Genomic DNA, 144,179 nt, shown 5'->3' with positions numbered 1-144,179 from the left:
ACACGGAAATTGCGTCGCTATGAAATACTATGGGTTCTATGACTTCTCCTTCTAAATCGAGTACCGTTTCTATGGAAACGACAGGATTTTCTTTTGGGATACGACAATCTTATTTCCGATCCACTAATCCTTCTTTACTGCATCCCTCACTCCCACACATTGACGAAATCACACGGAAATTCCGTCACTATGAAATACGAGTACTATGTGTTCTACGACATTTCCTTCTAATTCGAGTAACGTTTCTATGGAAACGACAGGATTTTCTTTTGGGATACGACAATCTCATTTCCGATCCACTAATCCATCTTTACTGCGTCCCTCACTCCCACACATTGACGAATTCACACGGAAATTGCGTCGCTATGAAATACGAGTACTATGTGTTCTAAGACATTTCCTTCTAAATCGAGTAACGTTTCTATGGAAACGACAGGATTTTCTTTTGGGATACGACAATCTCATTTCCGATCCACTATTCCTTCTTTACTGCATCCCTCACTCCCAAACATTGACGAATTCACACGGCAATTCCGTCGCTATGAAATGCGAGTACTATGTGTTCTAAGACATTTCCTTCTAAATCGAATAACGTTTCTATGGAAACGACAGGATTTTCTTTTGGGATACGACAATCTCATTTCCGATCCACTAATCCTTCTTTACTGCGTCCCTCACACCCAAACATTGACGAATTCACACGGAAATTGCGTCGCTATCAAATACGAGTACTATGTGTTCTAAGACATTTCCTTCTAAATCGAGTAACGTTTCTATGGAAACGACAGGATTTTCTTTTGGGATACGACAATCTCATTTCCGATCCACTAATCCTTCTTTACTCCATCCCTCACTCCCAAACATTGACGAATTCACACGGAAATTGCGTCGCTATGAAATACGAGTACTATGTGTTCTAAGACATTTCCTTCTAATTCGAGTAACGTTTCTATGGAAACGACAGGATTTTCTTTTGGGATACGACAATCTCATTTCCGATCCACTAATATTTCTTTACTGCATCCCTCAATCCCACACATTGACGAATTCACAAGGAAATTCCGTCGCTATGAAATACGAGTACTATGTGTTGTAAGACATTTCCTTCTAATTCGAGTAACGTTTCTATGGAAACGACAGGATTTTCTTTTGGGATACGACAATCTCATTTCCGATCAGCTAATCCTTCTTCACTGCATCCCTCAATCCCACACATTGACGAATTCACACGGAAATTCCGTCGCTATGAAATACGAGTACTATGTGTTCTAAGACATTTCCTTCTAATTCGAGTAACGTTTCTATGGAAACGACAGGATTTTCTTTTGGGATACGACAATCTCATTTCCGATCCACTAATCCTCCTTAACTGCGTCCCTCACTCCCAAACATTGACGAATTCACACGGAAATTGCGTCGCTATGAAATACGAGTACTATGTGTTCTAAGACATTTCCTTCTAAATCGAGTAACGTTTCTATGGAAACGACAGGATTTTCTTTTGGGATACGACAATCTCATTTCCGATCCACTAATCCTTCTTTACTGCATCCCTCAATCCCACACATTGACGAATTCACACGGAAATTCCGTCGCTATGAAATACGAGTACTATGTGTTCTAAGATATTTCCTTCTAATTCGAGTAACGTTTCTATGGAAACGACAGGAATTTCTTTTGGGATACGACAATCTCATTTCCGATCCACTAATCCTTCTTTACTGCATCCCTCACTCCCAAACATTGACGAATTCACACGGAAATTGCGTCGCTATGAAATACGAGTACTATGTGTTCTAAGACATTTCCTTCTAAATCGAGTAACGTTTCTATGGAAACGACAGGATTTTCTTTTGGGATACGACAATCTCATTTCCGATCCACTAATCCTTTTTTACCGCATCCCTCAATCCCACACATTGACGAATTCACACGGAAATTCCGTCGCTATGAATTACGAGTACTATGTGTTCTAAGACATTTCCTTCTAATTCGAGAAACGTTTCTATGGAAACGACAGGATTTTCTTTTGGGATACGACAATCTCATTTCCGATCCACTAATCCTTCTTTACTGCGTCCCTCACTCCCACACATTGACGAATTCACACGGAAATTGCGTCGCTATGAAATACGAGTACTATGTGTTCTAAGACATTTCCTTCTAAATCGAGTAACGTTTCTATGGAAACGACAGGATTTTCTTTTGGGATACGACAATCACATTTCCGATCCACTAATCCTTCTTCACTGCATCCCTCACTCCCACACATTGACGAATTCACACGGATATTGCGTCGCTATGAAATACTATGGGTTCTATGACTTCTGCTTCTAAATCGAGTAACGTTTCTATGGAAACGGCAGGATTTTCTTTTGGGATACGGCAATCTCATTTCCGATTCACTAATCCTTCTTTACTGCATCCCTCACTCCAACACATTGACGAATTCACACGGAAATTGCGTCGCTATGAAATACCACGTGTTCTAAGACATTTCCTACTAAATCGAGTAACGTTTCTATGGAAACGACAGGATTTTCTTTTGGGATACGACAATCTCATTTCCGATCCACTAATCCTTCTTTACTGCATCCCTCACTCCCAGTCATTGACGAATTCACACGGAAATTGCGTCGCTATGAGATACTATGGGTTCTATGACTTCTCCTTCTAAATCGAGTACCGTTTCTATGGAAACGACAGGATTTTCTTTTGGGATACGACAATCTTATTTCCGATCCACTAATCCCTCTTTACTGCATCCCTCACTCCCACTCATTGACCAATTCACACGGAAATTGCGTCGCTATGACATACTATGTGTTCTAAGACATTTCCTTCTAAATCGAGTAACGTTTCTATGGAAACGACAGGATTTTCTTTTGGGATACGACAATTTCATTTCCGATCCACTAATCCTTCTTTACTGCATCCCTCACTCCCACACATTGACGAATTCACACGGAAATTCCGTCGCTATGAAATACGAGTACTATGTGTTCTAAGACATTTCCTTCTAAATCGAGTAACGTTTCTATGGAAACGACAGGATTTTCTTTTGGGATACGACAATCACATTTCCGATCCACTAATCCTTCTTTACTGCATCCCTCACTCCCAACCATTGACGAATTCACACGGAAATTCCGTCGCTATGAAATACGAGTACTATGTGTTCTAAGACATTTCCTTCTAAATCGAGTAACGTTTCTATGGAAACGACAGGATTTTCTTTTGGGATACGACAATCTCATTTCCGATCCACTAATCCTTCCTTACTGCATCCCTCACTCCCACTCATTGACAAATTCACACGGAAATTGCGTCGCTATGAAATACTATGGGTTTTATGACTTCTCCTTCTAAATCGTGTACCGTTTCTATGGAACCGACAGGATTTTCTTTTGGGATACGACAATCTTATTTCCGATCCACTAATCCTTCATTACTGCATCCCTCACCCCCACTCATTGACCAATTCACACGGAAATTGCGTCGCTATGAAATACTATGTGTTCTAAGACATTTCCTTCTAATTCGAGTAACGTTTCTATGGAAACGACAGGATTTTCTTTTGGGGTACGACAATCACATTTCCGATTCTCTAATCCTTCTTTACTGCATCCCTCACACCCACACATTCACGAATTCACACGGAAATTGCGTCGCCATGAAATACTATGTGTTCTAAGACATTTCCTTCTAAATCGAGTAATGTTTCTATGGAAACGACAGGATTTTCTTTTGGGGTACGACAATCACATTTCCGATCCACTAATCCTTCTTTACTGCATCCCTCACTCCCATACATTGACGAATTCACACGGAAATTGCGTCGCTATGAGATACTATGGGTTCTATGACTTCTCCTTCTAAATCGAGTACCGTTTCTATGGAAACGACAGGATTTTCTTTTGGGATACGCCAATCTTATTTCCGATCCACTAATCCTTCTTTACTGCATCCCTCACTCCCACACATTGACGAAATCACACGGAAATTCCGTCACTATGAAATACGAGTACTATGTGTTCTAAGACATTTCCTTCTAAGTCGAGTAACGTTTCTATGGAAACGACAGGATTTTCTTTTGGGATACGACAATCACATTTCCGATCCACTAATCTTTCTTTACTGCATCCCTCACTCCCACACATTGACGAATTCACTCGGAAATTCCGTCGCTATGAAATGCGAGTACCATGTGTTCTAAGACATTTCCTTTTAAATCGAGTAACGTTTCTATGGAAACGAAAGGATTTTATTTTGGGATATGACAATCTCATTTCCGATCCACTAATCCTTCTTTACTGCATCCCTCCCTCCCACTCATTGACGAATTCACACGGAAATTCCGTCGCTATGAAATACGAGTACTATGTGTTCTAAGACATTTCCTTCTAAATCGAGTACCGTTTCTATGGAAACGACAGGATTTTCTTTTGGGATACGACAATCACATTTCCGATCCACTAATCGTTCTTTACTGCATCCCTCACTCCCAAACATTGACGAATTCACACGGAAATTCCGTCGCTATGAAATGCGAAAGCTATGTGTTCTAAGAAATTTCCTTCTAAATCGAGTAACGTTTCTATGGAAACGACAGGATTTTCTTTTGGTATACGACAATCTCATTTCCGATCCACTAATCCTTCTTTACTGCATAACTCACTCCCACACATTGACGAATTCACACGGAAATTGCGCCGCTATGAAATACGAGTACTATGTGTTCTAAGAAATATCCTTCTAAATCGAGTACCGAGTCTATGGAAACGACAGGATTTTCTTTTGGGATACGACAATCACATTTCCGATCCACTAATCCTTCTTTACTGCATCCCTCACTCCCACACATTGACGAATTCACACGGAAATTGCGTCGCTATGAAATACAATGGGTTCTATGACTTCTCCTTCTAAATCGAGTAACGTTTCTATGGAAACGGCAGGATTTTCTTTTGGGATACGGCAACCTCATTTCCGATTCACTAATCCTTCTTTACTGCATCCCTCACTCCCACACATTGACGAATTCACACGGAAATTGCGTCGCTATGAAATACCACGTGTTCTAAGACATTTCCTACTAAATCGAGTAACGTTTCTATGGAAACGACAGGATTTTCTTTTGGGATACGTCAATCTCATTTCCGATCCACTAATCCTTCTTTACTGCATCCTTCACTCGCACTCATTGACGAACTCACACGGAAATTGCGTCGCTATGAAATACTATGGGTTCTATGACTTCTCCTTCTAAATCGAGTACCGTTTCTATGGAAACGAAAGGATTTTCTTTTGGGATACGACAATCTTATTTCCGATCCACTAATCCTTCTTTACTGCATCCCTCACTCCCACTCATTGACCAATTCACACGGAAATTGCGTCGCTATGAAATACTATGTGTTCTAAGACATTTCCTTCTAAATCGAGTAACGTTTCTATGGAAACGACAGGATTTTCTTTTGGGATACGACAATTTCATTTCCGATCCACTAATCCTTCTTTACTGCATCCCTCACTCCCACACATTGACGAATTCACACGGAAATTCCGTCGCTGTGAAATACGAGTACTATGTGTTCTAAGACATTTCCTTCTAAATCGAGTAACGTTTCTATGGAAACGACAGGATTTCCTTTTGGGATACGACAATCACATTTCCCATCAACTAATCCTTCTTTACTGCATCCCTCACTCCCAACCATTGACGAATTCACACGGAAATTCCGTCGCTATGAAATACGAGTACTATGTGTTCTAAGACATTTCCTTCTAAATCGAGTAACGTTTCTATGGAAACGACAGGATTTTCTTTTGGGATACGACAATCTCATTTCCGATCCACTAATCCTTCCTTACTGCATCCCTCACTCCCACTCATTGACAAATTCACACGAAAATTGCGTCGCTATGAAATACTATGGGTTCTATGACTTCTCCTTCTAAATCGTGTACCGTTTCTATGGAAACGACAGGATTTTCTTTTGGGATACGGCAATCTTATTTCCGATCCACTAATCCTTCTTTACTGCATCCCTCACTCCCACTCATTGACCAATTCACACGGAAATTGCATCGCTATGAAATACTATGTGTTCTAAGACATTTCCTTCTAAATCGAGTAACGTTTCTATGGAAACGACAGGATTTTCTTTTGGGATACGACAATCTCATTTCCGATTCACTAATCCTTTTTTACTGCATCCCTCAATCCCACACATTGACGAATTCACACGGAAATTCCGTCGCTATGAATTACGAGTACTATGTGTTCTAAGACATTTCCTTCTAATTCGAGTAACGTTTCTATGGAAACGACAGGATTTTCTTTTGGGATACGACAATCTCATTTCCGATCCACTAATCCTTCTTTACTGCGTCCCTCACTACCACACATTGACGAGTTCACACGGAAATTGCGTCGCTATGAAATACGAGTACTATGTGTTCTAAGACATTTCCTTCTAAATCGAGTAACGTTTCTATGGAAACGACAGGATTTTCTTTTGGGATACGACAATCACATTTCCGATCCACTAATCCTACTTTACTGCATCCCACACTCCCAAACATTGACGAATTCACACGGCAATTCCGTCGCTATAAAATACGAGTACTATGTGTACTAAGACATTTCCTTCTAAATCGAGTAACGTTTCTATGGAAACGACAGGATTTTCTTTTGGGATACGACAATCTCATTTCCGATCCACTAATCCTTTTTTACTGCGTCCCTCACTCCCACACATTGACGAATTCACACGGAAATTGCGTCGATATGAAATACGAGTACTATGTGTTCTAAGACATTTCCTTCTTAATCGATTAACGTTTCTATGGAAACGACAGGATTTTCTTTTGGGATACGACAATCTTATTTCCGATCCACTAATCCTTCTTTACTGCATCCCTCACTCCCACACATTGACGAATTCACACGGAAATTCCGTCGCTATGAAATGCGAGTACCATGTGTTCTAAGACATTTCCTTCTAAATCGAGTAACGTTTCTATGGAAACGACAGGATTTTCTTTTGGGATACGACAATCACATTTCCGATCCACTAATCCTTCTTCACTGCATCCCTCACTCCCACACATTGACGAATTCACACGGATATTGCGTCGCTATGAAATACTATGGGTTCTATGACTTCTGCTTCTAAATCGAGTAACGTTTCTATGGAAACGGCAGGATTTTCTTTTGGGATACGGCAATCTCATTTCCGATTCACTAATCCTTCTTTACTGCATCCCTCACTCCAACACATTGACGAATTCACACGGAAATTGCGTCTCTATGAAATACCACGTGTTCTAAGACATTTCCTACTAAATCGAGTAACGTTTCTATGGAAACGACAGGATTTTCTTTTGGGATACGACAATCTCATTTCCGATCCACTAATCCTTCTTTACTGCATCCCTCACTCCCACTCATTGACGAATTCACACGGAAATTGCGTCGCTACGAAATACTATGGGTTCTATGACTTCTCCTTCTAAATCGAGTACCGTTTCTATGGAAACGACAGGATTTTCTTTTGGGATACGACAATCTTATTTCCGATCCACTAATCCTTCTTTACTGCATCCCTCACTCCCACTCGTTGACCAATTCACACGGAAATTGCGTCGCTATGACATACTATGTGTTCTAAGACATTTCCTTCTAAATCGAGTAACGTTTCTATGGAAACGACAGGATTTTCTTTTGGGATACGACAATTTCATTTCCGATCCACTAATCCTTCTTTACTACATCCCTCACTCCCACACATTGACGAATTCACACGGAAATTCCGTCGCTATGAAATACGAGTACTATGTGTTCTAAGACATTTCCTTCTAAATCGAGTAACGTTTCTATGGAAACGACAGGATTTTCTTTTGGGATACGACAATCACATTTCCGATCCACTAATCCTTCTTTACTGCATCCCTCACTCCCAACCATTGACGAATTCACACGGAAATTCCGTCGCTATGAAATACGAGTACTATGTGTTCTAAGACATTTCCTTCTAAATCGAGTAACGTTTCTATGGAAACGACAGGATTTTCTTTTGGGATACGACAATCTCATTTCCGATCCACTAATCCTTCCTTACTGGATCCCTCACTCCCACTCATTGACAAATTCACACGGAAATTGCGTCGCTATGAAATACTATGGGTTCTGTGACTTCTCCTTCTAAATCGTGTACCGTTTCTATGGAACCGACAGGATTTTCTTTTGGGATACGACAATCTTATTTCCGATCCACTAATCCTTCATTACTGCATCCCTCACTCCCACTCATTGACCAATTCACACGGAAATTGCGTCGCTATGAAATACTATGTGTTCTAAGACATTTCCTTCTAAATCGAGTAACGTTTCTATGGAAACGACAGGTTTTTCTTTTGGGGTACGACAATCACATTTCCGATTCTCTAATCCTTCTTTACTGCATCCCTCACTCCCACACATTGACGAATTCACACGGAAATTGCGTCGCCATAAACTACTATGTGTTCTAAGACATTTCCTTCTAAATCGAGTAACGTTTCTATGGAAACGACAGGATTTTCTTTTGGGGTACGACAATCACATTTCCGATCCACTAATCCTTCTTTACTGCATCCCTCACTCCCATACATTGACGAATTCACACGGAAATTGCGTCGCTATGAAATACTATGGGTTCTATGACTTCTCCTTCTAAATCGAGTACCGTTTCTATGGAAACGACAGGATTTTCTTTTGGGATACGACAATCTTATTTCCGATCCACTAATCCTTCTTTACTGCATCCCTCACTCCCACACATTGACGAAATCACACGGAAATTCCGTCACTATGAAATACGAGTACTATGTGTTCTAAGACATTTCCTTCTAAGTCGAGTAACGTTTCTATGGAAACGACAGGATTTTCTTTTGGGATACGACAATCACATTTCCGATCAACTAATCTTTCTTTACTGCATCCCTCACTCCCACACATTGACGAATTCACACGGAAATTCCGTCGCTATGAAATGCGAGTACCATGTGTTCTAAGACATTTCCTTCTAAATCGAGTACCGTTTCTATGGAAACGACAGGATTTTCTTTTCGGATACGACAATCACATTTCCGATCCACTAATCGTTCTTTACTGCATCCCTCACTCCCAAACATTGACGAATTCACACGGAAATTCCGTCGCTATGAAATGCGAAAGCTATGTGTTCTAAGAAATTTCCTTCTAAATCGAGTAACGTTTCTATGGAAACGACAGGATTTTCTTTTGGGATACGACAATCTCATTTCCGATCCACTAATCCTTCTTTACTGCATAACTCACTCCCACACATTGACGAATTCACACGGAAATTGCGCCGCTATGAAATACGAGTACTATGTGTTCTAAGAAATATCCTTCTAAATCGAGTACCGTGTCTATGGAAACGACAGGATTTTCTTTTGGGATACGACAATCACATTTCCCATCCACTAATCCTTCTTTACTGCATCCCTCACTCCCACACATTGACGAATTCACACGGAAATTGCGTCGCTATGAAATACTATGGGTTCTATGACTTCTCCTTCTAAATCGAGTAACGTTTCTATGGAAACGGCAGGATTTTCTTTTGGGATACGGCAACCTCATTTCCGATTCACTAATCCTTCTTTACTGCATCCCTCACTCCCACACATTGACGAATTCACACGGAAATTGCGTCGCTATGAAATACCACGTGTTCTAAGACATTTCCTACTAAATCGAGTAAAGTTTCTATGGAAACGACAAGATTTTCTTTTGGGATACGACAATCTCATTTCCGATCCACTAATCCTTCTTTACTGCATCCTTCACTCGCACTCATTGACGAATTCACACGGAAATTGCGTCGCTATGAAATACTATGGGTTCTATGACTTCTCCTTCTAAATCGAGTACCGTTTCTATGGAAACGAAAGGATTTTCTTTTGGGATACGACAATCTTATTTCCGATCCACTAATCCTTCTTTACTGCATCCCTCACTCCCACTCATTGACCAATTCACACGGAAATTGCGTCGCTATGAAATACTATGTGTTCTAAGACATTTCCTTCTAAATCGAGTAACGTTTCTATGGAAACGACAGGATTTTCTTTTGGGATACGACAATTTCATTTCCGATCCACTAATCCTTCTTTACTGCATCCCTCACTCCCACACATTGACGAATTCACACGGAAATTCCGTCGCTATGAAATACGAGTACTATGTGTTCTAAGACATTTCCTTCTAAATCGAGTAACGTTTCCATGGAAACGACAGGATTTTCTTTTGGGATACGACAATCACATTTCCGATCCACTAATCCTTCTTTACTGCATCCCTCACTCCCAACCATTGACGAATTCACACGGAAATTCCGTCGCTATGAAATACGAGTACTATGTGTTCTAAGACATTTCCTTCTAAATCGAGTAACGTTTCTATGGAAACGACAGGATTTTCTTTTGGGATACGACAATCTCATTTCCGATCCACTAATCCTTCCTTACTGCATCCCTCACTCCCACTCATTGACAAATTCACACGGATATTGCGTCGCTATGAAATACTATGGGTTCTATGACTTCTCCTTCTAAATCGTGTACCGTTTCTATGGAAACGACAGGATTTTCTTTTGGGATACGACAATCTTATTTCCGATCCACTAATCCTTCTTTACTGCATCCCTCACTCCCACTCATTGACCAATTCACACGGAAATTGCGTCGCTATGAAATACTATGTGTTCTAAGACATTTCCTTCTAAATCGAGTAACGTTTCTATGGAAACGACAGGATTTTCTTTTGGGATACGACAATCTCATTTCCGATCCACTAATCCTTTTTTACTGCATCCCTCAATCCCACACATTGACGAATTCACACGGAAATTCCGTCGCTATGAATTACGAGTACTATGTGTTCTAAGACATTTCCTTCTAATTCGAGTAACGTTTCTATGGAAACGACAGGATTTTCTTTTGGGATACGACAATCTCATTTCCGATCCACTAATCCTTCTTTACTGCGTCCCTCACTCCCACACATTGACGAATTCACACGGAAATTGCGTCGCTATGAAATACGAGTACTATGTGTTCTAAGACATTTCCTTCTAAATCGAGTAACGTTTCTATGGAAACGACAGGATTTTCTTTTGGGATACGACAATCTCATTTCCGATCCACTAATCCTTTTTTACTGCGTCCCTCACTCCCACACATTGACGAATTCACACGGAAATTGCGTCGCTATGAAATACGAGTACTATGTGTTCTAAGACATTTCCTTCTAAATCGAGTAACGTTTCTATGGAAACGACAGGATTTTCTTTTGGGATACGACAATCTCATTTCCGATCCACTAATCCTTCTTTACTGCGTCCCTCACTCCCACACATTGACGAATTCACACGGAAATTGCGTCGCTATGAAATACGAGTACTATGTGTTCTAAGACATTTCCTTCTTAATCGAGTAACGTTTCTATGGAAACGACAGGATTTTCTTTTGGGATACGACAATCTTATTTCCGATCCACTAATCCTTCTTTACTGCATCCCTCACTCCCACACATTGACGAATTCACACGGAAATTCCGTCGCTATGAAATGCGAGTACCATGTGTTCTAAGACATTTCCTTCTAAATCGAGTAACGTTTCTATGGAAACGACAGGATTTTCTTTTGGGATACGACAATCACATTTCCGATCCACTAATCCTTCTTCACTGCATCCCTCACTCCCACACATTGACGAATTCACACGGATATTGCGTCGCTATGAAATGCTATGGGTTCTATGACTTCTGCTTCTAAATCGAGTAACGTTTCTATGGAAACGGCAGGATTTTCTTTTGGGATACGGCAATCTCATTTCCGATTCACTAATCCTTCTTTACTGCATCCCTCACTCCAACACATTGACGAATTCACACGGAAATTGCGTCGCTATGAAATACCACGTGTTCTAAGACATTTCCTACTAAATCGAGTAACGTTTCTATGGAAACGACAGGATTTTCTTTTGGGATACGACAATCTCATTTCCGATCCACTAATCCTTCTTTACTGCATCCCTCACTCCCACTCATTGACGAATTCACACGGAAATTGCGTCGCTATGAAATACTATGGGTTCTATGACTTCTCCTTCTAAATCGAGTACCGTTTCTATGGAAACGACAGGATTTTCTTTTGGGATACGACAATCTTATTTCCGATCCACTAATCCTTCTTTACTGCATACCTCACTCCCACTCGTTGACCAATTCACACGGAAATTGCGTCGCTATGACATACTATGTGTTCTAAGACATTTCCTTCTAAATCGAGTAACGTTTCTATGGAAACGACAGGATTTTCTTTTGGGATACGACAATTTCATTTCCGATCCACTAATCCTTCTTTACTGCATCCCTCACTCCCACACATTGACGAATTCACACGGAAATTCCGTCGCTATGAAATACGAGTACTATGTGTTCTAAGACATTTCCTTCTAAATCGAGTAACGTTTCTATGGAAACGACAGGATTTTCTTTTGGGATACGACAATCACATTTCCGATCCACTAATCCTTCTTTACTGCATCCCTCACTCCCAACCATTGACGAATTCACACGGAAATTCCGTCGCTATGAAATACGAGTACTATGTGTTCTAAGACATTTCCTTCTAAATCGAGTAACGTTTCTATGGAAACGACAGGATTTTCTTTTGGGATACGACAATCTCATTTCCGATCCACTAATCCTTCCTTACTGCATCCCTCACTCCCACTCATTGACAAATTCACACGGAAATTGCGTCGCTATGAAATACTATGGGTTCTATGACTTCTCCTTCTAAATCGTGTACCGTTTCTATGGAACCGACAGGATTTTCTTTTGGGATACGACAATCTTATTTCCGATCCACTAATCCTTCATTACTGCATCCCTCACTCCCACTCATTGACCAATTCACACGGAAATTGCGTCGCTATGAAATACTATGTGTTCTAAGACATTTCCTTCTAAATCGAGTAACGTTTCTATGGAAACGACAGGATTATCTTTTGGGGTACGACAATCACATTTCCGATTCTCTAATCCTTCTTCACTGCATCCCTCACTCCCACACATTGACGAATTCACACGGAAATTGCGTCGCCATGAAATACTATGTGTTCTAAGACATTTCCTTCTAAATCGAGTAACGTTTCTATGGAAACGACAGGATTTTCTTTTGGGGTACGACAATCACATTTCCGATCCACTAATCCTTCTTTACTGCATCCCTCACTCCCATACATTGTCGAATTCACACGGAAATTGCGTCGCTATGAAATACTATGGGTTCTATGACTTCTCCTTCAAAATCGAGTACCGTTTCTATGGAAACGACAGGATTTTCTTTTGGGATACGACAATCTTATTTCCGATCCACTAATCCTTCTTTACTGCATCCCTCACTCCCACACATTGACGAAATCACACGGAAATTCCGTCACTATGAAATACGAGTACTATGTGTTCTAAGACATTTCCTTCTAAGTCGAGTAACGTTTCTATGTAAACGACAGGATTTTCTTTTGGGATACGACAATCACATTTCCGATCCACTAATCTTTCTTTACTGCATCCCTCACTCCCACACATTGACGAATTCACACGGAAATTCCGTCGCTATTAAATGCGAGTGCCATGTGTTCTAAGACATTTCCTTCTAAATCGAGTAACGTTTCTATGGAAACGACAGGATTTTATTTTGGGATACGACAATCTCATTTCCGATCCACTAATCCTTCTTTACTGCATCCCTCCCTCCCACACATTGGCGTATTCACACGGAAATTCCGTCGCTATGAAATACGAGTACTATGTGTTCTAAGACATTTCCTTCTAATTCGAGTACCGTTTCTATGGAAACGACAGGATTTTCTTTTCGGATACGACAATCACATTTCCGATCCACTAATCGTTCTTTACTGCATCCCTCACTCCCAAACATTGACGAATTCACACGGAAATTCCGTCGCTATGAAATGCGAAAGCTATGTGTTCTAAGAAATTTCCTTCTAAATCGAGTAACGTTTCTATGGAAACGACAGGATTTTCTTTTGGGATACGACAATCTCATTTCCGATCCACTAATCCTTCTTTACTGCATAACACACTCCCACACATTGACGAATTCACACGGAAATTGCGCCGCTATGAAATACGAGTATTATGTGTTCTAAGAAATATCCTTCTAAATCGAGTACCGTGTCTATGGAAACGACAGGATTTTCTTTTGGGATACGACAATCACATTTCCGATCCACTAATCCTTCTTTACTGCATCCCTCACTCCCACACATTGACGAATTCACACGGAAATTGCGTCGCTATGAAATACTATGGGTTCTATGACTTCTCCTTCTAAATCGAGTAACGTTTCTATGGAACCGACAGGATTTTCTTTTGGGATACGGCAACCTAATTTCCGATTCACTAATCCTTCTTTACTGCATCCCTCACTCCCACACATTGACGAATTCACACGGAAATTGCGTCGCTATGAAATACCACGTGTTCTAAGACATTTCCTACTAAATCGAGTAACGTTTCTATGGAAACGACAGGATTTTCTTTTGGGATACGACAATCTTATTTCCGATCCACTAATCCTTCTTTACTGCATCCCTCACTCCCACTCATTGACCAATTCACACGGAAATTGCGTCGCTATGAAATACTATGTGTTCTAAGACATTTCCTTCTAAATCGAGTAACGTTTCTATGGAAACGACAGGATTTTCTTTTGGGATACGACAATTTCATTTCCGATCCACTAATCCTTCTTTACTGCATCCCTCACTCCCACACATTGACGAATTCACACGGAAATTCCGTCGCTATGAAATACGAGTACTATGTGTTCTAAGACATTTCCTTCTAAATCGAGTAACGTTTCTATGGAAACGACAGGATTTTCTTTTGGGATACGACAATCACATTTCCGATCCACTAATCCTTCTTTACTGCATCCCTCACTCCCAACCATTGACGAATTCCCACGGAAATTCCGTCGCTATGAAATACGAGTACTATGTGTTCTAAGACATTTCCTTCTAAATCGAGTAACGTTTCTATGGAAACGACAGGATTTTCTTTTGGGATACGACAATCTCATTTCCGATCCACTAATCCTTCCTTACTGCATTACTCACTCCCACGCATTGACAAATTCACACGGAAATTGCGTCGCTATGAAATACTATGGGTTCTATGACTTCTCCTTCTAAATCGTGTACCGTTTCTATGGAAACGACAGGATTTTCTTTTGGGATACGACAATCTTATTTCCGATCCACTAATCCTTCTTTACTGCATCCCTCACTCCCACTCATTGACCAATTCACACGGAAATTGCGTCGCTATGAAATACTATGTGTTCTAAGACATTTCCTTCTAAATCGAGTAACGTTTCTATGGAAACGACAGGATTTTCTTTTGGGATACGACAATCTCATTTCCGATTCTCTAATCCTTCTTTACTGCATCCCTCACTCCCACACATTGACGAATTCACACGGAAATTGCGTCGCCATGAAATACTATGTGTTCCAAGACATTTCCTTCTAAATCGAGTAACGTTCCTATGGATACGACAGGATTTTCTTTTGGGATACGACAATCACATTTCCGATCCACTAATCCATCTTTACTGCATCCCTCACTCCCATACATTGACGAATTCACACGGAAAATGCGTCGCTTTGAAATACTATGGGTTCTATGACTTCTCCTTCTAAATCGAGTACCGTTTCTATGGAAACGACAGGATTTTCTTTTGGGATACGACAATCTTATTTCCGATCCACTAATCCTTCTTTACTGCATCCCTCACTCCCACACATTGACGAATTCACACGGAAATTCCGTCACTATGAAATACGAGTACTATGTGTTCTAAGACATTTCCTTCTAAGTCGAGTAACGTTTCTATGGAAACGACAGGATTTTCTTTTGGGATACGACAATTACATTTCCGATCCACTAATCTTTCTTTACTGCATCCCTCACTCCCAACCATTGACGAATTCACACGGAAATTCCGTCGCTATGAAATACGAGTACTATGTGTTCTAAGACATTTCCTTCTAAATCGAGTAACGTTTCTATGGAAACGACAGGATTTTCTTTTGGGATACGACAATCTCATTTACGATCCACTAATCCTTCTTTACTGCATCCCACACTCCCAAACATTGACGAATTCACACGGAAATTGCGTCGCTATGAAATCCGAGTAGTATGTATTCTAAGACATTTCCTTCTAAATCGAGTAACGTTTCTATGAAAACGACAGGATTTTCTTTTGGGATACGACATTCACATTTCCGATCCACTAATCCTTCTTTACTGCATCCCTCACTCCCAACCATTGACGAATTCACACGAAAATTCCGCCGCTATGAAATACGAGTACTATGTGTTCTAAGACATTTAATACTAAATCGAGTAACGTTTCTATGGAAACGACAGGATTTTCTTTTGGGATACGACACTCTCATTTCCGATCCACTAATCCTTCTTTACTGCATCCCTCACTCCCACTCATTGACGAATTCACACGGAAATTGCGTCGCTATGAACTACTATGGGTTCTATGACTTCTCCTTCTAAATCCAGTAAAGTTTCTATGGAAACGACAGGTTTTTCTTCTGGGATACGACAATCTCATTTCCGATCCACTAATCCATCTTTACTGCATCCCCCACTCCCACACATTGACGAATTCACACGGAAATTCCGTCACTATGAAATACGCGTACTATGTGTTCTAAGACATTTCCTTCTAAATCGAGTAACGTTTCTATGGAAACGACAGGATTTTCTTTTGGGATACGACAATCACATTTTAGATCCACTAATCTTTCTTTACTGCATCCCTCACTCCCAACCATTGACGAATTCACACGGAAATTCCGTCGCTATGAAATACGAGTACTATGTGTTGTAAGACATTTCCTTCTAAATCGAGTAACGTTTCTATGGAAACGACAGGATTTTCTTTTGGGATACGACAATCTGATTTCCGATTCACTATTCCTTCTTTACTGCTTCCCTCACTCCCACATATTGACGAATTCACACGGAAATTCAGTCGCTATGAAATACGAGTACTATGTGTTCTAAGACATTTCCTTCTAAATCGAGTAACGTTTCTATGGAAACGACAGGATTTTCTTTTGGGATACGACAATCACATTTCCGATCCACTAACCCTTCTTTACTGCATCCCCCTCTCCCAAACATTGACGAATTCACACGGAAATTCCGTCGCTATGAAATACGAGTACTACGTTTTCTAAGACATTTCCTTCTAAATCGTGTAACGTTACTATGGATACGACAGGATTTTCTTTTGGGATACGACAATCTCATTTCCGATCCACTAATCCTTCTTTACTGCGTCCCTCACTCCCACACATTGACGAATACACACGGATATTGCGTCGCTATGAAATACGAGTTTTATGTGTTCTAAGACATTTCCTTCTAAATCGAGTAACGTTTCTATGGAAACGACAGGATTTTCTTTTGGGATACGACAATCTCATTTCCGATCCACTAATCCTTCTTTACTGCATCCCACACTCCCAAACAATGACGAATTCACACGGAAATTGCGTCGCTATGAAATACGAGTACTATGTGTTCTAAGACATTTCCTTCTAAATCGAGTAACGTTTCTATGGAAACGACAGGATTTTCTTTTGGGATACGACAATCTCATTTCCGATCCTCTAATCCTACTTTATTGCATCCCTCACTCCCACACATTGACGAATTCACACGGAAATTGCGTCGCTATGAAATACGAGTACTATGTGTTCTAAGACATTTCCTTCTAAATCGAGTAACGTTTCTATGGAAACGACAGGATTTTCTCTTGGGATACGACAATCTCATTTCCGATCCACTAATTCTTCTCTACTGCATCCCTCACTCCCACACATTGACGAATTCACACGGAAATTCCGTCACTATGAAATACGAGTACTATGTGTTCTAAGACATTTCCTTCTAAATCGAGTAACGTTTCTATGGAAACGACAGGTTTTTCTTCTGGGATACGACAATCTCATTTCCGATCCACTAATCCATCTTTACTGCATCCCCCACTCCCACACATTGACGAATTCACACGGAAATTCCGTCACTATGAAATACGCGTACTATGTGTTCTAAGACATTTCCTTCTAAATCGAGTAACGTTTCTATGGAAACGACAGGATTTTCTTTTGGGATACGACAATCACATTTTAGATCCACTAATCTTTCTTTACTGCATCCCTCACTCCCAACCATTGACGAATTCACACGGAAATTCCGTCGCTATGAAATACGAGTACTATGTGTTGTAAGACATTTCCTTCTAAATCGAGTAACGTTTCTATGGAAACGACAGGATTTTCTTTTGGAATACGACAATCTGATTTCCGATTCACTATTCCTTCTTTACTGCTTCCCTCACTCCCACACATTGACGAATTCACACGGAAATTCAGTCGCTATGAAATACGAGTACTATGTGTTCTAAGACATTTCCTTCTAAATCGAGTAACGTTTCTATGGAAACGACAGGATTTTCTTTTGGGATACGACAATCACATTTCCGATCCACTAACCCTTCTTTACTGCATCCCCCTCTCCCAAACATTGACGAATTCACACGGAAATTCCGTCGCTATGAAATACGAGTACTATGTTTTCTAAGACATTTCCTTCTAAATCGTGTAACGTTACTATGGATACGACAGGATTTTCTTTTGGGATACGACAATCTCATTTCCGATCCACTAATCCTTCTTTACTGCGTCCCTCACTCCCACACATTGACGAATACACACGGATATTGCGTCGCTATGAAATACGAGTTTTATGTGTTCTAAGACATTTCCTTCTAAATCGAGTAACGTTTCTATGGAAACGACAGGATTTTCTTTTGGGATACGACAATCTCATTTCCGATCCACTAATCCTTCTTTACTGCATCCCACACTCCCAAACAATGACGAATTCACACGGAAATTGCGTCGCTATGAAATACGAGTACTATGTGTTCTAAGACATTTCCTTCTAAATCGAGTAACGTTTCTATGGAAACGACAGGATTTTCTTTTGGGATACGACAATCTCATTTCCGATCCTCTAATCCTACTTTATTGCATCCCTCACTCCCACACATTGACGAATTCACACGGAAATTGCGTCGCTATGAAATACGAGTACTATGTGTTCTAAGACATTTCCTTCTAAATCGAGTAACGTTTCTATGGAAACGACAGGATTTTCTCTTGGGATACGACAATCTCATTTCCGATCCACTAATTCTTCTCTACTGCATCCCTCACTCCCACACATTGACGAATTCACACGGAAATTCCGTCACTATGAAATACGAGTACTATGTGTTCTAAGACATTTCCTTCTAAATCGAGTAACGTTTCTATGGAAACGACAGGATTTTCTTTTGGGATACGACAATCACATTTCCGATCCACTAATCTTTCTTTACTGCATCCCTCACTCCCAACCATTGACGAATTCACACGGAAATTCCGTCGCTATGAAATACGAGTACTATGTGTTCTAAGACATTTCCTTCTAAATCGAGTAACGTTTCTATGGAAACGACAGGATTTTCTTTTGGGATACGACAATCTCATTTCCGATCCACTAATCCTTCTTTACTGCATCCCTCACCCCCACTCATTGACGAATTCACACGGAAATTGCGTCACTATGAAATACTATGGGTTCTATGACTTCTCCTTCTAAATCGGGTACCGTTTCTATGGAAACGAAAGGATTTTCTTTTGATATACGACAATCTTATTTCCGATCCACTAATCCTTCTTTACTGCATCCCTCACTCCCACTCATTGACCAATTCACACGAAAATTGCGTCGCTATGAAATACTATGTGTTCTAAGACATTTCCCTCTAAATCGAGTAACGTTTCTATGGAAACGAGAGGATTTTCTTTTGGGATACGACAATCTCATTTCCGATCCTCTAATTCTTCTTTACTGCATCCCTCACTCCCACACATTGACGAATTCACACAAAAATTGCGTCGCTATGAAATACTATGTGTTCTAAGACATTTCCTTCTAAATCGAGTTACGTTTCTATGGAAACGACAGGATTTTCTTTTGGGATACGACAATCACATTTCCGATCCACTAATCCTTCTTTACTGCATCCCTCACTCCCATACATTGACGAATTCACACGGAAATTGCGTCGCTATGAAATACTATGGGTTCTATGACTTCTCCTTCTAAATCGAGTACCGTTTCTATGGAAACGACAGGATTTTCTTTTGGGATACGACAATCTTATTTCCGATCCACTAATCCTTCTATACTGCATCCCTCACTACCACTCATTGACCAATTCACACGGAAATTGCGTCGCTATGAAATACTATGTGTTCTAAGACATTTCCTTCTAAATCGAGTAACGTTTCTATGGAAACGACAGGATTTTCTTTTGGGATACGACAATCTCATTTCCGATCCTCTAATCCTTCTTTACTGCATCCCTCACTCCCACATATTGACGAATTCACACGGAAATTGCGTCGCTATGAAATACGAGTACTATGTGTTCTAAGACATTTCCTTCTAAATCGAGTAACGTTACTATGGAAACGACAGGATTTTCTTTTGGGATACGACAATCTCATTTCCGATCCACTAATCCTTCTTTACTGCATCCCTCATTCCCACACATTGACGAATTCTAACGGAAATTCCGTCACTATGAAATACGAGTACTATGTGTTCTAAGACATTTCCTTCTAAATCGAGTAACGTTTCTATGGAAACGACAGGATTTTCTTTTGGGATACGACAATCTCATTTCCGATCCACTAATCCGTCTTTACTGCGACCCTCACTCCCACACATTGACGAATACACACGGAAATTGCGTCGCTATGAAATACGAGTACTATGTGTTCTAAGACATTTCCTTCTAAATCGAGTAACGTTTCTATGGGAACGACAGGATTTTCTTTTGGGATACGACAATCTCATTTCCGATCCACTAATCCTTCTTTACTGCATCCCACACTCCCAAACATTGACGAATTCACACGGAAATTGCGTCGCTATGAAATACGAGAACTATGTGTTCAAAGACATTTCCTTCTAAATCGAGTAACGTTTCTATGGAAACGACAGGATTTTCTTTTGGGATACGACAATCTCATTTCCGATCCTCTAATCCTTCTTTACTGCACCCCTCACTCCAACACATTGACGAATTCACACGGAAATTGCGTCGCTATGAAATACGAGTACTATGTGTTCTAAGACATTTCCTTCTAAATCGAGTAACGTTTCTATGGAAACGACAGGATTTTCTTTTGGGTTACGACAATCACATTTCCGATCCACTAATCTTTCTTTACTGCATCCCTCACTCCCAACCATTGACGAATTCACACGGAAATTCCGTCGCTATGAAATACGAGTACTATATGTTCTAAGACATTTCCTTCCAAATCGAGTAACGTTTCTATGGAAACGACAGGATTTTCTTTTGGGATACGACAATCTCATTTCCGATCCACTAATCCTTCTTTACTGCATCCCTCACTCCCACACATTGACGAATTCACACGGAAATTGCGTCGCTATGAAATACTATGGGTTCTATGACTTCTCCTTCTAAATCGAGTACCGTTTCTATGGAAACGATAGGATTTTCTTTTGGGATACGACAATCTTATTTCCGATCCACTAACCCTTCTTTACTGCATCCCTCACTCCCACTCATTGACCAATTCACACGGAAATTGCGTCGCTATGAAATACTATGTGTTCTAAGACATTTCCTTCTAAATCGAGTAACGTTTCTATGGAAACGACAGGATTTTCTTTTGGGATACGACAGTCTCTTTTCCGATCCTCTAATCCTTCTTTACTGCATCCCTCACTCCCACACATTGACGAATTCACACGGAAATTGCGTCGCTATGAAATACTATGTGTTCTAAGACATTTCCTTCTAAATCGAGTAACGTTTCTATGGAAACGACAGGATTTTCTTTTGAGATACGACAATCACATTTCCGATCCACTAATCCTTCTTTACTGCATCCCTCACTCCCATACATTGACGAATCCACACGGAAATTGCGTCGCTATGAAATACTATGGGTTCTATGACTTCTCCTTCCAAATCGAGTACCGTTTCTATGGAAACGACAGGATTTTCATTTGGGATACGACAATCATATTTCCGATCCACTAATCCTACTTTACTGCATCCCTCACTCCCACTCATTGACCAATTCACACGGAAATTGCGTCGCTATGAAATACTATGTGTTCTAAGACATTTCCTTCTAAATCGAGTAACGTTTCTATGGAAACGACAGGATTTTCTTTTGGGATACGACAATCACATTTCCGATCCACTAATCGTTCTTTACTGCATCCCTCACTCCCAAACATTGACGAATTCACACGGAAGTTCCGTCGCTATGAAATATGGGTCCTATGTGTACTAAGACATTTCCTTCTAAATCGAGTTACGTTTCTATGGAAACGACAGGATTTTCTTTTGGGATACGACAATCACATTTCCGATCCACTAATCGTTCTTTACTGCATCCCTCACTCCCAAACATTGACGAATTCACACGGAAATTGCGTCGCTATGAAATACGAGTACTATGTGTTCTAAGACATTTCCTTCTAAATCGAGTAACGTTTCTATGGAAACGACAGGATTTTCTTTTGTGATACGACAATCACATTTCCGATCCACTAATCCTTCTTTACTGCATCCCTCACTCCCAAACATTGACGAATTCACACGGAAATTGCGTCGCTATGAAATACGAGTACTATGTGTTCTAAGACATTTCCTTCTAAATCGAGTAACGTTTCTATGGAAACGACAGGATTTTCTTTTGGGATACGACAATCACATTTCCGATCCACTAATCGTTCTTTACTGCATCCCTCACTCCCAAACATTGACGAATTCACACGGAAGTTGCGTCGCTATGAAATGCCAGTACTATGTGTTCTAAGACATTTCCTTCTAAATCGAGTAACGTTTCTATGGAAACGACAGGATTTTCTTTTGGGATACGACAATCACATTTCCGATCCACTAATCGTTCTTTACTGCATCAATCACTCCCAAACATTGACGAATTCACACGGAAGTTGCGTCGCTATGAAATGCGAGTACTATGTGTTCTAAGACATTTCCTTCTACATCGAGTAACGTTTCTATGGAAACGACAGGATTTTCTTTTGGGATACGACAATCTCATATCCGATCCACTAATCGTTCTTTACTGCATCCCTCACTCCCAAACATTGACGAATTCACACGGAAATTGCGTCGCTATGAAATAAGAGTACTATGTGTTCTAAGACATTTCCTTCTAAATCGAGTAACGTTTCTATGGAAACGACAGGATTTTCTTTTGGGATACGACAATCACATTTCCGATCCACTAATCGTTCTTTACTGCATCCCTCACTCCCAAACATTGACGAATTCACACGGAAATTGTGTCGCTATGAAATACGAGTACTATGTGTTCTAAGACATTTCCTTCTAAATCGAGTAACGTTTCTATGGAAACGACGGGATTTTCTTTTGGGATACGACAATCACATTTCCGATCCACTAATCGTTCTTTACTGCATCCCTCACTCCCAAACATTGACGAATTCACACGGAAATTGCGTCGCTATGAAATACGAGTACTATGTGTTCTAAGACAATTCCTTCTGAATCGAGTAACGTTTCTATGGAAACGACAGGATTATCTTTTGGGATACGACAATCACATTTCCGATCCACTAATCGTTCTTTACTGCATCCCTCACTCCCAAACATTGACGAATTCACACGGAAATTGCGTCGCTATGAAATACGAGTGCTATGTGTTCTAAGACATTTCCTTCTAAATCGAGTAACGTTTCTATGGAAACGACAGGATTTTCTTTTGGGATACGACAATCACATTTCCGATCCACTAATCGTTCTTTACTGCATCCCTCACTCCCAAACATTGACGAATTCGCACGGAAATTGCGTCGCTATGAAATACGAGTACTATATGTTCTAAGACATTTCCTTCTAAATCGAGTAACGTTTCTATGGAAACGACAGGATTTTCTTTTGGGATACGACAATCACATTTCCGATCCACTAATCGTTCTTTACTGCATCCCTCACTCCCAAACATTGACGAATTCACACGGAAATTGCGTCGCTATGAAATACGAGTACTATGTGTTCTAAGACATTTCCTTCAAAATCGAGTAACGTTTCTATGGAAACACCAGGATTTTCTTTTGGGATACGACAATCACATTTCCGATCCACTAATCGTTCTTTACTGCATCCCTCACTCCCAAACATTGACGAATTCACACGGAAGTTGCGTCACTATGAAATGCGAGTACTATGTGTTCTAAGACATTTCCTTCTAAATCGAGTAACGTTTCTATGGAAACGACAGGATTTTCTTTTGGGATACGACAATCACATTTCCGATCCACTAATCGTTCTTTACTGCATCCCTCACTCCCAAACATTGACGAATTCACACGGAAATTGCGTCGCTATGAAATGCGAGTACTATGTGTTCTGAGACATTTCCTTCTAAATCGGGTAACGTTTCTATGGAAACGACAGGATTTTCTTTTGGGATACGACAATCACATTTCCGATCCACTAATCGTTCTTTACTGCATCCCTCACTCCCAAACATTGACGAATTCACACGGAAATTGCGTCGCTATGAAATACGAGTACTATGTGTTCTAAGACATTTCCTTCTAAATCGAGTAACGTTTCTATGGAAACGACAGGATTTTCTTTTGGGATACGACAATCACATTTCCGATCCACTAATCGTTCTTTACTGCATCCCTCACTCCCAAACATTGACGAATTCACACGGAAGTTGCGTCGCTATAAAATGCGAGTACTATGTGTTCTAAGACATTTCCTTCTAAATCGAGTAACGTTTCTATGGAAATGGCAGGATTTTCTTTTGGGATACGACAATCACATTTCCGATCCACTAATCGTTCTTTACTGCATCCCTCACTCCCAAACATTGACGAATTCACACGGAAATTGCGTCGCTATGAAATACGAGTACTATGTGTTCTAAGACATTTCCTTCTAAATCGAGTAACGCTTCTATGGAAACGACAGGATTTTCTTTTGGGATACGACAATCACATTTCCGATCCACTAATCGTTCTTTACTGCATCCCTCACTCCCAAACATTGACGAATTCACTCGGAAATTGCGTCGCTATGAAATACGAGTACTATGTGTTCTAAGACATTTCCTTCTAAATCGAGTAACGTTTCTATGGAAACGACAGGATTTTCTTTTGGGATACGACAATCACATTTCCCATCCACTAATCGTTCTTTACTGCATCCCTCACTCCCAAACATTGACGAATGCACACGGAAATTGCGTCGCTATGAAATACGAGTACTATGTGTTCTAAGACATTTCCTTCTAAATCGAGTAACGTTTCTATGGAAACGACAGGATTTTCTTTTGGGATACGACAATCACATTTCCGATCCACTAATCGTTCTTTACTGCATCCCTCACTCCCAAACATTGACGAATTCACACGGAAGTTGCGTCGCTATGAAATGCGAGTACTATGTGTTCTAAGACATATCCTTCTAAATCGAGTAACGTTTCTATGGAATCGACAGGATTTTCTTTTGGGATACGACAATCACATTTCCGATCCACTAATCGTTCTTTACTGCATCCCTCACTCCCAAACATTGACGAATTCACACGGAAATTGCGTCGCTACGAAATGCGAGTAATATGTGCTCTAAGACATTTCCTTCTAAATCGACTAACGTTTCTATGGAAACGACAGGATTTTCTTTTGGGATACGACAATCACATTTCCGATCCACTAATCGTTCTTTACTGCATCCCTCACTCCCAAACATTGACGAATTCACACGGAAGTTGCGTCGCTATGAAATACGAGTACTATGTGTTCTAAGACATTTCCTTCTAAATCGAGTAACGTTTCTATGGAAACGACAGGATTTTCTTTTGGGATACGACAATCACATTTCCGATCCACTTATCGTTCTTTACTGCATCCCTCACTCCCAATTATTGACGAATTCACACGGAAGTTGCGTCGCTATGAAATGCGAGTACTATGTGTTCTAAGACATTTCCTTCTAAATCGAGTAACGTTTCTATGGAAACGACAGGATTTTCTTTTGGGATACGACAATCACATTTCCGATCCACTAATCCTTCTTTACTGCATCCCTCACTCCCAAACATTGACGAATTCACACAGAAGTTGCGTCGCTATGAAATGCGAGTGCTATGTGTTCTAAGACATTTCCTTCCAAATCGAGTAACGTTTCTATGGAAACGACAGGTTTTCTTTTGGGATACGACAATCACATTTCCGATCCACTAATCGTTCTTTACTGCATCCCTCACTACCAAACATTGACGAATTCACACGGAAATTGCGTCGCTATGAAATGCGAGTACTATGTGCTCTAAGACATTTCCGTCTAAATCGACTAACGTTTCTATGGAAACGACAGGATCTTCTTTTGGGATACGACAATCACATTTCCGATCCACTAATCGTTCTTTACTGCATCCCTCACTACCAAACATTGACGAATTCACACGGAAGTTGCGTCGCTATGAAATACGAGTACTATGTGTTCTAAGACATTTCCTTCTAAATCGAGTAACGTTTCTATGGAAACGACAGGATTTTCTTTTGGGATACGACAATCACATTTCCGATCCACTAATCGTTCTTTACTGCATCCCTCACTCCCAATCATTGATGAATTCACACGGAAGTTGCGTCGCTAAGAAATGCGAGTACTATGTGTTCTAAGACATTTCCTTCTAAATCGAGTAACGTTTCTATGGAATCGACAGGATTTTCTTTTGGGATACGACAATCACATTTCCGATCCACTAATCGTTCTTTACTGCATCCCTCACTCCCAAACATTGACGAATTCACACGGAAATTGCGTCGCTATGAAATGCGAGTACTATGTGCTCTAAGACATTTCCTTCTAAATCGACTAACGTTTCTATGGAAACGACAGGATTTTCTTTTGGGATACGACAATCACATTTCCGATCCACTAATCGTTCTTTACTGCATCCCTCACTCCCAAACATTGACGAATTCACACGGAAGTTGCGTCGCTATGAAATACGAGTACTATGTGTTCTAAGACATTTCCTTCTAAATCGAGTAACGTTTCTATGGAAACGACAGGATTTTCTTTTGGGATACGACAATCACATTTCCGATCCACTTATCGTTCTTTACTGCATCCCTCACTCCCAATTATTGACGAATTCACACGGAAGTTGCGTCGCTATGAAATGCGAGTACTATGTGTTCTAAGACATTTCCTTCTAAATCGAGTAACGTTTCTATGGAAACGACAGGATTTTCTTTTGGGATACGACAATCACATTTCCGATCCACTAATCCTTCTTTACTGCATCCCTCACTCCCAAACATTGACGAATTCACACAGAAGTTGCGTCGCTATGAAATGCGAGTGCTATGTGTTCTAAGACATTTCCTTCTAAATCGAGTAACGTTTCTATGGAAACGACAGGTTTTCTTTTGGGATACGACAATCACATTTCCGATCCACTAATTGTTCTATACTGCATCCCTCACTACCAAACATTGACGAATTCACACGGAAATTGCGTCGCTATGAAATGCGAGTACTATGTGCTCTAAGACATTTCCGTCTAAATCGACTAACGTTTCTATGGAAACGACAGGATCTTCTTTTGGGATACGACAATCACATTTCCGATCCACTAATCGTTCTTTACTGCATCCCTCACTACCAAACATTGACGAATTCACACGGAAGTTGCGTCGCTATGAAATACGAGTACTATGTGTTCTAAGACATTTCCTTCTAAATCGAGTAACGTTTCTATGGAAACGACAGGATTTTCTTTTGGGATACGACAATCACATTTCCGATCCACTAATCGTTCTTTACTGCATCCCTCACTCCCAATCATTGATGAATTCACACGGAAGTTGCGTCGCTAAGAAATGCGAGTACTATGTGTTCTAAGACATTTCCTTCTAAATCGAGTAACGTTTCTATGGAAACGACAGGATTTTCTTTTGGGATACGACAATCACATTTCCGATCCACTAATCCTTCTTTACTGCATCCCTCACTCCCAAACATTGACGAATTCACACAGAAGTTGCGTCGCTATGAAATGCGAGTACTATGTGTTCTAAGACATTTCCTTCTAAATCGAGTAACGTTTCTATGGAAACGACAGGTTTTCTTTTGGGATACGACAATCACATTTCCGATCCACTAATCGTTCTTTACTGCATCCCTCACTCCCAAACATTGACGAATTCACACGGAAATTCCGTCGCTATGAAATACGAGTACTATGTGTTCTAAGACATTTCCTTCTAAATCGAGTAACGTTTCTATGGAAACGACAGGATTTTCTTTTGGGATACGACAATCACATTTCCGATCCACTAATCGTTCTTTACTGCATCCCTCACTCCCAAACATTGACGAATTCACACGGACGTTGCGTCGCTATGAAATGCGAGTACTATGTGTTACAAGACATTTCCTTCTAAATCGAGTAACGTTTCTATGGAAACGACAGGATTTTCTTTTGGGATACGACAATCACATTTCCGATCCACTAATCGTTCTTTACTGCATCCCTCACTCCCAAACATTGACGAATTCACACGGAAATTGTGTCGCTATGAAATGCGAGTACTATGTGTTCTAAGACGTTTCCTTCTAAATCGAGTAACGTTTCTATGGAAACGACAGGATTTTCTTTTGGGATACGACAATCACATTTCCGATCCACTAATCGTTCTTTACTGCGTCCCTCACTCCCAAACATTGACGAATTCACACGGAAACTGCGTCGCTATGAAATACGAGTACTATGTGTTCTAAGACATTTCCGTCTAAATCGAGTAACGTTTCTATGGAAACGACAGGATTTTCTTTTGGGATACGACAATCACATTTCCGATCCACTAATCGTTCTTTACTGCATCCCTCACTCCCAAACATTGACGAATTCACATGGAAATTGCGTCGCTATGAAATGCGAGTACTATGTGCTCTAAGACATTTCCTTCTAAATCGACTAACGTTTCTATGGAAACGACAGGATTTTCTTTTGGGATACGACAATCACATTTCCGATCCACTAATCGTTCTTTACTGCATCCCTCACTCCCAAACATTGACGAATTCACACGGAAGTTGCGTCGCTATGAAATACGAGTACTATGTGTTCTAAGACATTTCCTTCTAAATCGAGTAACGTTTCTATGGAAACGACAGGATTTTCTTTTGGGATACGACAATCACATTTCCGATCCACTTATCGTTCTTTACTGCATCCCTCACTCCCAATTATTGACGAATTCACACGGAAGTTGCGTCGCTATGAAATGCGAGTACTATGTGTTCTAAGACATTTCCTTCTAAATCGAGTAACGTTTCTATGGAAACGACAGGATTTTCTTTTGGGATACGACAATCACATTTCCGATCCACTAATCCTTCTTTACTGCATCCCTCACTCCCAAACATTGACGAATTCACACAGAAGTTGCGTCGCTATGAAATGCGAGTGCTATGTGTTCTAAGACATTTCCTTCTAAATCGAGTAACGTTTCTATGGAAACGACAGGTTTTCTTTTGGGATACGACAATCACATTTCCGATCCACTAATCGTTCTTTACTGCATCCCTCACTACCAAACATTGACGAATTCACACGGAAATTGCGTCGCTATGAAATGCGAGTACTATGTGCTCTAAGACATTTCCGTCTAAATCGACTAACGTTTCTATGGAAACGACAGGATCTTCTTTTGGGATACGACAATCACATTTCCGATCCACCAATCGTTCTTTACTGCATCCCTCACTACCAAACATTGACGAATTCACACGGAAGTTGCGTCGCTATGAAATACGAGTACTATGTGTTCTAAGACATTTCCTTCTAAATCGAGTAACGTTTCTATGGAAACGACAGGATTTTCTTTTGGGATACGACAATCACATTTCCGATCCACTAATCGTTCTTTACTGCATCCCTCACTCCCAATCATTGATGAATTCACACGGAAGTTGCGTCGCTAAGAAATGCGAGTACTATGTGTTCTAAGACATTTCCTTCTAAATCGAGTAACGTTTCTATGGAATCGACAGGATTTTCTTTTGGGATACGACAATCACATTTCCGATCCACTAATCGTTCTTTACTGCATCCCTCACTCCCAAACATTGACGAATTCACACGGAAATTGCGTCGCTATGAAATGCGAGTACTATGTGCTCTAAGACATTTCCTTCTAAATCGACTAACGTTTCTATGGAAACGACAGGATTTTCTTTTGGGATACGACAATCACATTTCCGATCCACTAATCGTTCTTTACTGCATCCCTCACTCCCAAACATTGACGAATTCACACGGAAGTTGCGTCGCTATGAAATACGAGTACTATGTGTTCTAAGACATTTCCTTCTAAATCGAGTAACGTTTCTATGGAAACGACAGGATTTTCTTTTAAGATACGACAATCACATTTCCGATCCACTTATCGTTCTTTACTGCATCCCTCACTCCCAATTATTGACGAATTCACACGGAAGTTGCGTCGCTATGAAATGCGAGTACTATGTGTTCTAAGACATTTCCTTCTAAATCGAGTAACGTTTCTATGGAAACGACAGAATTTTCTTTTGGGATACGACAATCACATTTCCGATCCACTAATCCTTCTTTACTGCATCCCTCACTCCCAAACATTGACGAATTCACACAGAAGTTGCGTCGCTATGAAATGCGAGTGCTATGTGTTCTAAGACATTTCCTTCTAAATCGAGTAACGTTTCTATGGAAACGACAGGTTTTCTTTTGGGATACGACAATCACATTTCCGATCCACTAATCGTTCTTTACTGCATCCCTCACTACCAAACATTGACGAATTCACACGGAAATTGCGTCGCTATGAAATGCGAGTACTATGTGCTCTAAGACATTTCCGTCTAAATCGACTAACGTTTCTATGGAAACGACAGGATCTTCTTTTGGGATACGACAATCACATTTCCGATCCACTAATCGTTCTTTACTGCATCCCTCACTACCAAACATTGACGAATTCACACGGAAGTTGCGTCGCTATGAAATACGAGTACTATGTGTTCTAAGACATTTCCTTCTAAATCGAGTAACGTTTCTATGGAAACGACAGGATTTTCTTTTGGGATACGACAATCACATTTCCGATCCACTAATCGTTCTTTACTGCATCCCTCACTCCCAATCATTGATGAATTCACACGGAAGTTGCGTCGCTAAGAAATGCGAGTACTATGTGTTCTAAGACATTTCCTTCTAAATCGAGTAACGTTTCTATGGAAACGACAGGATTTTCTTTTGGGATACGACAATCACATTTCCGATCCACTAATCCTTCTTTACTGCATCCCTCACTCCCAAACATTGACGAATTCACACAGAAGTTGCGTCGCTATGAAATGCGAGTACTATGTGTTCTAAGACATTTCCTTCTAAATCGAGTAACGTTTCTATGGAAACGACAGGTTTTCTTTTGGGATACGACAATCACATTTCCGATCCACTAATCGTTCTTTACTGCATCCCTCACTCCCAAACATTGACGAATTCACACGGAAATTCCGTCGCTATGAAATACGAGTACTATGTGTTCTAAGACATTTCCTTCTAAATCGAGTAACGTTTCTATGGAAACGACAGGATTTTCTTTTGGGATACGACTATCACATTTCCGATCCACTAATCGTTCTTTACTGCATCCCTCACTCCCAAACATTGACGAATTCACACGGAAGTTGCGTCGCTATGAAATGCGAGTACTATGTGTTATAAGACATTTCCTTCTAAATCGAGTAACGTTTCTATGGAAACGACAGGATTTTCTTTTGGGATACGACAATCACATTTCCGATCCACTAATCATTCTTTACTGCATCCCTCACTCCCAAACATTGACGAATTCACAAGGAAATTGCGTCGCTATGAAATACGAGTTCTATGTGTTCTAAGACATTTCCTTCTAAATCGAGTAACGTTTCTATGGAAACGACAGGATTTTCTTTTGGGATACGACAATCACATTTCCGATCCACTAATCGTTCTTTACTGCATCCCTCACTCCCAAACATTGACGAATTCACACGGACGTTGCGTCGCTATGAAATGCGAGTACTATGTGTTACAAGACATTTCCTTCTAAATCGAGTAACGTTTCTATGGAAACGACAGGATTTTCTTTTGGGATACGACAATCACATTTCCGATCCACTAATCGTTCTTTACTGCATCCCTCACTCCCAAACATTGACGAATTCACACGGAAATTGTGTCGCTATGAAATGCGAGTACTATGTGTTCTAAGACGTTTCCTTCTAAATCGAGTAACGTTTCTATGGAAACGACAGGATTTTCTTTTGGGATACGACAATCACATTTCCGATCCACTAATCGTTCTTTACTGCGTCCCTCACTCCCAAACATTGACGAATTCACACGGAAACTGCGTCGCTATGAAATACGAGTACTATGTGTTCTAAGACATTTCCGTCTAAATCGAGTAACGTTTCTATGGAAACGACAGGATTTTCTTTTGGGATACGACAATCACATTTCCGATCCGCTAATTGTTCTTTACTGCATCCCTCACTCCCAAATATTGACGAATTCACACGGAAGTTGCGTCGCTATGAAATGCGAGTAGTATGTGTTCTAAGACATTTCCTTCTAAATCGAGTAACGTTTCTATGGAAACGACAGGATTTTCTTTTGGGATACGACAATCACATTTCCGTTCCACTAATCGTTCTTTACTGCATCCCTCATTCCCAATCATTGACGAATTCACACGGAAGTTGCGTCGCTATGAAATGCGAGTACTATGTGTTCTAAGACATTTCCTTCTAAATCGAGTAACGTTTCTATGGAAACGACAGGATTTTCTTTTGGGATACGACAATCACATTTCCGATCCACTAATCCTTCTTTACTGCATCCCTCACTCCCAAACATTGACGAATTCACACAGAAGTTGCGTCGCTATGAAATGCGAGTACTATGTGTTCTAAGACATTTCCTTCTAAATCGAGTAACGTTTCTATGGAAACGACAGGACTTTCTTTTGGGATACGACAATCACATTTCTGATCCACTAATCGTTCTTTACTGCATCCCTCACTCCCAAACATTGACGAATTCACATGGAAATTGCGTCGCTATGAAATGCGAGTACTATGTGCTCTAAGACATTTCCTTCTAAATCGACTAACGTTTCTATGGAAACGACAGGATTTTCTTTTGGGATACGACAATCACATTTCCGATCCACTAATCGTTCTTTACTGCATCCCTCACTCCCAAACATTGACGAATTCACACGGAAGTTGCGTCGCTATGAAATACGAGTACTATGTGTTCTAAGACATTTCCTTCTAAATCGAGTAACGTTTCTATGGAAACGACAGGATTTTCTTTTGGGATACGACAATCACATTTCCGATCCACTAATCGTTCTTTACTGCATCCCTCACTCCCAATCATTGACGAATTCACACGGAAGCTGCGTCGCTATGAAATGCGAGTACTATGAGTTCTAAGACATTTCTTTCTAAATCGAGTAACGTTTCTATGGAAACGACAGGATTTTCTTTTGGGATACGACAATCACATTTCCGATCCACTAATCCTTCTTTACTGCATCCCTCACTCCCAAACATTGACGAATTCACACAGAAGTTGCGTCGCTATGAAATGCGAGTACTATGTGTTCTAAGACATTTCCTTCTAAATCGAGTAACGTTTCTATGGAAACGACAGGTTTTCTTTTGGGATACGACAATCACATTTCCGACCCACTAATCGTTCTTTACTGCATCCCTCACTCCCAAACATTGACGAATTCACACGGAAATTCCGTCGCTATGAAATACGAGTACTATGTGTTCTAAGACATTTCTTTCTAAATCGAGTATCGTTTCTATGGAAACGACAGGATTTTCTTTTGGGATACGACAATCACATTTCCGATCCACTAATCCTTCTTTACTGCATCCCTCACTCCCAAACATTGACGAATTCACACAGAAGTTGCGTCGCTATGAAATGCGAGTACTATGTGTTCTAAGACATTTCCTTCTAAATCGAGTAACGTTTCTATGGAAACGACAGGATTTTCTTTTGGGATACGACAATCACATTTCCGATCCGCTAATTGTTCTTTACTGCATCCCTCACTCCCAAATATTGACGAATTCACACGGAAGTTGCGTCGCTATGAAATGCGAGTAGTATGTGTTCTAAGACATTTCCTTCTAAATCGAGTAACGTTTCTATGGAAACGACAGGATTTTCTTTTGGGATACGACAATCACATTTCCGATCCACTAATCGTTCTTTACTGCATCCCTCACTCCCAATCATTGACGAATTCACACGGAAGTTGCGTCGCTATGAAATGCGAGTACTATGTGTTCTAAGACATTTCCTTCTAAATCGAGTAACGTTTCTATGGAAACGACAGGATTTTCTTTTGGGATACGACAATCACATTTCCGATCCACTAATCCTTCTTTACTGCATCCCTCACTCCCAAACATTGACGAATTCACACAGAAGTTGCGTCGCTATGAAATGCGAGTACTATGTGTTCTAAGACATTTCCTTCTAAATCGAGTAACGTTTCTATGGAAACGACAGGATTTTCTTTTGGGATACGACAATCACATTTCTGATCCACTAATCGTTCTTTACTGCATCCCTCACTCCCAAACATTGACGAATTCACATGGAAATTGCGTCGCTATGAAATGCGAGTACTATGTGCTCTAAGACATTTCCTTCTAAATCGACTAACGTTTCTATGGAAACGACAGGATTTTCTTTTGGGATACGACAATCACATTTCCGATCCACTAATCGTTCTTTACTGCATCCCTCACTCCCAAACATTGACGAATTCACACGGAAGTTGCGTCGCTATGAAATACGAGTACTATGTGTTCTAAGACATTTCCTTCTAAATCGAGTAACGTTTCTATGGAAACGACAGGATTTTCTTTTGGGATACGACAATCACATTTCCGATCCACTAATCGTTCTTTACTGCATCCCTCACTCCCAATCATTGACGAATTCACACGGAAGCTGCGTCGCTATGAAATGCGAGTACTATGTGTTCTAAGACATTTCTTTCTAAATCGAGTAACGTTTCTATGGAAACGACAGGATTTTCTTTTGGGATACGACAATCACATTTCCGATCCACTAATCCTTCTTTACTGCATCCCTCACTCCCAAACATTGACGAATTCACACAGAAGTTGCGTCGCTATGAAATGCGAGTACTATGTGTTCTAAGACATTTCCTTCTAAATCGAGTAACGTTTCTATGGAAACGACAGGTTTTCTTTTGGGATACGACAATCACATTTCCGACCCACTAATCGTTCTTTACTGCATCCCTCACTCCCAAACATTGACGAATTCACACGGAAATTCCGTCGCTATGAAATACGAGTACTATGTGTTCTAAGACATTTCCTTCTATATCGAGTAACGTTTCTATGGAAACGACAGGACTTTCTTTTGGGATACGACAATCACATTTCCGATCCACTAATCGTTCTTTACTGCATCCCCCACTCCCAAACATTGACGAATTCACACGGAAGTTGCGTCGCTATGAAATGCGAGTACTATGTGTTCTAAGACATTTCCTTCTAAATCGAGTAACGATTCTATGGAAACGACAGGATTTTCTTTTGGGATACGACAATCACATTTCCGATCCACTAATCGTTCTTTACTGCATCCCTCACTCCCAAACATTGACGAATTCACACGGAAATTGCGTCGCTATGAAATACGAGTACTATGTGTTCTAAGACATTTCCTTCTAAATCGAGTAACGTTTCTATGGAAACGACAGGATTTTCTTTTGGGATACGACAATCACATATCCGATCCACTAATCGTTCTTTACTGCATCCCTCACTCCCAATCATTGACGAATTCACACGGAAGTTGCGTCGCTATAAAATGTGAGTACTATGTGTTCTAAGACATTTTCTTCTAAATCGAGTAACGTTTCTATGGAAACGACAGGATTTTCTTTTGGGATACGACAATCACATTTCCGATCCACTAATCGTTCTTTACTGCATCCCTCACTCCCAAACATTGACGAATTCACACGGAAATTGCGTCGCTATGAAATACGAGTACTATGTGTTCTACGACATTTCCTTCTAAATCGAGTAACGTTTCTATGGAAACGACAGGATTTTCTTTTGGGATACGACAATCACATTTCCGATCCACTAATCGTTCTTTACTGCATCCCTCACTCCCAAACATTGACGAATTCACACAGAAGTTGCGTCGCTATGAAATGCGAGTACTATGTGTTCTAAGACATTCCCTTCTAAATCGAGTAACGTTTCTATGGAAACGACAGGATTTTCTTTAAGGGATACGACAATCACATTTCCGATCCACTAATCGTTCTCTACTGCATCCCTCACTCCCAAACATTGACGAATTCACACGGAAATTGCGTCGCTATGAAATGCGAGTACTATATGTTCTAAGACATTTCCTTCTAAATCGAGTAACGTTTCTATGGAAACGACAGGATTTTCTTTTGGGATACGACAATCACATTTCCGATCCACTAATCGTTCTTTACTGCATCCCTCACTCCCAAACATTGACGAATTCACACGGAAATTGCGTCGCTATGAAATGCGAGTACTATGTGCTCTAAGACATTTCCTTCTAAATCGACTAACGTTTCTATGGAAACGACAGGATTTTCTTTTGGGATACGACAATCACATTTCCGATCCACAAATCGTTCTTTACTGCATCCCTCACTCCCAAACATTGACGAATTCACACGGAAGTTGCGTCGCTATGAAATACGAGTACTATGTGTTCTAAGACATTTCCTTCTAAATCAAGTAACGTTTCTATGGAAACGACAGGATTTTCTTTTGGGATACGACAATCCCATTTCCGATCCACTAATCGTTCTTTACTGCATCCCTCACTCCCAATCATTGACGAATTCACACGGAAGATGCATCGCAATGAAATGCGAGTACTTTGTGTTCTAAGACATTTCCTTCTAAATCGAGTAACGTTTCTTTGGAAACGACAGGATTTCCTTTTGGGATACGACAATCACATTTCCGATCCACTAATCCTTCTTTACTGCATCCCTCACTCCCAAACATTGACGAATTCACACAGAAGTTGCGTCGCTATGAAATGCGAGTACTATGTGTTCTAAGACATTTCCTTCTAAATCGAGTAACGTTTCTATGGAAACGACAGGTTTTCTTTTGGGATACGACAATCACATTTCCGACCCACTAATCATTCTTTACTGCATCCCTCACTCCCAAACATTGACGAATTCACACGGAAATTCCGTCGCTATGAAATACGAGTACTATGTGTTCTAAGACATTTCCTTCTAAATCGAGTAACGTTTCTATGGAAACGACAGGATTTTCTTTTGGGATACGACAATCACATTTCCGATCCACTAATCGTTCTTTACTGCATCCCTCACTCCCAAACATTGACGAATTCACACGGAAGTTGCGTCGCTATGAAATGCGAGTACTATGTGTTCTAAGACATTTCCTTCTAAATCGAGTAACGTTTCTATGGAAACGACAGGATTTTCTATTGGGATACGACAATCACATTTCCGATCCACTAATCGTTCTTTACTGCATCCCTCACTCCCAAACATTGACGAATTCACACGGAAGTTGCGTCGCTATGAAATGCGAGTACTATGTGTTCTAAGACATTTCCTTCTAAATCGAGTAACGTTTCTATGGAAACGACAGGATTTTCTTTTGGGATACGACAATCACATTTCCGATCCACTAATCGTTCTTTACTGCATCCCACACTCCCAACCATTGACGAATTCACACGGAAATTGCGTCGCTATGAAATGCGAGTACTATGTGCTCTAAGACATTTCCTTCTAAATCGAGTAACGTTTCTATGGAAACGACAGGATTTTCTTTTGGGATACGACAATCACATTTCCGAACCACTAATCGTTCTTTACTGCATCCCTCACTCCCAAACATTGACGAATTCACACGGACGTTGCGTCGCTATGAAATGCGAGTACTATGTGTTCCAAGACATTTCCTTCTAAATCGAGTAACGTTTCTATGGGAACGACAGGATTTTCATTTGGGATACGACAATCACATTTCAATACAATAATCGTTCTTTACTGCATCCCTCACTCCCAAACATTGACGAATTCACACGGAAAATGCGTCGCTATGAAATGCGTGTACTATGTGTTCTAAGACATTTCCTTCTTAATTGAGTAACGTTGCTATGGAAACGACAGGATTTTCTTTTGGGATACGACAATCACATTTCCGATCCACCAATCGTTCTTTACTGCTTCCCTCACTCCCAAACTTTGACGAATTCACACGGAAATTGCGTCGCTATGAAATACGAGTACTATGTGTTCTAAGACATTTCCTTCTAAATCGAGTAACGTTTCTATGGAAACGACAGGATTTTCTTTTGGGATACGACAATCACATTTCCGATCCACTAATCGTTCTTTATTGCATCCCTCACTCCCAAACACTGACGAATTCACACGGAAATTGCGTCGCTATGAAATGCGAGTACTATGTGTTCTGAGACATTTCCTTCTAAATCGAGTATCGTTTCTATGGAAACGACAGGATTTTCTTTTGGGATACGACAATCACATTTCCGATACACTAATCGTTCTTTACTGCATCCCTCACTCCCAAACATTGACGAATTCACACGGAAAGTGCGTCGCTATGAAATACGAGAACTATGTGTTCTAAGACATTTCCTTCTAAATCGAGTAACGTTTCTATGGAAACGACAGGATTTTCTTTTCGGATACGACAACCACATTTCCGATCCACTAATCGTTCTTTACTGCATCCCTCACTCCCAAACATTGACGAATTCACATGGAAATTGCGTCGCTATGAAATACGAGTACTATGTGTTCTAAGACATTTCCTTCCAAATCGAGTAACGTTTCTATGGAAACGACAGGATTTTCTTTTGGGATACGACAATCACATTTCCGATCCACTAATCGTTCTTTACTGCATCCCTCACTCCCAAACATTGACGAATTCACACGGAAGTTGCGTCGCTATGAAATGCGAGTACTATGTGTTCTAAGACATTTCCTTCTAAATCGAGTAACGTTTCTATGGAAACGACAGGATTTTCTTTTGGGATACGACAATCACATTTCCGATCCACTAATCGTTCTCTACTGCATCCCTCACTCCCAAACATTGACGAATTCACACGGAAATTGCGTCGCTATGAAATGCGAGTGCTATATGTTCTAAGACATTTCCTTCTAAATCGAGTAACGTTTCTATGGAAACGACAGGATTTTCTTTTGGGATACGACAATCACATTTCCGATCCACTAATCGTTCTTTACTGCATCCCTCACTCCCAAACATTGACGAATTCACACGGAAATTGCGTCGCTATGAAATACGAGTACTATGTGTTCTAAGACATTTCCTTCTAAATCGAGTAACGTTTCTATGGAAACGACAGGATTTTCTTTTGGGATACGACAATCGCATTTCCGATCCACTAATCGTTCTTTACTGCATCCCTCACTCCCAAACATTGACGAATTCACACGGAAGTTGCGTCGCTATGAAATGCGAGTACTATGTGTTCTAAGACATTTCCTTCTAAATCGAGTAACGTTTCTATGGAAATGACAGGATTTTCTTTTGGGATACGACAATCACATTTCCGTTCCACTAATCGTTCTTTACTGCATCCCTCACTCCCAAACATTGACGAATTCACACGGAAAATGCGTCGCTATGAAATGCGAGTACTATGTGTTCTAAGACATTTCCTTCTAAATTGAGTAACGTTGCTATTGAAACGACAGGATTTTCTTTTGGGATTCGACAATCACATATCCGATCCACTAATCGTTCTTTACTGCTTCCCTCACTCCCAAACTTTGACGAATTCATACGGAAATTGCGTCGCTATGAAATACGAGTACTATGTGTTCTAAGACATTTCCTTCTAAATCGAGTAACGTTTCTATGGAAACGACAGGATTTTCTTTTGGGATACGACAATCACATTTCCGATCCACTAATCGTTCTTTACTGCATCCCTCACTCCCAAACATTGATGAATTCACACGGAAATTGCGTCGCTATGAAATGCGAGTACTATGTGTTCTGAGACATTTCCTTCTAAATCGAGTATCGTTTCTATGGAAACGACAGGAGTTTCTTTTGGGATACGACAATCACATTTCCGATCCACTAATCGTTCTTTACTGCATCCCTCACTCCCAAACATTGACGAATTCACACGGAAAGTGCGTCGCTATGAAATACGAGAACTATGTGTTCTAAGACATTTCCTTCTAAATCGAGGAACGTTTCTATGGAAACGACAGGATTTTCTTTTGGGATACGACAACCACATTTCCGATCCACTAATCGTTCTTTACTGCATCCCTCACTCCCAAACGTTGACGAATTCACACGGAAATTGCGTCGCTATGAAATACGAGTACTATGTGTTCTAAGACATTTCCTTCCAAATCGAGTAACGTTTCTATGGAAACGACAGGATTTTCTTTTGGGATACGACATTCACATTTCCGATCCACTAATCGTTTTTTACTGCATCCCTCACTCCCAAACATTGACGAATTCACACGGAAGTTGCGTCGCTATGATATGCGAGTACTATGTGTTCTAAGACATTTCCATCTAAATCGAGTAACGTTGCTATGGAAACGACAGGATTTTCTTTTGGGATACGACAATCACATTTCCGATCCACTAATCGTTCTCTACTGCATCCCTCACTCCCAAACATTGACGAATTCACACGGAAATTGCGTCGCTATGAAATGCGAGTGCTATATGTTCTAAGACATTTCCTTCTAAATCGAGTAACGTTTCTATGGAAACGACAGGATTTTCTTTTGGGATACAACTATCACATTTCCGATCCACTAATCGTTCTTTACTGCATCCCTCACTCCCAAACATTGACGAATTCACACGGAAATTGCGTCGCTATGAAATACGAGTACTATGTGTTCTAAGACATTTCCTTCTAAATCGAGTAACGTTTCTATGGAAACGACAGGATTTTCTTTTGGGATACGACAATCACATTTCCGATCCACTAATCGTTCTTTACTGCATCCCTCACTCCCAATCATTGACGAATTCACACGGAAGTTGCGTCGCTATGAAATGCGAGTACTATGTGTTCTAAGACATTTCCTTCTAAATCGAGTAACGTTTCTATGGAAACGACAGGATTTTCTTTTGGGATACGACATTTACATTTCCGATCCACTAATCGTTCTTTACTGCATCCCTCACTCCCAAACATTGACGAATTCACACGGACGTTGCGTCGCTATGAAATGCGAGTACTATGTGTTCCAAGACATTTCCTTCTAAATCGAGTAACGTTTCTATGGAAACGACAGGATTTTCTTTTGGGATACGACAATCACATTTCCGATCCACTAATCGTTCTTTACTGCATCCCTCACTCCCAAACATTGACGAATTCACACGGAAATTGCGTCGCTATGAAATGCGAGTACTATGTGTTCTAAGACCTTTCCTTCTAAATCGAGTAACGTTTCTATGGAAACGACAGGATTTTCTTTTGGGATGCGACAATCACATTTCCGATCCACTAATCGTTCTTTGCTGCATCCCTCACTCCCAAACATTGACGAATTCACACGGAAATTGCGTCGCTATGAAATACGAGTACTATGTGAACTAAGACATTTCCTTCTAAATCGAGTAACGTTTCTATGGAAACGTCAGGATTTTCTTTTGGAATACGACAATCACATTTCCGATCCACTAATCGTTCTTTACTGCATCCCTCACTCCCAAACATTGACGAATTCACACGGAAGTTGCGTCGCTATGAAATGCGAGTACTATGTGTTCTAAGACATTTCCTTCTAAATCGAGTAACGTTTCTATGGAAACGACAGGATTTTCTTTTGGGATACGACAATCACATTTCCGATCCACTAATCGTTCTTTACTGCATCCCTCACTCCCAAACATTGACGAATTCACACGGAAAATGCGTCGCTATGAAATGCGAGTACTATGTGTTCTAAGACATTTCCTTCTAAATTGAGTAACGTTGCTATGGAAACGACAGGATTTTCTTTTGGGATACGACAATCACATTTCCGATCCACTAATCGTTCTTTACTGCTTCCCTCACTCCCAAACTTTGACGAATTCACACGGAAATTGCGTCGCTATGAAATGCGAGTACTATGTGTTCTGAGACATTTCCTTCTAAATCGAGTATCGTTTCTATGGAAACGACAGGATTTTCTTTTGGGATACGACAATCACATTTCCGATCCACTAATCGTTCTTTACTGCATCCCTCACTCCCAAACATTGACGAATTCACACGGAAAGTGCGTCGCTATGAAATACGAGAACTATGTGTTCTAAGACATTTCCTTCTAAATCGAGTAACGTTTCTATGGAAACGACAGGATTTTCTTTTGGGATACGACAACCACATTTCCGATCCACTAATCGTTCTTTACTGCATCCCTCACTCCCAAACATTGACGAATTCACACGGAAATTGCGTCGCTATGAAATACGAGTACTATGTGTTCTAAGACATTTCCTTCCAAATCGAGTAACGTTTCTATGGAAACGACAGGATTTTCTTTTGGGATACGACAATCACATTTCCGATCCACTAATCGTTCTTTACTGCATCCCTCACTCCCAAACATTGACGAATTCACACGGAAGTTGCGTCGCTATGAAATGCGAGTTCTATGTGTTCTAAGACATTTCCTACTAAATCGAGTAACGTTGCTATGGAAACGACAGGATTTTCTTTTGGGATACGACAATCACATTTCCGATCCACTAATCGTTCTTTACTGCATCCCTCACTCCCAAACATTCACGAATTCACACGGAAATTGCGTCGCTATGAAATACGAGTACTATGTGTTCTAAGACATTTCCTTCTAAATCGAGTAACGTTTCTATGGAAACGACAGGATTTTCTTTTGGGATACGACAATCACATTTCCGATCCACTAATCATTCTTTATTGCATCCCTCACTCCCAAACATTGACGAATTCACACGGAAGTTGCGTCGCTATGAAATGCGAGTACTATGTGTTCTAAGACATTTCCTTCTAAATCGAGTAACGTTTCTATGGAAACGACAGGTTTTCTTTTGGGATACGACAATCACATTTCCGATCCACTAATCGTTCACTACTGCATCCCTCACTCCCAAACATTGACGAATTCACACGGAAATTAGGTCGCTATGAAATGCGAGTACTATGTGTTCTAAGACATTTCCTTCTAAATCGAGTAACGTTTCTATGGAAACGACAGGATTTACTTTTGGGATACGACAATCACATTTTCGATCCACTAATCGTTCTTTACTGCATCCCTCACTCCCAAACATTGACGAATTCACACGGAAATTGCGTCGCTATGAAATACGAGTACTATGTGTTCTAAGACATTTCCTTCTAAATCGAGTACGTTTCTATGGAAACGACAGGATTTTCTTTTGGGATACGACAATCACATTTCCGATCCACTAATCGTTCTTTACTGCATCCCTCACTCCCAAACATTGACTAATTCACACGGAAGTTGCGTCGCTATGAAATGCGAGTACTATGTGTTCTAAGACATTTCCTTCTAAATCGAGTAACGTTTCTATGGAAACGACAGGATTTTCTTTTGGGATACGACAATCACATTTCCGATCCACTAATCGTTCTTTACTGCATCCCTCACTCCCAAACATTGACGAATTCACACGGAAATTGCGTCGCTATGAAATACGAGTACTATGTGTTCTAAGACATTTCCTTCTAAATCGAGTAACGTTTCTATGGAAACGACAGGATTTTCTTTTGGGGTACGAGAATCACATTTCCGATCCACTAATCGTTCTTTACTGCATCCCTCACTCCCAAACATTGACGAATTCACACGGAAGTTGCGTCGCTATGAAATGCGAGTACTATGTGTTCTAAGACATTTCCTTCTAAATCGAGTAACGTTTCTATGGAAACGACAGGATTTTCTTTTGGGATACGACAATCACATTTCCGATCCACTAATCGTTCTTTACTGCATCCCTCACTCCCAAACATTGACGAATTCACACGGAAATTGCGTCGCTATGAAATACGAGTACTATGTGTTCTAAGACATTTCCTTCTAAATCGAGTAACGTTTCTATGGAAACGACAGGGTTTCTTTTGGGATACGACAATCACATTTCCGATCCACTAATCGTTCTTTACTGCATCCCTCACTCCCAAACATTGACGAATTCACACGGAAATTGCGTCGCTATGAAATACGAGTACTATGTGTTCTAAGACATTTCCTTCTAAATCGAGTAACGTTTCTATGGAAACGACAGGATTTTCTTTTGGGTTACGACAATCACATTTCCGATCCACTAATCGTTCTTTACTGCATCCCTCACTCCCAAACATTGACGAATTCACACGGGAGTTGCGTCGCTATGAAATGCGAGTACTATGTGTTCTAAGACATTTCCTTCTAAATCGAGTAACGTTTCTATGGAAACGACAGGATTTTCTTTTGGGATACGACAATCACATTTCCGATCCACTAATCGTTCTTTACTGCATCCCTCACTCCCAAACATTGACGAGTTCACACGGAAATTGCGTCGCTATGAAATACGAGTACTATGTGTTCTAAGACATTTCCTTCTAAATCGAGTAACGTTTCTATGGAAACGACAGGATTTTCTTTTGGGATACGACAATCACATTTCCGATCCACTAATCGTTCTTTACTGCATCCCTCACCCCCAAACATTGACGATTCCCACACAGAAGTTGCGTCGCTATGAAATGCGAGTACTATGTGTTCTAAGACATTTCCTTCTAAATCGAGTAACGTTTCTATGGAAACGACAGGATTTTCTTTTGGAATACCACAATCACATTTCCGATTAACTAATCGTTCTTTACTGCATCCCTCACTCCCAAACATTGACGAATTCACACGGAAGTTGCGTCGCTATGAAATGCGAGTACTATGTGTTCTAAGACATTTCCTTCTAAATCGAGTAACGTTTCTATGGAAACGACAGGATTTTCTTTTGGGATACGACAATCACATTTCCGATCCACTAATCGTTCTTTACTGCATCCCTCACTCCCAAACATTGACGAATTCACACGGAAAATGCGTCGCTATGAAATGCGAGTACTATGTGTTCTAAGACATTTCCTTCTAAATTGAGTAACGTTGCTATGGAAACGACAGGATTTTCTTTTGGGATACGACAATCACATTTCCGATCCACTAATCGTTCTTTACTGCTTCCCTCACTCCCAAACTTTGACGAATTCACACGGAAATTGCGTCGCTATGAAATACGAGTACTATGTGTTCTAAGACATTTCCTTCTAAATCGAGTAACGTTTCTATGGAAACGACAGGATTTTCTTTTGGGATACGACAATCACATTTCCGATCCACTAATCGTTCTTTACTGCATCCCTCACTCCCAAACATTGACGAATTCACACGGAAATTGCGTCGCTATGAAATGCGAGTACTATGTGTTCTGAGACATTTCCTTCTAAATCGAGTATCGTTTCTATGGAAACGACAGGATTTTCTTTTGGGATACGACAATCACATATCCGATCCACTAATCGTTCTTTACTGCATCCCTCACTCCCAAACATTGACGAATTCACACGGAAGTTGCGTCGCTATGAAATGCGAATACTATGTGTTCTAAGACATTTCCTTCTAAATCGAGTAACGTTGCTATGGAAACGACAGGATTTTCTTTTGGAATACGACAATCACATTTCCGATCCACTAATCGTTCACTACTGCATCCCTCACTCCCAAACATTGACGAATTCACACGGAAATTGGGTCGCTATGAAATGCGAGTACTATGTGTTATAAGACATTTCCTTCTAAATCGAGTAACGTTTCTATGGAAACGACAGGATTTTCTTTTGGGATACGAGAATCACATTTCCGATCCATTAATCGTTCACTACTGCATCCCTCACTCCCAAACATTGACGAATTCACACGGAAATTGGGTCGCTATGAAATGCGAGTACTATGTGTTCTAAGACATTTCCTTCTAAATCGAGTAACGTTTCTATGGAAACGACAGGATTTTCTTTTAGGATACGACAATCACATTTCCGATCCACTAATCGTTCTTTACTGCATCCCTCACTCCCAAACATTGACTAATTCACACGGAAGTTGCGTCGCTATGAAATGCGAGTACTATGTGTTCTAAGACATTTCCTTCTAAATCGAGTAACGTTTCTATGGAAACGACAGGATTTTCTTTTGGGATACGACAATCACATTTCCGATCCACTAACCGTTCTTTACTGCATCACTCACTCCCAAACATTGACGAATTCACACGGAAATTGCGTCGCTATGAAATACGAGTACTATGTGTTCTAAGACATTTCCTTCTATATCGAGTAACGATTCTATGGAAACGACAGGATTTTCTTTTGGGGTACGAGAATCACATTTCCGATCCACTAATCGTTCTTTACTGCATCCCTCACTCCCAAACATTGACGAATTCACACGGAAGTTGCGTCGCTATGAAATGCGAGTACTATGTGTTCTAAGACATTTCCTTCTAAATCGAGTAACGTTTCTATGGAAACGACAGGATTTTCTTTTGGGATACGACAATCACATTTCCGATCCACTAATCGTTCTTTACTGCATCCCTCACTCCCAAACATTGACGAATTCACACGGAAATTGCGTCGCTATGAAATACGAGTACTATGTGTTCTAAGACATTTCCTTCTAAATCGAGTAACGTTTCTATGGAAACGACAGGGTTTCTTTTGGGATACGACAATCACATTTCCGATCCACTAATCGTTCTTTACTGCATCCCTCACTCCCAAACATTGACGAATTCACACGGAAATTGCGTCGCTATGAAATACGAGTACTATGTGTTCTAAGACATTTCCTTCTAAATCGAGTAACGTTTCTATGGAAACGACAGGATTTTCTTTTGGGTTACGACAATCACATTTCCGATCCACTAATCGTTCTTTACTGCATCCCTAACTCCCAAACATCGACGAATTCACACGGAAGTTGCGTCGCTATGAAATGCGAGTACTATGTGTTCTAAGACATTTCCTTCTAAATCGAGTAACGTTTCTATGGAAACGACAGGATTTTCTTTTGGGATACGACAATCACATTTCCGATCCACTAATCGTTCTTTACTGCATCCCTCACTCCCAAACATTGACGAATTCACACGGAAATTGCGTCGCTGTGAAATACGAGTACTATGTGTTCTAAGACATTTCCTTCTCAATCGAGTAACGTTTCTATGGAAACGACAGGATTTTCTTTTGGGATACGACAATCACATTTCCGATCCACTAATCGTTCTTTACTGCATCCCTCACTCCCAAACATTGACGATTCCCACACAGAAGATGCGTCGCTATGAAATGCTAGTACTATGTGTTCTAAGACATTTCCTTCTAAATCGAGTAACGTTTCTATGGAAACGACAGGATTTTCTTTTGGAATACCACAATCACATTTCCGATTAACTAATCGTTCTTTACTGCATCCCTCACTCCCAAACATTGACGAATTCACACGGAAGTTGCGTCGCTATGAAATGCGAGTACTATGTGTTCTAAGACATTTCCTTCTAAATCGAGTAACGTTTCTATGGAAACGACAGGATTTTCTTTTGGGATACGACAATCACATTTCCGATCCACTAATCGTTCTTTACTGCATCCCTCACTCCCAAACATTGACGAATTCACACGGAAAATGCGTCGCTATGAAATGCGAGTACTATGTGTTCTAAGACATTTCCTTCTAAATTGAGTAACGTTGCTATGGAAACGACAGGATTTTCTTTTGGGATACGACAATCACATTTCCGATCCACTAATCGTTCTTTACTGCTTCCCTCACTCCCAAACTTTGACGAATTCACACGGAAATTGCGTCGCTATGAAATACGAGTACTATGTGTTCTAAGACATTTCCTTCTAAATCGAGTAACGTTTCTATGGAAACGACAGGATTTTCTTTTGGGATACGACAATCACATTTCCGATCCACTAATCGTTCTTTACTGCATCCCTCACTCCCAAACATTGACGAATTCACACGGAAATTGCGTCGCTATGAAATGCGAGTACTATGTGTTCTGAGACATTTCCTTCTAAATCGAGTATCGTTTCTATGGAAACGACAGGATTTTCTTTTGGGATACGACAATCACATTTCTGATCCACTAATCGTTCTTTACTGCATCCCTCACTCCCAAACATTGACGAATTCACACGGAAAGTGCGTCGCTATGAAATACGAGAACTATGTGTTCTAAGACATTTCCTTCTAAATCGAGTAACGTTTCTATGGAAACGACAGGATTTTCTTTTGGGATACGACAACCACATTTCCGATCCACTAATCGTTCTTTACTGCATCCCTCACTCCCAAACATTGACGAATTCACACGGAAATTGCGTCGCTATGAAATACGAGTACTATGTGTTCTAAGACATTTCCTTCCAAATCGAGTAACGTTTCTATGGAAACGACAGGATTTTCTTTTGGGATACGACAATCACATTTCCGATCCACTAATCGTTCTTTACTGCATCTCTCACTCCCAAACATTGACGAATTCACACGGAAGTTGCGTCGCTATGAAATGCGAGTACTATGTGTTCTAAGACATTTCCTACTAAATCGAGTAACGTTGCTATGGAAACGACAGGATTTTCTTTTGGGATACGACAATCACATTTCCGATCCACTAATCGTTCTTTACTGCATCCCTCACTCCCAAACATTGACGAATTCACACGGAAATTGCGTCGCTATGAAATACGAGTACTATGTGTTCTAAGACATTTCCTTCTAAATCGAGTAACGTTTCTATGGAAACGACAGGATTTTCTTTTGGGTTACGACAATCACATTTCCGATCCACTAATCGTTCTTTACTGCATCCCTCACTCCCAAACATTGACGAATTCACACGGGAGTTGCGTCGCTATGAAATGCGAGTACTATGTGTTCTAAGACATTTCCTTCTAAATCGAGTAACGTTTCTATGGAAACGACAGGATTTTCTTTTGGGATACGACAATCACATTTCCGATCCACTAATCGTTCTTTACTGCATCCCTCACTCCCAAACATTGACGAGTTCACACGGAAATTGCGTCGCTATGAAATACGAGTACTATGTGTTCTAAGACATTTCCTTCTAAATCGAGTAACGTTTCTATGGAAACGACAGGATTTTCTTTTGGGATACGACAATCACATTTCCGATCCACTAATCGTTCTTTACTGCATCCCTCACCCCCAAACATTGACGATTCCCACACAGAAGTTGCGTCGCTATGAAATGCGAGTACTATGTGTTCTAAGACATTTCCTTCTAAATCGAGTAACGTTTCTATGGAAACGACAGGATTTTCTTTTGGAATACCACAATCACATTTCCGATTAACTAATCGTTCTTTACTGCATCCCTCACTCCCAAACATTGACGAATTCGCACGGAAGTTGCGTCGCTATGAAATGCGAGTACTATGTGTTCTAAGACATTTCCTTCTAAATCGAGTAACGTTTCTATGGAAACGACAGGATTTTCTTTTGGGATACGACAATCACATTTCCGATCCACTAATCGTTCTTTACTGCATCCCTCACTCCCAAACATTGACGAATTCACACGGAAAATGCGTCGCTATGAAATGCGAGTACTATGTGTTCTAAGACATTTCCTTCTAAATTGAGTAACGTTGCTATGGAAACGACAGGATTTTCTTTTGGGATACGACAATCACATTTCCGATCCACTAATCGTTCTTTACTGCTTCCCTCACTCCCAAACTTTGACGAATTCACACGGAAATTGCGTCGCTATGAAATACGAGTACTATGTGTTCTAAGACATTTCCTTCTAAATCGAGTAACGTTTCTATGGAAACGACAGGATTTTCTTTTGGGATACGACAATCACATTTCCGATCCACTAATCGTTCTTTACTGCATCCCTCACTCCCAAACATTGACGAATTCACACGGAAATTGCGTCGCTATGAAATGCGAGTACTATGTGTTCTGAGACATTTCCTTCTAAATCGAGTATCGTTTCTATGGAAACGACAGGATTTTCTTTTGGGATACGACAATCACATATCCGATCCACTAATCGTTCTTTACTGCATCCCTCACTCCCAAACATTGACGAATTCACACGGAAGTTGCGTCGCTATGAAATGCGAATACTATGTGTTCTAAGACATTTCCTTCTAAATCGAGTAACGTTGCTATGGAAACGACAGGATTTTCTTTTGGAATACGACAATCACATTTCCGATCCACTAATCGTTCACTACTGCATCCCTCACTCCCAAACATTGACGAATTCACACGGAAATTGGGTCGCTATGAAATGCGAGTACTATGTGTTATAAGACATTTCCTTCTAAATCGAGTAACGTTTCTATGGAAACGACAGGATTTTCTTTTGGGATACGAGAATCACATTTCCGATCCATTAATCGTTCACTACTGCATCCCTCACTCCCAAACATTGACGAATTCACACGGAAATTGGGTCGCTATGAAATGCGAGTACTATGTGTTCTAAGACATTTCCTTCTAAATCGAGTAACGTTTCTATGGAAACGACAGGATTTTCTTTTAGGATACGACAATCACATTTCCGATCCACTAATCGTTCTTTACTGCATCCCTCACTCCCAAACATTGACTAATTCACACGGAAGTTGCGTCGCTATGAAATGCGAGTACTATGTGTTCTAAGACATTTCCTTCTAAATCGAGTAACGTTTCTATGGAAACGACAGGATTTTCTTTTGGGATACGACAATCACATTTCCGATCCACTAACCGTTCTTTACTGCATCACTCACTCCCAAACATTGACGAATTCACACGGAAATTGCGTCGCTATGAAATACGAGTACTATGTGTTCTAAGACATTTCCTTCTATATCGAGTAACGATTCTATGGAAACGACAGGATTTTCTTTTGGGGTACGAGAATCACATTTCCGATCCACTAATCGTTCTTTACTGCATCCCTCACTCCCAAACATTGACGAATTCACACGGAAGTTGCGTCGCTATGAAATGCGAGTACTATGTGTTCTAAGACATTTCCTTCTAAATCGAGTAACGTTTCTATGGAAACGACAGGATTTTCTTTTGGGATACGACAATCACATTTCCGATCCACTAATCGTTCTTTACTGCATCCCTCACTCCCAAACATTGACGAATTCACACGGAAATTGCGTCGCTATGAAATACGAGTACTATGTGTTCTAAGACATTTCCTTCTAAATCGAGTAACGTTTCTATGGAAACGACAGGGTTTCTTTTGGGATACGACAATCACATTTCCGATCCACTAATCGTTCTTTACTGCATCCCTCACTCCCAAACATTGACGAATTCACACGGAAATTGCGTCGCTATGAAATACGAGTACTATGTGTTCTAAGACATTTCCTTCTAAATCGAGTAACGTTTCTATGGAAACGACAGGATTTTCTTTTGGGTTACGACAATCACATTTCCGATCCACTAATCGTTCTTTACTGCATCCCTAACTCCCAAACATCGACGAATTCACACGGAAGTTGCGTCGCTATGAAATGCGAGTACTATGTGTTCTAAGACATTTCCTTCTAAATCGAGTAACGTTTCTATGGAAACGACAGGATTTTCTTTTGGGATACGACAATCACATTTCCGATCCACTAATCGTTCTTTACTGCATCCCTCACTCCCAAACATTGACGAATTCACACGGAAATTGCGTCGCTATGAAATACGAGTACTATGTGTTCTAAGACATTTCCTTCTCAATCGAGTAACGTTTCTATGGAAACGACAGGATTTTCTTTTGGGATACGACAATCACATTTCCGATCCACTAATCGTTCTTTACTGCATCCCTCACTCCCAAACATTGACGATTCCCACACAGAAGATGCGTCGCTATGAAATGCTAGTACTATGTGTTCTAAGACATTTCCTTCTAAATCGAGTAACGTTTCTATGGAAACGACAGGATTTTCTTTTGGAATACCACAATCACATTTCCGATTAACTAATCGTTCTTTACTGCATCCCTCACTCCCAAACATTGACGAATTCACACGGAAGTTGCGTCGCTATGAAATGCGAGTACTATGTGTTCTAAGACATTTCCTTCTAAATCGAGTAACGTTTCTATGGAAACGACAGGATTTTCTTTTGGGATACGACAATCACATTTCCGATCCACTAATCGTTCTTTACTGCATCCCTCACTCCCAAACATTGACGAATTCACACGGAAAATGCGTCGCTATGAAATGCGAGTACTATGTGTTCTAAGACATTTCCTTCTAAATTGAGTAACGTTGCTATGGAAACGACAGGATTTTCTTTTGGGATACGACAATCACATTTCCGATCCACTAATCGTTCTTTACTGCTTCCCTCACTCCCAAACTTTGACGAATTCACACGGAAATTGCGTCGCTATGAAATACGAGTACTATGTGTTCTAAGACATTTCCTTCTAAATCGAGTAACGTTTCTATGGAAACGACAGGATTTTCTTTTGGGATACGACAATCACATTTCCGATCCACTAATCGTTCTTTACTGCATCCCTCACTCCCAAACATTGACGAATTCACACGGAAATTGCGTCGCTATGAAATGCGAGTACTATGTGTTCTGAGACATTTCCTTCTAAATCGAGTATCGTTTCTATGGAAACGACAGGATTTTCTTTTGGGATACGACAATCACATTTCTGATCCACTAATCGTTCTTTACTGCATCCCTCACTCCCAAACATTGACGAATTCACACGGAAAGTGCGTCGCTATGAAATACGAGAACTATGTGTTCTAAGACATTTCCTTCTAAATCGAGTAACGTTTCTATGGAAACGACAGGATTTTCTTTTGGGATACGACAACCACATTTCCGATCCACTAATCGTTCTTTACTGCATCCCTCACTCCCAAACATTGACGAATTCACACGGAAATTGCGTCGCTATGAAATACGAGTACTATGTGTTCTAAGACATTTCCTTCCAAATCGAGTAACGTTTCTATGGAAACGACAGGATTTTCTTTTGGGATACGACAATCACATTTCCGATCCACTAATCGTTCTTTACTGCATCTCTCACTCCCAAACATTGACGAATTCACACGGAAGTTGCGTCGCTATGAAATGCGAGTACTATGTGTTCTAAGACATTTCCTACTAAATCGAGTAACGTTGCTATGGAAACGACAGGATTTTCTTTTGGGATACGACAATCACATTTCCGATCCACTAATCGTTCTCTACTGCATCCCTCACTCCCAAACATTGACGAATTCACACGGTAATTGCGTCGCTATGAAATGCGAGTGCTATATGTTCTAAGACATTTCCTTCTAAATCGAGTAACGTTTCTATGGAAACGACAGGATTTTCTTTTGGGATACGACAATCACATTTCCGATCCACTAATCGTTCTTTACTGCATCCCTCACTCCCAAACATTGACGAATTCACACGGAAATTGCGTCGCTATGAAATATGAGTACTATGTGTTCTAAGACATTTCCTTCTAAATCGAGTAACGTTTCTATGGAAACGACAGGATTTTCTTTTGGGATACGACAATCACATTTCCGATCCACTAATCGTTCTTTACTGCATCCCTCACTCCCAAACATTGACGAATTCACACGGAAGTTGCGTCGCTATGAAATGCGAGTACTATGTGTTCTAAGACATTTCTTTCTAAATCGAGTAACGTTTCTATGGAAACGACAGGATTTTCTTTTGGGATACGACAATCACATTTCCGATCCACTAATCGTTCTTTACTGCATCCCTCACTCCCAAACATTGACGAATTCACACGGAAGTTGCGTCGCTATGAAATGCGAGTACTATGTGTTCTAAGACATTTCCTTCTAAATCGAGTAACGTTTCTATGGAAACGACAGGATTTTCTTTTGGGATACGACAATCACATTTCCGATCCACTAATCGTTCTTTACTGCATCCCTCACTCCCAAACATTGACGAATTCACACGGAAATTGCGTCGCTATGAAATACGAGTACTATGTGTTCTAAGACATTTCCTTCTAAATCGAGTAACGTTTCTATGGAAACGACAGGTTTTCTTTTGGGATACGACAATCACATTTCCGATCCACTAATCGTTCTTTACTGCATCCCTCACTCCCAAACATTGACGAATTCACACGGAAATTGCGTCGCTATGAAATACGAGTACTATGTGTTCTAAGACATTTCCTTCTAAATCGAGTAACGTTTCTATGGAAACGACAGGATTTTCTTTTGGGTTACGACAATCACATTTCCGATCCACTAATCGTTCTTTACTGCATCCCTCACTCCCACACATTGACGAATTCACACGGAAGTTGCGTCGCTATGAAATGCGAGTACTATGTGTTCTAAGACATTTCCTTCTAAATCGAGTAACGTTTCTATGGAAACGACAGGATTTTCTTTTGGGATACGACAATCACATTTCCGATCCACTAATCGTTCTTTACTGCATCCCTCACTCCCAAACATTGACGAATTCACACGGAAATTGCGTCGCTATGAAATACGAGTACTATGTGTTCTAAGACATTTCCTTCTAAATCGAGTATCGTTTCTATGGAAACGACAGGATTTTCTTTTGGGATACGACAATCACATTTCCGATCCACTAACCGTTCTTTACTGCATCCTTCACTCCCAAACCTTGACGAATTCACACAGAAGTTGCGTCGCTATGAAATGCGAGTACTATGTGTTCTAAGACATTTCCTTCTAAATCGAGTAACGTTTCTATGGAAACGACAGGATTTTCTTTTGGGATACGACAATCACATTTCCGATCCACTAATCGTTCTTTACTGCATCTCTCACTCCCAAACATTGACGAATTCACACGGAAGTTGCGTCGCTATGAAATGCGAGTACTATGTGTTCTAAGACATTTCCTTCTAAATCGAGTAACGTTTCTATGGAAACGACAGGATTTTCTTTTGGGATACGACAATCAAATTTCCGATCCACTAATCGTTCTTTACTGCATCCCTCACTCCCAAACATTGACGAATTCACACGGAAATTGCGTCGCTATGAAATACGAGTACTATGTGTTCTAAGACATTTCCTTCTAAATCGAGTAACGTTTCTATGGAAACGACAGGTTTTCTTTTGGGATACGACAATCACATTTCCGATCCACTAATCGTTCTTTACTGCATCCCTCACTCCCAAACATTGACGAATTCACACGGAAATTGCGTCGCTATGAAATGCGAGTACTATGTGTTCTAAGACATTTCCTTCTAAATCGAGTAACGTTTCTATGGAAACGACAGGATTTTCTTTTGGGATACGACAATCATATTTCCTATCCACTAATCGTTCTTTACTGCATCCCTCACTCCCAAACATTGACGAATTCACACGGAAATTGCGTCGCTATGAAATACGAGTACTATGTGTTCTAAGACATTTCCTTCTAAATCGAGTAACGTTTCTATGGAAACGACAGGATTTTCTTTTGGGATACGACAATCACATTTCCGATCCACTAATCGTTCTTTACTGCATCCCTCACTCCCAAACATTGACGAATTCACACAGAAGTTGCGTCGCTATGACATGCGAGTACTATGTGTTCTAAGACATTACCTTCTAAATCGAGTAACTTTTCTATGGAAACGACAGGATTTTCTTTTGGGATACGACAATCACATTTCCGATCCACTAATCGTTCTTTACTGCATCCCTCACTCCCAAACATTGACGAATTCACACGGAAATTGCGTCGCTATGAAATGCGAGTACTATGTGTTCTGAGACATTTCCTTCTAAATCGAGTATCGTTTCTATGGAAACGACAGGATTTTCTTTTGGGATACGACAATCACATTTCCGATCCACTAATCGTTCTTTACTGCATCCCTCACTCCCAAACATTGACGAATTCACACGGAAAGTGCGTCGCTATGAAATACGAGAACTATGTGTTCTAAGACATTTCCTTCTAAATCGAGTAACGTTTCTATGGAAACGACAGGATTTTCTTTTGGGATACGACAACCACATTTCCGATCCACTAATCGTTCTTTACTGCATCCCTCACTCCCAAACATTGACGAATTCACACGGAAATTGCGTCGCTATGAAATACGAGTACTATGTGTTCTAAGACATTTCCTTCCAAATCGAGTAACGTTTCTATGGAAACGACAGGATTTTCTTTTGGGATACGACAATCACATTTCCGATCCACTAATCGTTCTTTACTGCATCCCTCACTCCCAAACATTGACGAATTCACACGGAAGTTGCGTCGCTATGAAATGCGAGTACTATGTGTTCTAAGACATTTCCTACTAAATCGAGTAACGTTGCTATGGAAACGACAGGATTTTCTTTTGTTATACGACAATCACATTTCCGATCCACTAATCGTTCTCTACTGCATCCCTCACTCCCAAACATTGACGAATTCACACGGTAATTGCGTCGCTATGAAATGCGAGTGCTATATGTTCTAAGACATTTCCTTCTAAATCGAGTAACGTTTCTATGGAAACGACAGGATTTTCTTTTGGGATACGACAATCACATTTCCGATCCACTAATCGTTCTTTACTGCATCCCTCACTCCCAAACAATGACGAATTCACACGGAAATTGCGTCGCTATGAAATACGAGTACTATGTGTTCTAAGACATTTCCTTCTAAATCGAGTAACGTTTCTATGGAAACGACAGGATTTTCTTTTGGGATACGACAATCACATTTCCGATCCACTAATCGTTCTTTACTGCATCCCTCACTCCCAAACATTGACGAATTCACACGGAAGTTGCGTCGCTATGAAATGCGAGTACTATGTGTTCTAAGACATTTCTTTCTAAATCGAGTAACGTTTCTATGGAAACGACAGGATTTTCTTTTGGGATACGACAATCACATTTCCGATCCACTAATCGTTCTTTACTGCATCCCTCACTCCCAAACATTGACGAATTCACACGGAAGTTGCGTCGCTATGAAATGCGAGTACTATGTGTTCTAAGACATTTCCTTCTAAATCGAGTAACGTTTCTATGGAAACGACAGGATTTTCTTTTGGGATACGACAATCACATTTCCGATCCACTAATCGTTCTTTACTGCATCCCTCACTCCCAAACATTGACGAATTCACACGGAAATTGCGTCGCTATGAAATACGAGTACTATGTGTTCTAAGACATTTCCTTCTAAATCGAGTAACGTTTCTATGGAAACGACAGGTTTTCTTTTGGGATACGACAATCACATTTCCGATCCACTAATCGTTCTTTACTGCATCCCTCACTCCCAAACATTGACGAATTCACACGGAAATTGCGTCGCTATGAAATACGAGTACTATGTGTTCTAAGACATTTCCATCTAAATCGAGTAACGTTTCTATGGAAACGACAGGTTTTCTTTTGGGATACGACAATCACATTTCCGATCCACTAATCGTTCTTTACTGCATCCCTCACTCCCAAACATTGACGAATTCACACGGAAATTGCGTCGCTATGAAATACGAGTACTATGTGTTCTAAGACATTTCCTTCTAAATCGAGTAACGTTCCTATGGAAACGATAGGATTTTCTTTTGGGTTACGACAATCACATTTCCGATCCACTAATCGTTCTTTACTGCATCCCTCACTCCCAAACATTGACGAATTCACACGGAAGTTGCGTCGCTATGAAATGCGAGTACTATGTGTTCTAAGACATTTCCTTCTAAATCGAGTAACGTTTCTATGGAAACGACAGGATTTTCTTTTGGGATACGACAATCACATTTCCGATCCACTAATCGTTCTTTACTGCATCCCTCACTCCCAAACATTGACGAACTCACACGGAAATTGCGTCGCTATGAAATACGAGTACTATGTGTTCTAAGACATTTCCTTCTAAATCGAGTAACGTTTCTATGGAAACGACAGGATTTTCTTTTGGGATACGACAATCACATTTCCGATCCACTAATCGTTCTTTACTGCATCCTTCACTCCCAAACATTGACGAATTCACACAGAAGTTGCGTCGCTATGAAATGCGAGTACTATGTGTTCTAAGACTTTTCCTTCTAAATCGAGTAACGTTTCTATGGAAACGACAGGTTTTCTTTTGGGATACGACAATCACATTTCCGATCCACTAATCGTTCTTTACTGCATCCCTCACTCCCAAACATTGACGAATTCACACGGAAATTGCGTCGCTATGAAATACGAGTACTACGTGTTCTAAGACATTTCCTTCTAAATCGAGTAACGTTCCTATGGAAACGACAAAATTTTCATTTGGGTTACGACAATCACATTTCCGATCCACTAATCGTTCTTTACTGCATCCCTCACTCCCAAACATTGACGAATTCACACGGAAGTTGCGTCGCTATGAAATGCGAGTACTATGTGTTCTAAGACATTTCCTTCTAAATCGAGTAACGTTTCTATGGAAACGACAGGATTTTCTTTTGGGATACGACAATCACATTTCCGATCCACTAATCGTTCTTTACTGCATCCCTCACTCCCAAACATTGACGAATTCACACGGAAGTTGCGTCGCTATGAAATGCGAGTACTATGTGTTCTAAGACATTTCCTTCTAAATCGAGTAACGTTTCTATGGAAACGACAGGATTTTCTTTTGGGATACGACAATCACATTTCCGATCCACTAATCGTTCTTTACTGCATCTCTCACTCCCAAACATTGACGAATTCACACGGAAGTTGCGTCGCTATGAAATGCGTGTACTATGTGTTCTAAGACATTTCCTTCTATATCGAGTAACGTTTCTATGGAAACGACAGGATTTTCTTTTGGGATACGACAATCAAATTTCCGATCCACTAATCGTTCTTTACTGCATCCCTCACTCCCAAACATTGACGAATTCACACGGAAATTTCGTCGCTATGAAATACGAGTACTATGTGTTCTAAGACATTTCCTTCTAAATCGAGTAACGTTTCTATGGAAACGACAGGATTTTCTTTTGGGATACGACAATCACATTTCCGATCCACTAATCGTTCTTTACTGCATCCCTCACTCCCAAACATTGACGAATTCACACGGAAGTTGCGTCGCTATGAAATGCGAGTACTATGTGTTCTAAGACATTTCCTTCTAAATCGAGTAACGTTCCTATGGAAACGACAGGATTTTCTTTTGGGATACGACAATCTCATTTCCGATCCACTAATCGTTCTTTACTGCATCCCTCACTCCCAAACATTGACGAATTCACACGGAAATTGCGTCGCTATGAAATACGAGTACTATGTGTTCTAAGACATTTCCTTCTAAATCGAGTAACGTTTCTATGGAAACGACCGGATTTTCTTTTGGGATACGACAATCACATTTCCGATCCACTAATCGTTCTTTACTGCATCCCTCACTCCCAAACATTGACGAATTCACACAGAAGTTGCGTCGCTATGAAATGCGAGTACTATGTGTTCTAAGACATTACCTTCTAAATCGACTAACGTTTCTATGGAAACGACAGGATTTTCTTTTGGGATACGAAAATCACATTTCCGATCCACAAATCGTTCTTTGCTGCATCCCTCACTCCCAAACATTGACGAATTCACACGGAAGTTGCGTCGCTATGAAATGCGAGTACTATGTGTTCTAAGACATTTCCTTCTACATCGAGTAACGTTGCTATGGAAACGACAGGATTTTCTTTTGGGATACGACAATCACATTTCCGATCCACTAATCGTTCTTTACTGCTTCCCTCACTCCCAAACTTTGACGAATTCACACGGAAATTGCGTCGCTATGAAATACGAGTACTATGTGTTCTAAGACATTTCCTTCTAAATCGAGTAACGTTTCTATGGAAACGACAGGATTTTCTTTTGGGATATGACAATCACATTTCCGATCCACTAATCGTTCTTTACTGCATCCCTCACTCCCAAACATTGACGAATTCACACGGAAATTGCGTCGCTATGAAATGCGAGTACTATGTGTTCTGAGACATTTCCTTCTAAATCGAGTATCGTTTCTATGGAAACGACAGGATATTCTTTTGGGATACGACAATCACATTTCCGATCCACTAATCGTTCTTTACTGCATCCCTCACTCCCAAACATTGACGAATTCACACGGAAAGTGCGTCGCTATGAAATACGAGAACTATGTGTTCTAAGACATTTCCTTCTAAATCGAGTAACGTTTCTATGGAAACGACAGGATTTTCTTTTGGGATACGACAACCACATTTCCGATCCACTAATCGTTCTTTACTGCATCCCTCACTCCCAAACATTGACGAATTCACACGGAAGTTGCGTCGCTATGAAATGCGAGTACTATGTGTTCTAAGACATTTCCTTCTAAATCGAGTAACGTTGCTATGGAAACGACAGGATTTTCTTTTGGTATACGACAATCACATTTCCGATCCACTAATCGTTCTCTACTGCATCCCTCACTCCCAAACATTGACGAATTCACACGGAAATTGCGTCGCTATGAAATGCGAGTACTATGTGTTCTAAGACATTTCCTTCTAAATCGAGTAACGTTTCTATGGATACGACAGGATTTTCTTTTGGGATACGACAATCTCATTTCCGATCCACTAATCGTTCTTTACTGCATACCTCACTCCCAAACATTGACGAATTCACACGGAAATTGCGTCGCTATGAAATACGAATACTATGTGTTCTAAGACATTTCCTTTTAAATCGAGTAACGTTTCTATGGAAACGACAGGATTTTCTTTTGGGATACGACAATCACATTTCCGATCCACTAATCGTTCTTTACTGCATCCCTCACTCCCAAACATTGACGAATTCACACGGAAATTGCGTCGCTATGAAATACGAGTACTATGTGTTCTAAGACATTTCCTTCTAAATCGAGTAACGTTTCTATGGAAACGACAGGATTTTCTTTTGGGATACGACAATCACATTTCCGATCCACTAATCGTTCTTTACTGCATCCCTCACTCCCAAACATTGACGAATTCACGCGGAAGTTGCGTCGCTATGAGATGCGAGTACTATGTGTTCTAAGACATTTCCTTCTAAATCGAGTAACGTTTCTATGGAAACGACAGGATTTTCTTTTGGGATACGACAATCACATTTCCGATCCACTAATCGTTCTTTACTGCATCCCACACTCCCAAACATTGACGAATTCACACGGAAATTGCGTCGCTATGAAATACGAGTACTATGTGCTCTAAGACATTTCCTTCTAAATCGAGTAACGTTTCTATGGAAACGACAGGATTTTCTTTTGGGATACGACAATCACATTTCCGATCCACTAATCGTTCTTTACTGCATCCCTCACTCCCAAACATTGACGAATTCACACGGACGTTGCGTCGCTATGAAATGCGAGTACTATGTGTTCCAAGACATTTCCTTCTAAATCGAGTAACGTTTCTATGGATACGACAGGATTTCTTTTGGGATACGACAATCACATTTCCGATCCACTAATCGTTCTTTACCGCATCCCTCACTCCCAAACATTGACGAATTCACACGGAAATTGCGTCGCTATGAAATGCGAGTACTATGTGTTCTAAGACGTTTCCTTCTAAATCGAGTAACGTTTCTATGGAAACGACAGGATTTTCTTTTGGGATACGACAATCACATTTCCGATCCACTAATCGTTCTTTACTGCATCCCTCACTCCCAAACATTGACGAATTCACACGGAAATTGCGTCGCTATGAAATACGTGTACTATGTGTTCTAAGACATTTCCTTCTAAATCGAGTAACGTTTCTATGGAAACGACAGGATTTTCTTTTGGGATACGACAATCACATTTCCGATCCACTAATCGTTCTTTACTGCATCCCTCACTCCCAAACATTGACGAATTCACACGGAAGTTGCGTCGCTATGAAATGCGAGTACTATGTGTTCTAAGACATTTCCTTCTAAATCGAGTAACGTTGCTATGGAAACGACAGGATTTTCTTTTGGGATACGACAATCACATTTCCGATCCACTAATCGTTCTCTACTGCATCCCTCACTCCCAAACATTGACGAATTCACACGGAAATTGCGTCGCTATGAAATGCCAGTACTATGTGTTCTAAGACATTTCCTTCTACATCGAGTAACGTTGCTATGGAAACGACAGGATTTTCTTTTGGGATACGACAATCACATTTCCGATCCACTAATCGTTCTTTACTGCTTCCCTCACTCCCAAACTTTGACGAATTCACACGGAAATTGCGTCGCTATGAAATACGAGTACTATGTGTTCTAAGACATTTCCTTCTAAATCGAGTAACGTTTCTATGGAAACGACAGGATTTTCTTTTGGGATACGACAATCACATTTCCGATCCACTAATCGTTCTTTACTGCATCCCTCACTCCCAAACATTGACGAATTCACACGGAAATTGCGTCGCTATGAAATGCGAGTACTATGTGTTCTGAGACATTTCCTTCTAAATCGAGTATCGTTTCTATGGAAACGACAGGATATTCTTTTGGGATACGACAATCACATTTCCGATCCACTAATCGTTCTTTACTGCATCCCTCACTCCCAAACATTGACGAATTCACACGGAAAGTGCGTCGCTATGAAATACGAGAACTATGTGTTCTGAGACATTTCCTTCTAAATCGAGTAACGTTTCTATGGAAACGACAGGATTTTCTTTTGGGATACGACAACCACATTTCCGATCCACTAATCGTTCTTTACTGCATCCCTCACTCCCAAACATTGACGAATTCACACGGAAGTTGCGTCGCTATGAAATGCGAGTACTATGTGTTCTAAGACATTTCCTTCTAAATCGAGTAACGTTGCTATGGAAACGACAGGATTTTCTTTTGGTATACGACAATCACATTTCCGATCCACTAATCGTTCTCTACTGCATCCCTCACTCCCAAACATTGACGAATTCACACGGAAATTGCGTCGCTATGAAATGCGAGTACTATGTGTTCTAAGACATTTCCTTCTAATTCGAGTAACGTTTCTATGGATACGACAGGATTTTCTTTTGGGATACGACAATCACATTTCCGATCCACTAATCGTTCTTTACTGCATACCTCACTCCCAAACATTGACGAATTCACACGGAAATTGGGTCGCTATGAAATACGAATACTATGTGTTCTAAGACATTTCCTTTTAAATCGAGTAACGTTTCTATGGAAACGACAGGATTTTCTTTTGGGATACGACAATAACATTTCCGATCCACTAATCGTTCTTTACTGCATCCCTCACTCCCAAACATTGACGAATTCACACGGAAATTGCGTCGCTATGAAATACGAGTACTATGTGTTCTAAGACATTTCCTTCTAAATCGAGTAACGTTTCTATGGAAACGACAGGATTTTCTTTTGGGATACGACAATCACATTTCCGATCCACTAATCGTTCTTTACTGCATCCCTCACTCCCAAACATTGACGATTTCACGCGAAAGTTGCGTCGCTATGAAATGCGAGTACTATGTGTTCTAAGACATTTCCTTCTAAATCGAGTAACGTTTCTATGGAAACGACAGGATTTTCTTTTGGGATACGACAATCACATTTCCGATCCACTAATCGTTCTTTACTGCATCCCACACTCCCAAACATTGACGAATTCACACGGAAATTCCGTCGCTATGAAATACGAGTACTATGTGCTCTAAGACATTTCCTTCTAAATCGAGTAACGTTTCTATGGAAACGACAGGATTTTCTTTTGGGATACGACAATCACATTTCCGATCCACTAATCGTTCTTTACTGCATCCCTCACTCCCAAACATTGACGAATTCACACGGACGTTGCGTCGCTAAGAAATGCGAGTACTATGTGTTCCAAGACATTTCCTTCTAAATCGAGTAACGTTTCTATGGAAACGACAGGATTTCTTTTGGGATACGACAATCACATTTCCGATCCACTAATCGTTCTTTACCGCATCCCTCACTCCCAAACATTGACGAATTCACACGGAAATTGCGTCGCTTTGAAATGCGAGTACTATGTGTTCTAAGACGTTTCCTTCTAAATCGAGTAACGTTTCTATGGAAACGACAGGATTTTCTTTTGGGATACGACAATCACATTTCCGATCCACTAATCGTTCTTTACTGCATCCCTCACTCCCAAACATTGACGAATTCACACGGAAATTGCGTCGCTATGAAATACGAGTACTATGTGTTCTAAGACATTTCCTTCTAAATCGAGTAACGTTTCTATGGAAACGACAGGATTTTCTTTTGGGATACGACAATCACATTTCCGATCCACTAATCGTTCTTTACTGCATCCCTCACTCCCAAACATTGACGAATTCACACGGAAATTGCGTCGCTATGAAACGCGAGTACTATGTGTGCTGAGACATTTCCTTCTAAATCGAGTATCGTTTCTATGGAAACGACAGGATTTTCTTTTGGGATACGACAATCACATTTCCGATCCACTAATCGTTCTTTACTGCATCCCTCACTCCCAAACATTGACGAATTCACACGGAAATTGCGTCGCTATGAAATACGAGTACTATGTGTTCTAAGACATTTCCTTCTAAATCGAGTAACGTTTCCATGGAAACGACAGGATTTTCTTTTGGGATACGACAATCACATTTCCGATCCACTAATCGTTCTTTACTGCATCCCTCACTCCCAAACATTGACGAATTCACACGGAAATTGCGTCGCTATGAAATACGAGTACTATGTGTTCTAAGACATTTCCTTCTAAATCGAGTAACGTTTCTATGGAAACGACAGGATTTTCTTTTGGGATACGACAATCACATTTCCGATCCACTAATCGTTCTTTACTGCATCCCTCACTCCCAAACATTGACGAATTCACACGGAAATTGCGTCGCTATGAAATGCGAGTACTATGTGTTCTGAGACATTTCCTTCTAAATCGAGTATCGTTTCTATGGAAACGACAGGATATTCTTTTGGGATACGACAATCACATTTCCGATCCACTAATCGTTCTTTACTGCATCCCTCACTCCCAAACATTGACGAATTCACACGGAAAGTGCGTCGGTATGAAATACGAGAACTATGTGTTCTAAGACATTTCCTTCTAAATCGAGTAACGTTTCTATGGAAACGACAGGATTTTCTTTTGGGATACGACAACCACATTTCCGATCCACTAATCGTTCTTTACTGCATCCCTCACTCCCAAACATTGACGAATTCACACGGAAGTTGCGTCGCTATGAAATGCGAGTACTATGTGTTCTAAGACATTTCCTTCTAAATCGAGTAACGTTGCTATGGAAACGACAGGATTTTCTTTTGGTATACGACAATCACATTTCCGATCCACTAATCGTTCTCTACTGCATCCCTCACTCCCAAACATTGACGAATTCACACGGAAATTGCGTCGCTATGAAATGCGAGTACTATGTGTTCTAAGACATTTCCTTCTAAATCGAGTAACGTTTCTATGGATACGACAGGATTTTCTTTTGGGATACGACAATCACATTTCCGATCCACTAATCGTTCTTTACTGCATACCTCACTCCCAAACATTGACGAATTCACACGGAAATTGGGTCGCTATGAAATACGAATACTATGTGTTCTAAGACATTTCCTTTTAAATCGAGTAACGTTTCTATGGAAACGACAGGATTTTCTTTTGGGATACGACAATAACATTTCCGATCCACTAATCGTTCTTTACTGCATCCCACACTCCCAAACATTGACGAATTCACACGGAAATTGCGTCGCTATGAAATACGAGTACTATGTGTTCTAAGACATTTCCTTCTAAATCGAGTAACGTTTCTATGGAAACGACAGGATTTTCTTTTGGGATACGACAATCACATTTCCGATCCACTAATCGTTCTTTACTGCATCCCTCACTCCCAAACATTGACGAATTCACGCGGAAGTTGCGTCGCTATGAAATGCGAGTACTATGTGTTCTAAGACATTTCCTTCTAAATCGAGTAACGTTTCTATGGAAACGACAGGATTTTCTTTTGGGATACGACAATCACATTTCCGATCCACTAATCGTTCTTTACTGCATCCCACACTCCCAAACATTGACGAATTCACACGGAAATTGCGTCGCTATGAAATACGAGTACTATGTGCTCTAAGACATTTCCTTCTAAATCGAGTAACGTTTCTACGGAAACGACAGGATTTTCTTTTGGGATACGACAATCACATTTCCGATCCACTAATCGTTCTTTACTGCATCCCTCACTCCCAAACATTGACGAATTCACACGGACGTTGCGTCGCTATGAAATGCGAGTACTATGTGTTCCAAGACATTTCCTTCTAAATCGAGTAACGTTTCTATGGAAACGACAGGATTTCTTTTGGGATACGACAATCACATTTCCGATCCACTAATCGTTCTTTACCGCATCCCTCACTCCCAAACATTGACGAATTCACACGGAAATTGCGTCGCTATGAAATGCGAGTACTATGTGTTCTAAGACGTTTCCTTCTAAATCGAGTAACGTTTCTATGGAAACGACAGGATTTTCTTTTGGGATACGACAATCACATTTCCGATCCACTAATCGTTCTTTACTGCATCCCTCACTCCCAAACATTGACGAATTCACACGGAAATTGCGTCGCTATGAAATACGAGTACTATGTGTTCTAAGACATTTCCTTCTAAATCGAGTAACGTTTCTATGGAAACGACAGGATTTTCTTTTGGGATACGACAATCACATTTCCGATCCACTAATCGTTCTTTACTGCATCCCTCACTCCCAAACATTGACGAATTCACACGGAAGTTGCGTCGCTATGAAATGCGAGTACTATGTGTTCTAAGACATTTCCTTCTAAATCGAGTAACGTTTCTATGGAAACGACAGGTTTTTCTTTTGGGATACGACAATCACATTTCCGATCCACTAATCGTTCTTTACTGCATCCCTCACTCCCAAACATTGACGAATTCACACGGAAAATGCGTCTCTATGAAATGCGAGTACTATGTGTTCTAAGACATTTCCTTCTAAATCGAGTAACGTTGCTATGGAAACGACAGGATTTTCTTTTGGGATACGACAATCACATTTCCGATCCACTAATCGTTCTTTACTGCTTCCCTCACTCCCAAACTTTGACGAATTCACACGGAAATTCCGTCGCTATGAAATACGAGTACTATGTGTTCTAAGACATTTCCTTCTAACTCGAGTAACGTTTCTATGGAAACGACAGGATTTTCTTTTGGGATACGACAATCACATTTCCGATCCACTAATCGTTCTTTACTGCATCCCTCACTCCCAAACATTGACGAATTCACACGGAAATTGCGTCGCTATGAAACGCGAGTACTATGTGTGCTGAGACATTTCCTTCTAAATCGAGTATCGTTTCTATGGAAACGACAGGATTTTCTTTTGGGATACGACAATCACATTTCCGATCCACTAATCGTTCTTTACTGCATCCCTCACTCCCAAACATTGACGAATTCACACGGAAATTGCGTCGCTATGAAATACGAGTACTATGTGTTCTAAGACATTTCCTTCTAAATCGAGTAACGTTTCCATGGAAACGACAGGATTTTCTTTTGGGATACGACAATCACATTTCCGATCCACTAATCGTTCTTTACTGCATCCCTCACTCCCAAACATTGACGAATTCACACGGAAATTGCGTCGCTATGAAATGCGAGTACTAAGTGTTCTAAGACATTTCCTTCTAAATCGAGTAACGTTTCTATGGAAACGACAGGATTTTCTTTTGGGATACGACAATCACATTTCCGATCCACTAATCGTTCTTTACTGCATCCCTCACTCCCAAACATTGACGAATTCACACGGAAATTGCGTCGCTATGATATACGAGTACTATGTGTTCTAAGACATTTCCTTCTAAATCGAGTAACGTTTCTATGGAAACGACAGGATTTTCTTTTGGGATACGACAATCACATTTCCGATCCACTAATCGTTCTTTACTGCATCCCTCACTCCCAAACATTGACGAATTCACACGGAAATTGCGTCGCTATGAAATGCGAGTACTATGTGTTCTAAGACATTTCCTTCTAAATCGAGTAACGTTTCTATGGAAACGACAGGATTTTCTTTTGGGATACGACAATCACATTTCCGATCCACTAATCGTTCTTTACTGCATCCCTCACTCCCAAACATTGACGAATTCACACGGAAATTGCGTCGCTATGAAATACGAGTACTATGTGTTCTAAGACATTTCCTTCTAATTCGAGTAACGTTTCTATGGAAACGACAGGATTTTCTATTGGGATACGACAATCACATTTCCGATCCACTAATCGTTCTTTACTGCATCCCTCACTCCCAAACATTGACGAATTCACACGGAAATTGCATCGCTATGAAACACGAGTTCTATGTGTTCTAAGACATTTCCTTCTAAATCGAGTAACGTTTCTATAGAAACGACAGGATTTTCTTTTGGGATACGACAATCACATTTCCGATCCACTAATCGTTCTTTACTGCATCCCTCACTCCCAAACATTGACGAATTCACACGGAAATTGCGTCGCTATGAAATGCGAGTACTATGTGTTCTATGACATTTCCTTCTAAATCGAGTAACGTTGCTATGGAAACGACAGGATTTTCTTTTGGAATACGACAATCACATTTACGATCCACTAATCGTTCTTTACTGCATCCCTCACTCCCAAACATTGACGAATTCACACGGAAATTGCGTCGCTATGAAATACGAGTACTATGTGTTCTAAGACATTTCCTTCTAAATCGAGTAACGTTTCTATGGAAACGACAGGATTTTCTTTTGGGATACGACAATCACATTTCCGATCCACTAATCGTTCTTTACTGCATCCCTCACTCCCAAACATTGACGAATTCACACAGAAGTTGCGTCGCTATGAAATGCGAGTACTATGTGTTCTAAGACATTTCCTTCTAAATCGAGTAACGTTTCTATGGAAACGACAGGATTTTCTTTTGGGATACGACAAACACATTTCCGATCCACTAATCGTTCGTTACTGCATCCCTCACTCCCAAACATTGACGAATTCACACGGAAATTGCGTCGCTATGAAATGCGAGTACTATGTGTTCTAAGACATTTCCTTCTAAATCGAGTAACGTTTCTATGGAAACGACAGGATTTTCTTTTGGGATACGACAATCACATTTCCGATCCACTAATCGTTCTTTACTGCATCCCTCACTCCCAAACATTGACGAATTCACACGGTAATTGCGTGGCTATGAAATGCGAGTACTATGTGTTCTAAGACATCTCCTTGTAAATAGAGTAACGTTTCTATGGAAACGACAGGATTTTCTTTTGGGATACGACAATCACATTTCCGATCCACTAATCGTTCTTTACTGCATCCCTCACTCCCAAACATTGACGAATTCACACGGAAATTGCATCGCTATGAAACACGAGTTCTATGTGTTCTAAGACATTTCCTTCTAAATCGAGTAACGTTTCTATAGAAACGACAGGATTTTCTTTTGGGATACGACAATCACATTTCCGATCCACTAATCGTTCTTTACTGCATCCCTCACTCCCAAACATTGACGAATTCACACGGAAATTGCGTCGCTATGAAATGCGAGTACTATGTGTTCTATGACATTTCCTTCTAAATCGAGTAACGTTGCTATGGAAACGACAGGATTTTCTTTTGGGATACGACAATCACATTTACGATCCACTAATCGTTCTTTACTGCATCCCTCACTCCCAAACATTGACGAATTCACACGGAAATTGCGTCGCTATGAAATACGAGTACTATGTGTTCTAAGACATTTCCTTCTAAATCGAGTAACGTTTCTATGGAAGCGACAGGATTTTCTTTTGGGATACGACAATCACATTTCCGATCCACTAATCGTTCTTTACTGCATCCCTCACTCTTAAACATTGACGAATTCACACAGAAGTTGCGTCGCTATGAAATGCGAGTACTATGTGTTCTAAGACATTTCCTTCTAAATCGAGTAACGTTTCTATGGAAACGACAGGATTTTCTTTTGGGATACGACAATCACATTTCCGATCCACTAATCGTTCGTTACTGCATCCCTCACTCCCAAACATTGACGAATTCACACGGAAATTGCGTCGCTATGAAATGCGAGTACTATGTGTTCTAAGACATTTCCTTCTAAATCGAGTAACGTTTCTATGGAAACGACAGGATTTTCTTTTGGGATACGACAATCACATTTCCGATCCACTAATCGTTCTTTACTGCATCCCTCACTCCCAAACATTGACGAATTCACACGGTAGTTGCGTCGCTATGAAATGCGAGTACTATGTGTTCTAAGACATTTCCTTCTAAATATGGTAACGTTTCTATGGAAACGACACGATTTTCTTTTGGGATACGACAATCACATTTCCGATCCACTAATCGTTCTTTACTGCATCCCTCACTCCCAAACATTGACGAATTCACACAGAAGTTGCGTCGCTATGAAATGCGAGTACTATGTGTTCTAAGACATTTCCTTCTAAATCGAGTAACGTTTCTATGGAAACGACAGGATTTTCTTTTGGGATACGACAATCACATTTCCGATCCACTAATCCTTCTTTACTGCATCCCTCACTCCCAAACATTGACGAATTCACACGGAAGTTGCGTCGCTATGAAATGCGAGTACTATGTGTTCTAAGACATTTCCTTCTAAATCGAGTAACGTTTCTATGGAAACGACAGGATTTTCTTTTGGGATACGACAATCACATTTCCGATCCACTAATCGTTCTTTACTGCATCCCTCACTCCCAAACATTGACGAAATCACACGGAAGTTGCGTCGCTATGAAATGCGAGTACTATGTGTTCTAAGAGATTTCCTTCTAAATCGAGTAACGTTTCTATGGAAACGACAGGATTTTCTTTTGGGATACGACAATCACATTTCCGATCCACTAATCGTTCTTTACTGCATCCCTCACTCCCAAACATTGACGAATTCACACAGAAGTTGCGTCGCTATGAAATGCGAGTACCATGTGTTCTAAGACATTTCCTTCTAAATCGAGTAACGTTTCTATGGAAACGACAGGATTTCCTTTTGGGATACGACAATCACATTTCCGATCAACTAATCGTTCTTTACTGCATCCCTCACTCCCAAACATTGACGAATTCACACGGAAGTTGCGTCGCTATGAAATGCGAGGACCATGTGTTCTAAGACATTTCCTTCTAAATCGAGTAACGTTTCTATGGAAACGACAGGATTTTCTTTTGGGATACGACAATCACATTTCCGATCCACTAATCGTTCTTTACTGCATCCCTCACTCCCAAACATTGACGAATTCACACGGAAGTTGCGTCGCTATGAAATGCGAGTACTATGTGTTCTAAGACATTTCCTTCTAAATCGAGTAACGTTTCTATGGAAACGACAGGATTTTCTTTTGGGATACGACAATCACATTTCCGATCCACTAATCGTTCTTTACTGCATCCCTCACTCCCAAACATTGACGAATTCACACAGAAGTTGCGTCGCTATGAAATGCGAGTACTATGTGTTCTGAGACATTTCCTTCTACATCGAGTAACGTTTCTATGGAAACGACAGGATTTTCTTTTGGGATACGACAATCACATTTCCGATCCACTAATCGTTCTTTACTGCATCCCTCACTCCCAAACATTGACGAATTCACAAGGAAATTGCGTCGCTATGAAATGCGAGTACTATGTGTTCTAAGACATTTCCTTCTAAATCGAGTAACGATTCTATGGAAACGACAGGATTTTCTTTTGGGATACGACAATCACATTTCCGATCCACTAATCGTTCTTTACTGCATCCCTCACTCCCAAACATTGACGAATTCACACGGAAGTTGCGTCGCTATGAAATGCGAGTACTATGTGTTCTAAGACATTTCCTTCTAAATCGAGTAACGTTTCTATGGAAACGACAGGATTTTCTTTTGGGATACGACAATCACATTTCCGATCCACTAATCGTTCTTTACTGCATCCCTCACTCCCAAACATTGACGAATTCACACGGAAGTTGCGTCGCTATGAAATGCGAGTACTATGTGTTCTAAGACATTTCCTTCTAAATCGAGTAACGTTTCTATGGAAACGACAGGATTTTCTTTTGGGATACGACAATCACATTTCCGATCCACTAATCGTTCTTTACTGCATCCCTCACTCCCAAACATTGACGAATTCACACGGTAGTTGCGTCGCTATGAAATGCGAGTACTATGTGTTCTAAGACATTTCCTTCTAAATATGGTAACGTTTCTATGGAAACGACACGATTTTCTTTTGGGATACGACAATCACATTTCCGATCCACTAATCGTTCTTTACTGCATCCCTCACTCCCAAACATTGACGAATTCACACAGAAGTTGCGTCGCTATGAAATGCGAGTACTATGTGTTCTAAGACATTTCCTTCTAAATCGAGTAACGTTTCTATGGAAACGACAGGATTTTCTTTTGGGATACGACAATCACATTTCCGATCCACTAATCCTTCTTTACTGCATCCCTCACTCCCAAACATTGACGAATTCACACGGAAGTTGCGTCGCTATGAAATGCGAGTACTATGTGTTCTAAGACATTTCCTTCTAAATCGAGTAACGTTTCTATGGAAACGACAGGATTTTCTTTTGGGATACGACAATCACATTTCCGATCCACTAATCGTTCTTTACTGCATCCCTCACTCCCAAACATTGACGAAATCACACGGAAGTTGCGTCGCTATGAAATGCGAGTACTATGTGTTCTAAGAGATTTCCTTCTAAATCGAGTAACGTTTCTATGGAAACGACAGGATTTTCTTTTGGGATACGACAATCACATTTCCGATCCACTAATCGTTCTTTACTGCATCCCTCACTCCCAAACATTGACGAATTCACACAGAAGTTGCGTCGCTATGAAATGCGAGTACCATGTGTTCTAAGACATTTCCTTCTAAATCGAGTAACGTTTCTATGGAAACGACAGGATTTCCTTTTGGGATACGACAATCACATTTCCGATCAACTAATCGTTCTTTACTGCATCCCTCACTCCCAAACATTGACGAATTCACACGGAAGTTGCGTCGCTATGAAGTGCGAGGACCATGTGTTCTAAGACATTTCCTTCTAAATCGAGTAACGTTTCTATGGAAACGACAGGATTTTCTTTTGGGATACGACAATCACATTTCCGATCCACTAATCGTTCTTTACTGCATCCCTCACTCCCAAACATTGACGAATTCACACGGAAGTTGCGTCGCTATGAAATGCGAGTACTATGTGTTCTAAGACATTTCCTTCTAAATCGAGTAACGTTTCTATGGAAACGACAGGATTTTCTTTTGGGATACGACAATCACATTTCCGATCCACTAATCGTTCTTTACTGCATCCCTCACTCCCAAACATTGACGAATTCACACAGAAGTTGCGTCGCTATGAAATGCGAGTACTATGTGTTCTGAGACATTTCCTTCTACATCGAGTAACGTTTCTATGGAAACGACAGGATTTTCTTTTGGGATACGACAATCACATTTCCGATCCACTAATCGTTCTTTACTGCATCCCTCACTCCCAAACATTGACGAATTCACAAGGAAATTGCGTCGCTATGAAATGCGAGTACTATGTGTTCTAAGACATTTCCTTCTAAATCGAGTAACGTTTCTATGGAAACGACAGGATTTTCTTTTGGGATACGACAATCACATTTCCGATCCACTAATCGTTCTTTACTGCATCCCTCACTCCCAAACATTGACGAATTCACAAGGAAATTGCGTCGCTATGAAATGCGAGTACTATGTGTTCTAAGACATTTCCTTCTAAATCGAGTAACGTTTCTATGGAAACGACAGGATTTTCTTTTGGGATACGACAATCACATTTCCGATCCACTAATCGTTCTTTACTGCATCCCTCACTCCCAAACATTGACGAATTCACACGGTAGTTGCGTCGCTATGAAATGCGAGTACTATGTGTTCTAAGACATTTCCTTCTAAATATGGTAACGTTTCTATGGAAACGACACGATTTTCTTTTGGGATACGACAATCACATTTCCGATCCACTAATCGTTCTTTACTGCATCCCTCACTCCCAAACATTGACGAATTCACACAGAAGTTGCGTCGCTATGAAATGCGAGTACTATGTGTTCTAAGACATTTCCTTCTAAATCGAGTAACGTTTCTATGGAAACGACAGGATTTTCTTTTGGGATACGACAATCACATTTCCGATCCACTAATCCTTCTTTACTGCATCCCTCACTCCCAAACATTGACGAATTCACACGGAAGTTGCGTCGCTATGAAATGCGAGTACTATGTGTTCTAAGACATTTCCTTCTAAATCGAGTAACGTTTCTATGGAAACGACAGGATTTTCTTTTGGGATACGACAATCACATTTCCGATCCACTAATCGTTCTTTACTGCATCCCTCACTCCCAAACATTGACGAAATCACACGGAAGTTGCGTCGCTATGAAATGCGAGTACTATGTGTTCTAAGAGATTTCCTTCTAAATCGAGTAACGTTTCTATGGAAACGACAGGATTTTCTTTTGGGATACGACAATCACATTTCCGATCCACTAATCGTTCTTTACTGCATCCCTCACTCCCAAACATTGACGAATTCACACAGAAGTTGCGTCGCTATGAAATGCGAGTACCATGTGTTCTAAGACATTTCCTTCTAAATCGAGTAACGTTTCTATGGAAACGACAGGATTTCCTTTTGGGATACGACAATCACATTTCCGATCAACTAATCGTTCTTTACTGCATCCCTCACTCCCAAACATTGACGAATTCACACGGAAGTTGCGTCGCTATGAAATGCGAGGACCATGTGTTCTAAGACATTTCCTTCTAAATCGAGTAACGTTTCTATGGAAACGACAGGATTTTCTTTTGGGATACGACAATCACATTTCCGATCCACTAATCGTTCTTTACTGCATCCCTCACTCCCAAACATTGACGAATTCACACGGAAGTTGCGTCGCTATGAAATGCGAGTACTATGTGTTCTAAGACATTTCCTTCTAAATCGAGTAACGTTTCTATGGAAACGACAGGATTTTCTTTTGGGATACGACAATCACATTTCCGATCCACTAATCGTTCTTTACTGCATCCCTCACTCCCAAACATTGACGAATTCACACAGAAGTTGCGTCGCTATGAAATGCGAGTACTATGTGTTCTGAGACATTTCCTTCTACATCGAGTAACGTTTCTATGGAAACGACAGGATTTTCTTTTGGGATACGACAATCACATTTCCGATCCACTAATCGTTCTTTACTGCATCCCTCACTCCCAAACATTGACGAATTCACAAGGAAATTGCGTCGCTATGAAATGCGAGTACTATGTGTTCTAAGACATTTCCTTCTAAATCGAGTAACGATTCTATGGAAACGACAGGATTTTCTTTTGGGATACGACAATCACATTTCCGATCCACTAATCGTTCTTTACTGCATCCCTCACTCCCAAACATTGACGAATTCACACGGAAGTTGCGTCGCTATGAAATGCGAGTACTATGTGTTCTAAGACATTTCCTTCTAAATCGAGTAACGTTTCTATGGAAACGACAGGATTTTCTTTTGGGATACGACAATCACATTTCCGATCCACTAATCGTTCTTTACTGCATCCCTCACTCCCAAACATTGACGAATTCACAAGGAAATTGCGTCGCTATGAAATGCGAGTACTATGTGTTCTAAGACATTTCCTTCTAAATCGAGTAACGATTCTATGGAAACGACAGGATTTTCTTTTGGGATACGACAATCACATTTCCGATCCACTAATCGTTCTTTACTGCATCCCTCACTCCCAAACATTGACGAATTCACACGGAAGTTGCGTCGCTATGAAATGCGAGTACTATGTGTTCTAAGACATTTCCTTCTAAATCGAGTAACGTTTCTATGGAAACGACAGGATTTTCTTTTGGGATACGACAATCACATTTCCGATCCACTAATCGTTCTTTACTGCATCCCTCACTCCCAAACATTGACGAATACACACGGAAGTTGCGTCGCTATGAAATGCGAGTACTATGTGTTCTAAGACATTTCCTTCTAAATCGAGTAACGTTTCTATGGAAACGACAGGATTTTCTTTTGGGATACGACAATCACATTCCCGATCCACTAATCGTTCTTTACTGCATCCCTCACTCCCAAACATTGACGAATTCACACGGAAGTTGCGTCGCTATGAAATGCGAGTACTATGTGTTCTAAGAGATTTCCTTATAAATCGAGTAACGTTTCTATGGAAACGACAGGATTTTCTTTTGGGATACGACAATCACATTTCCGATCCACTAATCGTTCTTTACTGCATCCCTCACTCCCAAACATTGACGAATTCACACGAAAATTGCGTCGCTATGAAATACGAGTACTATGTGTTCTAAGACATTTCCTTCTAAATCGAGTAACGTTGCTATGGAAACGACAGGATTTTCTTTTGGGATACGACAATCACATTTCCGATACACTACTCGTTCTTTACTGCATCCCTCACTCCCAAACATTGACGAATTCACACGGAAATTGCGTCGCTATGAAATGCGAGTACTATGTGTTCTAAGACATTTCCTTCTAAATCGAGTAACGTTTCTATGGAAACGACAGGATTTTCTTTTGGGATACGACAATCACATTTCCGATCCACTAATCGTTCTTTACTGCATCCCTCACTCCCAAACATTGACGAATTCACACGGAAATTGCGTCGCTATGAAATACGAGTACTATGTGTTCTAAGACATTTCCTTCTAAATCGAGTAACGTTTCTATGGAAACGACAGGATTTTCTTTTGGGATACGACAATCACATTTCCGATCCACTAATCGTTCTTTACTGAATCCCTCACTGCCAAACATTGACGAATTCACACGGAAATTGCGTCGCTATGAAATGCGAGTACTATGTGTTCTAAGACATTTCCTTCTAAATCGAGTAACGTTGCTATGGAAACGACAGGATTTTCTTTTGGGTTACGACAATCACATTTCCGATCCACTAATCGTTCTTTACTGCATCCCTCACTACCAAACATTGACGAATTCACACGGAAATTGCGTCGCTATGAAATACGAGTTCTATGTGTTCTAAGACATTTCCTTCTAAATCCAGTAACGTTTCTATAGAAACGACAGGATTTTCTTTTGGGATACGACAATCACATTTCCGATCCACTAATCGTTCTTTACTGCATCCCTCACTCCCAAACATTGACGAATTCACACGGAAATTGCGTCGCTATGAAATGCGAGTACTATGTGTTCTAAGACATTTCCTTCTAAATCGAGTAACGTTGCTATGGAAACGACAGGATTTTCTTTTGGGATACGACAATCACATTTCCGATCCACTAATCGTTCTTTACTGCATCCCTCACTCCCAAACATTGACGAATTCACACGGAAATTGCGTCGCTATGAAATACGAGTACTATGTGTTCTAAGACATTTCCTTCTAAATCGAGTAACGTTTCTATGGAAACGACAGGATTTTCTTTTGGGATACGACATTCACATTTCCGATCCACTAATCGTTCTTTACTGCATCCCTCACTCCCAAACATTGACGAATTCACACGGAAGTTGCGTCGCTATGAAATGCGAGTACTATGTGTTCTAAGACATTTCCTTCTAAATCGAGTAACGTTTCTATGGAAACGACAGGATTTTCTTTTGGGATACGACAATCACATTTCTGATCCACTAATCGTTCTTTACTGCATCCCTCACTCCCAAACATTGACGAATTCACACGGAAGTTTCGTCGCTATGAAATGCGAGTACTATGTGTTCTAAGACATTTCCTTCTAAATCGAGTAACGTTTCTATGGAAACGACAGGATTTTCTCTTGGGATACGACAATCACATTTCTGATCCACTAATCGTTCTTTACTGCATCCCTCACTCCCAAACATTGACGAATTCACACGGAAGTTGCGTCGCTATGAAATGCGAGTACTATGTGTTCTAAGACATTTCCTTCTAAATCGAGTAACGTTTCTATGGAAACGACAGGATTTTCTTTTGGGATACGACAATCACATTTCCGATCCACTTATCGTTCTTTACTGCATCCCTCACTCCCAAACATTGACGAATTCACACGGAAGTTGCGTCGCTATGAAATGCGAGTAGTATGTGTTCTAAGACATTTCCTTCTAAATCGAGTAACGTTTCTATGGAAACGACAGGATTTTCTTTTGGGATACGACAATCACATTTCCGATCCACTAATCGTTCTTTACTGCATCCCTCACTCCCAAACATTGACGAATTCACACGGAAGTTGCGTCGCTATGAAATGCGAGTACTATGTGTTCTAAGAGATTTCCTTCTAAATCGAGTAACGTTTCTATGGAAACGACAGGATTTTCTTTTGGGATACGACAATCACGTATCCGATCCACTAATCGTTCTTTACTGCATCCCTCACTCCCAAACATTGACGAATTCACACAGAAGTTGCGTCGCTATGAAATGCGAGTACTATGTGTTCTAAGACATTTCCTTCTAAATCGAGTAACGTTTCTATGGAAACGACAGGATTTCCTTTTGGGATACGACAATCACATTTCCGATCCACTAATCGTTCTTTACTGCATCCCTCACTCCCAAACATTGACGAATTCACACGGAGGTTGCGTCGCTATGAAATACGACTACTATGTGTTCTAAGACATTTCCTTCTAAATCGAGTAACGTTTCTATGGAAACGACAGGATTTTCTTTTGGGATACGACAATCACATTTCCGATCCACTAATCGTTCTTTACTGCATCCCTCACTCCCAAACATTGACGAATTCACACGGAGGTTGCGTCGCTATGAAATACGAGTACTATGTGTTCTAAGACATTTCCTTCTAAATCGAGTAACGTTTCTATGGAAACGACAGGATTTTCTTTTGGGATACGACAATCACATTTCCGATCCATTAATCGTTCTTTACTGCATCCCTCACTCCCAAACATTGACGAATTCACACGGAGTTGCGTCGCTATGAAATGCGAGTACTATGTGTTCTAAGACATTTCCTTCTACATCGAGTAACGTTTCTATGGAAACGACAGGATTTCCTTTTGGGATACGACAATCACATTTCCGATCCACTAATCGTTCTTTACTGCATCCCTCACTCCCAAACATTGACGAATTCACACGGAGGTTGCGTCGCTATGAAATGCGAGTACTATGTGTTCTAAGACATTTCCTTCTAAATCGAGTAACGTTTCTATGGAAACGACAGGATTTTCTCTTGGGATACGACAATCACATTTCCGATCCACTAATCGTTCTTTACTGCATCCCTCACTCCCAAACATTGACGAATTCACACGGAAGTTGCGTCGCTATGAAATGCGAGTACTATGTGTTCTAAGACATTTCCTTCTAAATCGAGTAACGTTTCTATGGAAACGACAGGATTTTCTCTTGGGATACGACAATCACATTTCTGATCCACTAATCGTTCTTTACTGCATCCCTCACTCCCAAACATTGACGAATTCACACGGAAGTTGCGTCGCTATGAAATGCGAGTACTATGTGTTCTAAGACATTTCCTTCTAAATCGAGTAACGTTTCTATGGAAACGACAGGATTTTCTTTTGGGATACGACAATCACATTTCCGATCCACTTATCGTTCTTTACTGCATCCCTCACTCCCAAACATTGACGAATTCACACGGAAGTTGCGTCGCTATGAAATGCGAGTAGTATGTGTTCTAAGACATTTCCTTCTAAATCGAGTAACGTTTCTATGGAAACGACAGGATTTTCTTTTGGGATACGACAATCACATTTCCGATCCACTAATCGTTCTTTACTGCATCCCTCACTCCCAAACATTGACGAATTCACACGGAAGTTGCGTCGCTATGAAATGCGAGTACTATGTGTTCTAAGAGATTTCCTTCTAAATCGAGTAACGTTTCTATGGAAACGACAGGATTTTCTTTTGGGATACGACAATCACGTATCCGATCCACTAATCGTTCTTTACTGCATCCCTCACTCCCAAACATTGACGAATTCACACAGAAGTTGCGTCGCTATGAAATGCGAGTACTATGTGTTCTAAGACATTTCCTTCTAAATCGAGTAACGGTTCTATGGAAACGACAAGATTTCCTGTTGGGATACGACAATCACATTTCCGATCCACTAATCGTTCTTTACTGCATCCCTCACTCCCAAACATTGACGAATTCACACGGAGGTTGCGTCGCTATGAAATACGAGTACTATGTGTTCTAAGACATTTCCTTCTAAATCGAGTAACGTTTCTATGGAAACGACAGGATTTTCTTTTGGGATACGACAATCACATTTCCGATCCACTAATCGTTCTTTACTGCATCCCTCACTCCCAAACATTGACGAATTCACACGGAAGTTGCGTCGCTATGAAATGCGAGTACTATGTGTTCTAAGACATTTCCTTCTAAATCGAGTAACGTTTCTATGGAAATGACAGGATTTTCTTTTGGGATACGACAATCACATTTCCGATCCACTAATCGTTCTTTACTGCATCCCTCACTCCCAAACATTGACGAATTCACACGGAAGTTGCGTCGCTATTAAATGCGAGTACTATGTGTTTTAAGACATTTCCTTCTAAATCGAGTAACGTTTCTATGGAAACGACAGGATTTTCTTTTGGGATACGACAATCACATTTCCGATCCACTAATCGTTCTTTACTGCATCCCTCACTCCCAAACATTGACGAATTCACACGGAAGTTGCGTCGCTATGAAATGCGAGTACTATGTGTTCTAAGACATTTCCTTCTAAATCGAGTAACGTTTCTATGGAAATGACAGGATTTTCTTTTGGGAAACGACAATCACATTTCCGATCCACTAATCGTTCTTTACTGCATCCCTCACTCCCAAACATTGACGAATTCACACGGAAGTTGCGTCGCTATGAAATGCGAGTATTATGTGTTCTAAGAGATTTCCTTCTAAATCGAGTAACGTTTCTATGGAAACGACAGGATTTTCTTTTGGGATACGACAATCACATTTCCGATCCACTAATCGTTCTTTACTGCATCCCTCACTCCCAAACATTGACGAATTCACACAGAAGTAGCGTCGCTATGAAATGCGAGTACTATGTGTTCTAAGACATTTCCTTCTAAATCGAGTAACGTTTCTATGGAAACGACAGGATTTTCTTTTGGGATACGACAATCACATTTCCGATCCACTAATCGTTCTTTACTGCATCCCTCACTCCCAAACATTGACGAATTCACACGGAAGTTGCGTCGCTATGAAATACGAGTACTATGTGTTCTAAGACATTTCCTTCTAAATCGAGTAACGTTTCTATGGAAACGACAGGATTTTCTTTTGGGATACGACAATCACATTTCCGATCCACTAATCGTTCTTTACTGCATCCCTCTCTCCCAAACATTGACGAATTCACACGGAAGTTGCGTCGCTATGAAATGCGAGTACTATGTGTTCTAAGACATTTCCTTCTAAATCGAGTAACGTTTCTATGGAAACGACAGGATTTTCTTTTGGGATACGACAATCACATTTCCGATCCACTAATCGTTCTTTACTGCATCCCTCACTCCCAAACATTGACGAATTCACACAGAAGTTGCGTCGCTATGAAATGCGAGTACTATGTGTTCTAAGACATTACCTTCTAAATCGTTTAACGTTTCTATGGAAACGACAGGATTTTCTTTTGGGATACGACAATCACATTTCCGATCCACTAATCGTTCTTTACTGCATCCCTCACTCCCAAACGTTGACGAATTCACACGGAAATTGCGTCGCTATGAAATGCGAGTACTATGTGTTCTAAGACATTTCCTTCTAAATCGAGTAACGTTTCTATGGAAACGACAGGATTTTCTTTTGGGATACGACAATCACATTTCCGATCCAGTAATCGTTCTTTACTGCATCCCTCACTCCCAAACATTGACGAATTCACACGGAAGTTGCGTCGCTATGAAATGCGAGTACTATGTGTTCTAAGACATTTCCTTCTAAATCGAGTAACGTTTCCATGGAAACGACAGGATTTTCTTTTGGGAAACGACAATCACATTTCCGATCCACTAATCGTTCTTTACTGCATCCCTCACTCCCAAACATTGACGAATTCACACGGAAATAGCGTCGCTATGAAATACGAGTACTATGTGTTCTAAGACATTTCCTTCTAAATCGAGTAACGTTTCTATGGAAACGACAGGATTTTCTTTTGGGATACGACAATCACATTTCCGATCCACTATTCGTTCTTTAGTGCATCCCTCACTCCCTAACATTGACGAATTCACACGGAAGTTGCGTCGCTATGAAATGCGAGTACTATGTGTTCTAAGACATTTCCTTCTAAGTCGAGTAACGTATCTATGGAAACGACAGGATCTTCTTTTGGGATACGACAATCACATTTCCGATCCACTAATCGTTCTTTACTGCATCCCTCACTCCCAAACATTGACGAATTCACACGGAAATTGCGTCGCTATGAAATGCGAGTACTATGTGTTCTAAGACGTTTCCTTCTAAATCAAAAACGTTTCTTTGGAAACGACAGGATTTTCTTTTGGGATACGACAATCACATTTCCGATCCACTAATCGTTCTTTACTGCATCCCTCACTCCCAAACATTGACGAATTCACACCGAAATTGCGTCGCTATGAAATACGAGTACTATGTGTTTTAAGACATTTCCTTCTAAATCGAGTAACGTTTCTATGGAAACGACAGGATTTTCTTTTGGGATACGACAATCACATTTCCGATCCACTAATCGTTCTTTACTGCGTCCCTCACTCCCAAACATTGACGAATTCACACGGAAGTTGCGTCGCTATGAAATGCGAGTACTATGTGTTCTAAGACATTTCCTTCTAAATCGAGTAACGTTTCTATGGAAACGACAGGATTTTCTTTTGGGATACGACAATCACATTTCCGATCCACTAATCCTTCTTTACTGCATCCCTCACTCCCAAACATTGACGAATTCACACGGAAATTGCGTCGCTATGAAATGCGAGTACTATGTGTTCTAAGACGTTTCCCCTCTAAATCGAGTAACGTTTCTATGGAAACGACAGGATTTTCTTTTGGGATACGACAATCACATTTCCGATCCACTAATCGTTCTTTACTGCATCCCTCACTCCCAAACAATGACGAATTCACACGGAAATTGCGTCGCTATGAAATACGAGTACTATGTGTTCTAAGACATTTCCTTCTAAATCGAGTAACGTTTCTATGGAAACGACAGGATTTTCTTTTGGGATATGACAATCACATTTCCGATCCACTAATCGTTCTTTACTGCATCCCTCACTACCAAACATTGACGAATTCACACGGAAGTTGCGTCGCTATGAAATGCGAGTACTATGTGTTCTAAGACATTTCCTTCTAAATCGAGTAACGTTGCTATGGAAACGACAGGATTTTCTTTTGGGATACGACAATCACATTTCCGATCCACTAATCGTTCTTTACTGCATCCCTCACTCCCAAACATTGACGAATTCACACGGAAGTTGCGTCGCTATGAAATGCGAGTACTATGTGTTCTAAGACATTTCCTTCCAAATCGAGTAACGTTTCTATGGAAACGACAGGATTTTCTTTTGGGTTACGACAATCACATTTCCGATCCACTAATCGTTCTTTACTGCATCCCTCACTCCCAAACATTGACGAATTCACACGGAAATTGCGTCGCTATGAAATACGAGTTCTATGTGTTCTAAGACATTTCCTTCTAAATCGAGTAACGTTTCTATAGAAACGACAGGATTTTCTTTTGGGATACGACAATCACATTTCCGATCCACTAATCGTTCTTTACTGCATCCCTCACTCCCAAACATTGACGAATTCACACGGAAATTGCGTCGCTATGAAATGCGAGTACTATGTGTTCTAAGACATTTCCTTCTAAATCGAGTAACGTTGCTATGGAAACGACAGGATTTTCTTTTGGGATACGACAATCACATTTCCGATCCACTAATCGTTCTTTACTGCATCCCTCACTCCCAAACATTGACGAATTCACACGGAAATTGCGTCGCTATGAAATACGAGTACTATGTGTTCTAAGACATTTCCTTCTAAATCGAGTAACGTTTCTATGGAAACGACAGGATTTTCTTTTGGGATACGACATTCACATTTCCGATCCACTAATCGTTCTTTACTGCATCCCTCACTCCCAAACATTGACGAATTCACACGGAAGTTGCGTCGCTATGAAATGCGAGTACTATGTGTTCTAAGACATTTCCTTCTAAATCGAGTAACGTTTCTATGGAAACGACAGGATTTTCTTTTGGGATACGACAATCACATTTCTGATCCACTAATCGTTCTTTACTGCATCCCTAACTCCCAAACATTGGCGAATTCACACGGAAGTTGCGTCGCTATGAAATGCGAGTACTATGTGTTCTAAGACATTTCCTTCTAAATCGAGTAACGTTTCTATGGAAACGACAGGATTTTCTCTTGGGATACGACAATCACATTTCTGATCCACTAATCGTTCTTTACTGCATCCCTCACTCCCAAACATTGACGAATTCACACGGAAGTTGCGTCGCTATGAAATGCGAGTACTATGTGTTCTAAGACATTTCCTTCTAAATCGAGTAACGTTTCTATGGAAACGACAGGATTTTCTTTTGGGATACGACAATCACATTTCCGATCCACTTATCGTTCTTTACTGCATCCCTCACTCCCAAACATTGACGAATTCACACGGAAGTTGCGTCGCTATGAAATGCGAGTAGTATATGTTCTAAGACATTTCCTTCTAAATCGAGTAACGTTTCTATGGAAACGACAGGATTTTCTTTTGGGATACGACAATCACATTTCCGATCCACTAATCGTTCTTTACTGCATCCCTCACTCCAAAACATTGACGAATTCACACGGAAGTTGCGTCGCTATGAAATGCGAGTACTATGTGTTCTAAGAGATTTCCTTCTAAATCGAGTAACGTTTCTATGGAAACGACAGGATTTTCTTTTGGGATACGACAATCACATATCCGATCCACTAATCGTTCTTTACTGCATCCCTCACTCCCAAACATTGACGAATTCACACAGAAGTTGCGTCGCTATGAAATGCGAGTACTATGTGTTCTAAGACATTTCCTTCTAAATCGAGTAACGTTTCTATGGGAACGACAGGATTTTCTTTTGGGATACGACAATCACATTTCCGATCCACTATTCGTTCTTTAGCGCATCCCTCACTCCCTAACATTGACGAATTCACACGGAAGTTGCGTCGCTATGAAATGCGAGTACTATGTGTTCTAAGACATTTCCTTCTAAGTCGAGTAACGTATCTATGGAAACGACAGGATCTTCTTTTGGGATACGACAATCACATTTCCGATCCACTAATCGTTCTTTACTGCATCCCTCACTCCCAAACATTGACGAATTCACACGGAAATTGCGTCGCTATGAAATACGAGTACTATGTGTTCTAAGACGTTTCCTTCTAAATCAAGTAACGTTTCTTTGGAAACGACAGGATTTTCTTTTGGGATACGACAATCACATTTCCGATCCACTAATCGTTTTTTACTGCATCCCTCACTCCCAAACATTGACGAATTCACACGGAAATTGCGTCGCTATGAAATACGAGTACTATGTGTTTTAAGACATTTCCTTCTAAATCGAGTAACGTTTCTATGGAAACGACAGGATTTTCTTTTGGGATACGACAATCACATTTCCGATCACTAATCGTTCTTTACTGCGTCCCTCACTCCCAAACATTGACGAATTCACACGGAAGTTGCGTCGCTATGAAATGCGAGTACTATGTGTTCTAAGACATTTCCTTCTAAATCGAGTAACGTTTCTATGGAAACGACAGGATTTTCTTTTGGGATACGACAATCACATTTCCGATCCACTAATCCTTCTTTACTGCATCCCTCACTCCCAAACATTGACGAATTCACACGGAAATTGCGTCGCTATGAAATGCGAGTACTATGTGTTCTAAGACGTTTCCTTCTAAATCGAGTAACGTTTCTATGGAAACGACAGGATTTTCTTTTGGGATACGACAATCACATTTCCGATCCACTAATCGTTCTTTACTGCATCCCTCACTCCCAAACAATGACGAATTCACACGGAAATTGCGTCGCTATGAAATACGAGTACTATGTGTTCTAAGACATTTCCTTCTAAATCGAGTAACGTTTCTATGGAAACGACAGGATTTTCTTTTGGGATATGACAATCACATTTCCGATCCACTAATCGTTCTTTACTGCATCCCTCATTCCCAAACATTGACGAATTCACACGGAAGTTGCGTCGCTATGAAATGCGAGTACTATGTGTTCTAAGACATTTCCTTCTAAATCGAGTAACGTTGCTATGGAAACGACAGGATTTTCTTTTGGGATACGACAATCACATTTCCGATCCACTAATCGTTCTTTACTGCATCCCTCACTCCCAAACATTGACGAATTCACACGGAAGTTGCGTCGCTATGAAATGCGAGTACTATGTGTTCTAATACATTTCCTTCCAAATCGAGTAACGTTTCTATGGAAACGACAGGATTTTCTTTTGGGATACGACAATCACATTTCCGATCCACTAATCGTTCTTTACTGCATCCCTCACTCCCAAACATTGACAAATTCACACGGAAGTTGCGTCGCTATGAAATACGAGTACTATGTGTTCTAAGACATTCCCTTCTACATCGAGTAACGTTTCTATGGAAACGACAGGATTTTCTTTTGGGATACGACAATCACATTTCCGATCCACTAATCGTTCTTTACTGCATCCCTCACTCCCAAACATTGACGAATTCACACGGAAGTTGCGTCGCTATGAAATGCGAGTACTATGTGTTCTAAGACATTTCCTTCTAAATCGAGTAACGTTTCTATGGAAACGACAGGATTTTCTTTTGGGATACGACAATCACATTTCCGATCCACTAATCGTTCTTTACTGCATCCCTCACTCCCAAACATTGACGAATTCACACAGAAGTTGCGTCGCTATGAAATGCGAGTACTATGTGTTCTAGGACATTTCCTTCTAATTCGAGTAACGTTTCTATGGAAACGACAGGATTTTCTTTTGGGATACGACAATCACATTTCCGATCCACTAATCGTTCTTTACTGCATCCCTCACTCCCAAACATTGACGAATTCACACGGAAGTTGCGTCGCTATGAAATGCGAGTACTATAAGTTCTAAGACATTTCCTTCTAAATCGAGTAACGTTTCTATGGAAACGACAGGATTTTCTTTTGGGATACGACAATCACATTTCCGATCCACTAATCGTTCTTTACTGCATCCCTCACTCCCAAACATTGACGAATTCACACGGAAATTGCGTCGCTATGAAATACGAGTACTATGTGTTCTAAGACATTTCCTTCTAAATCAAGTAACGTTTCTTTGGAAACGACAGGATTTTCTTTTGGGATACGACAATCACATTTCCGATCCACTAATCGTTCTTTACTGCATCCCTCACTCCCAAACATTGACGAATTCACGCGGAAATTGCGTCGCTATGAAATACGAGTACTATGTGTTTTAAGACATTTCCTTCTAAATCGAGTAACGTTTCTATGGAAACGACAGGATTTTCTTTTGGGATACGACAATCACATTTCCGATCCACTAATCGTTCTTTACTGCGTCCCTCACTCCCAAACATTGACGAATTCGCACGGAAGTTGCGTCGCTATGAAATGCGAGTACTATGTGTTCTAAGACATTTCCTTCTAAATCGAGTAACGTTTCTATGGAAACGACAGGATTTTCTTTTGGGATACGACAATCACATTTCCGATCCACTAATCCTTCTTTACTGCATCCCTCACTCCCAAACATTGACGAATTCACACGGAAATTGCGTCGCTATGAAATGCGAGTACTATGTGTTCTAAGACGTTTTCTTCTAAATCGAGTAACGTTTCTATGGAAACGACAGGATTTTCTTTTGGGATACGACAATCACAGTTCCGATCCACTAATCGTTCTTTACTGCATCCCTCACTCCCAAACAATGACGAATTCACACGGAAATTGCGTCGCTATAAAATACGGGTACTATGTGTTCTAAGACATTTCCTTCTAAATCGAGTAACGTTTCTATGGAAACGACATGATTTTCTTTTGGGATACGACAATCACATTTCCGATCCACTAATCGTTCCTTACTGCATCCCTCACTCCCAAACATTGACGAATTCACACGGAAATTGCGTCGCTATGAAATGCGAGTACTATGTGTTCTAAGACATTTCCTTCTAAATCGAGTAACGTTTCTATGGAAACGACAGGATTTTCTTTTGGGATACGACAAACACATTTCCGATCCACTAATCGTTCTTTACTGCATCCCTCACACGCAAACATTGACGAATTCACACAGAAATTGCGTCGCTATGAAATATGAGAACTATGTGTTCTAAGACATTTCCTTCTAAATCGAGTAACGTTTCTATGGGAACGACAGGATTTTCTTTTGGGACACGACAATCACATATCCGATCCACTAATCGTTCTTTACTGCATCCCTCAGTCCCAAACATTGACGAATTCACACGGAAATTGCGTCGCTATGAAATACGAGTACTATGTGTTCTAAGACATTTCCTTCTAAATCGAGTAACGTTTCTATGGAAACGACAGGATTTTCTTTTGGGATACGACAATCACATTTCCGATCCACTAATCGTTCTTTACTGCATCCCTCACTCCCAAACATTGACGAAATCACACGGAAATTGCGTCGCTATGAAATGCGAGTACTATGTGTTCTAAGACATTTCCTTCTAAATCGAGTAACGTTTCTATGGAAACGACAGGATTTTCTTTTGGGATACGACAATCACATTTCCGATCCACTAATCGTTCTTTACTGCATCCCTCACTCCCAAACATTGACGAATTCACACGGAAATTGCGTCGCTATGAAATGCGAGTACTATGTGTTCTAAGACATTTCCTTCTAAATCGAGTAAAGTTTCTATGGAAACGACAGGATTTTCTTTTGGGATACGACAATCACATTTCCGATCCACTAATCGTTCTTTACTGCATCCCTCACTCCCAAACATTGACGAATTCACACGGAAATTGCGTCGCTATGAAATACGAGTACTATGTGTTCTAAGACATTTCCTTCTAAACCGAGTAACGTTTCTATGGAAACGACAGGATTTTCTTTTGGGATACAACAGTCACATTTCCGATCCACTAATCATTCTTTACTGCATCCCTCACTCCCAAACATCGACGAATTCACACGGAAATTGCGTCGCTATGAAATGCGAGTACTATGTGTTCTAAGACATTTCCTTCTAAATCGAGTAACGTTGCTATGAAAACGACAGGATTTTCTTTTGGGATACGACAATCACATTTCCGATCCACTAATCGTTCTTTACTGCATCCCTCACTCCCAAACATTAACGAATTCTCACGGAAATTGCGGCGCTATGAAATACGAGTACTATGTGTTCTAAGACATTTCCTTCTAAATCGAGTAACGTTTCTATGGAAATGACAGGATTTTCTTTTGGGATCCGACTATCACATTTCCGATCCACTAATCGCTCTTTACTGCATCCCTCACTCCCAAACATTGACGAATTCACACGGAAATTATGTCGCTATGAAATGCGAGTACTATGTGTTCTAAGACTTTTCCTTCTAAATCGAGTAACGTTTCTATGGAAACGACAGGATTTTCTTTTGGGATACGACAATCACATTTCCGATCAACTAATCGTTCTTTACTGCATCCCTCACTCCCAAACATTGACGAATTCACACGGAAATTGCGTCGCTATGAAATATGAGTACTATGAGTACTAAGACATATCCTTCTAAATCGAGTAACGTTTCTATGGAAACGACAGGATTTTCTTTTGGGATACGACAATCACATTTCCGATCCACTAATCGTTCTTTACTGCATCCCTCACTCCCAAACATTGACGAATTCACACGGAAATTGCGTCGCTATGAAATGCGAGTACTATGTGTTCTAAGACATTTCCTTCTAAATCGAGTAACGTTTCTATGGAAACGACAGGATTTTCTTTTGGGATACGACAATCACATTTCCGATCCACTAATCGTTCTTTACTGCATCCCTCACTCCCAAACATTGACGAATTCACACGGAAATTGCGTCGCTATGAAATGCGAGTACTATGTGTTCTAAGACATTTCCTTCTAAATCGAGTAACGTTTCTATGGAAACGACAGGATTTTCTTTTGGGATACGACAATCACATTTCCGATCCACTAATCCTTCTTTACTGCATCCCTCACTCCCAAACATTGACGAATTCACACGGAAATTGCGTCGCTATGAAATGCGAGTACTATGTGTTCTAAGACATTTCCTTCTAAATCGAGTAACGTTGCTATGGAAACGACAGGATTTTCTTTTGGGATACGACAATCACATTTCCGATCCACTAATCCTTCTTTACTGCATCCCTCACTCCCAAACATTGACGAATTCACACGGAAATTGCGTCGCTATGAAATGCGAGTACTATGTGTTCTAAGACATTTCCTTCTAAATCGAGTAACGTTTATATGGAACGACAGGATTTTATTTTGGGATACGACAATCACATTTCCGATCCACTAATCCTTCTTTACTGCATCCCTCACTCCCAAACATTGACGAATTCACACGGAAGTTGCGTCGCTAAGAAATGCGAGTACTATGTGTTCTAAGACATTTCCTTCTAAATCGAGTAACGTTTCTATGGAAACGACAGGATTTTCTTATGGGATACGACAATCACATTTTCGATCCACTAATCGTTCTTTACTGCATCCCTCACTCCCAAACGATGACGAATTCACACGGAAATTGCGTCGCTGTGAGATACGAGTACTATGTGTTCTAAGACATTTCCTTCTAAATCGAGTAACGTTTCTATGGAAACTACTGGATTTTCTTTTGGGATACGACAATCACATTTCCGATCCACTAATCGTTCTTTACTGCATCCCTCATTCCCAAACATCGACGAATTCACACGGAAATTGCGTCGCTATGAAATGCGAGTACTATGTGTTCTAAGACATTTCCTTCTAAATCGAGTAACGTTGCTATGAAAACGACAGGATTTTCTTTTGGGATACGACAATCACATTTCCGATCCACTAATCGTTCTTTACTGCATCCTTCACTCCCAAACATTAACGAATTCTCACGGAAATTGCGGCGCTATGAAATACGAGTACTATGTGTTCTAAGACATTTCCTTCTAAATCGAGTAACGTTTCTATGGAAATGACAGGATTTTCTTTTGGGATCCGACTATCACATTTCCGATCCACTAATCGTTCTTTACTGCATCCCTCACTCCCAAACATTGACGAATTCACACGGAAATTATGTCGCTATGAAATGCGAGTACTATGTGTTCTAAGACTTTTCCTTCTAAATCGAGTAACGTTTCTATGGAAACGACAGGATTTTCTTTTGGGATACGACAATCACATTTCCGATCAACTAATCGTTCTTTACTGCATCCCTCACTCCCAAACATTGACGAATTCACACGGAAATTGCGTCGCTATGAAATATGAGTACTATGAGTACTAAGACATTTCCTTCTAAATCGAGTAACGTTTCTATGGAAACGACAGGATTTTCTTTTGGGATACAACAATCACATTTCCGATCCACTAATCGTTCTTTACTGCATCCCTCACTCCCAAACATTGACGAATTCACACGGAAATTGCGTCGCTATGAAATGCGAGTACTATGTGTTCTAAGACATTTCCTTCTAAATCGAGTAACGTTTCTATGGAAACGACAGGATTTTCTTTTGGGATACGACAATCACATTTCCGATCCACTAATCGTTCTTTACTGCATCCCTCACTCCCAAACATTGACGAATTCACACGGAAATTGCGTCGCTATGAAATGCGAGTACTATGTGTTCTAAGACATTTCCTTCTAAATCGAGTAACGTTTCTATGGAAACGACAGGATTTTCTTTTGGGATACGACAATCACATTTCCGATCCACTAATCCTTCTTTACTGCATCCCTCACTCCCAAACATTGACGAATTCACACGGAAATTGCGTCGCTATGAAATGCGAGTACTATGTGTTCTAAGACATTTCCTTCTAAATCGAGTAACGTTGCTATGGAAACGACAGGATTTTCTTTTGGGATACGACAATCACATTTCCGATCCACTAATCGTTCTTTACTGCTTCCCTCACTCCCAAACATTGACGAATTCACACGGAAGTTGCGTCGCTATGAAATGCGAGTACTATGTGTTCTAAGACATTTCCTTCTAAATCGAGTAACGTTGCTATGGAAACGACAGGATTTTCTTTTGGGATACGACAATCACATTTCCGATCCACTAATCGTTCTTTACTGCATCCCTCACTCCCAAACGATGACGAATTCACACGGAAATTGCGTCGCTGTGAAATACGAGTACTATGTGTTCTAAGACATTTCCTTCTAAATCGAGTAACGTTTCTATGGAAACGACAGGATTTTCTTTTGGGATACGACAATCCTATTTCCGATCCACTAATCGTTCTTTACTGCATCCCTTACTCCCAAACATTGACGAATTCACACGGAAGTTGCGTCGCTATGAAATGCGAGTACTATGTGTTCTAAGACATTTCCTTCTAAATCGAGTAAGGTTTCTATGGAAACGACAGGATTTTCTTTTGGGATACGACAATCACATTTCCGATCCACTAATCGTTCTTTACTGCATCCCTCACTCCCAAACATATTCGAATTCAGACGGAAATTGCGTCGCTGTGAAATACGAGTACTATGTGTTCTAAGACATTTCCTTCTAAATCGCGTAACGATTCTATGGAAACGACAGGATTTTCTTTTGGGATACGACAATCACATTTCCGATACACTAATCGTTCTTTACTGCATCCCTCACTCCCAAACATTGACGAATTCACACGGAAATTGCGTCGCTACGAAATACGAGTACTATGTGTTCTAAGACATTTCCTTCTAAATCGAGTAACGTTTCTATGGAAACGACAGGATTTTCTTTTGGGATACGACAATCACATTACCGATCCACTAATCGTTCTTTACTGCATCCCTCACTCCCAAACATTGACGAATTCACACGGAAATTGCGTCGCTATGAAATGCGAGTACTATGTGTTCTAAGACATTTCCTTCTAAATCGAGCAACGTTTCTATGGAAACGACAGGATTTTCTTTTGGGTTACGACAATCACATTTCCGATCCACTAATCGTTCTTTACTGCTTCCCTTACTCCCAAACATTGACGAATTCACACGGAAATTGCGTCGCTATGAAATACGAGTACTATGTGTTCTAAGACATTTCCTTCTAAATCGAGTAACGTTTCTATGGAAACGACAGGATTTTCTTTTGGGATACGACAATCACATTTCCGATCCACTAATCGTTCTTTACTGCATCCCTCACTCCCAAACATTGACGAATTCACACGGTAATTGCGTCGATGTGAAATACGAGTACTATGTGTTCTAAGACATTTCCTTCTAAATCGAGTAACGTTTCTATGGAAACGACAGGATTTTCTTTTGGGATACAATCACATTTCCGATCCACTAATCGTTCTTTACTGCATCCCTCACACCCAAACATTGACGAATTCACACGGAAATTGCGTCGCTGTGAAATACGAGTACTATGTGTTCTAAGACATTTCCTTCTAAATCGAGTAACGTTTCTATGGAAACGACAGGATTTTCTTTTGGGATACAACAATCACATTTCCGATCCACTAATCGTTCTTTACTGCATCCCTCACTCCCAAACATTGACGAATTCACACGGAAATTCCGTTGCTGTGAAATACGAGTACTATGTGTTCTAAGACATTTCCTTCTAAACCGAGTAACGTTTCTATGGAAACGACAGGATTTTCTTTTGGGATACGACAATCACATTTCCGATCCACTAGTCGTTCTTTACTGCATCCCTCACTCTAAGACCTTGACGAATTCACACGGAAATTCCGTCGCAATGAAATACGAGTACTATGTGTTCTAAGACATTTCCTTCTAAATCGAGTAACGTTTCTATGGTAACGACAGGATTTTCTTTTGGGATACAACAATCACATTTCCGAACCACTAATCGTTCTTTACTGCATCCCTCACTCCCAAACATTGACGAATTCACACGGAAATTTCGTCGCTGTGAAATACGAGTACTATGTGTTCTAAGACATTTCCTTCTAAATCGAGTAACGTTTCTATGGAAACGACAGGATTTTTTTTTTGGGATACGACAATCACATTTCCGATCCACTAATCGTTCTTTACTGCATCCCTCACTCCCAAACATTGACGAATTCACACGGAAATTGCGTCGCTGTGAAATACGAGTACCATGTGTTCTAAGACATTTCCTTCTAAATCGAGTAACGTTTCTATGGAAACGACAGGATTTTCTATTGGGATACGACAATCACTCTTCCGATCCACTAATCGTTCTTTACTGCATCCCTCACTCCCAAACATTGACGAATTCACACGGAAATTGCGTCGCTATGAAATACGAGTACTATGTGTTCTAAGATATTTCCTTCTAAATCGAGTAACGTTTCTATGGAAACCACAGGATTTTCTTTTGGGATACGACAATCACATTTCCGATCCACCAATCGTTCTTTACTGCATCCCTCACTCCCAAACATTGACGAATTCACACGGAAATTGCGTCGCTATGAAATATGAGTACTATGTGTACTAAGACATTTCCTTCTAAATCGAGTAACGTTTCTATGGAAACGACAGGATTTTCTTTTGGGACACGACAATCACATTTCCGATCCACTAATCGTTCTTTACTGCATCCCTCACTCCCAACGATGACGAATTCACACGGAAATTGCGTCGCTGTGAAATACGAGTACTATGTGTTCTAAGACATTTCCTTCTAAATCGAGTAACGTTTGTATGGAAACGACAGGATTTTCTTTTGGGATACGACAAATCACATTTCCGATCCACTAATCGTTCTTTACTGCATCCCTCACTCCCAAACATTGACGAATTCACACGGAAATTGCGTCGCTATGAAATGCGAGTACTATGTGTTCTAAGACATTTCCTTCTAAATCGAGTAACGTTTCTATGGAAACGACAGGATTTTCTTTTGGGATACGACAATCACATTTCCGATCCACTAATCGTTCTTTACTGCATCCCTTACTGCCAAACATTGACGAATTCACACGGAAGTTGCGTAGCTATGAAATGCGAGTACTATGTGTTCTAAGACATTTCCTTCTAAATCGAGCAACGTTTCTATGGAAACGACAGGATTTTCTTTTGGTATACGACAATCACATTTCCGATCCACTAATCGTTCATTACTGCATCCCTCACTCCCAAACATTGACGAATTCACACGGAAATTGCGTCGCTATGATATACGAGTACTATGTGATCTAAGACATTTCCTTCTAAATCGAGTAACGTTTCTATGGAAACGACAGGATTTTCTTTTGGGATACGACAATCACATTTCCGATCCACTAATCGTTCTTTACTGCATCCCTCACTCCCAAACATTGACGAATTCACACGGAAGATGCGTCGCTATGAAATGCAAGTACTATGTGTTCTAAGACATTTCCTTCTAAATCGAGTAACGTTTCTATGGAAACGACAGGATTTTCTTTTGGGATACAATCACATTTCCGATCCTCTAATCGTTCTTTACTGCATCCCTCACTCCCAAACATTGACGAATTCACACGGAAATTGCGTCGCTATGAAATGTGAGTACTATGTGTACTACGACATTTCCTTCTAAATCGAGTAACGGTTCTATGGAAACGACAGGATTTTCTTTTGGGATACGACAATCACATTTCCGATCCACTAATCGTTCTTTACTGCATCCCATACTGCCAAACATTGACGAATTCACACGGAAGTTGCGTCGCTATGAAATGCGAGTACTATGTGTTCTAAGACATTTCCTTCTAAATCGAGTAACGTTTCTATGGAAACGACAGGATTTTCTTTTGGTATACGACAATCACATTTCCGATCCACTAATCGTTCATTACAGCATCCCTCACTCCCAAACATTGACGAATTCACACGGAAATTGCGTCGCTATGAAATACGAGTACTATAGTTCTAAGACATTTCCTTCTAAATCGAGTAACGTTTCTATGGAAACGACAGGATTTTCTTTTGGGATACGACAATCACATTTCCGATCCACTAATCCTTCTTTACTGCATCCCTCACTCCCAAACATTGACGAATTCACACGGAAATTGCGTCGTTATGAAATGCGAGTACTATGTGTTCTAAGACATTTCCTTCTAAATCGAGTAACGTTTCTATGGAAACGACAGGATTTTCTTTTGGGATACGACAATCATATTTCCGATCCACTAATCGTTCTTTACTGCATCCCTCACTCCCAAACATTGACGAATTCACACGGAAATTGCGTCGCTATGAAATGCGAGTACTATGTGTTCCAAGACATTTCCTTCTAAATCGAGCAACGTTTCTATGGAAACGACAGGATTTTCTTTTGGGATACGACAATCACATTTTCCATCCACTAATCGTTCTTTACTGCATCCCTCACTCCCAAACATTGACGAATTCACACGGAAATTGCGTCGCTATGAAATACGAGTACTATGTGTTCTAAGACATTTCCTTCTAAATCGAGTAACGTTTCTATGGAAGCGACAGGTTTTTCTTTTGGGATACGACAATCACATTTCTGATCGACTAATCGTTCTTTTCTGCATCCCTCACTCCCAAACATTGACGAATTCACACGGAAATTGCGTCGCTGTGAAATACGAGTACTATGTATTCTAAGACATTTCCTTCTCAATCGAGTAACGTTTCTATGGAAACGACAGGATTTTCTTTTGGGATACAATCACATTTCCGATCCACTAATCGTTCTTTACTGCATCCCTCACTCCCAAACATTGACGAATTCACACGGAAATTGCGTCGCTGTGAAATACGAGTACTATGTGTTCTAAGACATTTCCTTCTAAATCGAGTAACGTTTCTATGGAAACGACAGGATTTTCTTTTGGGATACGACAATCACATTTCCGATCCACTAATCGTTCTTTACTGCATCCCTCACTCCCAAACATTGACGAATTCACACGAAAGTTGCGTCGCTATGATATGCGAGTACTATGTGTTCTAAGACATTTCCTTCTAAATCGAGTAACGTTTCTATGGAAACGACAGGATTTTCTTTTGGGATACGACAATCACATTTCCGATCCACTAATCGTTCTTTACTGCATCCCTTACTGCCAAACATTGACGAATTCACACGGAAGTTGCGTCGCTATGAAATGCGAGTACTATGTGTTCTAAGACATTTCCTTCTAAATCGAGTAACGTTTCTATGGAAACGACAGGATTTTCTTTTGGTATACGACAATAACATTTCCGATCCACTAATCGTTCATTACTGCATCCCTCACTCCTAAACATTGACGAATTCACACGGAAATTGCGTCGCTATGAAATACGAGTACTATGTGTTCTAAGACATTTCCTTCTAAATCGAGTAACGTTTCTATGGAAACGACAGGATTTTCTTTTGGGATACGACAATCACATTTCCGAACCACTAATCGTTCTTTACTGCATCCCTCACTCCCAAACATTGACGAATTCACACGGAAGTTGCGTCGCTATGAAATGCGAGTACTATGTGTTCTAAGACATTTCCTTCTAAATCGAGTAACGTTTCTATGGAAACGACAGGATTTTCTTTTGGGATACGACAATCACATTTCCGATCCACTAATCGTTCTTTACTGCATCCCTCACTCCCAAACATTGACGAATTCACACGGAAATTGCGTCGCTATGAAATGCGAGTACTATGTGTTCCAAGACATCTCCTTCTAAATCGAGCAGCGTTTCTATGGAAACGACAGGATTTTCTTTTGGGATACGACAATCACATTTTCGATCCACTAATCGTTCTTTACTGCATCCCTCACTCCCAAACATTGACGAATTCACACGGAAATTGCGTCGCTATGAAATACGAGTACTATGTGTTCTAAGACATTTCCTTCTAAATCGAGTAACGTTTCTATGGAAACGACAGGTTTTTCTTTTGGGATAGGACAATCACATTTCTGATCGACTAAACGTTCTTTTCTGCATCCCTCACTCCCAAACATTGACGAATTCACACGGAAATTGCGTCGCTGTGAAATACGAGTACTATGTGTTCTAAGACATTTCCTTCTAAATCGAGTAACGTTGCTATGGAAACGACAGGATTTTCTTTTGGGATACAATCACATTTCCGATCCATTAATCGTTCTTTACTGCATCCCTCACTCCCAAACATTGACGAATTCACACGGAAATTGCGTCGCTGTGAAATACGAGTACTATGTGTTCTAAGACATTTCCTTCTAAATCGAGTAACGTTTCTATGGAAACGACAGGATTTTCTTTTGGGATACGACAATCACATTTCCGATCCACTAATCGTTCTTTACTGCATCCCTCACTCCCAAACATTGACGAATTCACACGGAAATTCCGTCGCTGTGAAATACGAGTACTATGTATTCTAAGACATTTCCTTCTAAATCGAGTAACGTTTCTATGGAAACGACAGGATTTTCTTTTGGGATACGACAATCACATTTCCGATCCACTAATCGTTCTTTACTGCATCCTTCACTCCCAAACATTGACTAATTCACACGGAAATTGCGTCGCTGTGAAATACGAGTACTATGTGTTCTAAGACATTTCCTTCTAAATCGAGTAACGTTTCTATGGAAACGACAGGATTTTCTTTCGGGATACAATCACATTTCCGATCCACTAATCGTTCTTTACTGCATCCCTCACTCCCAAACATTGACGAATTCACACGGAAATTGCGTCGCTGTGAAATACGAGTACTATGTGTTCTAAGACATTTCCTTCTAAATCGAGTGGCGTTTCTATGGAAACGACAGGATTTTCTTTTGGGATACGACAATCACATTTCCGATCCACTAATCGTTCTTTACTGCATCCCTCACTCCCAAACATTGACGAATTCACACGGAAATTCCGTCGCTGTGAAATACGAGTACTATGTGTTCTAAGACATTTCCTTCTAAATCGAGTAACGTTTCTATGGAAACGACAGGATTTTCTTTTGGGATACGACAATCACATTTCCGATCCACTAAATGTTCTTTACTGCATCCCTCACTCCCAAACATTGACGAATTCACACGGAAATTCCGTCGCTGTGAAATACGAGTACTATGTGTTCTAAGACATATCCTTCTAAATCGAGTAACGTTTCTATGGAAACGACATTATTTTTTTTTGGGATACGACAATCACATTTCCGATCCACTAATCGTTCTTTACTGCATCCCTCTCTCCCAAACATTGACGAATTCACACGGAAATTGCGTCGCTGTGAAATACGAGTACTATGTGTTCTAAGACATTTCCTTCTAAATCGAGTAACGTTTCTATGGAAACGACAGGATTTTCTTTTGGGATACGACAAACACATTTCCGATCCACTAATCGTTCTTTACGGCATCTCTCACTCCCTAACATTGACGAATTCACACGGAAATTGCGTCGCTATGAAATACGAGTACTATGTTTTCTAAGACATTACCTTCTAAATCGAGTAACGTTTCTATGGAAACGACAGGTTTTTCTTTTGGGATACGACAAACACATTTCCGATCCACTAATCGTTCTTTTCTGCATCCCTCACTCCCAAACATTGACGAATTCACACGGAAATTGCGTCGCTGTGAAATACGAGTACTATGTATTCTAAGACATTTCCTTCTAAATCGAGTGACGTTTCTATGGAAACGACAGGATTTTCTTTTGGGATACAATCACATTTCCGATCCACTAATGGTTCTTTACTGCATCCCTCACTTCCAAACATTGACGAATTCACACGGAAATTCCGTCGCTGTGAAATACGAGTTCTATGTGTTCTAAGACATTTCCTTCTAAATCGAGTAACGTTTCGATGGAAACGACAGGATTTTCTTTTGGGATACGACAATCACATTTCCGATCCACTAATCGTTCTTTACTGCATCCCACACTCCCAAACATTGACGAATTCACACGGAAGTTGCGTCGCTATGAAATGCGAGTACTATGTGTTCTAAGACATTTCCTTCTCAATCGAGTAACGTTTCTATGGAAACGACAGGATTTTCTTTTGAGATACGACAATCTCATTTCCGATCCACTAATCCTTCTTTACTGCATCCCTCACTCCCAAACATTGACGAATTCACACGGAAATTCCGTCGCTGTGAAATACGAGTACTATGTGTTCTAAGACATTTCCTTCTAAATCGAGTAACGTTTCTATGGAAACGACAGGATTTTCTTTTGGGATACGACAATCACATTTCCGATCCACTAATCCTTCTTTACTGCATCCCTCACTCCCAAACATTGACGTATTCACACGGAAATTCCGTCGCTGTGAAATACGAGTACTATGTGTTCTAAGACATTTCCTTCTAAATAGAGTAACGTTTCTATGGAAACGACAGGATTTTCTTTTGGGATACGACAATCACATTTCGGATCCACTAATCGTTCTTTACTGCATCCCTCACTCCCAAACATTGACGAATTCACACGGAAATTGCGTCGCTATGACATACGAGTACTATGTGTTCTAAGACATTTCCTTCTAAATCGAGTAACGTTTCTATGGAAACGACAGGATTTTCTTTTGGGATACGACAATCACATTTCGGATCCACTAATCGTTCTTTACTGCATCCCTCACTCCCAAACATTGACGTATTCACACGGAAATTCCGTCGCTGTGAAATACGAGTACTATGTGTTCTAAGACATTACCTTCTAAATAGAGTAACGTTTCAATGGAAACGACAGGATTTTCTTTTGGGATACGACAATCACATTTCCGATCCACTAATCGTTCTTTACTGCATCCCTCACTCCCAAACATTGACGAATTCACACGGCAATTGCGTCGCTGTGAAATACGAGTACTATGTATTCTAAGACATTTCCTTCTAAATCGAGTGACGTTTCTATGCAAACGACAGGCTTTTCTTTTGGGATACAATCACATTTCCGATCCACTAATGGTTCTATTCTGCATCCCTCACTTCCAAACATTGACGAATTCACACGGAAATTCCGTCGCTGTGAAATACGAGTACTATGTGTTCTAAGACATTTCCTTCTAAATCGAGTAACGTTTCGATGGAAACGTCAGGATTTTCTTTTGGGATACGACAATCACATTTCCGATCCACTAATCTTTCTTTACTGCATCCCTCACTCCCAAACATTGACGTATTCACACGGAAATTCCGTCGCTGTGAAATACGAGTACTATGTGTTCTAAGACATTTCCTTCTAAATCGAGTAACGTTTCTATGGAAACGACAGGATTTTCTTTTGGGATACGACAATCTTATTTCGGATCCACTAATCGTTCTTTACTGCATCCCTCACTCACAAACATTGACGTATTCACACGGAAATTCCGTCGCTGTGAAATACGAGTACTATGTGTTCTAAGACATTTCCTTCTAAATCGAGTAACGTTTCTATGGAAACGACAGGATTTTCTTTTGGGATACGACAATCACATTTCCGATCCACTAATCGTTCTTTACTGCATCCCTCACTCCCAAACATTGACGAATTCACACGGAAATTGCGTCGCTGTGAAATACGAGTACTATGTATTCTAAGACATTTCCTTCTAAATCGAGTGACGTTTCTATGGAAACGACAGGATTTTCTTTTGGGATACAATCACATTTCCGATCCACTAATGGTTCTTTACTGCATCCCTCACTTCCAAACATTGACGAACTCACACGGAAATTCCGTCGCTGTGAAATACGAGTACTATGTGTTCTAAGACATTTCCTTCTAAATCGAGTAACGTTTCGATGGAAACGACAGGATTTTCTTTTGGGATACGACAATCACATTTCCGATCCACTAATCGTTCTTTACTGCATCCCACACTCCCAAACATTGAAGAATTCACACGGAAGTTGCGTCGCTATGAAATGCGAGTGCTATGTGTTCTAAGACATTTCCTTCTAAATCGAGTAACGTTTCTATGGAAACGACAGGATTTTCTTTTGGGATACGACAATCTCATTTCCGATCCACTAATCCTTCTTTACTGCATCCCTCACTCCCAAACATTGACGAATTCACACGGAAATTCCGTCGCTGTGAAATACGAGTACTATGTGTTCTAAGACATTTCCTTCTAAATCGAGTAACGTTTCTATGGAAACGACAGGATTTTCTTTTGGGATACGACAATCACATTTCCGATCCACTAATCCTTCTTTACTGCATCCCTCACACCCAAACATTGACGTATTCACACGGAAATTCCGTCGCTGTGAAATACGAGTACTATGTGTTCTAAGACATTTCCTTCTAAATAGAGTAACGTTTCTATGGAAACGACAGGATTTTCTTTTGGGATACGACAATCACATTTCGGATCCACTAATCGTTCTTTACTGCATCCCTCACTCCCAAACATTGACGAATTCACACCGAAATTGCGTCGCTATGAAATACGAGTACTATGTGTTCTAAGACATTTCCTTCTAAATCGAGTAACGTTTCTATGGAAACGACAGGATTTTCTTTTGGGATACGACAATCACATTTCCGATCCACTAATCGTTCTTTACTGCATCCCTCACTCCCAAACATTGACGAAATCACAAGGAAATTGCGTCGCTTTGAAATACGAGTACTATGTGTTCTAAGACATTTCCTTCTAAATCGAGTAACGTTTCTATGGAAACGACATAATTTCCTTTTGGGATACGACAATCACATTTCCGATCCACTAATCGTTCTTTACTGCATCCCTCACTCCCAAACATTGACGAATTCACACGGAAATTGCGTCGCTATGAAATACGAGTACTATGTGTTCTAAGACATTTCCTTCTAAATCGAGTAAGGTTTCTATGGAAACGACAGGATTTTCTTTTGGGATACGACAATCACATTTCCGATCCACTAATCGTTCTTTACTGCATCCCTCACTCCCAAACATTGACGAATTCACACGGAAATTGCGTCGCTATTAAATACGAGTACTATGTGTTCTAAGACATTTCCTTCTAAATCGAGTAACGTTTCTATGGAAACGACAGGATTTTCTTTTGGGATACGACAATCACATTTCCGATCCACTAATCGTTCTTTACTGCATCCCTAACTCTCAAACATTGACGAATTCACACGGAAATTGCGTCGCTATGAAATACGAGTACTATGTGTTCTAAGACATTTCCTTCTAAATCGAGTAACGTTTCTATGGAAACGACAGGATTTTCTTTTGGGATACGACAATCACATTTCCGATCCACTAATCGTTCTTTACTGCATCCCTCACTCCCAAACATTGACGAATTCACACGGAAGTTGCGTCGCTATGAAATGCGAGTACTATGTGTTCTAAGACATTTCCTTCTAAATCGAGTAACGTTTCTATGGAAACGACAGGATTTTCTTTTGGGATACGACAATCACATTTCCGATCCACTAATCGTTCTTTACTGCATCCCTCACTCCCAAACATTGACGAATTCACACGGAAATTGCGTCGCTATGAAATGCGAGTACTATGTGTTCCAAGACATTTCCTTCTAAATCGAGCAGCGTTTCTATGGAAACGACAGGATTTTCTTTTGGGATACGACAATCACATTTTCGATCCACTAATCGTTCTTTACTGCATCCCTCACTCCCAAACATTGACAAATTCACACGGAAATTGCGTTGCTGTGAAATACGAGTACTATGTGTTCTAAGACATTTCCTTCTAAATCGAGTAACGTTTCTATGGAAACGACAGGATTTTCTTTTGGGATACGACAATCACATTTCCGATCCACTAATCGTTCTTTACTGCATCCCTCACTCCCAAACATTGACGAATTCACACGGAAATTCCGTCGCTGTGAAATACGAGTACTATGTATTCTAAGACATTTCCTTCTAAATCGAGTAACGTTTCTATGGAAACGACAGGATTTTCTTTTGGGATACGACAATCACATTTCCGATCCACTAATCGTTCTTTACTGCATCCCTCACTCCCAAACATTGACTAATTCACACGGAAATTGCGTCGCTGTGAAATACGAGTACTATGTGTTCTAAGACATTTCCTTCTAAATCGAGTAACGTTTCTATGGAAACGACAGGATTTTCTTTCGGGATACAATCACATTTCCGATCCACTAATCGTTCTTTACTGCATCCCCCACTCCCAAACATTGACGAATTCACACGGAAATTGCGTCGCTGTGAAATACGAGTACTATGTGTTCTAAGACATTTCCTTCTAAATCGAGTGGCGTTTCTATGGAAACGACAGGATTTTCTTTTGGGATACGACAATCACATTTCCGATCCACTAATCGTTCTTTACTGCATCCCTCACTCCCAAACATTGACGAATTCACACGGAAATTCCGTCGCTGTGAAATACGAGTACTATGTGTTCTAAGACATTTCCTTCTAAATCGAGTAACGTTTCTATGGAAACGACAGGATTTTCTTTTGGGATACGACAATCACATTTCCGATCCACTAATCGTTCTTTACTGCATCCCTCACTCCCAAACATTGACGAATTCACACGGAAATTCCGTCGCTGTGAAATACGAGTACTATGTGTTCTAAGACATATCCTTCTAAATCGTGTAACGTTTCTATGGAAACGACATTATTTTTTTTTGGGATACGACAATCACATTTCCGATCCACATATCGTTCTTTACTGCATCCCTCTCTCCCAAACACTGACGAATTCACACGGAAATTGCGTCGCTGTGAAATACGAGTACTATGTGTTCTAAGACATTTCCTTCTAAATCGAGTAACGTTTCTATGGAAACGACAGGATTTTCTTTTGGGATACGACAAACACATTTCCGATCCACTAATCGTTCGTTACTGTATCTCTCACTCCCTAACATTGACGAATTCACACGGAAATTGCGTCGCTATGAAATACGAGTACTATGTTTTCTAAGACATTACCTTCTAAATCGAGTAACGTTTCTATGGAAACGACAGGTTTTTCTTTTGGGATACGACAAACACATTTCCGATCCACTAATCGTTCCTTTCTGCATCCCTCACTCCCAAACATTGACGAATTCACACGGAAATTGCGTCGCTGTGAAATACGAGTACTATGTATTCTAAGACATTTCCTTCTAAATCGAGTGACGTTTCTATGGAAACGACAGCATTTTCTTTTGGGATACAATCACATTTCCGATCCACTAATGGTTCTTTACTGCATCCCTCACTTCCAAACATTGACGAATTCACACGGAAATTCCGTCGCTGTGAAATACGAGTTCTATGTGTTCTAAGACATTTCCTTCTAAATCGAGTAACGTTTCGATGGAAACGACAGGATTTTCTTTTTGGATACGACAATCACATTTCCGATCCACTAATCGTTCTTTACTGCATCCCACACTCCCAAACATTGACGAATTCACACGGAAGTTGCGTCGCTATGAAATGCGAGTGCAATGTGTTCTAAGACATTTCCTTCTCAATCGAGTAACGTTTCTATGGAAACGACAGGATTTTCTTTTGAGATACGACAATCTCATTTCCGATCCACTAATCCTTCTTTACTGCATCCCTCACTCCCAAACATTGACGAATTCACACGGAAATTCCGTCGCTGTGAAATACGAGTACTATGTGTTCTAAGACATTTCCTTCTAAATCGAGTAACGTTTCTATGGAAACGACAGGATTTTCTTTTGGGATACGACAATCACATTTCCGATCCACTAATCCTTCTTTACTGCATCCCTCACTCCCAAACATTGACGTATTCACACGGAAATTCCGTCGCTGTGAAATACGAGTACTATGTGTTCTAAGACATTTCCTTCTAAATAGAGTAACGTTTCTATGGAAACGACAGGATTTTCTTTTGGGATACGACAATCACATTTCGGATCCACTAATCGTTCTTTACTGCATCCCTCACTCCCAAACATTGACGAATTCACACGGAAATTGCGTCGCTATGACATACGAGTACTATGTGTTCTAAGACATTTCCTTCTAAATCGAGTAACGTTTCTATGGAAACGACAGGATTTTCTTTTGGGATACGACAATCACATTTCCGATCCACTAATCGTTCTTTACTGCATCCCTCACTCCCAAACATTGACGAATTCACACCGAAATTGCGTCGCTGTGAAATACGAGTACTATGTATTCTAAGACATTTCCTTCTAAATCGAGTGACGTTTCTATGGAAACGACAGGATTTTCTTTTGGGATACAATCACATTTCCGATCCACTAATGGTTCTTTACTGCATCCCTCACTTCCAAACATTGACGAACTCACACGGAAATTCCGTCGCTGTGAAATACGAGTACTATGTGTTCTAAGACATTTCCTTCTAAATCGAGTAACGTTTCGATGGAAACGACAGGATTTTCTTTTGGGATACGACAATCTCATTTCCGATCCACTAATCCTTCTTTACTGCATCCCTCACTCCCAAACATTGACGAATTCACACGGAAATTCCGTCGCTGTGAAATACGAGTACTATGTGTTCTAAGACATTTCCTTCTAAATCGAGTAACGTTTCTATGGAAACGACAGGATTTTCTTTAGGGGTACGACAATCACATTTCCGATCCACTAATCCTTCTTTACTGCATCCCTCACACCCAAACATTGACGTATTCACACGGAAATTCCGTCGCTGTGAAATACGAGTACTATGTGTTCTAAGACATTTCCTTCTAAATAGAGTAACGTTTCTATGGAAACGACAGGATTTTCTTTTGGGATACGACAATCACATTTCGGATCCACTAATCGTTCTTTACTGCATCCCTCACTCCCAAACATTGACGAATTCACACCGAAATTGCGTCGCTATGAAATACGAGTACTATGTGTTCTAAGACATTTCCTTCTAAATCGAGTAACGTTTCTATGGAAACGACAGGATTTTCTTTTGGGATACGACAATCACATTTCCGATCCACTAATCGTTCTTTACTGCATCCCTCACTCCCAAACATTGACGAAATCACAAGGAAATTGCGTCGCTTTGAAATACGAGTACTATGTGTTCTAAGACATTTCCTTCTAAATCGAGTAACGTTTCTATGGAAACGACATAATTTCCTTTTGGGATACGACAATCACATTTCCGATCCACTAATCGTTCTTTACTGCATCCCTCACTCCCAAACATTGACGAATTCACACGGAAATTGCGTCGCTATGAAATACGAGTACTATGTGTTCTAAGACATTTCCTTCTAAATCGAGTAAGGTTTCTATGGAAACGACAGGATTTTCTTTTGGGATACGACAATCACATTTCCGATCCACTAATCGTTCTTTACTGCATCCCTCACTCCCAAACATTGACGAATTCACACGGAAATTGCGTCGCTATTAAATACGAGTACTATGTGTTCTAAGACATTTCCTTCTAAATCGAGTAACGTTTCTATGGAAACGACAGGATTTTCTTTTGGGATACGACAATCACATTTCCGATCCACTAATCGTTCTTTACTGCATCCCTAACTCTCAAACATTGACGAATTCACACGGAAATTGCGTCGCTATGAAATACGAGTACTATGTGTTCTAAGACATTTCCTTCTAAATCGAGTAACGTTTCTATGGAAACGACAGGATTTTCTTTTGGGATACGACAATCACATTTCCGATCCACTAATCGTTCTTTACTGCATCCCTCACTCCCAAACATTGACGAATTCACACGAAAATTGCGTCGCTATGAAATACGAGTACTATGTGTTCTAAGACATTTCCTTCTAAATCGAGTAACGTTTCTATGGAAACGACAGGATTTTCTTTTGGGATACGACAATCACATTTCCGACCCACTAATCGTTCTTTACTGCATCCCTCACTCCCAAACATTAGCGAATTCACACGGAAGTTGCGTCGCTATGAAATGCGAGTACTATGTGTTCTAAGGCATTTCCTTCTAAATCGAGTAACGTTTCTATGGAAACGACAGGATTTTCTTTTGGGATACGACAATCACATTTCCGATCCACTAATCGTTCTTTACTGCATCCCTCACTCCCAAACATTGACGAATTCACACGGAAATTGCGTCGCTGTGAAATACGAGTACTATGTGTTCTAAGACATTTCCTTCTAAATCGTGTAACGTTTCTATGGAAACGACAGGATTTTCTTTTGGGAAACGACAGTCACATTTCCGATCCACTAATCGTTCTTTACTGCATTCCTCACTCCCAAACATTGACGAATTCACATGGAAGTTGCGTCGCTATGAAATACGAGTACTATGTGTTCTAAGACATTTCCTTCTAAATCGAGTAACGTTTCTATGGAAACGACAGGATTTTCTTTTGGGATACGACAATCACATTTCCGATCCACTAATCGTTCTTTACTGCATCCCTCACTCTCAAACATTGACGAATTCACACGAAAATTGCGTCGCTATGAAATACGAGTACTATGTGTTCTAAGACATTCCCTTCTAAATCGAGTAACGTTTCTATGGAAACGACAGGATTTTCTTTTGGGATACGACAATCACATTTCCGATCCACTAATCGATCTTTACTGCATCCCTCACTCCCAAACATTGACGAATTCACACGGAAATTGCGTCGCTATGAAATACGAGTACTATGTGTTCTAAGACATTTCCCTCTAAATTGAGTTACGTTCCTATGGAAACGACAGGATTTTCTTTTGGGATACGACAATCACATTTCCGATCCACTAATCGTTCTTTACTGCATCCCTCACTCCCAAACATTGACGAATTCACACGGAAATTGCGTCGCTATGAAATACGAGTACTATGTGTTCTAAGACATTTCCTTCTAAATCGAGTAACGTTTCTATGGAAACGACAGGATTTTCCTTTGGGATACGACAATCACATTTCCGATCCACTAATCGTTCTTTACTGCATCCCTCACTCCCAAACATTGACGAATTCACACGGAAATTGCGTCGCTGTGAAATACGAGTACTATGTGTTCTAAGACATTTCCTTCTAAATCGAGTAACGTTTCAATGGAAACGACAGGATTTTCTTTTGGGATACGACAATCACATTTCCGATCCACTAATCCTTCTTTACTGCATCCCTCACTCCCACACATTGAAGAATTCACACGGAAATTGCGTCGCTGTGAAATACGAGTAATATGTGTTCTAAGACATTTCCTTCTAAATCGAGTAACGTTTCTATGGAAACGACAGGATTTTCTTTTGGGATACGACAATCACATTTCCGATCCACTAATCGTTCTTTACTGCATCCCTCACTCCCAAACATTGACGAATTCACACGGAAATTGCGTCGCTGTGAAATACGAGTACTATGTGTTCTAAGACATTTCCTTCTAAATCGTGTAACGTTTCTATGGAAACGACAGGATTTTCTTTTGGGAAACGACAGTCACATTTCCGATCCACTAATCGTTTTTTACTGCATTCCTCACTCCCAAACATTGACGAATTCACATGGAAGTTGCGTCGCTATGAAATACGAGTACTATGTGTTCTAAGACATTTCCTTCTAAATCGAGTAACGTTTCTATGGAAACGACAGGATTTTCTTTTGGGATACGACAATCACATTTCCGATCAACTAATCGTTCTTTACTGCATCCCTCACTCCCAAACATTTACGAATTCACACGGAAATTCCGTCGCTGTGAAATACGTGTACTATGTGTTCTAAGACATTTCCTTCTAAATCGAGTAACGTTTCTATGGAAACGACAGGATTTTCTTTTGGCATACGACAATCACATTTCCGATCCACTAATCGTTCTTTACTGCATCCCTCACTCCCAAACATTGACGAATTCACACGGAAATTGCGTCGCTGTGAAATACGAGTACTATGTGTTCTAAGACATTTCCTTCTAAATCGAGTAACGTTTCTATGGAAACGACAGGATTTTCTTTTGGGATGCGACAATCACATTTCAGATCCACTAATCGTTCTTTACTGCATCCCTCACTCCCAAACATTGACGAATTCACACGGAAATTGCGTCGCTTTGAAATACGAGTACTGTGTGTTCTAAGACACTTCCTTCTAAATGGAGTAACGTTTCTATGGATACGACATAATTTTCCTTTGGGATACGACAATCACATTTCCGATCCACTAATCGTTCTTTACTGTATCCCTCACTCCCAAACATTGACGAATTCACACGGAAATTGCGTCGCTATGAAATACGAGTACTATGTGTTCTAAGACATTACCTTCTAAATCGAGTAACGTTTCTATGGAAACGACAGGTTTTTCTTTTGGGATACGACAATTATATTTCCGATCCACTAATCGTTCTTTGCTGAATCCCTCACTCCCAAACATTGACGAATTCACACGGAAATTGCGTCGCTGTGAAATACTATGTGTTAGAAGACATTTCCTTCTAAATCGAGTAACGTTTCTATGGAAACGACAGGATTTTCTTTTGGGATACAATCACATTTCCGATCCACTAATCGTTCTTTACTGCATCCCTCACTTCCAAACATTGACGAATTCACACGGAAATTCCGTCGCTGTGAAATACGAGTACTATGTGTTCTAAGACATTTCCTTCTAAATCGAGTAACGTTTCGATGGAAACGACAGGATTTTCTTTTGGGATACGACAATCACATTTCCGATCCACTAATCGTTCTTTACTGCATCCCACACTCCCAAACATTGACGAATTCACACGGAAGTTGCGTCGCTATGAAATGCGAGTACTATGTGTTCTAATACATTTCCTTCTAAATCGAGTAACGTTTCTATGGAAAAGACAGGATTTTCTTTTGGGATACGACAATCTCATTTCCGATCCACTAATCCTTCTTTACTGCATCCCTCACTCCCAAACATTGACGAATTCACACGGAAATTCGGTCGCTGTGAAATACGAGTACTATGTGTTCTAAGACATTTCCTTCTAAATCGAGTAACGTTTCTATGGAAACGACAGGATTTTCTTTTGGGATGCGACAATCACATTACCGATCCACTAATCCTTCTTTACTGCATCCCTCACTCCCAAACATTGACGAATTCACACGGAAATTCCGTCGCTGTGAAATACGAGTACTATGTGTTCTAAGACATTTCCTTCTAAATAGAGTAACGTTTCTATGGAAACGACAGGATTTTCTTTTGGGATACGACAATCACATTTCGGATCCACTAATCGTTCTTTACTGCATCCCTCACTCCCAAACATTGACGAATTCACATGGAAGTTGCGTCGCTATGAAATACGAGTACTATGTGTTCTAAGACATTTCCTTCTAAATCGAGTAACGTTTCTATGGAAACGACAGGATTTTCTTTTGGGATACGACAATCACATTTCCGATCCACTAATCGTTCTTTACTGCATCCCTCACTCTCAAACATTGACGAATTCACACGAAAATTGCGTCGCTATGAAATACGAGTACTATGTGTTCTAAGACATTCCCTTCTAAATCGAGTAACGTTTCTATGGAAACGACAGGATTTTCTTTTGGGATACGACAATCACATTTCCGATCCACTAATCGATCTTTACTGCATCCCTCACTCCCAAACATTGACGAATTCACACGGAAATTGCGTCGCTATGAAATACGAGTACTATGTGTTCTAAGACATTTCCCTCTAAATTGAGTTACGTTTCTATGGAAACGACAGGATTTTCTTTTGGGATACGACAATCACATTTCCGATCCACTAATCGTTCTTTACTGCATCCCTCACTCCCAAACATTGACGAATTCACACGGAAATTGCGTCGCTGTGAAATACGAGTACTATGTGTTCTAAGACATTTCCTTCTAAATCGTGTAACGTTTCTATGGAAACGACAGGATTTTCTTTTGGGAAACGACAGTCACATTTCCGATCCACTAATCGTTCTTTACTGCATTCCTCACTCCCAAACATTGACGAATTCACATGGAAGTTGCGTCGCTATGAAATACGAGTACTATGTGTTCTAAGACATTTCCTTCTAAATCGAGTAACGTTTCTATGGAAACGACAGGATTTTCTTTTGGGATACGACAATCACATTTCCGATCCACTAATCGTTCTTTACTGCATCCCTCACTCTCAAACATTGACGAATTCACACGAAAATTGCGTCGCTATGAAATACGAGTACTATGTGTTCTAAGACATTCCCTTCTAAATCGAGTAACGTTTCTATGGAAACGACAGGATTTTCTTTTGGGATACGACAATCACATTTCCGATCCACTAATCGATCTTTACTGCATCCCTCACTCCCAAACATTGACGAATTCACACGGAAATTGCGTCGCTATGAAATACGAGTACTATGTGTTCTAAGACATTTCCCTCTAAATTGAGTTACGTTTCTATGGAAACGACAGGATTTTCTTTTGGGATACGACAATCACATTTCCGATCCACTAATCGTTCTTTACTGCATCCCTCACTCCCAAACATTGACGAATTCACACGGAAATTGCGTCGCTATGAAATACGAGTACTATGTGTTCTAAGACATTTCCTTCTAAATCGAGTAACGTTTCTATGGAAACGACAGGATTTTCCTTTGGGATACGACAATCACATTTCCGATCCACTAATCGTTCTTTACTGCATCCCTCACTCCCAAACATTGACGAATTCACACGGAAATTGCGTCGCTGTGAAATACGAGTACTATGTGTTCTAAGACATTTCCTTCTAAATCGAGTAACGTTTCAATGGAAACGACAGGATTTTCTTTTGGGATACGACAATCACATTTCCGATCCACTAATCCTTCTTTACTGCATCCCTCACTCCCACACATTGAAGAATTCACACGGAAATTGCGTCGCTGTGAAATACGAGTACTATGTGTTCTAAGACATTTCCTTCTAAATCGTGTAACGTTTCTATGGAAACGACAGGATTTTCTTTTGGGAAACGACAGTCACATTTCCGATCCACTAATCGTTTTTTACTGCATTCCTCACTCCCAAACATTGACGAATTCACATGGAAGTTGCGTCGCTATGAAATACGAGTACTATGTGTTCTAAGACATTTCCTTCTAAATCGAGTAACGTTTCTATGGAAACGACAGGATTTTCTTTTGGGATACGACAATCACATTTCCGATCAACTAATCGTTCTTTACTGCATCCCTCACTCCCAAACATTGACGAATTCACACGGAAATTCCGTCGCTGTGAAATACGTGTACTATGTGTTCTAAGACATTTCCTTCTAAATCGAGTAACGTTTCTATGGAAACGACAGGATTTTCTTTTGGCATACGACAATCACATTTCCGATTCACTAATCGTTCTTTACTGCATCCCTCACTCCCAAACATTGACGAATTCACACGGAAATTGCGTCGCTGTGAAATACGAGTACTATGTGTTCTAAGACATTTCCTTCTAAATCGAGTAACGTTTCTATGGAAACGACAGGATTTTCTTTTGGGATACGACAATCACATTTCCGATCCACTAATCGTTCTTTACTGCATCCCTCACTCCCAAACATTGACGAATTCACACGGAAATTGCGTCGCTGTGAAATACGAGTACTATGTGTTCTAAGACATTTCCTTCTAAATCGTGTAACGTATCTATGGAAACGACAGGATTTTCTTTTGGGAAACGACAGTCACATTTCCGATCCACTAATCGTTCTTTACTGCATTCCTCACTCCCAAACATTGACGAATTCACATGGAAGTTGCGTCGCTATGAAATACGAGTACTATGTGTTCTAAGACATTTCCTTCTAAATCGAGTAACGTTTCTATGGAAACGACAGGATTTTCTTTTGGGATACGACAATCACATTTCCGATCCACTAATCGTTCTTTACTGCATCCCTCACTCTCAAACATTGACGAATTCACACGACAATTGCGTCGCTATGAAATACGAGTACTATGCGTTCTAAGACATTCCCTTCTAAATCGAGTAACGTTTCTATGGAAACGACAGGATTTTCTTTTGGGATACGACAATCACATTTCCGATCCACTAATCGATCTTTACTGCATCCCTCACTCCCAAACATTGACGAATTCACACGGAAATTGCGTCGCTATGAAATACGAGTACTATGTGTTCTAAGACATTTCCCTCTAAATTGAGTTACGTTTCTATGGAAACGACAGGATTTTCTTTTGGGATACGACAATCACATTTCCGATCCACTAATCGTTCTTTACTGCATCCCTCACTCCCAAACATTGACGAATTCACACGGAAATTGCGTCGCTATGAAATACGAGTACTATGTGTTCTAAGACATTTCCTTCTAAATCGAGTAACGTTTCTATGGAAACGACAGGATTTTCCTTTGGGATACGACAATCACATTTCCGATCCACTAATCGTTCTTTACTGCATCCCTCACTCCCAAACATTGACGAATTCACACGGAAATTGCGTCGCTGTGAAATACGAGTACTATCTGTTCTAAGACATTTCCTTCTAAATCGAGTAACGTTTCAATGGAAACGACAGGATTTTCTTTTGGGATACGACAATCACATTTCCGATCCACTAATCCTTCTTTACTGCATCCCTCACTCCCACACATTGAAGAATTCACACGGAAATTGCGTCGCTGTGAAATACGAGTACTATGTGTTCTAAGACATTTCCTCCTAAATCGAGTAACGTTTCTATGGAAACGACAGGATTTTCTTTTGGGATACGACAATCACATTTCCGATCCACTAATCGTTCTTTACTGCATCCCTCACTCCCAAACATTGACGAATTCACACGGAAATTGCGTCGCTGTGAAATACGAGTACTATGTGTTCTAAGACATTTCCTTCTAAATCGAGTAACGTTTCTATGGAAACGACAGGATTTTCTTTTGGGATGCGACAATCACATTTCAGATCCACTAATCGTTCTTTACTGCATCCCTCACTCCCAAACATTGACGAATTCACACGGAAATTGCGTCGCTTTGAAATACGAGTACTGTGTGTTCTAAGACACTTCCTTCTAAATGGAGTAACGTTTCTATGGATACGACATAATTTTCTTTTGGGATACGACAATCACATTTCCGATCCACTAATCGTTCTTTACTGTATCCCTCACTCCCAAACATTGACGAATTCACACGGAAATTGCGTCGCTATGAAATACGAGTACTATGTGTTCTAAGACATTACCTTCTAAATCGAGTGACGTTTCTATGGAAACGACAGGTTTTTCTTTTGGGATACGACAATTATATTTCCGATCCACTAATCGTTCTTTTCTGAATCCCTCACTCCCAAACATTGACGAATTCACACGGAAATTGCGTCGCTGTGAAATACTATGTGTTAGAAGACATTTCCTTCTAAATCGAGTAACGTTTCTATGGAAACGACAGGATTTTCTTTTGGGATACAATCACATTTCCGATCCACTAATCGTTCTTTACTGCATCCCTCACTTCCAAACCTTGACGAATTCACACGGAAATTCCGTCGCTGTGAAATACGAGTACTATGTGTTCTAAGACATTTCCTTCTAAATCGAGTAACGTTTCGATGGGAACGACAGGATTTTCTTTTGGGATACGACAATCACATTTCCGATCCACTAATCGTTCTTTACTGCATCCCACACTCCCAAACATTGACGAATTCACACGGAAGTTGCGTCGCTATGAAATGCGAGTACTATGTGTTCTAATACATTTCCTTCTAAATCGAGTAACGTTTCTATGGAAACGACAGGATTTTCTTTTGGGATACGACAATCTCATTTCCGATCCACTAATCCTTCTTTACTGCATCCCTCACTCCCAAACATTGACGAATTCACACGGAAATTCGGTCGCTGTGAAATACGAGTACTATGTGTTCTAAGACATTTCCTTCTAAATCGAGTAACGTTTCTATGGAAACGACAGGATTTTCTTTTGGGATGCGACAATCACATTTCCGATCCACTAATCCTTCTTTACTGCATCCCTCACTCCCAAACATTGACGAATTCACACGGAAATTCCGTCGCTGTGAAATACGAGTACTATGTGTTCTAAGACATTTCCTTCTAAATAGAGTAACGTTTCTATGGAAACGACAGGATTTTCTTTTGGGATACGACAATCACATTTCCGATCCACCAATCGTTCTTTACTGCATCCCTCACTCCCAAACATTGACGAATTCACACGGAAATTGCGTCGCTGTGAAATACGAGTACTATGTGTTCTAAGACATTGCCTTCTAAATCGAGTAACGTTTCTATGGAAACGACAGGATTTTCCTTTGGGATACGACAATCACATTTCCGATCCACTAATCGTTCTTTACTGCATCCCTCACTCCCAAACATTGACGAATTCACACGGAAATTGCGTCGCTGTGAAATACGAGTACTATGTGTTCTAAGACATTTCCTTCTAAATCGAGAAACGTTTCTATGGAAACGAAAGGAATTTCTTTTGGGATACGACAATCACATTTCCGATCCACTAATCGTTCTTTACTGCATCCCTCACTCCCAAACATTGACGAATTCACACGGAAATTGCGTCGCTGTGAAATACGAGTACTATGTGTTCTAATACATTTCCTTCTAAATCGAGTATCGTTTCTACGGAAACGACAGGATTTTCTTTTGGTATACGACAATCACATTTCCGCTCCACTAATCGTTCTTTACTGCATCCCTCACTCCCAAACATTGACGAATTCACACGGAAATTGCGTCGCTATGAAATACGAGTACTATGTGTTCTAAGACATTTCCTTTTAAATCCAGTAACGTTTCTATGGAAACGACAGGATTTTCTTTTGGGATACGACAATCACATTTCCGATCCACTAATCGTTCTTTACTGCATCCCTCACTCCCAAACATTGACGAATTCACACGGAAGTTGCGTCGCTATGAAATACGAGTACTAAGTGTTCTAAGACATTTCCTTCTAAATCGAGTAACGTTTCTATGGAAACGACAGGATTTTCTTTTGGGATACGACAATCACATTTCAGATCCACTAATCGTTCTTTACTGCATCCCTCACTCCCAAACATTGACGAATTCACACGGAAATTGCGTCGCTATGAAATACGAGTACTATGTGTTCTAAGACATTTCCTTCTAAATCGAGTAACGTTTCTATAAAAACGACAGGATTTTGTTTTGGGATACGACAATCACATTTCCGATCCACTAATCGTTCTTTACTGCATCCCTCACTCTCAAACATTGACGAATTCACACGGAAATTGCGTCGCTATGAAATACGAGTACTATGTGTTCTAAGACATTTCCTTCTAAATCGAGTAACGTTTCTATGGAAACGACAGGATTTTCTTTTGGGATACGACAATCACATTTCCGATCCACTAATCGTTTTTTACTGCATCCCTCACTCCCAAACATTGACGAATTCACACGGAAGTTGCGTCGCTATGAAATGCGAGTACTATGTGTTCTAAGACATTTCCTTCTAAATCGAGTAACGTTTCTATGGAAACGACAGGATTTTCTTTTGGGATACGACAATCACATTTCCGATCCACTAATCGTTCTTTACTGCATCCCTCACTCCCAAACATTGACGAATTCACACGGAAGTTGCGTCGCTATGAAATACGAGTACTATGTGTTCTAAGACATTCACTTCTAAATCGAGTAACGTTTCTATGGAAACGACAGGATTTTCTTTTGGGATACGACAATCACAATTCCGATCCACTAATCATTCTTTACTGCATCCCTCACTCCCAAACATTGACGAATTCACACGGAAATTGCGTCGCTATGAAATACGAGTACTATGTGTTCTAAGACATTTCCTTCTAAATCGAGTAACGTTTCTATGGAAACGACAGGATTTTCTTTTGGGATGCGACAATCACATTTCAGATCCACTAATCGTTCTTTACTGCATCCCTCACTCCCAAACATTGACGAATTCACACGGAAATTGCGTCGCTTTGAAATACGAGTACTGTGTGTTCTAAGACACTTCCTTCTAAATGGAGTAACGTTTCTATGGATACGACATAATTTTCTTTTGGGATACGACAATCACATTTCCGATCCACTAATCGTTCTTTACTGTATCCCTCACTCCCAAACATTGACGAATTCACACGGAAATTGCGTCGCTATGAAATACGAGTACTATGTGTTCTAAGACATTACCTTCTAAATCGAGTAACGTTTCTATGGAAACGACAGGTTTTTCTTTTGGGATACGACAATTATATTTCCGATCCACTAATCGTTCTTTTCTGAATCCCTCACTCCCAAACATTGACGAATTCACACGGAAATTGCGTCGCTGTGAAATACTATGTGTTAGAAGACATTTCCTTCTAAATCGAGTAACGTTTCTATGGAAACGACAGGATTTTCTTTTGGGATACAATCACATTTCCGATCCACTAATCGTTCTTTACTGCATCCCTCACTTCCAAACCTTGACGAATTCACACGGAAATTCCGTCGCTGTGAAATACGAGTACTATGTGTTCTAAGACATTTCCTTCTAAATCGAGTAACGTTTCGATGGGAACGACAGGATTTTCTTTTGGGATACGACAATCACATTTCCGATCCACTAATCGTTCTTTACTGCATCCCACACTCCCAAACATTGACGAATTCACACGGAAGTTGCGTCGCTATGAAATGCGAGTACTATGTGTTCTAATACATTTCCTTCTAAATCGAGTAACGTTTCTATGGAAACGACAGGATTTTCTTTTGGGATACGACAATCTCATTTCCGATCCACTAATCCTTCTTTACTGCATCCCTCACTCCCAAACATTGACGAATTCACACGGAAATTCGGTCGCTGTGAAATACGAGTACTATGTGTTCTAAGACATTTCCTTCTAAATCGAGTAACGTTTCTATGGAAACGACAGGATTTTCTTTTGGGATGCGACAATCACATTTCCGATCCACTAATCCTTCTTTACTGCATCCCTCACTCCCAAACATTGACGAATTCACACGGAAATTCCGTCGCTGTGAAATACGAGTACTATGTGTTCTAAGACATTTCCTTCTAAATAGAGTAACGTTTCTATGGAAACGACAGGATTTTCTTTTGGGATACGACAATCACATTTCCGATCCACTAATCGTTCTTTACTGCATCCCTCACTCCCAAACATTGACGAATTCACACGGAAATTGCGTCGCTGTGAAATACGAGTACTATGTGTTCTAAGACATTGCCTTCTAAATCGAGTAACGTTTCTATGGAAACGACAGGATTTTCCTTTGGGATACGACAATCACATTTCCGATCCACTAATCGTTCTTTACTGCATCCCTCACTCCCAAACATTGACGAATTCACACGGAAATTGCGTCGCTGTGAAATACGAGTACTATGTGTTCTAAGACATTTCCTTCTAAATCGAGAAACGTTTCTATGGAAACGAAAGGAATTTCTTTTGGGATACGACAATCACATTTCCGATCCACTAATCGTTCTTTACTGCATCCCTCACTCCCAAACATTGACGAATTCACACGGAAATTGCGTCGCTGTGAAATACGAGTACTATGTGTTCTAATACATTTCCTTCTAAATCGAGTAACGTTTCTACGGAAACGACAGGATTTTCTTTTGGTATACGACAATCACATTTCCGCTCCACTAATCGTTCTTTACTGCATCCCTCACTCCCAAACATTGACGAATTCACACGGAAATTGCGTCGCTATGAAATACGAGTACTATGTGTTCTAAGACATTTCCTTTTAAATCCAGTAACGTTTCTATGGAAACGACAGGATTTTCTTTTGGGATACGACAATCACATTTCCGATCCACTAATCGTTCTTTACTGCATCCCTCACTCCCAAACATTGACGAATTCACACGGAAGTTGCGTCGCTATGAAATACGAGTACTAAGTGTTCTAAGACATTTCCTTCTAAATCGAGTAACGTTTCTATGGAAACGACAGGATTTTCTTTTGGGATACGACAATCACATTTCAGATCCACTAATCGTTCTTTACTGCATCCCTCACTCCCAAACATTGACGAATTCACACGGAAATTGCGTCGCTATGAAATACGAGTACTATGTGTTCTAAGACATTTCCTTCTAAATCGAGTAACGTTTCTATAAAAACGACAGGATTTTGTTTTGGGATACGACAATCACATTTCCGATCCACTAATCGTTCTTTACTGCATCCCTCACTCTCAAACATTGACGAATTCACACGGAAATTGCGTCGCTATGAAATACGAGTACTATGTGTTCTAAGACATTTCCTTCTAAATCGAGTAACGTTTCTATGGAAACGACAGGATTTTCTTTTGGGATACGACAATCACATTTCCGATCCACTAATCGTTTTTTACTGCATCCCTCACTCCCAAACATTGACGAATTCACACGGAAGTTGCGTCGCTATGAAATGCGAGTACTATGTGTTCTAAGACATTTCCTTCTAAATCGAGTAACGTTTCTATGGAAACGACAGGATTTTCTTTTGGGATACGACAATCACATTTCCGATCCACTAATCGTTCTTTACTGCATCCCTCACTCCCAAACATTGACGAATTCACACGGAAGTTGCGTCGCTATGAAATACGAGTACTATGTGTTCTAAGACATTCACTTCTAAATCGAGTAACGTTTCTATGGAAACGACAGGATTTTCTTTTGGGATACGACAATCACATTTCCGATCCACTAATCATTCTTTACTGCATCCCTCACTCCCAAACATTGACGAATTCACACGGAAATTGCGTCGCTATGAAATACGAGTACTATGTGTTCTAAGACATTTCCTTCTAAATCGAGTAACGTTTCTATGGAAACGACAGGATTTTCTTTTGGGATACGACAATCACATTTCCGATTCACTAATCGTTCTTTACTGCATCCCTCACTCCCAAACATTGACGAATTCACACGGCAATTGCGTCGCTTTGAAATACGAGTACTATGTGTTCTAAGACATTTCCTTCTAAATCGAGTAACGTTTCTATGGAAACGACAGGATTTTCTTTTGGGATACGACAATCACATTTCCGATCCACTAATCGTTCTTTACTGCATCCATCACTCCCAAACATTGACGAATTCACACGGAAATTGCGTCGCTATGAAATACGAGTACTATGTGTTCTAAGACATTTCCCTCTAAATTGAGTTACGATTCTATCTAAACGACAGGATTTTCTTTTGGGATACGACAATCACATTTCCGATCCACTAATCGTTCTTTACTGCATCCCTCACTCCCAAACATTGACGAATTCACACGGAAATTGCGTCGCTATGAAATACGAGTACTATGTGCTCTAAGACATTTCCTTCTAAATCGAGTAACGTTTCTATGGAAATGACAGGATTTTCTTTTGGGATACGACAATCACATTTCCGATCCACTAATCATTCTTTGCTGCATCCCTCACTCCCAAACATTGACGAATTCACACGGAAGTTGCGTCGCTATGAAATACGAGTACTATGTGTTCTAAGACATTTCCTTCTAAATCGAGTAACGTTTCTATGGAAACGACAGGATTTTCTTTTGGGATACGACAATCACATTTCCGATCCACTAATCGTTCTTTACTGCATCCCTCACTCCCAAACATTGACGAATTCACACGGAAGTTGCGTCGCCATGAAATGCGAGTACTATGTGTTCTAAGACATTTCCTTCTAAATCGAGTAACGTTTCTATGGAAACGACAGGATTTTCTTTTGTGATACGACAATCACATTTCCGATCCGCTAATCGTTCTTTACTGCATCCCTCACTCCCAAACATTGACGAATTCACACGGACATTGTGCCGATGTGAAATACGAGTACTATGTGTTCCAAGACATTTCCTTCTAAATCGAGTAACGTTTCAATGGAAACGACAGGATTTTCTTTTGGGATACGACAATCTCATTTCCGATCCACTAATCCTTCTTTACTGCATCCCTCACTCCCAAACATTGACGAATTCACACGGAAATTGCGTCGCTGTGAAATACGAGTACTATGTGTTCTAAGACATTTCCTTCTAAATCGAGTAACGTTTCTATGGAAACGACAGGATTTTCTTTTGGGATACGACAATCACATTTACGATCCACTAATCGTTCTTTACTGCATCCCTCACTCCCAAACATTGACGAATTCACACGGAAATTGCGTCGCTGTGAAATACGAGTACAATGTGTTCTAAGACATTTCCTTCTAAATCGAGTAACGTTTCTATGGAAACAACAGGATTTTCTTTTGGGATACGACAATCACATTTCCGATCAACTAATCGTTCATTACTGCATCCCTCACTCCCAAACATTGACGAATTCACACGGAAATTCCGTCGCTGTGAAATACGAGTACTATGTGTTCTAAGACATTTCCTTCTAAATCGAGTAACGTTTCTATAGAAACGACAGGATTTTCTTTTGGCATACGACAATCACATTTCCGATCCACTAATCGTTCTTTACTGCATCCCTCACTCCCAAACATTGACGAATTCACACGGAATTTGCGTCGCTGTGAAATACGTGTACTATGTGTTCTAAGACATTTCCTTCTAAATCGAGTAACGTTTCTATGGAAACGACAGGATTTTCTTTTGGGATGCGACAATCACATTTCAGATCCACTAATCGTTCTTTACTGCATCCCTCACTCCCAAACATTGACGAATTCACACGGAAATTGCGTCGCTTTGAAATACGAGTACTATGTGTTCTAAGACATTTCCTTCTAAATCGAGTAACGTTTCTATGGAGACGACATAATTTTCTTTTGGGATACGACAATCACATTTCCGATCCACTAATCGTTCTTTACTGCATCCCTCACTCCCAAACATTGACGAATTCACACGGAAATTGCGTCGCTATGAAATACGAGTACTATGTGTTCTAAGACATTTCCTTGTAAATCGAGTAACGTTTCTATGGAAACGACAGGATTTTCTTTTGGGATACGACAATCACATTTCCGATCCACTAATCGTTCTTTACTGCATCCCTCACTCCCAAACATTGACGAATTCACACGGAAATTGCGTCGCTATGAAATACGAGTACTATGTGTTCTAAGACATTTCCTTCTAAATCGAGTAACGTTTCTATGGATACGACAGGATTTTCTTTTGGGATACGACAATCACATTTCCGATCCACTAATCGTTCTTTACTGCATCCCTCACTCCCAAACATTGACGAATTCACACGGAAATTGCGTCGCTATGAAATACGAGTACTATGTGTTCTAAGACATTTCCTTCTAAATCGAGTAACGTTTCTATGGAAACGACAGGATTTTCTTTTGGGGTACGACAATCACATTTCCGATCCACTTATCATTCTTTACTGCATCCCTCACTCCCAAACATTGACGAATTCACACGGAAGCTGCGTCGCTATGAAATACGAGTACTATGTGTTCTAAGACATTTCCTTCTACATCGAGTAACGTTTCTATGGAAACGACAGGATTTTCTTTTGGGATACGACAATCACATTTTTGATCCACTAATCGTTCTTTACTGCATCCCTCACTCCCAAACATTGACGAATTCACACGGAAGTTGCGTCGCTATGAAATGCGAGTACTATGTGTTCTAAGACATTTCCTTCTAAATCGAGTAACGTTTCTATGGAAACGACAGGATTTTCTTTTGGGATACGACAATCACGTTTCCGATCCACTAATCGTTCTTTACTGCATCCCTCACTCCCAAACATTGACGAATTCACACGGAAATTGCGTCGCTGTGAAATACGAGTACTATGTGTTCTAAGACATTTCCTTCTAAATCGAGTAACGTTTCTATGGAAACGACAGGATTTTCTTTTGGGATACGACAATCTCATTTCCGATCCACTAATCCTTCTTTACTGCATCCCTCACTCCCAAACATTGACGAATTCACACGGAAATTGTGTCGATGTGAAATACGAGTACTATGTGTTCCAAGACATTTCCTTCTAAATCGAGTAACGTTTCAATGGAAACGACAGGATTTTCTTTTGGGATACGACAATCTCATTTCCGATCCACTAATCCTTCTTTACTGCATCCCTCACTCCCAAACATTGACGAATTCACACGGAAATTGCGTCGCTGTGAAATACGAGTACTATGTGTTCTAAGACATTTCCTTCTAAATCGAGTAACGTTTCTATGGAAACGACAGGATTTTCTTTTGGGATACGACAATCACATTTACGATCCACTAATCGTTCTTTACTGCATCCCTCACTCCCAAACATTGACGAATTCACACGGAAATTGCGTCGCTGTGAAATACGAGTACAATGTGTTCTAAGACATTTCCTTCTAAATCGAGTAACGTTTCTATGGAAACAACAGGATTTTCTTTTGGGATACGACAATCACATTTCCGATCAACTAATCGCTCATTACTGCATCCCTCACTCCCAAACATTGACGAATTCACACGGAAATTCCGTCGCTGTGAAATACGAGTACTATGTGTTCTAAGACATTTCCTTCTAAATCGAGTAACGTTTCTATAGAAACGACAGGATTTTCTTTTGGCATACGACAATCACATTTCCGATCCACTAATCGTTCTTTACTGCATCCCTCACTCCCAAACATTGACGAATTCACACGGAATTTGCGTCGCTGTGAAATACGTGTACTATGTGTTCTAAGACATTTCCTTCTAAATCGAGTAACGTTTCTATGGAAACGACAGGATTTTCTTTTGGGATGCGACAATCACATTTCAGATCCACTAATCGTTCTTTACTGCATCCCTCACTCCCAAACATTGACGAATTCACACGGAAATTGCGTCGCTTTGAAATACGAGTACTATGTGTTCTAAGACATTTCCTTCTAAATCGAGTAACGTTTCTATGGAGACGACATAATTTTCTTTTGGGATACGACAATCACATTACCGATCCACTAATCGTTCTTTACTGCATCCCTCACTCCCAAACATTGACGAATTCACACGGAAATTGCGTCGCTATGAAATACGAGTACTATGTGTTCTAAGACATTTCCTTGTAAATCGAGTAACGTTTCTATGGAAACGACAGGATTTTCTTTTGGGATACGACAATCACATTTCCGATCCACTAATCGTTCTTTACTGCATCCCTCACTCCCAAACATTGACGAATTCACACGGAAATAGCGTCGCTATGAAATACGAGTACTGTGTGTTCTAAGACATTTCCTTCTAAATCGAGTAACGTTTCTATGGATACGACAGGATTTTCTTTTGGGATACGACAATCACATTTCCGATCCACTAATCGTTCTTTACTGCATCCCTCACTCCCAAACATTGACGAATTCACACGGAAATTGCGTCGCTATGAAATACGAGTACTATGTGTTCTAAGACATTTCCTTCTAAATCGAGTAACGTTTCTATGGAAACGACAGGATTTTCTTTTGGGGTACGACAATCACATTTCCGATCCACTTATCATTCTTTACTGCATCCCTCACTCCCAAACATTGACGAATTCACACGGAAGCTGCGTCGCTATGAAATACGAGTACTATGTGTTCTAAGACATTTCCTTCTAAATCGAGTAACGTTTCTATGGAAACGACAGGATTTTCTTTTGGGATACGACAATCACATTTTTGATCCACTAATCGTTCTTTACTGCATCCCTCACTCCCAAACATTGACGAATTCACACGGAAGTTGCGTCGCTATGAAATGCGAGTACTATGTGTTCTAAGACATTTCCTTCTAAATCGAGTAACGTTTCTATGGAAACGACAGGATTTTCTTTTGGGATACGACAATCACGTTTCCGATCCACTAATCGTTCTTTACTGCATCCCTCACTCCCAAACATTGACGAATTCACACGGAAATTGCGTCGCTGTGAAATACGAGTACTATGTGTTCTAAGACATTTCCTTCTAAATCGAGTAACGTTTCTATGGAAACGACAGGATTTTCTTTTGGGATACGACAATCTCATTTCCGATCCACTAATCCTTCTTTACTGCATCCCTCACTCCCAAACATTGACGAATTCACACGGATATTGCGTCGCTGTGAAATACAAGTACTATGTGTTCTAAGACATTTCCTTCTAAATCGAGTGACGTTTCCATGGAAACGACAGGATTTTCTTTTGGGATACGACAATCACATTTCCGATCCACTAATCGTTCTTTACTGCATCCCTAACTCCCAAACATTGACGAATTCACACGGAAATTGCGTCGCTGTGAAATACGAGTACTATGTGTTCTAAGACATTTCCTTCTAAATCGAGTAACGTTTCTATGGAAACGACAGGATTTTCTTTTGGGATACGAAAATCACATTTCCGATCCACTAATCGTTCTTTACTGCATTCCTCACTCCCAAACATTGACGAATTCACATGGAAGTTGCGTCGCTATGAAATACGAGTACTATGTGTTCTAAGACATTTCCATCTAAATCGAGTAACGTTTCTATGGAAACGACAGGATTTTCTTTTGGGATACGACAATCGCATTTCCGATCCACTAATCGTTCTTTACTGCATCCCTCACTCCCAAACATTGACGAATTCACACGGAAATTCCGTCGCTGTGAAATACGAGTACTATGTGTTCTAAGACATTTCCTTCTAAATCGAGTAACGTTTCTATGGAAACGACAGGATTTTCTTTTGGGATACGACAATCACATTTCCGATCCACTAATCGTTCTTTACTGCATCCCTCACTCCCAAACATTGACGAATTCACACGGAAATTGCGTCGCTGTGAAATACGAGTACTATGTGTTCTAAGACATTTCCTTCTAAATCGAGTAACGTTTCTATGGAAATGATGGGATTTTCTTTTGGGATACGACAATCACATTTTCGATCCACTAATCGTTCTTTACTGCATTCCTCACTCCCAAACATTGACGAAATCACATGGAAGTTGCGTCGCTATGAAATACGAGTACTATGTGTTCTAAGACATTTCCTTCTAAATCGAGTATCGTTTCTATGGAAACGACAGGATTTTCTTTTGGGATACGACAATCACATTTCCGATCCACTAATCGTTCTTTACTGCATCCCTCACTCCCAAACATTGACGAATTCACACGGAAATTGCGTCGCTGTGAAATACGAGTACTATGTGTTCTAAGACATTTCCTTCTAAATCGAATAACGTTTGTATGGAAACGACAGGATTTTCTTTTGGGATACGACAATCACATTTCCGATCCACTAATCGTTCTTTACTGCATCCCTCACTCCCAAACATTGACGAATTCACACGGAAATTCCGTCGCTGTGAAATACGAGTACTATGTGTTCTAAGACATTTCCTTCTAAATCGAGTAACGTTTCTATAGAAACGACAGGATTTTCTTTTGGCATACGACAATCACATTTCCGATCCACTAATCGTTCTTTACTGCATCCCTCACTCCCAAACATTGACGAATTCACACGGAATTTGCGTCGCTGTGAAATACGTGTACTATGTGTTCTAAGACATTTCCTTCTAAATCGAGTAACGTTTCTATGGAAACGACAGGATTTTCTTTTGGGATGCGACAATCACATTTCAGATCCACTAATCGTTCTTTACTGCATCCCTCACTCCCAAACATTGACGAATTCACACGGAAATTGCGTCGCTTTGAAATACGAGTACTATGTGTTCTAAGACATTTCCTTCTAAATCGAGTAACGTTTCTATGGAGACGACATAATTTTCTTTTGGGATACGACAATCACATTTTCGATCCACTAATCGTTCTTTACTGCATCCCTCACTCCCAAACATTGACGAATTCACACGGAAATTGCGTCGCTATGAAATACGAGTACTATGTGTTCTAAGACATTTCCTTGTAAATCGAGTAACGTTTCTATGGAAACGACAGGATTTTCTTTTGGGATACGACAATCACATTTCCGATCCACTAATCGTTCTTTACTGCATCCCTCACTCCCAAACATTGACGAATTCACACGGAAATTGCGTCGCTATGAAATACGAGTACTGTGTGTTCTAAGACATTTCCTTCTAAATCGAGTAACGTTTCTATGGATACGACAGGATTTTCTTTTGGGATACGACAATCACATTTCCGATCCACTAATCGTTCTTTACTGCATCCCTCACTCCCAAACATTGACGAATTCACACGGAAATTGCGTCGCTATGAAATACGAGTACTATGTGTTCTAAGACATTTCCTTCTAAATCGAGTAACGTTTCTATGGAAACGACAGGATTTTCTTTTGGGGTACGACAATCACATTTCCGATCCACTTATCATTCTTTACTGCATCCCTCACTCCCAAACATTGACGAATTCACACGGAAGCTGCGTCGCTATGAAATGCGAGTACTATGTGTTCTAAGACATTTCCTTCTAAATCGAGTAACGTTTCTATGGAAACGACAGGATTTTCTTTTGGGATACGACAATCACGTTTCCGATCCACTAATCGTTCTTTACTGCATCCCTCACTCCCAAACATTGACGAATTCACACGGAAATTGCGTCGCTGTGAAATACGAGTACTATGTGTTCTAAGACATTTCCTTCTAAATCGAGTAACGTTTCTATGGAAACGACAGGATTTTCTTTTGGGATACGACAATCTCATTTCCGATCCACTAATCCTTCTTTACTGCATCCCTCACTCCCAAACATTGACGAATTCACACGGATATTGCGTCGCTGTGAAATACAAGTACTATGTGTTCTAAGACATTTCCTTCTAAATCGAGTGACGTTTCCATGGAAACGACAGGATTTTCTTTTGGGATACGACAATCACATTTCCGATCCACTAATCGTTCTTTACTGCATCCCTAACTCCCAAACATTGACGAATTCACACGGAAATTGCGTCGCTGTGAAATACGAGTACTATGTGTTCTAAGACATTTCCTTCTAAATCGAGTAACGTTTCTATGGAAACGACAGGATTTTCTTTTGGGATACGAAAATCACATTTCCGATCCACTAATCGTTCTTTACTGCATTCCTCACTCCCAAACATTGACGAATTCACATGGAAGTTGCGTCGCTATGAAATACGAGTACTATGTGTTCTAAGACATTTCCATCTAAATCGAGTAACGTTTCTATGGAAACGACGGGATTTTCTTTTGGGATACGACAATCGCATTTCCGATCCACTAATCGTTCTTTACTGCATCCCTCACTCCCAAACATTGACGAATTCACACGGAAATTCCGTCGCTGTGAAATACGAGTACTATGTGTTCTAAGACATTTCCTTCTAAATCGAGTAACGTTTCTATGGAAACGACAGGATTTTCTTTTGGGATACGACAATCACATTTCCGATCCACTAATCTTTCTTTACTGCATCCCTCACTCCCAAACATTGACGAATTCACACGGAAATTGCGTCGCTGTGAAATACGAGTACTATGTGTTCTAAGACATTTCCTTCTAAATCGAGTAACGTTTCTATGGAAATGATGGGATTTTCTTTTGGGATACGACAATCACATTTCCGATCCACTAATCGTTCTTTACTGCATTCCTCACTCCCAAACATTGACGAAATCACATGGAAGTTGCGTCGCTATGAAATACGAGTACTATGTGTTCTAAGACATTTCCTTCTAAATCGAGTATCGTTTCTATGGAAACGACAGGATTTTCTTTTGGGATACGACAATCACATTTCCGATCCACTAATCGTTCTTTACTGCATCCCTCACTCCCAAACATTGACGAATTCACACGGAAATTGCGTCGCTGTGAAATACGAGTACTATGTGTTCTAAGACATTTCCTTCTAAATCGAATAACGTTTGTATGGAAACGACAGGATTTTCTTTTGGGATACGACAATCACATTTCCGATCCACTAATCGTTCTTTACTGCATCCCTCACTCCCAAACATTGACTAATTCACACGGAAATTGCGTCGCTATGAAATGCGAGTACTATGTGTTCTAAGACATTTCCTTCTAAATCGAGTAACGTTTCTATGGAAACGACAGGATTTTCTTTTGGGATACGACAATCACATTTCCGATCCACTAATCGTTCTTTACTGCATCCCTCACTCCCAAACATTGACGAATTTACACGGACATTGCGTTGCTATGAAATACGAGTACTATGTGTTCTAAGACATTTCCTTCTAAATCGAGTAACGTTTCTATGGAAACGACAGGATTTTCTTTTGGGATACGACAATCACATTTCCGATCCACTAATCCTTCTTTACTGCATCCCTCACTCCCAAACATTGACGAAATCACACGGAAATTCCGTCGCTGTGAAATACGAGTACTATGTGTTCTAATACATTTCCTTCTAAATCGAGAAACGTTTCTATGGAAACGACAGGATTTTCTTTTGGGATACGACAATCTCATTTCCGATCCACTAATCCTTCTTTACTGCATCCCTCACTCCCAAACATTGACGAATTCACACGGAAATTCCGTCGCTGTGAAATATGAGTACTATGTGTTCTAAGACATTTCTTTCTAAATCGAGTAACGTTTCTATGGAAACGACAGGATTTTCTTTTGGGATACCACAATCACATTTACGATCCACTAATCCTTCTTTACTGCATCCCTCACTCCCACACATTGAAGAATTCACACGGAAATTGCGTCGCTGTGAAATACGAGTACTATGTGCTCTAAGACATTTCCTTCTAAATCGAGTAACGTTTCTATGGAAACGACAGGATTTTCTTTTGGGATGCGACAATCACATTTACGATCCACTAATCCTTCTTTACTGCATCCCTCACTCCCACACATTGAAGAATTCACACGGAAATTGCGTCGCTGTGAAATACGAGTACTATGTGTTCTAAGACATTTCCTTCTAAATCGAGTAACGTTTCTATGGAATCGACAGGATTTTCTTTTGGGATTCGACAATCACATTTACGATCCACTAATCCTTCTTTACTGCATCCCTCACTCCCACACATTGAAGAATTCACACGGAAATTGCGTCGCTGTGAAATACGAGTACTATGTGTTCTAAGACATTTCCTTCTAAATCGAGTAACGTTTCTATGGAAACGACAGGATTTTCTTTTGGGATACGACAATCACATTTCTGATCCACTAATCCTTCTTTACTGCATCCCTCACTCCCACATATTGAAGAATTCACACGGAAATTGCGTCGCTGTGAAATACGAGTACTATGTGTTCTAAGACATTTCCTTCTAAATCGAGTAACGTTTCTATGGAAACGACAGGATTTTCTTTTGGGATACGACAATCACATTTCCGATCCACTAATCGTTCTTTACTGCATTCCTCACTCCCAAACATTGACGAATTCACATGGAAGTTGCGTCGCTATGAAATACGAGTACTATGTGTTCTAAGACATTTTCATCTAAATCGAGTAACGTTTCTATGGAAACGACAGGATTTTCTTTTGGGATACGACAATCGCATTTCCGATCCACTAATCGTTCTTTACTGCATCCCTCACTCCCAAACATTGTCGAATTCACACGGAAATTCCGTCGCTGTGAAATACGAGTACTATGTGTTCTAAGACATTTCCTTCTAAATCGAGTAACGTTTCTATGGATACGACAGGATTTTCTTTTGGGATACGACAATCACATTTCCGATCCACTAATCGTTCTTTACTGCATCCCTCTCTCCCAAACATTGACGAATTCACACGGAAATTGCGTCGCTATGAAATACGAGTACTATGTGTTCTAAGACATATCCTTCTAAATCGAGTAACGTTTCTATGGAAACGACAGGATTTTCTTTTGGGGTACGACAATCACATTTCCGATCCACTTATCATTCTTTACTGCATCCCTCACTCCCAAACATTGACGAATTCACACGGAAGTTGCGTCGCTATGAAATACGAGTACTATGTGTTCTAAGACATTTCCTTCTAAATCGAGTAACGTTCCTATGGAAACGACAGGATTTTCTTTTGGGATACGACAATCACATTTTTGATCCACTAATCTTTCTTTACTGCATCCCTCACTCCCAAACATTGACGAATTCACACGGAAGTTGCGTCGCTATGAAATGCGAGTACTATGTGTTCTAAGACATTTCCTTCTAAATCGAGTAACGTTTCTATGGAAACGACAGGATTTTCTTTTGGGATACGACAATCACGTTTCCGATCCACTAATCGTTCTTTACTGCATCCCTCACTCCCAAACATTGACGAATTCACACGGAAATTGCGTCGCTGTGAAATACGAGTACTATGTGTTCTAAGACATTTCCTTCTAAATCGAGTAACGTTTCTATGGAAACGACAGGATTTTCTTTTGGGATACGACAATCTCATTTCCGATCCACTAATCCTTCTTTACTGCATCCCTCACTCCCAAACATTGACGAATTCACACGGATATTGCGTCGCTGTGAAATACAAGTACTATGTGTTCTAAGACATTTCCTTCTAAATCGAGTGACGTTTCCATGGAAACGACGGATTTTCTTTTGGGATACGACAATCACATTTCCGATCCACTAATCGTTCTTTACTGCATCCCTAACTCCCAAACATTGACGAATTCACACGGAAATTGCGTCGCTGTGAAATACGAGTACTATGTGTTCTAAGACATTTCCTTCTAAATCGAGTAACGTTTCTATGGAAACGACAGGATTTTCTTTTGGGATACGACAATCACATTTCCGATCCACTAATCGTTCTTTACTGCATCCCTCACTCCCAAACATTGACGAATTCACACGGAAATTCTGTCGCTATGAAATACGAGTACTATGTGTTCTAAGACATTTCCATCTAAATCGAGTAACGTTTCTATGGAAACGACAGGATTTTCTTTTGGGATACGACAATCGCATTTCCGATCCACTAATCGTTCTTTACTGCATCCCTCACTCCCAAACATTGACGAATTCACACGGAAATTCCGTCGCTGTGAAATACGAGTACTATGTGTTCTAAGACATTTCCTTCTAAATCGAGTAACGTTTCTATGGAAACGACAGGATTTTCTTTTGGGATACGACAATCACATTTCCGATCCACTAATCGTTCTTTACTGCATCCCTCACTCCCAAACATTGACGAATTCACACAGAAATTCCGTCGCTGTGAAATACGAGTACTATGTGTTCTAAGACATTTCCTTCTAAATCGAGTAACGTTTCTATGGAAATGATGGGATTTTCTTTTGGGATACGACAATCACATTTCCGATCCACTAATCGTTCTTTACTGCATTCCTCACTCCCAAACATTGACGAATTCACATGGAAGTTGCGTCGCTATGAAATACGAGTACTATGTGTTCTAAGACATTTCCTTCTAAATCGAGTATCGTTTCTATGGAAACGACAGGATTTTCTTTTGGGATACGACAATCACATTTCCGATCCACTAATCGTTCTTTACTGCATCCCTCACTCCCAAACATTGACGAATTCACACGGAAATTGCGTCGCTGTGAAATACGAGTACTATGTGTTCTAAGACATTTCCTTCTAAATCGAGTAACGTTTGTATGGAAACGACAGGATTTTCTTTTGGGATACGACAATCACATTTCCGATCCACTAATCGTTCTTTACTGCATCCCTCACTCCCAAACATTGACGAATTCACACGGAAATTGCGTCGCTATGAAATGCGAGTACTATGTGTTCTAAGACATTTCCTTCTAAATCGAGTAACGTTTCTATGGAAACGACAGGATTTTCTTTTGGGATACGACAATCACATTTCCGATCCACTAATCGTTCTTTACTGCATCCCTCACTCCCAAACATTGACGAATTTACACGGACATTGCGTTGCTATGAAATACGAGTACTATGTGTTCTAAGACATTTCCTTCTAAATCGAGTAACGTTTCGATGGAAACGACAGGATTTTCTTTTGGGATACGACAATCACATTTCCGATCCACTAATCCTTCTTTACTGCATCCCTCACTCCCAAACATTGACGAATTCACACGGAAATTCCGTCGCTGTGAAATACGAGTACTATGTGTTCTAAGACATTTCCTTCTAAATCGAGAAACGTTTCTATGGAAACGACAGGATTTTCTTTTGGGATACGACAATCTCATTTCCGATCCACTAATCCTTCTTTACTGCATCCCTCACTCCCAAACATTGACGAATTCACACGGAAATTCCGTCGCTATGAAATATGAGTACTATGTGTTCTAAGACATTTCTTTCTAAATCGAGTAACGTTTCTATGGAAACGACAGGATTTTCTTTTGGGATACCACAATCACATTTACGATCCACTAATCCTTCTTTACTGCATCCCTCACTTCCACACATTGAAGAATTCACACGGAAATTGCGTCGCTGTGAAATACGAGTACTATGTGTTCTAAGACATTTCCTTCTAAATCGAGTACCGTTTCTATGGAAACGACAGATTTTTCTTTTGGGATACGACAATCACATTTCCGATCCACTAATCCTTCTTTACTGCATCCCTCACTCCCACACATTGAAGAATTCACACGGAAATTGCGTCGCTGTGAAATACGAGTACTATGTGCTCTAAGACATTTCCTTCTAAATCGAGTAACGTTTCTATGGAAACGACAGGATTTTCTTTTGGGATGCGACAATCACATTTACGATCCACTAATCCTTCTTTACTGCATCCCTCACTCCCACACATTGAAGAATTCACACGGAAATTGCGTCGCTGTGAAATACGAGTACTATGTGTTCTAAGACATTTCCTTCTAAATCGAGTAACGTTTCTATGGAATCGACAGGATTTTCTTTTGGGATTCGACAATCACATTTACGATCCACTAATCCTTCTTTACTGCATCCCCCACTCCCACACATTGAAGAATTCACACGGAAATTGCGTCGCTGTGAAATACGAGTACTATGTGTTCTAAGACATTTCCTTCTAAATCGAGTAACGTTTCTATGGAAACGACAGGATTTTCTTTTGGGATACGACAATCACATTTCCGATCCACTAATCCTTCTTTACTGCATCCCTCACTCCCACATATTGAAGAATTCACACGGAAATTGCGTCGCTGTGAAATACGAGTACTATGTGTTCTAAGACATTTCCTTCTAAATCGAGTAACGTTTCTATGGAAACGACAGGATTTTCTTTTGGGATACGACAATCACACTTCCGATCCACTAATCGTTCTTTACTGCATCCCTCACTCCCAAACATTGACGAATTCACACGGAAATTGCGTCGCTGTGAAATACGAGTACTATGTGTTCTAAGACATTTCCTTCTAAATCGAGTAACGTTTGTATGGAAACGACAGGATTTTCTTTTGGGATACGATAAAATCACATTTCCGATCCACTAATCGTTCTTTAATGCATCCCTCACTCCCAAACATTGACGAATTCACACGGAAATTGCGTCGCTATGAAATGCGAGTACTATGTGTTCTAAGACATTTCCTTCTAAATCGAGTAACGTTTCTATGGAAACGACAGGATTTTCTTTTGGGATACGACAATCACATTTCCGATCCACTAATCGTTCTTTACTGCATCCCTCACACCCAAACATTGACGAATGCACATGGAAGTTGCGTCGCTATGAAATGCGAGTACTATGTGTTCTATGACATTTCCTTCTAAATCGAGTAACGTTTCAATGGAAACGACAGGATTTTCTTTTGGGATACGACAATCACATTTCCGATCCACTAATCGTTCTTTACTGCATCCCTCACTCCCAAACAATGACGAATTCACACGGAAATTGCGTCGCTGTGAAATACGAGTACTATGTGTTCTAAGACATTTCCTTCTACATCGAGTAACGTTTCTATGGAAACGACAGGATTTTCTTTTGGGATACGACAATCAAATTTCCGATCCACTAATCCTGCTTTACTGCATCCCTCACTCCCAAACATTGGCGAATTCACACGGAAATTCCGTCGCTGTGAAATACGAGTACTATGTGTTCTAAGACATTTCCTTCTAAATCGAGTAACGTTTCTATGGAAACGACAGGATTTTCTTTTGGGATACGACAATCACATTTCCGATCCACTAATCGTTCTTTACTGCATCCCTCACTCCCAAACATTGACGAATTCACACGGAAATTCCGTCGCTATGAAATACGAGTACTATGTGTTCTAAGACATTTCCTTCTAAATCGAGTAACGTTTCTTTGGAAACGACAGGATTTTCTTTTGGGATACGACAATCTCATTTCCGATCCACTAATCCTTCTTTACTGCATCCCTCACTCCCAAACATTGACGAATTCACACGGAAATTCTGTCGCTGTGAAATACGAGTACTATGTGTTCTAAGACATTTCCTTCTAAATCGAGTAACGTTTCTATGGAAACGACAGGATTTTCTTTTGGGATACGACAATCACATTTCCGATCCACTAATCCTTCTTTACTGCATCCCTCACTCCCAAACATTGACGAATTCACACGGAAATTCCGTCGCTGTGAAATACGAGTACTATGTGTTCTAAGACATTTCCTTCTAAATCGAGAAACGTTTCTATGGAAACGACAGGATTTTCTTTTGGGATACGACAATCTCATTTCCGATCCACTAATCCTTCTTTACTGCATCCCTCACTCCCAAACATTGACGAATTCACACGGAAATTCCGTCGCTGTGAAATATGAGTACTATGCGTTCTAAGACATTTCCTTCTAAATCGAGTTACGTTTCTATGGAAACGACAGGATTTTCTTTTGGGATACCACAATCACATTTACGATCCACTAATCCTTCTTTACTGCATCCCTCACTCCCACACATTGAAGAATTCACACGGAAATTGCGTCGCTGTGAAATACGAGTACTATGTGTTCTAAGACATTTCCTTCTAAATCGAGTATGTTTCTATGGAAACGACAGATTTTTCTTTTGGGATACGACAATCACATTTCCGATCCACTAATCCTTCTTTACTGCATCCCTCACTCCCACACATTGAAGAATTCACACGGAAATTGCGTCGCTGTGAAATACGAGTACTATGTGCTCTAAGACATTTCCTTCTAAATCGAGTAACGTTTCTATGGAAACGACAGGATTTTCTTTTGGGATGCGACAATCACATTTACGATCCACTAATCCCTCTTTACTGCATCCCTCACTCCCACACATTGAAGAATTCACACGGAAATTGCGTCGCTGTGAAATACGAGTGCTATGTGTTCTAAGACATTTCCTTCTAAATCGAGTAACGTTTCTATGGAATCGACAGGATTTTATTTTGGCATTCGACAATCACATTTACGATCCACTAATCCTTCTTTACTGCATCCCCCACTCCCACACATTGAAGAATTCACACGGAAATTGCGTCGCTGTGAAATACGAGTACTATGTGTTCTAAGACATTTCCTTCTAAATCGAGTAACGTTTCTATGGAAACGACAGGATTTTCTTTTGGGATACGACAATCACACTTCCGATCCACTAATCGTTCTTTACTGCATCCCTCACTCCCAAACATTGACGAATTCACACGGAAATTGCGTCGCTATGAAATGCGAGTACTATGTGTTCTAAGACATTTCCTTCTAAATCGAGTAACGTTTCTATGGAAACGACAGGATTTTCTTTTGGGATACGACAATCACATTTCCGATCCACTAATCGTTCTTTACTGCATCCCTCACTCCCAAACATTGACGAATTCACACGGACATTGCGTCGCTATGAAATACGAGTACTATGTGTTCTAAGACATTTCCTTCTAAATCGAGTAACGTTTCTATGGAAACGACAGGATTTTCTTTTGGGATACGACAATCACATTTCCGATCCACTAATCGTTCTTTACTGCATCCCTCACTCCCAAACATTGACGAATTCACATGGAAGTTGCGTCGCTATGAAATGCGAGTACTATGTGTTCTATGACATTTCCTTCTAAATCGAGTAACGTTTCAATGGAAACGACAGGATTTTCTTTTGGGATACGACAATCACATTTCCGATCCACTAATCGTTCTTTACTGCATCCCTCACTCCCAAACAATAACGAATTCACACGGAAATTGCGTCGCTGTGAAATACGAGTACTATGTGTTCTAAGACATTTCCTTCTACATCGAGTAACGTTTCTATGGAAACGACAGGATTTTCTTTTGGGATACGACAATCAAATTTCCGATCCACTAATCCTTCTTTACTGCATCCCTCACTCCCAAACATTGGCGAATTCACACGGAAATTCCGTCGCTGTGAAATACGAGTATATTGTGTTCTAAGACATTTCCTTCTACATCGAGTAACGTTTCTATGTAAACGACAGGATTTTCTTTTGGGATACCACAATCACATTTACGATCCACTAATCCTTCTTTACTGCATCCCTCACTCCCACACATTGAAGAATTCACACGGAAATTGCGTCGCTGTGAAATACGAGTACTATGTGTTCTAAGACATTTCCTTCTAAATCGAGTACCGTTTCTATGGAAACGACAGATTTTTCTTTTGGGATACGACAATCACATTTCCGATCCACTAATCCTTCTTTACTGCATCCCTCACTCCCACACATTGAAGAATTCACACGGAAATTGCGTCGCTGTGAAATACGAGTACTATGTGCTCTAAGACATTTCCTTCTAAATCGAGTAACGTTCCTATGGAAACGACAGGATTTTCTTTTGGGAAACGACAATCACATTTACGATCCACTAATCCTTCTTTACTGCATCCCTCACTCCCACACATTGAAGAATTCACACGGAAATTGCGTCGCTGTGAAATACGAGTACTATGTGTTCTAAGACATTTCCTTCTAAATCGAGTAACGTTTCTATGGAAACGACAGGATTTTCTTTTGGGATACGTTAATCACATTTACGATCCACTAATCCTTCTTTACTGCATCCCTCACTCCCACGCATTGAAGAATTCACACGGAAATTGCGTCGCTGTGAAATGCGAGTACTATGTGTTCTAAGACATTTCCTTCTAAATCGAGTAACGTTTCTATGGAAAGGACAGGATTTTCTTTTGGGATACGACAATCACATTTCCGATCCACTAATCCTTCTTTACTGCATCCTTCACTCCCACACATTAAAGAATTCACACGGATATTGCGTCGCTGTGAAATACGAGTACTATGTGTTCTAAGACATTTCCTTCTAAATCGAGTAACGTTTCTATGGAAACGACAGGATTTTCTTTTGGGATACGACAATCTCATTTCCGATCCACTAATCCTTCTTTACTGCATCCCTCACTCATAAACATTGACGAATTCACACGGAAATTGCGTCGCTGTGAAATACGAGTACTATGTGTTCTAAGACATTTCCTTCTAAATCGAGTAACGTTTCTATGGAAACGACAGGATTTTCTTTTGGGATACGACAATCTCATTTCCGATCCACTAATCCTTATTTACTGCATCCCTCACTCCCACACATTGAAGAATTCACACGGAAATTGCGTCGCTGTGAAATACGAGTACTATGTGTTCTAAGACATTTCCTTCAAAATTGAGTAACGTTTCTATGGAAACGACAGAATTTTCTTTTGGGATACGAGAATCACATTTCCGATCCACTAATCCTTCTTTACTGCATCCCTCACTCCCAAACATTGACGAATTCACACGGAAATTCCGTCGCTATGAAATACGAGTGCTATGTGTTCTAAGACATTTCCTTCTAAATCGAGTAACGTTTCTATGGAAACGACAGGATTTTCTTTTGGGATACGACAATCACATTTCCGATCCACTAATCGTTCTTTACTGCATCCCTCACTCCCAAACATTGACGAATTCACATGGAAGTTGCGTCGCTATGAAATGCGAGTACTATGTGTTCTAAGACATTTCCTTCTAAATCCAGTAACGTTTCTATGGAAACGACAGGATTTTCTTTTGGGATACGACAATCACATTTCCGATCCGCTAATCGTTCTTTACTGCATCCCTCACTCCCAAAAAATGACGAATTCACACGGAAATTGCGTCGCTGTGAAATACGAGTACTATGTGTTCTAAGACATTTCCTTCTAAATCGAGTAACGTTTCTATGGAAACGACAGGATTTTCTTTTGGGATACGACAATCACATTTCCGATCCACTAATCCTTCTTTACTGCATCCCTCACTCCCAAACATTGACGAATTCACACGGAAATTCCGTCGCTGTGAAATACGAGTACTATGTGTTCTAAGACATTTCCTTCTAAATCGAGTAACGTTTCTATGGAAACGACAGGATTTTCTTTTGGGATACGACAATCACATTTCCGATCCACTAATCGTTCTTTACTGCATCCCACACTCCCAAACATTGACGAATTCACACGGAAATTCCGTCGCTATGAAATACGAGTACCATGTGTTCTAAGACATTTCCTTCTAAATCGAGTAACGTTTCTTTTCTAAACGACAGGATTTTCTTTTGGGATACGACAATCTCATTTCCGATCCACTAATCCTTCATTACTGCATCCCTCACTCCCAAACATTGACGAATTCACACGGATATTCCGTCGCTGTGAAATACGAGTACTATGTGTTCTAAGACATTTCCTTCTAAATCGAGTAACGTTTCTATGGAACGACAGGATTTTCTTTTGGGATACGACAATCACATTTCCGATCCACTAATCCTTCTTTACTGCATCCCTCACTCCCAAACATTGACGAATTCACACGGAAATTGCGTCGCTGTGAAATACGAGTACTATGTGTTCTAAGACATTTCCTTCTAAATCGAGTAACGTTTCTATGGAAATGATGGGATTTTCTTTTGGGATACGACAATCACATTTCCGATCCACTAATCGTTCTTTACTGCATTCCTCACTCCCAAACATTGACGAATTCACATGAAAGTTGCGTCGCTATGAAATACGAGTACTATGTGTTCTAAGACATTTCCTTCTAAATCGAGTATCGTTTCTATGGAAACGACAGGATTTTCTTTTGGGATACGACAATCACATTTCCGATCCACTAATCGTTCTTTACTGCATCCCTCACTCCCAAACATTGACGAATTCACACGGAAATTGCGTCGCTGTGAAATACGAGTACTATGTGTTCTAAGACATTTCCTTCTAAATCGAGTAGGGTTTATATGGAAACGACAGGATTTTCTTTTGGGATACGACAATCACTTTTCCGATCCACTAATCGTTCTTTACTGCATCCCTCACTCCCAAACATTGACGAATTCACACTGAAATTGCGTCGCTATGAAATGCGAGTACTATGTGTTCTAAGACATTTCCTTCTAAATCGAGTAACGTTTCTATGGAAACGACAGGATTTTCTTTTGGGATACGACAATCACATTTCCGATCCACTAATCGTTCTTTACTGCATCCCTCACTCCCAAACATTGACGAATTTACACGGACATTGCGTTGCTATGAAATACGAGTACTATGTGTTCTAAGACATTTCCTTCTAAATCGAGTAACGTTTCTATGGAAACGACAGGATTTTCTTTTGGGATACGACAATCACATTTCCGATCCACTAATCCTTCTTTACTGCATCCCTCACTCCCAAACATTGACGAATTCACACGGAAATTCCGTCGCTGTGAAATACGAGTACTATGTGTTCTAAGACATTTCCTTCTAAATCGAGAAACGTTTCTATGGAAACGACAGGATTTTCTTTTGGAATACGACAATCACATTTACGATCCACTAATCCTTCTTTACTGCATCCCTCACTCCCACACATTGAAGAATTCACACGGAAATTGCGTCGCTGTGAAATACGAGTACTATGTGTTCTAAGACATTTCCTTCTAAATCGAGTACCGTTTCTATGGAAACGACAGATTTTTCTTTTGGGATACGACAATCACATTTCCGATCCACTAATCCTTCTTTACTGCATCCCTCACTCCCACACATTGAAGAATTCACACGGAAATTGCGTCGCTGTGAAATACGAGTACTATGTGCTCTAAGACATTTCCTTCTAAATCGAGTAACGTTTCTATGGAAACGACAGGATTTACTTTTGGGATGCGACAATCACATTTACGATCCACTAATCCTTCTTTACTGCATCCCTCACTCCCACACATTGAAGAATTCACACGGAAATTGCGTCGCTGTGAAATACGAGTACTATGTGTTCTAAGACATTTCCTTCTAAATCGAGTAACGTTTCTATGGAATCGACAGGTTTTTCTTTTGGGATTCGACAATCACATTTACGATCCACTAATCCTTCTTTACTGCATCCCCCACTCCCACACATTGAAGAATTCACACGGAAATTGCGTCGCTGTGAAATACGAGTACTATGTGTTCTAAGACATTTCCTTCTAAATCGAGTAACGTTTCTATGGAAACGAAAGGATTTTCTTTTGGGATACGACAATCACATTTCCGATCCACTAATCCTTCTTTACTGCATCCCTCACTCCCACATATTGAAGAATTCACACGGAAATTGCGTCGCTGTGAAATACGAGTACTATGTGTTCTAAGACATTTCCTTCTAAATCGAGTAACGTTTCTATGGAAACGACAGGATTTTCTTTTGGGTTACGACAATCACACTTCCGAACCACTAATCGTTCTTTACTGTATCCCTCACTCCCAAACATTGACGAATTCACACGGAAATTGCGTCGCTGTGAAATACGAGTACTATGTGTTCTAAGACATTTCCTTCTAAATCGAGTAACGTTTGTATGGAAACGACAGGATTTTCTTTTGGGATACGACAAATCACATTTCCGATCCACTAATCGTTCTTTACTGCATCCCTCACTCCCAAACATTGACGAATTCACACGGAAATTGCGTCGCTATGAAATGCGAGTACTATGTGTTCTAAGACATTTCCTTCTAAATCGAGTAACGTTTCTATGGAAACGACAGGATTTTCTTTTGGGATACGACAATCTCATTTCCGATCCACTAATCCTTATTTACTGCATCCCACACTCCCACACATTGAAGAATTCACACGGAAATTGCGTCGCTGTGAAATACGAGTACTATGTGTTCTAAGACATTTCCTTCAAAATTGAGTAACGTTTCTATGGAAACGACAGAATTTTCTTTTGGGATACGAGAATCACATTTCCGATCCACTAATCCTTCTTTACTGCATCCCTCACTCCCAAACATTGACGAATTCACACGGAAATTCCGTCGCTATGAAATACGAGTGCTATGTGTTCTAAGACATTTCCTTCTAAATCGAGTAACGTTTCTATGGAAACGACAGGAT

The sequence above is a fragment of the Schistocerca americana genome, chromosome 5 (genome assembly GCF_021461395.2).
Source record: "Schistocerca americana isolate TAMUIC-IGC-003095 chromosome 5, iqSchAmer2.1, whole genome shotgun sequence".
NCBI lineage: Eukaryota > Metazoa > Arthropoda > Insecta > Orthoptera > Acrididae > Schistocerca > Schistocerca americana.
Note: the sequence above shows the minus strand (reverse complement) of the source record.